Raw genomic sequence first — 121,896 nt, 5'->3', positions numbered from 1 at the left:
TTTCTTGGACTGTGTTGGTGTGTGTCTTAGGGTGTGTTAGTGTGTGTATGTGTTTGTGCCTGTGTGTGTTGGTGGGTGTGTTGGTGTGTGTGACTGTGTGTGTGTTGTTTTGTTGTGTGTGGGTGGATGGGTGTTCTTTAAAAAGCGTAACTCGAAATACAGACAGCTGAAGGCAATGGGATTCCCTGTGAATAACGTGGTTTTAGCAAACATTGTGCGATGACAGACATCACCACAGTCCAGCATACTACAGGCAGTGTTAGCACAGTTACGTTTGACACTGTGTACTGGTCCAGCTGTTTGGATAGTACTTTTAATGAAGTTGAGAAACTGTACGAGTTCACACAGAACACTACCAACAGTTTGTTCACTGACCGCAGCACAACACTGGTAATCTGCGTCACTTGCCGCTCTATTCTACATCGTCGTCGCTGTCTTGGTAGAACTGACATAGAAAAAGCCGACGTTGCTACAGTTCTTGAAATTTCCAATCTTAAGTGTCACACTTTTTCTGATACACAGTTGAAATGGGGCAGAACATTTCACACAAGCCCACAAAGAAGAACCATCGGAAAGCCATGTTCAACGACGAAGAGAGATCGAGTCTCGCACAAGAACTTTCTAAACATAAAGACGTTTTAGTCAACAAATGTTCCGACACCGTTAATCTGAATAAAGGCCTGAGAAAAGATCTGCAATGCCGTGAATAGCGTAAGCCCGTCAGTAATAAGAATACTTTCGGTCGGAAATTAAAAGGAAATGGCAAGACATGAAATCATCCACTAAATCAAAAGTAGCATTACGGAGAAAAGAAATGAAGAAAACTGGAGGCGGTAAATTTTGTTGTGATACCCTGGACGAAACAGAACAATTTGCTGTCGGGATAATAGGTGACACCGTCATCAAAGGTAGAGCACTGACACGTTTGTCAGCGAGCCATCCACGTCTACAGCTGTTGTGAATGATTATGTTCATGTAGATGAAGATGTAAACGACCCAGCACACAACAAAGACACCATAAGTGTATCGGAGTCCTCAAAATCGATGACATCAATAAAACAAAGAAAATATCCGAAAATCATGAAAGAAAATAACGAGGAAGAAATAATAACAATTGAAAAAGAAAGGAAATCGAGCGTCAGCACTTGGCTGTTGAAAAACGACGTCTTGACGTTGAAGATCAGAGACTCAAAATAAAGGAACTTAAAGTGGCAATTCATTTCCCCGAGTACTTCAATGACTTGTCGACTGATGTTGATTTCAACTACCAAGAGGAAGGATGACTCTGAGGGTGCGGGTTCGAATCCTTGATGGGACTCAACCAAAAAAAGTACTAGAATTTGTCCTTTACTGAGAAAGTGAAATCCCAAAAATGATATATGTTGTATGACAGTTTTGAAAAAAATCTTCAAGTGTGAAAACAAGAACAATACCCATCGTCGTTTTATCGTCTTCATTGTCATCAAGTACTACATGAAGTGGTAAGCCATTTGAAATGCACATATTGTGCGCCATTGCCGTGGCAACTATTATTTTGCAACATTTGGATGGTTGAAATAGCAAACGCCTTCCGGATTTGTGAAGAGAACGAAATCTCATGTTCCAACCACCGATTGTCTTGTTACTTGTGTTTCGGGTTTTACGCTGAGCGATGTCGTACCGTTGCTCATTTGGTGAGGTGGGCTTCAACACAGGAGTCATCATCCATGGGGCACATGCATACCCACTGTCTCCCAGCAACCAGCCATCTCCCACCAAACCTTGTTCAAATGTCTGCTTCTGGTTGCACATATTCCAAACATGAGAATCGTGAGTGCTACTAGATCGTTGTGCAACTATGTTTGTGATTTGCAGGTGAGCCCCATTCACAATTAGCACATTTATGCCCTGTAAGCACATTTGGAAAGTCAACTATTTGGTGGAAATCAGCTTTCTTTTTTTTCAACTTGTGTCTTTGGAAAATGAAAATACTCACTGGCGTTGTACAACGATGTTGAGACATCGTGGACACATCTTGAAGCTGCTACCTGATTTTGCCACCTGTTAGACAAAAGGTTAACTGAGCGGGTTAGCTTGGCCAGTCATTTGAGCATGTCATGGCGTGGGCTTGAGGGACACATGAGGTACATGATAACTATCCTACTCCTAAATATATATACACAAAATAGAAGAAAAACAACGAAAATGTAACAACCCATATATAGGTTTTCTGTTGTTAGATGGACATTTGAAAGTGTTGAAATGAGGTGTGTAACTGACAGACAGTTTACTGGAGGTGAGTCAAACATGACCTTTACTGACCGTAACCTTTGGGGTGGTCTTTCTTTATGAGGTATCCTGGAGTAATAATTGATGCAAACACATACTATGAATTATCACTACAAGCAACATCCAGGTTTTAGGATTCATATGTCCAAACATTTGAAAAAATAACACACCAGAATATTAGTTTCACCATTGTCAGTAATACCTTAAGAAAAAACAACAGTCTAAAGTAATAAAAACTCAACTCCCAGACATACCATAAAAGATGCTTCTAGATACACCCCAGCCTAAACAGTGAAGGCTCATCTCTTAGATACACTTTTCAGTAAGAAAAAATGATATGTCTTCACTGTTTAATAAATTGTCTTAACATGTTATATTATGTAAACTTGTCATCACCAATATCAGAATAACAATATCATGATACATCTGTGTAGGTTCGTTAAGATTTAGTCCAGAGTAAGCGTGTCTATTGTTGTACCATAATCACTCAATCTCAATCTAGTTAAAGTTCGTCAATAATATTTAGTGTCAGTTGAATTAGGATTATCAGTTTCTACTTCCCTCTGTCTGGTCATTGCATTTTGTGCTGGGTACTAGTACTATTGGGCACATTCCATATCGTATCATCAATGAATCCTATAATCTTTTTGTTGTTTTTATTTTAGATTAAAAGTGAGGTTCTGCTCTCCAAGAGTGCAGACAAAAATAGCCCTCACATTTTAGCCTACTTAATTTATGGACTACCACCAATTTCAGTCGAAGTCAAACTTGTTTCCATGGAAACGCAAAATATATTTTATTATATTTATATTTTGCTCCGGAAAAACACGAATTTGTACGGACGGTCGGACGGAGCCCAGATAATACCTCCTGCAAAACGTCATGAGGGAGTTATTGTTACAAAATCCAAATGTATTGAATGTCGTCTAAAATTAGATTAACATTTGATAGTGTTGAATGACGCGTGTAACTGGCAGACAATTTACATAGTCATTTTTGGAGGTGAGTCAAACATGGCTTTCCATGACAGTAACAGATGTCACTCCATTTCCTACAAACTTTGCAGTAGTGTACCTTTAGGTGTATTCACGGTCGTGCTGTATTGCAGGGCAAGGAGGTCTCTCAAAGTACTTCAAAGACAGTCGTATCTCAACATATTCATCTGAGTAAAACGTCTACAGTATAGTTTACATACATGCATTAGATATTTGCCGAAACAATTTTCTCATTAATTTCAGATACTACCATACGTGTTAGATGTAGCTACACACTGCATCCATCAATATACATATGTGAGTTACCAGTGTTCAAGTTCGGGTACATTTTCATGAATTCACACATGTTTTTCAAACATGTGTTTGAAGTGAACAGTTGAAAAAAAATGTGTTTTTGCGTGTTTTTCCTTGATCAAATGTTCACATACATGTGGAGGACTGTACCCTGTAGTCATAAGTACACCCGAAAATCAAGGGACATAACTGAAGAAAAATAGTTCAATGCGGCGAATTATGTTGCAGTTAGTGTATGCTTACAATTCAAAGAAGGGCTTTTAGTGCGGTATGTTTCGGGAAATTGGAAAACACAAACTGTCCGGTTATGTTTAGAAAACGTAGGATACTTTTATGGACAACTGCTTCACAACAGTATAAGAATGTATGCCGACATGTCGTATCCTAATGAAATAAAGTTATTATCCATAAAGTTTAATAATTTTTCGTATCAGTCATCAACTTCTAAAATGCTAATCGAACCGATCAGTCCGACTCTTCGCAAACTAGTGAATTTCAAATTCGTTATCAGGGAGTTGCACGTACACGAAACTTCATTCCCGGTCTTCCAGTGAGTGGTATCGGTGAGATAACGCTAAACGCTGCAAAGAAAATCCCAAACAAGTCACGTATTCGCGAGTTTATTTAACAGTTGTGTAATTCTCTTATCTACTTTTGATACGTTCCTTCTAGAGAGAAGGTGCGAGATTTAGAGTTACCTTCGCTTGCGCCTTGAATTACCTCCCCTAATTGACTTTGGACCGTTCATGCTGTTTGACAGTCATCATCTGGATACGTGATCGCCTTAGTGTGAGTATAATAAGAAGGATAAAACAACACTTCACCCCCCATATCACCTTACATGCACAGTGTACGATTTGTTGCAATTCATAAAAACTGTCATCAAATTTGAGTTGCATCGTGATATTATACAGCTGGCTCCAGCGCCTCATTCTGTGTATGCAGCCTCTGCTCCTCTGTCACCGCTTCTCTCTAATACACCTGCCCAACCAAATATACAACGGTATGCGTATATGTTACATATACCTGTGTATTGTGTAACTGACAGTAGTGCGGTATGTATTCTTACTCTATGGGACGAACTGTGCTATCAATAATATATTCCATGAATATATGACATAAGCCTAGATAATAACGGCATTTAGCTTCGTCATGATGAGAGCTGTGTAAGTACAAGAAATGATTTCAGTGAGTTTATAGCCAGGCCATTTCTCAATTATTTTTCACTCCAGGTGATTAAACCTGTTTCAAAATTAAGTCAATTGCTTCATTTAATGAAAATAGTTCAGTGTGTATGGAGGGGTGTTGAAGAGCATGGTATTATGCCAGTTAATTGTTTGTGATATCTTTTGAGCTGGGAACAGTCCTAATTTACTGTCTGGCTGTTTCACTTCCTGTTAACAGTAGTTAACATGCTGGGGTAGTGCGTACTGGCTAATTGTCATGTGTTCTTGTTTACTTTATTAACCACAGGATTACTTGGTCCTGAGTCATTAATGGTCATGTCTTTGGAATACTGATGACTGAGTTATTTACTCACTCATGTATGAGTGCATGTCTAAAGGCACATGTAAATCACATGTCAGTTGATTCACAGTGCTTTTTAAGAGTGATGTTTTGGCCTCTTAGCACTTGTCAGAGGGGTGTGCAAAGTATGATTAAAAGTTATCAGATTTCCATATTTGGTGGAAACTGCAGAGGTGGAATGCGCTGACTTTGTGCAGTGCCGATTAGGTGCCTGACCCTGAAGGTGTCAGTGGTAGTCCAGAGTGCAACTCAATCCAAATATTACTACAATCTGTACTTCTGTTCTCAGAAACTATAATTCCAAATATTACATGTAACATGTAAATTGCTGAAGATAACTTAATTTGATTCTTCAATCTTGTCTTCTGAAGGTCAGTGCAGACAATGAAGACCCTAGCTGGCAAAGTGTGTATTGTCACTGGGGCAACACGTGGAATTGGGCGTGGCATTGCTCTACAGTTGGGTGAGGCTGGCGCCACAGTGTATATAACAGGTGAGTGTGTCCATCTCCACTGGTTCAGCATGGCTAATACTTACACCAGAGAAATTCAATCATTGAAAAGTTAGTGCTGTGTGATAGACCTTCTCTGTAAGTACTATTATATGTGATAGACCCCCCTCAGTAAGCACTATGCGATAAACCCCCTTCAGTAAGCACTATGCGATAAACCCCCCTCAGTAAGCACTATGCGATAGCCCCCCCTCAGGAAGCACTATGCGATAAACCCCCCTCAGTAAGCACTATGTGATAAACCCCCCTCAGTAAGCACTATGCGATAGACCCCCCTCAGTAAGCACTATGTGAGACACTCCCCTCAGTAAGCACTATGCGATAGACCCCCCTCAGTAAGCACTATGTGAGACACTCCCCTCAGTAAGCACTATGCGATAGACCCCCCTCAGTAAGCACTATGCGATAAACCCCCCTCAGTAAGCACTATGTGATAGACGCCCCTCAGTAAGCACTATGCGATTGACCCCCCTAAGTAAGCACTATGCAATAAACCCCCCTCAGTAAGCACTATTCAATAGACCCCCCTCAGTAAGCACTATGCGATAAACCCCCCTCAGTAAGCACTATGTGAGACACTCCCCTCAGTAAGCACTATGCGATAGACCCCACTCAGTAAGCACTATGCAATAGACCCACTCAGTAAGTACTGTGTGATAGACCCCCTTCAGTAAGCACTCTGCGATAGACCCACTCAGCAAGTACTGCGCGATAGACCCCCCTCAGTAAACACTATGCGATAGACCCACTCAGTAAGTACTATTGCAATAGACCTCCTCATTAAACACTATGCGATAGACCCACTCAGTAAGTACTATTGCAATAAACCCCTTCAGTAAACACTATGTGATAGACCCACTCAGCAAGTACTATTGCAATAGACCCCCTCAGTAAACACTATGCGATAGACCCCCTCAGTAAACACTATGCGATAGACCCCCTCAGTAAACACTATGTGATAGACCCACTCAGTAAGATCTATTTCAGTACACCCCCCTCAGTAAACACTATGCAATAGACCCACTCAGCAAGTACTGTGCGATAGACCCCCTTCAGTAAGCACTCTGCGATAGACCCACTCAGTAAGTACTATTGCGATAGACCCCCCTCAGTAAGCACTATGCGATAGACCCCCCTCAGTAAGCATTATGTGATAGACCCCCCTCAGTAAGCATTATGTGATAGACCCACTCAGCAAGTACTATGTGATAGACCCACTCAGTAAGTACTATTAGATAAACCCTCTGGTAGCTGGTGTGAGATGGACCTTTTCAGTCAGCGTTCGAAATAATAGTTGGTCCAGAGGCCCACCACCGGTTGTTATTGTGTCGGGCTGGCAGTTGCAAACATTTGCAGGCTCTTGTGGCCTTCAGGAAGTTATCTGTCAATTTCCATTTTTCAAATGGAATCTTTCCCCTAATATTCTACTTTATTAACATTTGGAAATCATTCAGGATCTACCACGCTACGCTAACTTACAGTTTGACTTCCTGGTATTTCAGTGGTTTGCACATGAGAATGTCAACACCAGTCTTTAACAAATATAAATTCTCCTTGCACCATAGGCTTTGCAAATTGATTTTGTAGAAACAGTGTGGAACTTTGTACTGTGTAGTCTATTTTGTTTTTATTGCTTTGACTTACACCAGATGGGCCAGCAGATTTCATTTAGGGCCTGTAGATTTTAAAGGCTGCAGATGGCAGCAGGCCCTGATGGCCATCTGGCAAATTAAAGTACAGTAGAACACGGATATAGCGAACACGGATATAGCGAACAAATGGATATAGCGAACAAATTTAAAAGTCCCATCAATGGTCCCTTTATAATATCATTAAAATTATACGTGAATAACGAACTCGTGAGTAGCGAATTAACGGTTATAGCTAACTGATTTCCTGACCCCAAGCCCAATTAACGACGTGAGTAGCGAACTCACTCAGTGTCAGCTCAGTGTCAACTCAGCGACTTAGCAATATACATCAACCTTGTGGGCGGTGAATCAACATTGTTTAACCTCGTTGGCGGTGAATCAACATTGTTTAACCTCGTTGGCGGTGAAACAACATTGTTTAACCTCGTTGGCGGTGAATCAACATTGTTTGATAGTCATTAATTAATTAACAAAAGAAACACATCGTGTTTAAACGCTTGACTGATACACAGATCTTCAGTTCGCTCTCGTCGCTATGGCAGGCAAACGTAAAGCTATCACCTTTGACACAAAGCTTCAAAACAGAGGCGTGGTATCGTATGCAAATCAGCTCTCTTCATCTCTATAAGCCAGTATGGCGGTCAAACGTGAATAACGAACAACGGATATAGCGAACTAAATCCCTTTGTCCCTTGGAGTTCGTTATATCCGTGTTCTACTGTATTGCGAACACTGTCCACGGTTGGGCTGAGTCCAGACCGATTCCTGTGTGATGAGACATTGTCCCAAGGTGTATATATCTGTTTTCAAATACATTGACAGGCCGGACACTGACAACCCCGAAAGATGCTGATGTGTCGGGGAGCCTTACAGACACTGCCACAGAGGTAGGTTGCTGCTACTGGAAAACATCAGGCGTGTGATATACAATGAATTTACTGGAATTTAAGGAATTATAAGTATATTAGTGGGTAAGTTGTATGTTGGGAAGTCAAGCTTTGGAAGTAAGCGAGTGAATCCGTGAAACTTTGGCAGCTTTTATGTCAAGAAGTGATGGGAACAAATGAAAAGATGTCTAAATACAGTAATTATGTTATATTAAATATTCAGACTTTGGGCATATTAATTAAGTAGATTTTTCTGTTCTCTTGCACTTCCAAATCCTCTAGTTTGATAATAACATAAAAGTTCCATTTCACAGCACTTACATCGATGTGCTGCAGTAATCGTGTAGGAGCAGTAATCGTGTAGGAGCAGTAATCATGTAGGAGGAGTAATCGTGTAGGAGCAGTAATCTTGTACGTTTACGTTTCTTGTACGTCTCAATGATCTTCCTTGCCTAGGTTGAGGCACGAGGAGGCAAGTGCATCCCAGTGCAGTGTGACCACTCAAAGGATGAAGATGTGGAGAAGCTGTTTGACCGAGTAGGACGAGAACAAGATGGTCGGCTAGATGTCCTGGTCAACAATGCATACGCTGCAGTCAACGTGAGCGATGCTCAGTTTATAACGTCATGAATTCATTTGATAGCCAATCAAGTCATGCCTTGGCTCCACAATATTGATCAGTTTTTATATGACTTCTAACAACCAACAAACTATGTTGTATTCAGTTAGATATCCGCCTCAAGACAGCTTTGCCATCACATCATTCTGTCACTTGTTCTAGGACATTGCCAAGAACTTCAGAGTCCCATTCTGGGAGCAGGGACAAGACATGTGGGATCGGGTCAACAACGTGGGGCTGAGGTCAGTACATGGGTAACGATACTAATGTTACACCTTCTGATTGGTCATACCTGGTTTGTTTACCAGAGATAATTTCACATCTTCTATTCCATCTACATCTCATGCTCGTCTATACTGTCTGTCCAACACATATCTGCTATAAAGAAGTCTGTCTGTAACACTAGTCAGTACTACTGTCCATCCATGGACATGTCTGCTATAGAAAGGTCTGAATGTAACACTAGTCTAAAGTGTCTTACTAAAATGAGTTATAAAATTTAAGACAGTGAAATACCCTGTAGAAGAACTATCATAAAATTCTTTTAATTAACTGTAATGCCTTTTAAAAAACCCTGAGCTGCATGTATTCAAGTGACTGTCTGACTATTTCCCTGTCAGGAACCACTACATATGCTCTGTGCTGGCGTCTCGCATGATGGTACCACGAAAACAGGGCCTCATCATTAACATATCTTCAATAGGGGGACTGTCTTACCTCTTCAATGTGCCATATGGCATTGGCAAAGAAGCTGTGAGTCACAGGGAAGGATGTGTGTCATGTTTGTTTCATTGTTGGCTGTATCCACATTAGCTAGATGTGTAGACTGATTAGGTGAAGATGTTTTCATGTTATTATTGCCATAAAAACGTGCTTACATGTTACTTTTTTGTGTTCCTTTATTATGATTACCCTTTTCTCATAAGTTGTGTTTAACTGAACATTCCCAAATGATAGTTATGCAGCAATAAAGTCTGTATGTGTGTTTGACATGTTAGGCATCTGATTCAGTGTGACCGGATGGCCAAAGACTGTTCCGTGGAGCTAAAGCGACACAACGTGGCTTTTATCAGTCTGTGGCCAGGGGCAGTAAAGACGGAGACAGTCACACGTTTCATGGATGAAGAATCAGAAACAAAGAACTCCATGTTTGTAAGTGTTTCATTGCAATAATCATGTCTTTGTGCCATATGTGCATTATTTATGTCTATATGTCTATATGCTAAACGACAGTGTAGGAAATAACCATAATAGTTAAAGGGGTCAGTAACTGAAAAAAAAAGAAATATTCCACACTATCTGGACCAACATGAAGACCTTACTGACATCATGTCAAACAGTCAATTGAGATTGCAAATTCTATCGTGAGTTTCTGCTGTGAGGAGGCTGTGTAATATCAAGTAGAAACGTCTTCCATGATCTTCAGTAAACTGTAATTCTAATTAGTGTGGAGTTGCAGATGCTGTGAGCAGACTTGTAATACCCAGTAGGAAAGTCTTCCATGATCCTCAGTAAACTGTACTTCTAATTAGTGTGGAGTTGCAGATGCTGTGAGCAGACGTGTAATACCCAGTAGGAAAGTCTTCCATGATCTTCAGTAAACTGTACTTCTAATTAGCGTGGAGTTGCAGATGCTGTGAGCAGACTGTGTAATACCCAGTAGATACGTCTTCCGTGATGTTTAGTGAACTGCACTTCTGATGAGTTTTTTTGTTTATTCAGAGCAAATTCCAAGAGACCTTCAAGAATGGGGAGTCAGTGGAATATGCAGGCAAATGTGTCGTTGGTCTAGCTACAGGTGAGGGTGTGCCTGATCTGTTTAAACACCTTGCTTTTTTGTCATGATGAACAGATTTCCAGCCATCGGAATCTCATAAGTTACATTGCTTACCCAAATTCTGTGGAAGCCCCCAAATCTCAGTAGTAAAATGTGAATCACATTATTATCCCACCCGATGTGTAATGCGGGGGGATATAGTTGATGCCTCATCTGTCTGTCCGTCCATCCTTCGGTAATCATTTTGTTTCCAGAGCATAACTCTGTTCAGTATTTTTTTACCAAAATCGATAGATATAATAATCTGAGCCTATGGTTTTGCCTTTTGCTATTTGCAGATTTTTGGCATTTTTATTTATTTATATTTTTTTGTTTTTCCATGGAGCATTTTGGTGTTATTTTAATGGTGGGGTGGACTTTGTCTCAAAAGTGAGAGGTGTGTTTTGTTTCTGGAGTACATCTCAAAAACTTTGTAATATCTGTCATATATCTTGGTAGATATGTATGACAGATCCCAAAGTGGTGCCTTTTGGTATTTCCAGGCGTGAGAGGCAACTAACGGGATCAGGTGGTCAGGCTTGCTGACTTGGTTGACACATGTCATCGGTTCCCAATTGCAGATTGATGCCCATGTAGTTGATCACTGGATTGTCAGGTCCAGACTCGATTATTTACAGACCACCGCCATATAGCTGGACTATTGCTGAGTGTGGCGTAAAACTAAACCCACTACTCACTCACTCACTATTTCCAGTTTTTTGTGATTTATTGTTTTCTCGGTTTAGTTTCAGACTTCGTTTCAGACCCCAAAGTGGTGCCTTTTACTATTTACAGGTTTTTGTGATTTATATAATTTTCTCAGTTTCCATGGAAATGTTTTGGACTTCGTCTCAAAATGGAGGGATGGGCTTTGCTTCCGGAGCAGAACTCAAAAACCATTCAATGTTTTTCTGCAAAACTTGGTAGATATGTGTGGCAGACCCCTAAGTGGTGCTTTTTGCTATTTCTAGGTTTTTGTGCTGTATTATTTTCTCGGTTTAGTTTCGGACTTAGTCTCAAATTGGAGGGATGGGCTTGGTTTCCAGATCAGAACTCAAAAACCAATTTATATTTTTCTGCAAAACTTGTTACATACATCAGTCAGAACCTAAAGTGGTGCCTTTTGGTACTTAAAGGTTATTATTTTCTCGGGTTCAGTGGAAACGTTTTGGACTTAGTCTCAACAGATCTTGGCAGATAAATGAGACTGATCTTGAATTGGGGCCTTTGTTTACCCATAATGCATTTATATTTTACATGACTTCCATGGAAATTATTCAAACGTAATCTAAGAAAACATCAAGTAACTTTCAGATTATTTGTACTTTCAAATATGTGGGGGCTGGGGGGATATGTCGTCTTCTGATGACTCTTGTTCAAATGTTTTGTGAACTCAAGATCTACATCATATCCTTCAGTATATTCTAGTATATAAACATCTGTTAAGTCAAACAGGTACTTCATAACCAGAATGTGTAATACAATTAATTGCTGCCCATTACGTAGGAACCAAAAGCATGTATTTTGCACTGTTGCTTATAAAAATTCACTTTTAAGATATGAGAAGCATTTTCAGTAGTATATATTTAAATTCACGTAAATTTTGTCTAGTAGAGGTTTGCAGACATCTAGGGTCAGTAAAAGTGGTTATTCCACTGTCATCGGATTCTCTTGCTGTAGTTTGTTGCTGCACAATTGGAATCAGTATGTTATTGAAAAGTATTGGATCTGCATCATGTAACTACCCTTTGGGTTGTAGACAAGTATAAAATTATTACTTTTTCTCATAATTATGAATTCATGTATTTCATTTATGTAAGAATCAGTCCACGCACTAGCAAAATGTCCTTTGTGCCACTGTAACATGTCTTTGGTTTCTTGCACTGTTACAAGTCTTTGGCTTCCTGCAGTGTAACATGTCTTTGGCTTACTGCACTGTCACATGTTTCAGATCCAAACATTATGAAGAAAAGCGGACGGATTTTCATATCAACAGACCTTGGTTACGAATATGGCTTTGTAGACATTGATAGTGAGTACTTTTTCTGAAGTGAGTATTATGTTCTTCTCTAGAAAGAATAAATGAATGAATGTACATCCAGTTGTTATCTGCTGTATACCTGGGATATGTGTGTCAGCTGTATATCTGAGACGTGTGTCAGCTGTATACCTGAGATGTGTGTCAGCTGTATACCTGAGATGTGTGTCAGCTGTATATGTGATATATATGTGAATGTCAGCTGAATCCCTGAGATATATATGTGTGTTCTCTCTGTAACTAATGTAAGTGGGTCAATTGTGTGCCTCGGATATGTGTGTCAGCTCTGTGTCAGTCATGTAACTGTGTCAAGACCTGAAGGCAATGTCATTTCATTGTTACCAGGCAAGACTCCACCTAATCCACGACAGATCAAATTCCTGGTTGCTTACTCTGGAGCCTCCTGGTTAGCAAGCCTGATCCCTGGATTCCTCAAGATTCCACTATGGGTGCTTGCCTTAGTGGGCAATAAGTTCTAGATCGGAGCTATTTGTTCGTAAGTACAAAATGGGATGCTTGAAAGATACTTTGTTGTGTACATTGAATCAGTGTTATTATGCAGAAAACAGTTGCATCATTATGAGGGACAAATGGATCTGCCATTAGACTTCAAGGGCACTGGAAATATTGAGTCAGACTGTGGTAATTACTGGTAAATTGTTTTATACTATCATTATTTTGTGATGTCCATTTTATGTGGTATGGTTTCATATACAGTGATATTCATTTTGAATAAATAACTATGTTTCATTGTTTAGTTACAAGACTTTATGGTGATTTGTTCATAGTTTCACGAACATTTGTTATCAAACCACATCACGATACCTCTTACATGAAGATCAACGCTTGGTATGAAGTTGTGCCAAATGTTAAGTCTTAGTATAGCTTGATTGACATTGGCTCTCATATTCATTTTAGTATAATATGTTATTAACCTTCTTGATAAGTATCTAGTCAAAATCAGTATTCATGATCATGAACACACATGTGGCATCTGTGAGAAAAAAGGGAGACAACTGTGATGTCTCTGTTGTCCTTACATTGGAAATACACTTTCTGTGGTCATTTTCTTCATGTTTTCTACCTAGTCTGTATTATTGGTACACATACTTTAAATATTGTAGTTCTTGAATGCTGTCTGTAACCTGGTGTCATACATTTTATATTATTTTTAAAAGTGCTTTCTGACAATAATGGGGAAAACTGTACATTTCTACACAGAAATACATTTCTGTGGCTCTTTGAATCAGGGGTGATTGATGTAGTTTGAAAGCCCTAATGAATCAATCATTATTGCTCAGGTTTTCAACGTTATGGTAGATTTTTGATCAATCTTCCATTGCCGACACAAACTGGAATGGTGTTGGTGTGCTGTTCTCATCAAATGTCGTGTTGATGTCAGTGCAAACTCAATGCAACAATCAAATGTTTCTGGATGATGAAACCTCAATGCTTTGATAGTATAGATGTATTTCTACAGCTGTTTACAATTAGCAGGATATAATGGCATGATGAAATAATGCAATATGACTTGTTTGTAGTCTGTTTGGCTCAAAAGTGGACCGATGAATTGCAGTGTAACTCAAAAACTAATAAACATAACATACTCAGTGAAACGCTGATCATAATTAAAACATGTACCAACTCTGTGAGTGGTTTTACAGAATTTTTGTCCTAATAATGAAAAAGTTGTTTAACAAACTGTCATTGAAATATTGACACAGTTCATTGTTTATAACGAGGGAGGGGTGCAGAGAACAGCACAGCCAGGTGTTTGAGAAGCATGTGCACAAGTGCCGAGAAAGTTGTTCATTAACCTTTGATGTGCTGTCTCCATGCTGTCCCTTGCTCTGCACTCCTCCCTCGTAACAAATAGTGAACTGTGTCAATATTTTAATGATGGTTTGTTTAACTGATGTTTGATTATGATCAGCGTTTCATTGAGTATGTTATGTTTTTTGTTTTCAAGCTGTGCTGCAATTCATCATTTCGCATTTGAGCCAAACAGACTTTATTACCCTGCCATGATATAGACTGGTAAGATGGTTAGGTATCACTAGAGCCACTGGCAACTACAAGAGTGTATTTCTCTGAACCATTCAGGTTGTGGCAAATGTCTGATGAAACCTACCTCCACTGATTCTCCTGTTTTTGTAGAGGTTATGTATATCTGTGTTGGATACCTTAACATGAGGACACACTAGTAACAAGTCAAAAACACTTGTGAGCAGCTGAACTATCAAGTGATTAAACATATTTTTTAAACATTGTATCTGTTGTTTATATTGCGGTGACATTTCTTGAACGTCTGGGTGTGAGAAACTGATGTAAGGTAACTGGTATCAGACACATGTCTCCAGGTGTGAGATTGGTTACTCATTGCCAATGACCTGAGGTCAGATTATGATGGACAACTGTCCTGATAGTAATGCACTGATTAGAAGGTGGTACATAGGTCTATGTTGAAAGGTTTTTAGTTTTAGTACATGCTTTTATATATTCTGTCTTATCTTCATTATCCTCCTCAATATGGCAGCAACATGGCAGATCAAAGGCAGACATGTTGTGGAGGATCACACTAGGTATGAGTTGTCTGCTGCAGGCCAGCTAATGTCACAGGTCACCAAGTGTTACATAGAAATGTGCCACTGTGATCGTTACAGTACACAAGTATGTGGTTGATTCAATGCCTAAATGGGGAAATATTAGTGTGGAACACAGTGCAGTTTTAGGTGTGTAAGACAAATTATTGCACTCATGATTTACTCAATTTTCCACATAACATACAATTTTAAACATCTGTTTTGTAGTAATCTCTCTCATATTCATCTAAATTGAATCCATCATTTTTAAACAGACCTCAACATGTCTGCCTCAATATATATACATGTTTGAGATCATAGGCAGATCCAGAGCATGGATGCAGGGGTGCGCACCCCTACTTCGGTCATGACAGTGGAAACATCTGAAAACGAACTGTGTAACGCCACTTTCTCAAACAGCTGTATCCGCCTCTGGAGATACGGAATGTTAATCAAACATTGTGCATGATATTGGTGTGTTTGCACAAATTCATGATGTAACCCAATCACACAACTTTGTTGTCTGATGGCTTGAGTGGAGTATTTCCTGGAGGTGAGGTTGCCTCCCTTGCCTGTATGTTACAGACAGGCTGCCATGATGGATGAGATTCTGCCAACTATGGTGTAACTCAACAGTCACTCACTCCTCTGTAGTCTGTCTCACAGTCCCTCAACCACGCTAGTTTGCCTAATGCCAAGCCTTCACTGCACTGCTAAAGCCTTAAATGAAGCAAGTCTAGATTTCCTCAGGTTCAAGGTCTGTTAACATCTGCAAGAAAACCAAGCCACTATGGGGTTGGGTTACAAAGTAAACATATCTAACTGCCATGGCTGGCCAGACCAGCATCCTCAACAGTGATCTGGAATCTTGTCACAAATTTTCATCTGTCATCTCTTAATTAAGAGGCACACAGGGTGACACAAGCTGTAGTGGAGGCTGTGCATGTTTCTGGTCGTGAAGAGACAAATCAAGCAAAATGTTTGGGAAATGTTCCTCCTGGTGAATGTTATATAGTAAAAAGTACTGTTTCATTACCTGACTTGGGTCCACACATGGCAGCCCAACTGTTTATGTGGTTGAGGGTTTAGCTGTAGGATTATATTTTCACTTCTTGTATTGGATTATTGTGTGAAACTCTGTTGTGGTTTAATAATCTCACTTTATCTAACAGTAGAAATCAGCATCAACATATGGCAAAGGCCTGTTTGTGCACTGGGCATATGCATAGTGAACTCAACTGATATTTATTTTCATATACATATGGAAACTTTGGAATTTTGAGTCAAGTTTAAATTCCTAAATAATATTGTTGGTGTTCTGATCCTTGGCCCTACAGTCTCCAAGTGCCATTGTTGGGTGCAAGTTTCCAGACTGTAAACTGTAAGGCAGTAGTGGAACTTGACTGGACCACATAACGTGATGACAGCAGGGAGAAAGGACGGGGCTTAATACAAGGGCCAGTAAATATGCCTGTCACTTCTACCGTTACCTGGATGATGATGTGACTTCTAATTAGTAATGACAAGCATATGTAGTCCCACTGAAGATGTTCTTAGTCTCTGAATCTGTGGTCTCACTGGGTTTCCTTTACAATTAAAATAGGTTTGTTTGTTACTATCAAAATTATATATATTCAGAGACTAAGTCTTAGTGTAACTCCTCTGGATCACAACTGTCAGATGTGATAGGACAAGACACTTGTTTGATTTCAGCTTTATTAGTCTTAGAGTCTACAGCAAGTTATTGCAGCTGGCTGCTCGCGGTGTGAATCTCCATGTAACAAGGCAAGTCACAACTTGCACAACGTCAACACTAACAACAGGAACTGTACACAACAAGACAACTAGCAACATTCTCAGTGTGGTACAGCCTTGGGGAGGGGGATGGTTGCTAGGGCTGGGGCTACCTACACTGAGGGGCCACCTACACTGAGGGGCGGCCATGCACTTGATAACAGTCATGTCCACCTGCAGTGAGGTACTCCACATACCTAAAATAAGGTTGTCTTGTTGGTTTACTGATTGTTTGGAAGTGTTAGAAAACACCTATTTTGCGAATATCTAGACTCTAAACATAAATCAATCCAAACAGTCAAAACAAAACTGGAAAGCCACTGTATAAAAATTGAACTCCTGATCTTTGAAATCAAGTAGGACAGACACTTATTTAGCCTGTACATATATTCTACAAATCATAAGTTCTTGACTGAAGGATAATTGTGTGCAGGAACTAAGTGAAGATTGGCCCCAGCTCAGGCTCCCAAGCCCCAGGAGGAGAAATATCTATTGACATGTCTTTAATTACATTTTTCTTTAAATACATGTACGTAGTGGCGGGCTAAAGATATTTTCTTTTCAGTTTCATTTCCTCAAAACAAAGAACAGCTTAGAGGCATTCTTGTTGTACAGTGACGTTAAATTAAGCCTTTCTGAACCACTAGCCAATATAACAACCATATGCTTTATCTGTGTGAACCACTAGCCAATATAACAACCATATGGGTTATCTGTGAAGTACTAGCCAATATAACAACCATATGCTTTATCTGTGTGAACCACTAGCCAATATAACAACCATATGCTTTATCTGTGTGAACCACTAGCCAATATAACAACCGTATGCTTTATCTGTGTGAACCACTAAGCAATATAACAACCACATTGATTATCTTTGTGAACCACTATCCAATAAAACAACAATATGGGTTATCTGTGTGAAGCACTACCAAATATAATGATAGGTCTTGTTTGTATGGAATAAGCGACCGTAACAACCATATGGATTATCTTGCAGAGACAATCAGCCATACTATGAATATCATTATCATTTGTCATCATTTCAGTGCAAGGGCACCTGTCCACCCCAGTCTCTTACCCAACAGTTTGAACTCTACCTTTGTGAAGGAATATACTGTTAAAAGATAATGATCCCATAATTTAAAGTGGAATAGACTTATTTCAGATGGTGGCAGTGAAATGGAATGAAATGGCATTGGCCATTTATTACTCAAGCTGCCCTTCCCAGAGTCTTGAGTGCTGGAAAGTTGTACTTACACATAAATGTCTTCATCAATGTTACCTTTGTTGTTTCTGTACATGTGGATGAAGATTAAGTGTATGACACAGTTTGCATCTGTGTGAGCAGTAAACAAGAATGCCCTAAGACTGGTCCAGTATGCTTACATGCATATTAGCATTGTGGGGATTAACATTTTGGTTACAAAGGAAAGTGAATGTTGAGTTAAATCCAACTAATATATGAATGATAAGACTCAGTCCTCCAAGTATCAACAAAGTGCTTAACACACAAAACATAATAAGCATATGACAACAAAATAGAACACATTCACTCAACAAATACCACGAACCTTGTATGAATACAGGAATGTGTAACAACGGAATAAGAAAGCCTTCAGTGCCATAAATGGCAAGTAACAAATGATCATACCAGTAAAATCCAGAATACCAGTAACAGGAGTAACAATACCATTAACAGAGATTTCACATCAATTACTTTATGTCACCACAAGGGTGAAACATACCAGTGTCAGCTGCATTCATTATAGCTTATCAACACACTAGCAGAATGTCAACTGAAAGCAGCTGTATGTCAGCTGACACAACTGCTTATCAACTAAAACCAACAGCATGTTAACTCATGCAACAGCATGTCAGAAAGATACCTTACCAACCAACAAATGCAGCCATGAATACTTCCAGTCCATATCTGTTGCATGTCAAATTCAACCCACAGCACGTCAAATGGAATTAACAATATGTCAACTGCTGTTAGGCAGACAGTGTCTACTTTCTAGCACACCAATTGCATAATCTTTAACGATCATAAGAGCTACAGAGTTAACAAGGAGTACCGGACCTTTGTCTGGCAGCTATTTACAGGTGGTCAGACCTGTATCTACCAGATTAAGAAATCTGTATTTGGCAGTTAATACCAGATGAACAGACCTGCATCTAGCAGTTAATACCAGATGGACAGACTTGTATCTGGAGGATCATACTAGATGGACAAACCTGTATCTAGCAGTTAATACCAGATGGACAGACTTGTATCTGGAGGATAATACCAGATGAACAGACCTGCATCTAGCAGTTAATACCAGATGGACAGACTTGTATCTGGAGGTTAATATCAGATGGACAAACCTGTATCTAGCAGTTAATACCAGATGGACAGACTTGTATCTGGAGGTTAATATCAGATGGACAAACCTGTATCTAGCAGTTAATACCAGATGGACAGACTTGTATCTGGAGGATAATACCAGATGAACAGACCTGCATCTAGCAGTTAATACCAGATGGACAGACTTGTATCTGGAGGATAATACCAGATGAACAGACCTGCATCTAGCAGTTAATACCAGATGGACAGACTTGTATCTGGAGGTTAATATCAGATGGACAAACCTGTATCTAGCAGTTAATACCAGATGGACAGACTTGTATCTGGAGGTTAATATCAGATGGACAAACCTGTATCTAGCAGTTAATACCAGATGGACAGACTTGTATCTGGAGGATAATACCAGATGAACAGACTTGTATCTGGAGGATAATACCAGATGAACAGACCTGCATCTAGCAGTTAATACCAGATGGACAGACTTGTATCTGGAGGTTAATATCAGATGGACAAACCTGTATCTGGAGGATAATACCAGATGAACAGACCTGCATCTAGCAGTTAATACCAGATGGACAGACTTGTATCTGGAGGATAATACCAGATGAACAGACCTGCATCTAGCAGTTAATACCAGATGGACAGACTTGTATCTGGAGGTTAATATCAGATGGACAAACCTGTATCTGGAGGTTAATACCAGATGAACAGACCTGTATCTAGCAGTTAATACCAGATGGACAGACTTGTATCTGGAGGATCATACTAGATGGACAAACCTGTATGTGGAGGTTAATATCAGATGGACAAACCTGTATCTAGCAGTTAATACCAGATGGACAAACCTGTATCTAGCAGTTAATACCAGATGGACAAACCTGTATCTAGCAGTTAATACCAGATGGACAGACTTGTATCTGGAGGATAATACCAGATGAACAGACCTGCATCTAGCAGTTAATACCAGATGGACAGACTTGTATCTGGAGGATCATACCAGATGGACAAACCTGTATCTAGCAGTTAATACCTGATGGACAGACTTGTATCTGGAGGATAATACCAGATGAACAGACCTGCATCTAGCAGTTAATACCAGATGGACAGACTTGTATCTGGAGGATAATACCAGATGAACAGACCTGCATCTAGCAGTTAATACCAGATGGACAGACTTGTATCTGGAGGATAATACCAGATGAACAGACCTGCATCTAGCAGTTAATACCAGATGGACAGACTTGTATCTGGAGGATAATACCAGATGAACAGACCTGCATCTAGCAGTTAATACCAGATGGACAGACTTGTATCTGGAGGATCATACTAGATGGACAAACCTGTATCTGGAGGTTAATATCAGATGGACAAACTTGTATCTAGCAGTTAATACCAGATGGACAAACCTGTATCTGGAGGATAATACCAGATGAACAGACCTGCATCTAGCAGTTAATACCAGATGGACAGACTTGTATCTGGAGGATCATACCAGATGGACAAACCTGTATCTAGCAGTTAATACCAGATGGACAGACTTGTATCTGGAGGATAATACCAGATGAACAGACCTGCATCTAGCAGTTAATACCAGATGGACAGACTTGTATCTGGAGGATAATACCAGATGAACAGACCTGCATCTAGCAGTTAATACCAGATGGACAGACTTGTATCTGGAGGATAATACCAGATGAACAGACCTGCATCTAGCAGTTAATACCAGATGGACAGACTTGTATCTGGAGGTTAATATCAGATGGACAAACCTGTATCTAGCAGTTAATACCAGATGGACAGACTTGTATCTGGAGGATAATACCAGATGAACAGACCTGTATCTGGAGGTTAATATCAGATGGACAAACCTGTATCTGGAGGTTAATATCAGATGGACAAACCTGTATCTGGAGGTTAATATCAGATGGACAAATCTGTGTCTTGCAGCTGATATTAGATGGACAAATCTGCACAGTGAATGCCAGTTAGTGATAAATGATAGGACATTTTGAGTTGATCTCTCCAATGATAACATTAATTGTTCACGGTGGAATCCAACAAGAAGACATTTGAAGGTCACATTTTGACTGATTCATGGCACTGTATTAATTCTGTAGCTCTAATGAGGTCTAAGTACATGAAATGTCTATACATGCTCACATCACAGTATCAGTCTAGTAGTGTCTATACATGCTCACATCACAGTATCAGTCTAGTAGTGTCTATATATGCTCACATCACAGTATCAGTCTAGTAGTGTCTATATATGCTCATCACAGTGTTAGTTCTAGGAACATTATTTGTACATGCTCTGTACAATGTTTCATTAACAACTCTTGAATTGAAAAAATGGCAGTTTGTCACTATCCAAGCAGAATTGTCAATTTATAAGCCACCTACGCAAGTCTGGCACATGACCGATGCTGATCTAGGTCTAGCACCACTGTGTATACACAGACAAACTACCAGGTTCTAAACCACTGGCAAAACTAACACACAAACAATCAGCAACTTTATATATACATATATCTATATATCTATAAGCTCCATGATTTGTTTTTTATGGATAATTGAGTACAGTCTTTATGACGAAAAGAGAAAGTTGTTTGAGAGAAACACTTTGTAGCCTGGACGTCCGATATGGTTACAAACTATGACATCATGTCAAAGGGGGACTACTCAAAGAGAATAACTAGGAAAGTTCAAGATGATGACTCAGGCTGTCTCCATTATGCCATGTTTTTCTCCTGTCTTCAGAATACTTTAAATCTTGTTCACACAGCTCAGAAAAGTGGCACCCTACCTTTGTGGAGGTAAATTACTTTTACCCACGATCTTTGGGTGAAAATCCACCAGTATACAAGTAGTTGTGGAGGTGTTATCAGGGTCCCAAAATTTAGAAAATACTTCCATTTCAAACAGCAGGAGATACTGACAATCACTGATATTACAATGAATCTGATACCTAAACTCTAGCCTAAAAATACTTGAGGAATAATATCACTGTCTCAACAACACATACATGTATAAGTACACAGTTTTGTGAATATTTGGCAAATTCCTTTCACACAAGAGTAAACCACTAAACTATATTGCACTATTCGTATGTTGGTCAAAATCTACCCAATACTAGCTACTTTCACGATTGTCCTAATCCAAGTGTGAAGGAGACTGTCAGATCCATATGTTGTAAGCTAGGTACACCATGGAACAAGTCAACAATGAGGCTCTACATGATACACTACCCACACAAGAGGGGTAATTATATATTTGGCTGACAAAGTGAAGATGTCATGGATGTGCTACACAAATGTGTGGAAATCTCCCCCTGTTGCACCATCAATTTGTTGAAACAGTTATAACAAATAAAAAGGAAGTCAATGTAAAGAAACAAATCCTTCAAAATGTGTATTGCTGATCTCAGCAACTATGGTCTCCATCAGGTAACTGGGCATCACTTATGTGTGTTTTTCATCACCCCAGGAATATTTCCCTTCCTGATGGACTGCCCTCCCAGCTCACTGTCATCAGTACAGCTGGTGTTCTTGTCACATGGCCTCCCACAATCACATACTTCTACTTCAGTGCTTGAATGTTTGATCCACACAGTACATTCTAAACAAATGTTCTCTCTAAAACCTGAAACATAAGTCCCTTTAACCAGACACTCAGGCCATATGGACAAGTGTTACAAGCATGTCAAATCAGTCTACAAATATTTATGTTGTACAAATGAATGTAAGACATGAAACTGCCATTCCATAAGGTATACACACCCAACAAACATAAACAGTAGAGGAAATGGTGTTCTAACAAACATGATTCAACAATGTAAAGAGACCTCTTAAGTGTACCTATTCTGTCTCTTCTGTCAGCAATATCAATAAAAACAAACAACCCTCTCACCCAACATTCCTCAAACACCATCAACCATTTTAAAAAAAAATTATATAACAAGGGCAATTTTCATATACTTCCTGCTTCACCCAGTCAACATTTCATCAGAGTTATAGATGAAATATTGCTGGTTCATGTGATTTAGGGATTGGATGTACCTCATACTGTGAACATAAGCAGGTTCAGCTGCTTCAGGCATGGTGAACAAAGACTGAGCCATGTTAACATAAGATAAATGCATCAAACTTTCTTCCAGTTAGTCTCTTGATATTTGACAAATCAACAAACCTAAGCCATCTACAGTTTCTCATTCACAATAAACTGCTTTGGTCCAAAGCCATCAGTCTAACACAGGACTCGTAAAGTATCATCCAGAATCAATAGCTACCACAATCAAATTTGAAATCAGGGCAATTTCTGAAATATAAATGTTTGAACATAATTCACTGACAAAATAATAATGAAGAGTTCCCTGCGGTGCCTATGTCCATGCTCCTGTAGGTGTGGTTCCTCTAGTGGTGTGGCACCCTGTCATCCCTTTACAACCTTCTCACTGCTAATCTATGCACTAGTTTCTAAGCTATTCCTACACAGGCCGTATCACGCAAATGTCAATGCTCTTTTGATTTTTCCACATTATCTCGCAGCATCTGTACTTGCTCTGGAAAAGAAATAACGTAAATAAGTATACATAAAGGTAATTACAAGCCATCACATTGTTTCATGTATGTTGTTCCATGCTTCATGCAAGTCAAAAGTAGTTTCTTCACTGGTGTTGGTCATTAACACAAATGGAAACATTCTACCAACAATAATTGAGAAAATATCAATTTGACATTTAACCGAATTCCAACATTACTGACACTTTAAGCATTTTTTCAGTCCAATCACTTCCACACAAATTGGATTTTTCCAAACTTTAATGTATTTTCGAGGTAGATTAATTTTCTGGAAAAAATGCCTACATAGCTAGACCAATCTTAATCATTTTGAATGCAATTTCAGCAGAAACAAATTCCTTTGAACAAATATCAAAGTTCACTCATGGACTTTGAGATAAACTCTTGTCTGGGTTCAACCTATTGAGTGTGCTTGCAACCTGATTATACACTTACCTTCTCGGAGATTAGCTATTATAGACTGTTTCCGAACAAACTCCAGGCATAAATCTTTGCTGAGTCCAAAAGCTCTCATGTTGCAGGTGAATGTTCTGCAACATTATTGTCAACTCAGAAATTAATGCAATCATACAAATACTCAGTCTTCATAAAGACATATTCACAATATACCAGCACAAATCCTGGTTTGAATTGCAGTTACATCATTATCTGCACATGCTGTGACATGGACTTGACATGGACTTTTCCCTACTTCTCCAGCATAGCGTGAAGATGATAGCAGGTACCCTGCAGCTATTGTTTCCAAGATCACTCATGAAAGAAGTAATGCAAGATGGAACATTTACCCAAGTTGTCCAAATGTGATATTTTCTTGAAAATGTCGGTCATCAGTTCTAGCATCTTTTGGTGCCTCTCTGAAACACAGCAAATATAATTCTCAGATCCATCTCTCTCTGAAACACAGCAAATACAATCCTCAGATCCATCTCTTTGAAACACAGCAAATACAATTCTCAGATCCATCTCTCTGAAACACAGCAAATACAGTTCTCTGATCCAATTCTGTCTGAAACACAGCAAACATAATTCTCAGATCCATGTCATACACAGGACCAATTAGGCCTTGAAACAGACACTAATAATCAAGTTGTTCTACCATTTGTTTTACTGGTATATAGGGTCCATAAGTATGTCACAGGACTTTCGCAAGACCTTAGCACCTGACAAACAACGTTTCAGACTTTTTGAATGGTCTCATGGCTGTGAGTTGACTGTAAGGAACTGACAATCCTTGCAGGAATAACAAATTTCCGGTCTAACAATCCCCAGATGAACCAACTATGGATAGTCGCGCTATACGGAACTGGTTCTTGAGTATATGCTTGTCAACAACATCTGGTACTGGAAGTAAGCTGGGCCGAGTCTTGCATATAGCAAGTTGGAGTGCATAAAGGGATCCAGGAACCAGCTTAGTGCCAGAAGTAGCACCTCGCAGGAATTGCAGGCCCTAATGTGCTTATTTCTAAAGATGGTCGGTCCTTAGGCACCTATGAGAATTGTCAAAATTGGGGTTAATAATCTATTGAATTTTTCTTGAACTTTGTCAAAGAATCAGTTCTATTTCATACTTTAGTTAAAAGAATATGACACCTGTGACAGCACATAACAGAGGCATCTGCCTTTAGCTTCCAATCTGACTGTGAAAAGGAACTGACATAAAAGCTCTTTGAATCGGGTGGTCAGCCTTCTGATTTGGTTGATACATGTCCTTGTACCCCAATTGCATGGATCATGATGTCAATCACTTCATCATCTAGTCCAATTCGAATATTTACGTACTGACATTGTATAACTGGTAATGTTCACAAAAAAAAAATAAAAGTAAACCAAACTTGGCTGCTTTGAATTGGGAGCACTGTATCACCATTGTGGGTGACATCACCACATTGTGGGTCCTATGGTGGAACAGTAGTTGCTGCTGTATCTCTGATAACTTTAACTAACGGAAGCAGAGTGACATGCACACTGAAACTAACTGCAACCAGCAGTGTTTCTTCATGGACTGGAGAGACGGCATTGTACTCCTTGTGGAAATAGAGAGGGTTGGTTTATTATTATTTTCACGACTGACTGCAGTCTGTTTTCAGCTCTAGACTACAAGGCTATATGTGCAGTATTGATGTGAGACCAACCAGCACCTCCACAATGACCAGCTACTGGATCAGTACACTTGAACCCTGGCAAATCATGACGCAGAGATGAGAGAGGAAGGTAGCACTCAACGATATTACCTTTCTCTACCCACACACATCTGAGATCAAAATGACAAAGGGAAGCTTTGAAAGAGCACATTAAATCCGATTGCAGTAAGAATCCGATTCTGATTGTGTGTCCCATAGATCAGTGTCTGTCACTGCTCGCCAGTATATAATCACACACTGACTGATATAATGTCACATCAGCTCTATTGATATGGGTTATAAAAGACAGACGTCTGACTCTTGATATCAGGCATAAAATACAAAGTGTGATGTCTGATTATTGTTAACGCAATCCATATACTAAAACTGGAATCATACAGAGAACATTAGCATGGCCCTTAAAAAGAATGACATGCAAATTCGTGAAGTGTTCCCCAATTTGTAAGAATAAATATGAAATGACAGTTTGTGACAAGTATAGCCAAGAATGACAAATTCTGCTTCCCTGACAACAACTTCTATCCACTGACTCTCAACAAGTTCATAAACCTGATGTCTACACAAAACATAAACACTATTAAACAAATAAGAAAAAATCTCACAACTTAAAACTACACAATTAACTTTGCATTATTAATATTTTTCAATGTAATTGCTACGATGCATACATAAATCTATACCCAAAATCCTATGTATTAAAATTTGAATAAATTCTGTATATCTGTCTGATGTCAGACTACATCAGTCATAAATGAGATTGAGTTGCCATGTCTGATATCTAGAATGATTTCGATGGACGTCTTTTGTAAAAGACAGTGGTTTTTCCAGTTAGATCTTAAGGAGTTGAGTTCATCATTCCAACAGCGGTGAAGCTCTAAGTTAGAATCGGTCTTCAGCAACCCCTGCTTGCTGTAATAGGTAACTACCATGATTGGGTGGTCACATTTGCTGACGTGGTTGAACAATTCTCCTATTGTTGATCGCTGGTTTGTCTGGTCAGGACTTAATTATTTACTGATCACTGTCATATAGCTGAAATATTGCTGAGTGTGGTGTTAAAAAACAAACAAACAGTAGTGGATGAATGCACAAGACAATGTACAGTTTACTACAATGTAACCAAAAAGTCATCTCTGTCTTTCAGTCAAAGACTGGCTACCCAGCAAATGAGTAATGACAACTAGTGATGTCAGCTGCATAGACCAACGCTCATGATGTCAACCACTGGATAAGTTGGTCAACACTATGCACATTACATTGCTTTACTTCTGCAGTAAGTGTTGTTATAGCTGCAGGATATATCATTATTCATGACTGAGACAGACCTACAACTTTGGCTCAATGTTTCGGTGCGTGCAGAGTGAAAGTGACTAAAGAATGGTGAACAGAAGAGCTTGATGACAGTGGAGGCTACTAGACTTGGATGTCACCACCATTGTGGTATGATGTGATTCCACATTACTTGACCAACTCAACTGTCTGTCTAGACTGTGTCTCTTTAGTAATCAATGAATTCCTTGAAGTATCATAACAAGATTTCTAACAATGCTTTGGAAAATTGAGAGAATCTTGTAATAAAGCCTCTCCTGACTATCTTATTTAATGATCTATACGTATCTGTCTGTCTGTATGTAGTTGTCTGTGGCCATCTAGACATGGAGAACTGCCAGCATCTTTGTGTGGCTAATGGCTCCTTTGGAATGAGAAGTCTTTCCCCTACACAACTAGCTAAATCCAGGAGCAGGATGGCCCTCATGTACACTGCCTGATGTCATGGAGCTGCAGCGTCCATGGAGATGTATGAAGTAGCAAACATTGATTGAATTAAGTCAACCATGATGGATTAGTACAATCATTTCACTCAACCATGATGGATTAGTACAATCATTTCACTCAACCATGATGGATTAGTACAATCATTTCACTCAACCATGATGGATTAGTACAATCATTTCACTCAACCATGATGGATTAGTACAATCATTTCACTCAACCATGATGGATCAGTGCACTGAGTTCAGTCAATCATGATAGATTAGTACAATCATTTCACTCAACCATGATGGATTAGTACAATCATTTCACTCAATCATGATGGATTAGTACAATCATTTCACTCAACCATGATGGATTAGTACAATCATTTCACTCAACCATGATGGATTAGTACAATCATTTCACTCAACCATGATGGATCAGTGCACTGAGTTCAGTCAATCATGATAGATTAGTACAATCATTTCACTCAACCATGATGGATTAGTACAATCATTTCACTCAATCATGATGGATTAGTACAATCATTTCACTCAACCATGATGGATTAGTACAATCATTTCACTCAATCATGATGGATCAGTGCACTGAGTTCAGTCAATCATGATGGATGAGTACACTGAATTAGATCAAACATGATGGACGAGTACACTGAATTAGATCAACCATGATGGATGAGTACACTGAATTAGATCAACCATGATGGATGAGTACACTGAATTAGATCAACCATGATGGACGAGTGCACTGAGTTCAGTCAATCATGATGGATGAGTACACTGAATTAGATCAAACATGATGGACGAGTACACTGAATTAGATCAACCATGATGGATGAGTACACTGAATTAGATCAACCATGATGGATGAGTACACTGAATTAGATCAACCATGATGGATGAGTACACTGAATTAGATCAACCATGATGGACGAGTACACTGAATTAGATCAACCATGATGGACGAGTACACTGAATTAGATCAACCATGATGGACGAGTACACTGAATTAGATCAACCATGATGGACGAGTACACTGAATTAGATCAACCATGATGGACGAGTACACTGAATTAGATCAACCATGATGGACGAGTACACTGAATTAGATCAACCATGATGGACGAGTACACTGAATTAGATCAACCATGATGGACGAGTACACTGAATTAGATCAACCATGATGGATGAGTACACTGAACTAGATCAACCATGATGGATGAGTACACTGAATTAGATCAACCATGATGGATGAGTACACTGAATTAGATCAACCATGATGGATGAGTACATTGAATTCAGTCATCCATGATGAGTATACACATGAAAGATGTGCTGGCTGAGTGGGCTAGATGGCTCACTGTCTGTGCTTGTGATCATGTGCCGGATGGTAGTCTCAACCAACCAAAAGTACTAGAATATGTACTTTATTGAGAAAGCATAATCCCAAAATATATCAAGTTACATTTGGCCACTTTCTAAATGGCACTGTATATTCAATTCTGCAAATAATGATAGACTATTTCACTGAAATCAATCAACCATCATGAGTACGTATACTGCATTTGGTCATTTGCGGAGGACTAGTTCACTGAATTCATCATTGTGTTAGAAGTGTGTTTGAGTTAACAATATCAAATGGTAAAACATTTGTTTATATGGCATAGTTCCAATCAATCTACCAATGACAATTTGATGCAGTTTGGTCCACTCATCTTGGAGAGTCTGATTCAGTTGAGCTACCATAAAAGGTGGTCTTTGTTGCTGCTTATAATCCATCCATGGTTTATCGGCCAAAAAGGTCAGAACCTGTGACTGGCCATTACATTTTAGTGATGTTAGAGAGTGAGTTAAGTTTTATGTCGCACTCAGCAATATTCCAGCTATATGGCAGCGGTCTGTAAATAATCGAGTCTGGACCACACAATCCAACAGTGTGAGCATCAATCTGCGCAACTGGGAACCAATGACATGTGTCAACCAAGTCAGCGAGGCAGACCACCTGATCTTTTCAGTCGCCTCTTACGACAAGTATAGTCACCTTATGGCAAGCATGGGTTGCTAAAGGCCTATTCTACCCCGGTCCTTCACGGGTATCTAGTGATGTTAGTCGATGGCAGTAATATATCATGATGCATGCATGGTGGGCACAAGAAGTATTACCTTGTATTGGAAGACATAATGTAGACCAGTATGGCAGGCATTGACTCAGACATTGGGCCAACATGACAACATGCACCAGCAGTCCAGCTCATTACTACCTGACTCCATATATGCCGTGGGACCTTATGTTGACACTCACATCTCTTTCCTTGATATGTTTCCAGATTTGGCCACAATTGTCAAGAAAGTCAAACTTCACCCAAAACCAAAGGCAACTCCCAACTTTCTATGTCAAAAATGTTCAAATTGTGCAGAAAATGAAGAGCTATTCAAATATCAGGTTTTCATTTGATAAAGCCTGGTTTCTGATTATTGATCCTGGACTTATGTTGTGGTCCATCCTCTTTGTGGCAGATATTTAACATATTGTGTCTGCAGAACCATGTTACAAAGTCTGCAAATCACAGATTGCGACATTGAGCACAATGTTCTGCTACTGGGAAAGATTTCAATAGCCTTTAGGCACTCATTATGAAGAGAGCTTATATTGAAAACAAGTATGTCAAAGTAGAAAGCTGATGTGTTCCTGTTGATAAACACCAACACCCATGGTCTAGAGAAATCTGATGACCTCTCATCAAAGGTTCAAAATGAAGAATTATACCCTACCTAGGTGCACAGAAGAATTGCATTGTTCATGTGCCACATTTTAGTCTTGTTTGGGGATCTCTGGAAGACAAGGCTGTGTGATCTTTGTCCAGAAAACCGAATGTATTGATATGCTTCCCTACTTCTTCAGGAGAGTTTAGTTGCAAGACTCTTGTTCTCAAAATGTGCTCTGTTGGCTGATTTGAATACAATAGTCCTGATGCTTGTCTGTTTCTCTGTAAACATTATTTATCATCAGAGAATTTTCTACAGAAGTCCCAAAAAGTCCATTTGAATAATGGATGTTTCATTCATATAAAAATGTCTGAAGCAGTTTGTACATGAATATTGTCATTAATATATAATTTGTCTGCATCATGAAAAATATCTTGGTAGGCACTGTTTAGTTTTCCTTCTGATTTCTGAATCTTAATGTAGCTTAAAGAAGTTGATGTGAGTGGATGTGCAAGGAAAATGATTCCATATTAAACCATGACTACACTGGAAGGACCAATAAAGCAGAGACATTGATTGAGGACAAACTGAAGGGGGGGGGGGGGGGGGGTAAAGGAAACAGCATTTGATAGGGCTGATTATTTTAAAGGAGTCTAACATGGAAATATGCACTCAAATATATTGATTCATAACACTTCATTCACTCCTGGGGAAATTATTTTGGATAAAAATAAGTTCTCATACATTTTTAGACAGAAAGCTAGTATTAACATTTGATTTGAAATGAGCAAGTGTAGCCCACACAAGACATTTTCTCCTGAGATATAATAATAATGCTTTTGAATCAGTTGTGTACAGTTGTTATATTTTACAGATCAAAATGGTGGTGATGTAACTGAGATAACACTTTCCATATATTCCACATACAATTCCAACACATTACTAAATAAATGCATTGTGTATGGTTTTACTCAAAAACACAAAGATTCCAGTCAAAACCAGATTAATGTGTTCACCAGTCAATAATGACTTAACAATATGTGAAGTGAAATTGTTAAACAACATTTCTTTATATTTTCAACAAGTCATAAAAAGGCTCTCAGGCTTCCAGTAACCTTTGTTTGCCACATAACTTGAATAATTCAAGATAATACACAAAAGAAGCAATCACATTTGTGGGTGATATCACATTAAAGCTTCATTTCATATAACCATTCATGTTGAAGAATTATTTCACTGAGCTATGGCGCCAATTTCATAAATGAGATGTAATTATCTTCTCTACCTAATGAACTCTCTGTTCAAGAAACGAAATTCAGTGCTTTGGTTGGGTGATGATCTGTTTCCTGCCTAATAGGAGAAAATAAAGTCTCTTGTATTTTTCTCATGCAAAGAGAAAAGAGGAAGATCTGGTGTATTCAGGTAAGTCAATACCAGCTGAATTGGACATGGGAGGACAAAGACAGCAACAATGACTTAATGCTGCTGAATGAGACAGTTGCCAAGTAAAACCCAGACTGGGCCCAGCTGGAGGTCTCCAACATAACAATGCTGGTTGGAGTGGTTAGGAAATGTGTATTTATTCAACTTCTATTGATTCAAACCATCTTGCATCTTACATTAGATGACCAGTTTCTCCTTGACTCAGTACAGTCAGTGCATATCAGTTTGATGGGAAATTAAATACTTGCAAATAGCTCTGGCTTAACTTTGGCCTGTCATCAAGCAGAAAAACTGTAAAAGACTTCATTTCTTTATAATTCAAGTTTGTAGTTTCTTTTCTTGCAGGGCTGTTCTGTACTCATTATTTAATGTAACTGAACTTGGTCGATCTGTTTGGCATTGCATATATTACACACACATATCACTCCAACATGAATGAATTGCATCACCTCAGATTACTTGTCCTAAACTCAGAATAGTACAAGTGCCAGTTATCACTTCGGTAGTAATTCAATGCCATTTTGGTCCGAGTAAGTTTGACAAAAGTCTGTTCTTAACATGTTACCTCTATAATGTGAGGATACACAACCACTTACATTGTTGGCATGGGTCTCCGTGATCTCTCACACTGCACAGCATCAAAGAATGCAGCATTCCAGAAGCGCAGAGACTGCCATATGGGCTGATCACGCAGGTAGCTGTACAGGAACGACTTGCTTAGCTGCTGTCCAGCTGGAAACAAACATCATCATCATCATCATCATCATCGTCATCGTCATCATCATCATCATCGTCGTCGTCGTCGTCATCGTCATCGTCATCATCGTCGTCGTCATCATCATCATCATCATCATCATCATCATCATCATCATCATCATCAAGACAGTTTGGGAAGTATCTCTTGTATCAGCTTATAATATCCAGCCTGTTCTGTGATTCCATCGACTGCTGTTTGTACATGGCCTAAAGGTGCCTGTATTACTCTGTCCTCTTACACCTGAATCTTTCACCAGCTGCTGAGTCAGGGAACATCTCTTTGTCACAAACAGAACAACTGACCAAATAACTCAATGACCTATGATACTTGACTGCTTTGAATGAAACTCTGACTGCTTCTAAAGATCTGATTCAACGAAGCAGCACTTGTTATGAGTGAATATTCTTTTATACCTCTATTACATAAATTATTGACTGCAAATGTTTAACAAGCCATATCACTGGAGCACTGTCATCTCTAATCAGCTAGGTAACAGTAATTGCAAATATGTGCAACAAGCAACAAGCCAGACCACAGGGTCACAGTGATCTACAATCAGAAAAGTAAACCGTGACTGCAAACATGTGCAACAAGATATAGCACTGGGTCACAGTGACCTAGAATCAGAGCCTAGATTTTCAAAGCTCTTTTAGTGCTAAGACAGTTGAAAGTCCCATACATTATCTTATGACAATCTTAGCACTAAGAGAGCTTCAAAAATCTAGGTCCAGATAAGTAACAGTGATTGCAACATGTGCAACAAGCTATAGCACTGGGTCACACTGACCTACAATCTGAAATGTAACAGTGACTTCAAAGATGTGCAACAAGCTATAGCACTGGGTCACACTGATCTAGAACCAGATAGCAACAGTGACTGCAAACATGTAACAAGCTACAGCACTGGGTCACATGACCAAGAATCAGGTACATAACAGTGACTGCAAACATGTGCAATGAGCAAGAAACCATCCATGATCAGACTCAAACAATTTCAGAAACCTTACAAGAACAACGAAAAGAAGGAGGCTTTGGTAACATATAAAAAGAGTGGTATGGCAGGGACTGATCTTCAGACAACAAGGTACTATCTGAAGTTTCCTCAGGGGAGGGATGCTCTCTTTGTTCTGACATGTATGATCTGTCATGCAACAGCTATGTAAGTATTAAGACTGAAACCAAACAGTGCATAGTGAATGGAAGTCAGGATTTCCAGAGGCACCAATATGTGCATTATTCCGGGAAGTTGGAAATAGATTGTTTTTGTACTTTATAAGAGGATTACTTCAGTTAATTGATTTTGTAAGCATTAAAAGAAATATTTAGCAACAACTCTAACATGCTGAAAAGATTCTTAAATTTGACTGCAGTCCTTGTCATCAGGGAAATATATGATTTCCTAAAGCAACTCTTGCAAAAAGCATTTCAGAGTGTTGGGCAAGTTACTTAAAAGATGTTGCATGTACTAATGCTACATCATGGGGAAATAAGGCCGCGAATTGCACTATGGGAAGACATATGGACAACCAAGAGAGTTACTGGACAAACAGCATATAAAATGCATTGTAAGAAAATTATAGGTCACAATTGTTTTTGGAGAATTTTAGAGAGAAGAAACAAATTAGGATGATATTGAGGTAAAGTACTACATTGTGAGGATTTTTAAGTGCAGGTAACAGAAAAGATTTTACATGACAGAATGTATTCCAAGAACATGGCTAAGATGACGTGATGGAGAGTTAGAGGAGGAACAGCTGTAGCTTACTGGAGAGTTAGAGAAGGAACAGCTGTAGTTTACTGGAGAGTTAGAGGAGGAACAGCTGTAGTTTACTGGAGAGTTAGAGGAGGAACAGCTGCAGTTTACTGGAGAGTTAGAGGAGGAACACCTGCAGTTTACTGGAGAGTTAGAGGAGGAACAGCTGCAGTTTTCTGGAGAGTTAGAGGAGGAACAGCTGTAGTTTACTGGAGAGTTAGAGGAGGAACAGCTGTAGTTTTCTGGAGAGTTAGAGGAGGAACAGCTGCAGTTTTCTGGAGAGTTGTGGTATCACTGTATGCACCTGATGATACAGGTTGAGTGGGAGGAGGGCCAGGGACTGACACTATTGTATTCCATATAACATATCATGTTGAGGCGTCTTCCTCTGCTTGCTGATACAATGTTAATTGAGTTTTGAAGCTTTAGTGTGTGCACATGGCTTCCTTCAATCTACCAGTTCCTGGCCATGTATGACTGATGGAACATGATGACAATACTGGCAGCTATTGATGCTGCTGCCTCCTTCAACAAACTTACTGCACAAGTGTGGTCTGCTTCAGTTTTTATGGAGATAAAATAATGGCATAAAAATATTCCAGTCTGATTTATGACTCTATATACGTATGCAACCATTTAGTTTCATCGAGTTTGGGCATATATTCAAGGTTAATTCATGCAGTCCATAGCCAGTATGAAACAGTTTAAAAAAATTCTTGAGTACAGGTATGTGGTAATTGTCTATGCTTATGTTAAATCAGTCAAAATTCTCAGAACCTCTTGAAAACATTAAACAAACAGGTTCTATCTCTCTTTTGTACCAGTCGGTATTCACTAATGTAACAACAGTTAATACTGTGTATTTATATTTATCATGTATACCATTTTACATCACTGCTTTTTCACCTCATCATGTCACGTCATTATACCCTACTTCTCATCTGATTTAGTGCTCTTATCTGTTTATTTGTTTACTATCTCAGTGCTCAATGAAATGTGACATCTTGTTTTGTTTTGTCTCATGTGTTTTACAATGTGACCAAAATTTCCTTCAGGATAATATACTATTATGTTATCTCATGATCTTATTCATCTTAACTTAATATCAAACACTTCACTCTTCATGTTGACACAGAAGTGCAGACCTGTGAAGACATGGGTTAGAATTGATCTTCAGTAACCCATGCTTGTCGTAAGGGGGCAACTATTGGGATCTGGACTGACATGTATTCATAGCCCATGTGCATAAAATTAAAATCACTGTCGATCACTGGATTGTCTGGTCCTGACTAGATATTAACAGACCACACCATATAGCTGGAATACTGCTGGGTGCAGCACAAAACTAAATTCACTCATAAACGTGTTGCCAGCATCCCACAGTATTTTCATGTGTTATAATGAAGAGGGAGTGCAGTTAGAACATCCAAATAATCTTGTCTATCCTACCCCATGAGTGGAGCTGACTGCATGCATACATACATTGATGCTGATGTGGCATATGATGGATGCCGTGGTCATCAAACTGACAAGTCGCCAATTTGGGTCCATTTGGTAACCTCCCATGTATAATTAAACTGTCCAGTATTGCGCCAGACACATATACTGCTCTGATATTTTGAACATATTTTCTTTGATACACGAATATTTGACAGCAGGCCATTTATTCTTAGTCACACAGGACCCCATTTGCTTTCTGTTTTTTCTCACTAGCAGCTCTTCATTGCTCTCGGAGTGGTGGGGCAGCCTATGGTTAAAGCATATATGCTCAATCACGCCAAAGACCTGGGTTCAATTCCCCACATAGGTGCAACGTGTCAACCCCATTTCTGGTGTACCAATTTCTGGTGATATTGCTGAAATATGGCTAACACTGGGATAAAACTAAATTCACTCACTCACTCACTCATTGCCGTCTCTGTTGTGGACACCTGTAAACTTTTCCAACCTGTCTAGGCACTGTCAAAGCTTCAATCTCTTCCTAACAAGTGGAATATTCACAAAACCCTTCATTAGCTAGCTTTTCTTGGGTACTACTTTTTATCTTTCATAGACCAAACTTACACTTTCAAACCAATGAATACATACAGGGAAGCAGGACACCACCATCAAAACAGACAAGCACTATTTCACAGATGTTGACTATCTCGTGATGTTAAATTTAATACATGCCAACCAAGAACCACTGCTGCTACATCAAAGGAGTAATTTGTTGGTAAAAACCTGGTGTCAATGGTGTCATCTTTCGCTGATATTTGTAAAGTTATCAAGTCTTTTATGCTGGTATATTTGATATCAAAAGACACTCATGTGAGATTCCTTATATATCCAGATTTCGGGCCAATGCCCACAAATATCCTTCATTATTTCCTTGTTTTTTACCGGCTGCTCATTACATACAATCCTCCTGTTACCTAATCATTACCATTCCTTCCTCTGTACCTCCACGATCAGTGTATCGCCAACATCTCTATATATCATATCAGTAACATCTCTGTTCTGAAAGCAGACTTTTTCATCAAATTAACAAGCAACATGTCGCCAGTGCTTCTGGAGATATCTACCAGCAGTCAACTACAGCAGCGACATAATCATCAGGTTATCTTTTTCGCTGGTGCAAAAAGCAACATCAGCAGCCCACATGACATTAAGAAACCTCTCCTCATATTATAATGCTATTTACTCCTGATATGATCAGGAACCAGTGTTCGTTGACGACCACTGATTAAACCATTACAGTGGATGACCACCCAGGGTTAGCCAATGACCACAGCTGATTGACAGCAGCTGACCATGCGCTGATGAAACCATCACAGCTTGCCACCATTCAGTGGACCAAAAACCACTGACCTCTGTTTGTTGACTATGATTTATCCAATGATAACAGGTGACTGAGTCTGTCTGTAATGAAAACACAATGACTAATGAGGCGACACAATGTACAATATACTCTAAGCACAAGACAGGCTTCCTGTATTTGTTTTGAACTTCCATATGCCAAACAGTTCTCTCAGATTTTCTTCATCATCATACCCTGAGGCGTGTGGTGTCTCAAGTGTCGAAGCTAATTTCAAGTCTAAAACACATACTTCCAACAAATATTTTCTGTGATAAACTAATGCCCACACAACTCAACACCCAGTAATAACATTAACCATTGCAAGGCTTCACAAGACGGAAATCTCCAGGGCATTTAGTTGAGCATGTTAAAGGACTATTGTCTGGTTAGTAACTTCATAGAAATATTCAACTGACAAGTATTTCACAGGTTGTGTGATGAACACCAGGTGTTCTTGTTTCACTGTGTTTATACAATGCCAGACAGACACCAACAACATGGTAAGCTGCAGGACTGAGCCATCCTGTCAAAAGCCTGATTCTACCTGTGAGATGACTAGATCAAATGTTCCTACATGCAAAATACATAAATTAAGAGTAAAATCAATTGAGACATAGTATGAGGCAGTGATGGCAGTTGAGCAGGGACCTGAAACTAAATCATTTAATGCTGAAGACCAAGGGTACCTCATTGCAAACACAGATTAAAACAATTGCAATGATCAAAGAGGCTTTTCTTCTTTCCTCAGTCTCTCCTGTATTAAGAAAATGTGTTTGGTAGTGTTGATGATGCAAACACCATTTATGATCAACAATGAAAGTAATGTTGATCACATATTTCACTATCTCTTTTGTGTTTCATGCTCTCATTCTTCATGTTAGCAGATGTATGTCAGGTTATTTTTCCGTTGTGTAGAACATCAGGCAACTGATCATGCTTATGTACTTTCCCCCAACTTCAACACAATGGTGTTTGATTGTATTGTGTCAGGATATCCTCTTCAACAGTGTTTGGATTTTCAAGACTTTTTGCCTTAATTTCTTTCAACGTTCCTATTATGTGGATCAATATTGTTGCAAATCCTGCCTTTGGTGCCTACAGGTTACATCTTTGAGCTACAATTGAATTTCCCTTCCTAAAACGATTACAAAGAGTATCATGCAACTCCTGCTCAAAGAGGCTTGATCAAGGTTACAGTATTCAAGCTTCAGCAGGTTTTCAAAATGTTTCTGGCATACGTGTGGCATGTTTCCAAACTTAATGATGCATCAAAATGATGTCCCATTATGGTAATAGAGATCTCATCTGGAACACTGGAAACTAATCAAGAAATAAATCGACAAATAATAATTTTCCTCTGAAATATTTGAGATTATGCTTCATGTGAATGTCTGGACAATATCACTGGTGTTACGAGTACTTTCTTGTCTAATCGGTCAAGCATCATCTGTACTGACAACACTCCTCCTTCAACTGGTTTCACTGTATGAAGGATGTGTTTCACCTGATATTGATTTGGAGGCTGGGAAAGTTATCACTTGATACTACAACTATTAAATATTGAAAACCTGCATTAATTCTTTAGCCCCACTTTCCACTAAATTGTTCAACATGCAGTTGCATTAGTCGATATTTCCTCTTTGGATGGAGGCATCTGTAATTCCTATCCATAAGATTATCAATAATGAGTGTTCCAGCTACTATAGACTTGTGGCATAAACTAGAGCCATTGCTTAAGACTATACACAATAAATATTCAGCAAGGTTTGGTATCAAGGAATACTGCAAAAACTATTCTTACTATTTATAATATTTGACTATTTGTAAATGACACATTTCTAAACATAATTATTAATAACCTAAATAAAACAATGACCTAGATAAACTTTCAATCTGGGACATGAAATGGAAGGCCATAATTGTAACAAACCAGAATCAATACAGTTCTGCAAATAGTAAATCCAGCATTCTGCCTGATGTAATTATGAACTCTGTGACCATCAATGCTATAATTAAGGAAGCAAGTCCACTAATAAACTGTTAAGGATGTCTCATAAAAGGCTAATGGTTAATTATAATCCCTTCATTCTGCCAATGTTCTGTTGTTTTTCTTGAAAACCTGACCTTGCCAACAGTATGCAGTTCAAGAGGCAAGACATAGCAAGATTCATATTAATGAAACAGACTTTTATCCACTAAATGTACAAAAATATACATGTAAGTTGACTGCATTTTATACAGTGAAAAATAATATTGTACCAAAATATCTTTGCAATTTCTAACCTGAAACTCACACTAACAACTATAGTTTAAGTGAAAATTCCTGGTTTCAAACTATTAAGTGCAGGCAAAATAGTGGACTATATAGTGGAATTAATTGAGGCCCATAGTACAAAATACAGACACCTTACTGACTGTATATGAACCATCTCATAGATAACACAAGGTCCTAACATGACCTTCAAAATCAGCATTAACATGGTATGGTCTGTTCTTACTACCAACCTTTCATGTTATCATCGTCATCATCAGTCAGCTGTTTTAAAAATGCTTGATGTAGTTCCACCATGAACAATATTCTACCTTACCTTCAGTCAATAAATGTGTCTAATTGTCTCACCTAAGTCTCTCCTGTCATCTAAATGCTGGCAAATTCTACTGACAGTCCTTCACGTGGCTAGCCAGTGGAAAATGTTATTCACTATTTCTTTAGTTGCAATGACACAATTCCCACTTCCCAAACCTGAAATATGACATCACTTACCTATTGACAGTTCACAAAATCTATTAAAATCTGTTCAAATTTAACTTATGAAACCAGGCCAATTTGAAATAGTGTGAAATGACCATTAGAAGGACAGATTAACAATATCTATTAATTATCCTGTCCAAAACACCTATGTCAAAATTTGTGATACAAATAAAATCCTTTCTTATTTCTTCTGCATACATTTCTTCTGCATACGTTTTGTATTCTATGTTCTACAGACAAGTCTTAAGATAAGATATTTATAGCTTGTGACTAATGTGTTCATAAAAAAATATGTTTAAATCATGTCCAATGCAATTTCCTGTCTTCATGTGCACAAAATATTCTATACATATTTTAGGTGACACTTGGCTTGCCTTTGCATGTATGTGTGATAGGTGCCATTGTAGGTCCAGGATGCACTCACATTGTGGCAAACAGAACATGTCAAGCTAACATACTGCGACCTTGGTGGGCTGCTTCTCTAGACAAACTTATCTTGTGTACAATACCATTGTCAACATACTGAGATGAGCAACAAAGCAAAATTCCATCAGGTTCAATGCATACATCTTCAAAGAACTACTGGAAATTGAAAACAAACCAGGGGGACACTGGTGGTAGAATTACAGGAGAGACAAACTAGCTCTTGAAGACATACTGGAACAACTATTGATCTCTGATTACAGATATCCCAGCTGAAATGTTGTCCAGTGATAAAACACAGCAAGAAGTGGAGTCCCTTGATGTTCATGTGCTCCAAGTAACAAGGCTTGTAGTGAACACACTATTTGTCATTTCAATGTGATTATAAGCTGATTTTACTGGTGTGGAATTTTAGGCTGATGTGATCCACTGACTGATGACTAGAGGGGTATATATCCTATATTTCATTCAGTGTTAATTATTTCTGTTCATGCTGATTCAAGAGAACACGGGAGGAGGGTCATGAATAAGTGAAACAGTGAATGAGGAGGCGTTACCAAAATTTATCATGACCATGGGTGGGGTCATGAAATATTACACAGTCAAACTTTATCAAATACAAAGACATGAATTTGAACATTACTTGGATACTTCTCATTTATTTTGTGAAGGCGACTGTGACAAACTGTCCCATGTATTTGAAGAGGGCAAAGAAAAATATCTGCATATAAATTGGTTGGGGCAGGGAGAATCACTGACAGAAAGGTATTTCTCTTTCGATTTAAAAAAGATCAGACTGCCAAAAATTATTGCTTAACACTGTTAATCTGTTTTCTGTGTAGTAGTTAAAAAAGACACAGCCCTAGCGACAGCAGTTTTGAGAAGTCCTCAGAAATCATTATATATACCAGCATCATTACCTTCAGTTTGTTTTTTCAGGCATGACCTTGAAGATGACCTTGACCACTGACCTGACTATGTAGAGGAGATATGCAAGATATTGTATCAATGATACATAATCCTGCCATATGTAACTGATCTGTATGGACATTCAAATGTTTAAAGGCTGGTTTTAACTGATTCCAAGGCAGGTTGATAAATGGTACCCTATCTACAGCATACATCATATATTCAATTTTAACAGTGGAATGCAGTTCACAGGGAACCCCCCTATCAACTTTATTGATCCACACCTGATATCTTTAGAAAGGAAGGGAGGAACATGTATGACGTCGACATCGGTAACAATTTACACATTTGTTAATGTGCTATCTTGGTCCAAAGCCTTTTTGACTAGTAATTTGATCAGTGCTGTAAGGACAAATGGTCGAACCATCATCAAGCATCCCCAAAAACTCAAATGCCATGATAATTCCTACGTGAAATCAGCCTGGGTAATGTGATACTGCTGCCAAGTCTGCCTACTGCAACATGCTGACATCCATCCTCTATATCAGCTGAAATGCCAACACAGCATGAGGACCTGTCAGCAGTGACAGCCACAAGATATCCACCACTCCAGGGGGACACATACAATGAGGACGTAATGGACTCACAGATCAGCAAGGCACTTGTTATGGTGCTCTGCTGCACAAAGGACTTGGAATAGATTCAATCTTTCAGTAAACCTAATTCTGTACAACACTTTCATCATCTTCAACATCACAATGAAAAACTTGGGGGAGTCAAATAAATGAGCACCTTTAAATAGGAAAACAGAGAGGTAATGTTTACCATTCACACATGTTATGAAACCCTTGGCCCCGGATTCCCAATGCCAGTGTGACTGTATATGTCACAATAACACTCTTATGCTCACTGTGTGTAGGTCAAACCATTGTTTATACTGATTTCCCACAATCAGTCACACCTTATGTACATGAATATATTCTTAGTCAGCTGTAACAATATTATCTTGTTACTATGGAAACACTCAATTGAAATAATTCAAAACACAATTGAATATGATTGTCATATGACTGCTTAGAGTAAAATGCTCATATTCTAAAATTTAGTATATACAAAGAAAATTTCCTGTTCATACACTAAGTGCTTGGAGTTATTACTGTCTATATTCGCAGCAAATATATATTATAAAAATTAATCTTGCATACCTATAAACCATCAATTTAACAAATGTAGTGTTGAGAATGTGATTATGAAAGAATGTGAAGCACATGTTCCTCAGTGTCTTGTACTTACTCTCATGAAAGAATGTGAAGCACATGTTCCTCAGTGTCTACTTACTCTCATGAAAGAATGTGAAGCACATGTTCATCAGTGTGTACTTACTCTCATGAAAGAATGTGAAGCACATGTTCCTCAGTGTCTTGTACTTACTCTCATGAAAGAATGTGAAGCACATGTTCCTCAGTGTCTACTTACTCTCATGAAAGAATATGAAGCACATGTTCATCAGTGTGTACTTACTCTCATGAAAGAATGTGAAGCACATGTTCCTCAGTGTCTACTTACTCTCATGAAAGAATATGAAGCACATGTTCCTCAGTGTCTACTTACTCTCATGAAAGAATGTGAAGCACATGTTCATCAGTGTGTACTTACTCTCATGAAAGAATGTGAAGCACATGTTCATCAGTGTGTACTTACTCTCATGAAAGAATGTGAAGCACATGTTCCTCAGTGTCTACTTACTCTCATGAAAGAATGTGAAGCACATGTTCATCAGTGTGTACTTACTCTCATGAAAGAATGTGAAGCACATGTTCATCAGTGTGTACTTACTCTCATGAAAGAATGTGAAGCACATGTTCATCAGTGTGTACTTACTCTCATGAAAGAATGTGAAGCACATGTTCATCAGTGTTTTTGCAGGAGAGAAGTCTTCTGCTTCATTGCACTCAAACAGGCATACTGCAAAGAACTGTACCATCCGGAAAAATATCTGCTCATCAACCTTTTTGTTGTGGACTCTCTGAAATACAGATCAAAATGTGAACAAATAGATAACATACAAGTTGAACAAATTCTTCACATATTTGTTTCTTTACAAACAATTCATTTCAGAAACAGTTTGCCAACACACTCAACTTTAAATTTGCTTTTTTATGGATTCGTTTTTATCTCCACAGAACATATTGCTTGTATGAGATCAAACAATATCTTCCAGGAGATATCATTTTGACAGCAAATTTTGTACAATGCCTTGACAATGCTATGACATCTTGAACTTGATGAAAGTACAGTGTTCAGGGACGTACATTTTTCATTAAAACTAATGAAGGCGAATTTTTTATGATAAACAGCATCTCACTCTTGTGTCTTAGATATCTGTAATGTTATCAACTCGGGGTGATAAATTTGATATCAAAAGACGTTCAAGTGAGATTCTCTGTATACCAGACATCCACACAGATGTAGCCCCTGGTCACTGGTAATGTGGCCAATACTGCTTTTCTTCTCACACTTGGCCATCACTCTTGTTTCTGAGAGGGAAACATCCCTATTGTGTACTAATTTCAGGAAATCCAGAGAAAACCACTCCTCTCTTGCAGGAGGTAGTCATATTGCTGTGTGATATTGCAGACTAATAAGACAGTGAATTGAGATGGGACATTTCTACACTGTAATCACCACTGGCATCTGGATTGGAAAAGTGGATTCGTTGTGGATGGCACAACACATGCTCACCGTGCATACAGATTAGTTACATGCAGACCATCTCCAATTGTTCAACCTCTGAAAAGTATGGCTTCAGACTAATTAGTCCTGGACTAGTATGGTCCATAATGTGTATCATCATTAACACTTCATACCAGCAGAAACCTGTATCAGGCTCACTCACAGACTTAGACACACTGAACATATTCACTACCCCTCATTCAGGTGTAACGGCTTGAAGCTTGCCAACAGCCTTTCGGCAATCCAATCTGATCACAAATACTGCATTACTAAGAGCAATCATAACCAATTTCTTCCTCTGACATTTCAACATATAACACAGCAGAAATTCTGCCAGAAAATGAGGATGATGCTGTAGGCAAGTATGCAGCATCACAGCAGTCTGCTGTGGATGTTAGAATTGATGCTGGTAAAACATGTTGAATGGAATGCTGCTGAAGATCTAATCTCTCAGTTCAAGCTGATCTGAAACTCAAACCCATGACCGGAGTGGGAGGTGTACAACAAAGGGCACATATCTACACAGCCTGTTGTACTGGACTGCTTCAGTCCTCAACTTGAGCAAATTTGGCAGTGCACTGAACAGGATTCAAGGAGTTTTTGTCTTCTCTACTGATCACTGGACAATCCCTTCAGTCTGTGGCACCACCAGTCAGGTTCTTCAAGAGTAGAAGAAGGTTATCATGCTATCTTTCTCTAACACAGTCTTCAGGGAATTACTGTCTAATATTCTTCAGAAAATAGATATAAAATACTGATACTAACTGTTTAGAGACATGAGAGAGTTATTGTCTCATATTCTTCAGAACATAGATATAAAATACTGATACATATAGATGAATATCTTACAAAATCTTAACTGCTTTACATAGAAGTTGGTGAGTAAAACATGGCACATACGACAAAGATCCTGCCACAACCAAATGATTTTCCATCACAAGAAGATAGAAAAAGATATTATTTTCTTACACAGGGAGACAGTTAGTCTATATGTATCACAAATAGTACAATGTACATGTTACTTTGTAATTATTACTATATGACACTCACACTCACACTCACACTCACACATCAGTGGACATCATTTAGTGGGAGGAATCTCACTCAGCTCAATGCATAGTGTATCAACATTGTCATGTCTGCTGTGGCAGATTTTGAAGAACTATTTTCATAGAATGCTGTCGTAAGCTGTCTAAATTAATCACTGATTAAGTCTACATCTATACATTACGTTGTGAACAATCTCATGTTAAATTAAAACAAGTATTGTCACTAAGGTGACATAATTCCTTGCCACAAACTGTCAAATCAAACTTAACAAGTAATGAAAGTGAAGGTCATAGTTTAAGATGTAGTTAAATGTCAAGAAAAACTTGAAGAGTCAACGTCTCTTGATATCTTGCTCTGTAGGTGTTTACATAAACATATATTTTCAAGGCTCACTATGAACTTGACAAGAATGTTATAGTGCAAGATAAATAGTAATAAAGAAACCGCTTGTTGAGAAACATTCAAGAGATGTCTTGAATATCTATGAAGTGAATCCAGTGAACCATTCTTGAGATGTCTTGCTGACAATCTTTACATGCAGTTTAATATGCTGAAATTTTAAAATGTAGCCATGACCTTGAATATTATGTAAACATCACCAAAATCAACTGGGCCTATACTCTCCCTAGATGAAGCTTGGTGTTGACTATGAAGAAAATCCAGCGCATGGTTCTTAGGATATCTTGCTGAAAGCTTAACATGCAGCTAACAAACTGAAATCTTCAAAGTGTTGTCCTGATCTCGAAAATTAAGTGAAGGCCCTGCACCTTCCCTAGAGGTGTTGAATACGAAGAAAATCAAATGAATGGTTTTTGAGGTAAAATGTCCCCTTGTGACCTCAATATGAAGATCAAGGTTGCCAAACCTGACTGGGACCTTTGTCACACTGTGATGACCCAAGGTACCAAATATGGAAGAATCTAGTCCACGGCTATTAAGATATTCCAATTTGTATGTACAGATGGATGGCACCCAATACCATATCCTCATCTTTGCTCTAAATTTGCAGCGGGGCATAGGTATTAAATACTCATAAAAAATAATACCAATTCTTGATGATACTCAGAAACCAATCTCCTTTGGTGTAAAAGGGAAAAACAGCTGTGAAAATCTGTGAAGTGATCTGTGAAGAAAGATATCACACAATGTAGACTAAGAACATTCCTGTCATTTATCATAACCACAGCAGTGAAATCTTTATTTTCTATATGATGTGACAAAGATTGCTTGCATCCTTTTCACTGCCCTTATATGAATATTCAAGAATGTGGGTTTTTAAGATGGTAATGTTGACTAAATAATTAAGTTTCTAAAGAGATGTGAGATTCAGAGCTTTATGCAAATTAGAGCACGAAAGATGTCCCTGATCTCATATTGAATTTGAACTGCAATTTAGGCATTTTTAACAACTGGAGAGTATCTATGGTCATGTCAAGTTTTTGCACACTAGACATGTAATGGTGAGACACTCCAATAATACTGCTCTCAATACACAAATTACAGTATACGTAATGTGAGTTTGTTATATCCAAAATTGTGGTTTTTGTCTCCACAAACAAGTTATATTTCAATCTGAACAATGGAATGAAGCATTTACCCAGAAGTCTGGATTACTTGCATTGGTTAATGTCAATACATTTATTGACTTTATAGTCCAGGACTGGACTGGTGTTTACAACTGATATTTTAATGTAATGGGCCTATTGACATCAGGCCAACAGCAATCACAATGGATCGATAGTTTGATCATTAAACCCCTACTCAAAACACACTCTATCCACATGTGATAGGTGAATTGTGCCCAGGGTTCACATTAAACTGAGTTACAAGCCTACCTGTGAATTGACATATCTTGCAAACCACAGTCTCCCCGGTGCATGCTGAAATAAAAGAAAAAAGTTGATTAACATAATCAAATCAAGGTTCACCCTCACCCTTTACAACTTCCCACAGGACGTCTGCTAAGCAGGTTCCAATGCCATTATAATCAAAGCCATTTTTTTCTGGTGTGGTATTGACAGACATATATAGAAGGTCTAGACAGTGCTGGCTGATAGTGGGATGAAGTCATTACCAAGGTCCTAATGTCACCTTCCTATTTCAGGTCCTTGATGTCAATATCTGCTAATCACTACTCTGGCAGATTGCTACAAGATCATTGTTCCTGCTCATATTGGTATTAATTCTTCTGAAGCAAAAATCCTGTGCCACCAGTATATATCATATCAATGTGGGCCATGAAGAGATTGGTTGAAAAATGTATATTACAACAAAAGTCTATCTGGTGATTATGTTTAGGGTCCACCAGTATTGATAATGCTGATGTAAGGACAACAACTCAGTGGTTTCACACACAGGCAAACTGCAGTGCAAATAGGTTGCGCAGCATACAGAAAATGACCAGTCTTCTTACACGCGAGCGAAGCGAGCAAAGGTTGGCAATGTAGTTTCCTCGCTTCATTCGAAAAATATTTTTCATGTCAAAATAAAATATCGCCACCATCAAAGATATACACCCATTTTTTCACCTGGTTGTACTCTCACATTTTCAACCCCATGTTGAACAATTACTCACATGAAATATTCTTTATTCAACATTTTAAATGCAACTCGTGGTATATCGGATCGTTCTTCGCCTCCATTCCCCCTTCCGGTTCAACAGAGTGAAGGAACTGGAGGGTATTATTCCATATGGAATACTTGCAGTTACCTCAGTGCTTCATTTGCACATTAAGCAAGGGGTGTTTTTATATAGAATAAATGTTACAAAAATTCTAACAATAGTGATGACAGATCCGACAAATAAACTCCTTCAGGTTCATGATAAAATTAGGGAATATGGTATTTCTTTTTCATTTCTACTTATTCTTGCTTCATCACTCCGTTCAACTGGAAAATGACAGGGGTAATGGAGGTGTAAAACAATCTGAATACTATGAGTGGCATATAAAATTTTGAATAAAACATATTTCAAGTAATTATTAAACATGGGGTAGGAAATCTGACAGCACAACAAAGTGAGGAAATGTGAGTGTACCTTTGATGGTGGCGATATTTTATTTTGACATGGAAAATACTTTTCAATCTGTAGCATGAGAGGTACGTTGCCGTCCTTTGCTCGCTTCACCTGCATATATGAAGACTGGTCATAATTCCCTATGCTGCACAACCTCATTTGCGCTACGCTACAGTTTGCCTGTGTTTCACATTAATTTTCAGCTCACTGTGTGCATGCACAGAGCATGGAAAAAATATCCACTGGACTAGTTCTGGTTTGGTCATATATGCACTGATAGTATAAATACACTCTAAATAAAAGCTGTAATGAAGATTATTTTACATGTGACAACTGTTCATAGTTGAGTACATACTTCCCTTTACCAACGGTTTTCTATAATTGATGTCCTTATTTGGTGGCAATAGCATCTTAGATGTGTTTTTTCAGTTGTGAGAGAGGGCTGTGCAGGAAGGATGGTGGTGGTGAGATGTGTTTATACGAGAGCTTGTAACCATGAATTAAGTTCTTTCTGTCTTTGTGTCATAAATGAACTGAGATCAGTTGCATTTGACATAAAACTATATATTTGTTTAGATTTTTGTTTTCTTTAGGATGTGTTTACACTATCTGTGAAGCTTACAACCAAACTGGCACTTGGCCAGAGGATACTTTTACATGCTCATCAAAAGCACACAGCAAAAATGAATGTGAAACTGACGAATTGTGATAATGGAGATGATGACGATGACAACGAAGAAGAAGAAGAAGAAGAAGAAGAGGCCAATAGTTCTATTGTTGATAAGAATACCACTAAATTCATGCAGCACAGTCCAGAACATACAATATACAAAATTTAAGACTGATACTTGTTTAGAAATTAGAAACCATTGCTTAAAGCAATGCCTCAAAACCTTGGCTGACAAAAAACACCACTTACAGACACCAGAGAAAATCATCTTTCGTAATTTCCATCTCCCATTAGATCCTTCTTACATTGGAAGCCTGTGGCAAGGGAATTATATAAAGATTTATGGAAAATGCCCTAAGAAAATCAATTTCTGTCATAATTTCCCAATAAATCAGAAAAAATATCCCCTGAGCTGACAGTGCCTCCATACTCTCAGTTTAGCTGACTTGCTGTTATTTAACAGTGTGTAAACAAAGCTAGATAGTAATCAATTCAAAATAGCAACTTGCTACAATACCCCCTGGTTGTAACAATGAAGCAAACACAAAACTTCAACTCTTGATTCTTACATTGCTCTTGTTCAAAACATAATTCAAACCAAACCCTCTTATCTTAGGATTTAAAGGTTCTTTATCCTCCATGTGAAGTAAACGGAATGACCTTGTGTCACATTTTCAATCACATTTTCATTTTTTAAATAGAATAGCCAGATGATCAAAGAATGACAGTTCAGATAAGGAATGAACTCTGGTGATGAAATGAGGAATGAACTTTTCCAGGTTTCTTTACACACTTGTGAAGACACCTTGGAAAAAATAAAAGAATACTTGTACTTTCATGTGATCCCTTATTTCTTTCCCTCAGCATGTTCAGAATGAACCAGTGGGATGATGTACAGAATGAACCAGTGGGATGACGTACAGAATGAACCTGTGGGATGATGTACAGAATGAACCAGGGGGATGATGTACAGAATGAACCAGTGGGATGATGTACAGAATGAACCAGTGGGATGATGTATTGAATGAGCCATGGGGATGATACAGTTGAACCCCATTTATCCAGACATCTGGCTAACTGAAGTTTCGTCACCATGTCCATCAATAAATTCACTGAACGTTCATCTTATTGGCATTAATCCAAATGCTAATTACCTTGTTTTCACTCCTGATGATATGTTCTCACACCTGCCAAATCCTAATTAACAACTGAAGTGACAAGCGTCCCCAGTGTTTTGATGCGTAATTAAATCAATTCACATCAAAAGCCTCCCAAGAGATTTACAATGAATACATTTAGTCGTGTGGTAAACAGGTGACACAAACACATGCATGTGTGCACAGGTCTTTCTGTCCAGATAACAGGATCATTTTCCAATGAAAATGAATGGGAATGGTTTTAAATTCTCCATCCAAGTCCGGAAGCGCAGCCTCCAGCTAGGGGAGTACAATTACTGAAGGTAAGTTTTGTTCCACCTAATAATTGTCTTGAAGGTGTCGGTCCCAGATATATGGGGGTCAAAGTAAACAGGGTTTGACTGTATACAGAGCAGACCATTGGGATGATACATACAATGAGCCATTAGGATGATATGTAGGATAAGCTACTAGTCTGATATACAGAATGAGTCATTAGGATGATATAGAGAATAAGCCACTAGTTTGATATATAGAATGAGCCATTAGGATGATATATAGAATAAGCCACTAGTTTGATATATAGAATAAGCCACTAGCTGGATATATAGAATGAGCCATGGGGATAATATACAGAATGGGAGTATGTGAGAGAGTGAGTGAGTTAGTTTAGTTTTATGCCACACTCAGTATTATTCCAGCTATATGGTGGCGGTGTGTAAATAATCGAGACTGGAACAGACAATCCAGTGATCAACAACATGAGCATCGACCTGCACAATTGGGAACCGATGACATGTGTCAACCAAGTCAGCGAACCTGACCTCCCGATCCCGTTGGTCACCTCTTATGACAAGCATGGTTGTCTTTTATGGCAAGCATGGGTTGCTGAAGGCCTATTCTACCCTGGGACCTTCACGTGTCAATACCCAGAATGAGCCATAGGGATGATATGTAGAATAACCTATGGGGATGATATATAGAACGAAGGAACGGTGTCCTACCTCATGTAGTCAATGAACATATCCAACCACTCCTTACTAAAGTGACTCTTTGTCAAAACAAATGTGATTACTGTAAACAAACTTTAAGAACCACATCCTCAGTGAACAAATATCATCTTTGATCTCTCATTACTGTCCCTTCCATAGAAACTTGGTCTTAAAGCAGATCATAATCTTCATATGACCCAGTTGTCACAAAGGAGGGATTACAAATGGCGACCTAGTGACATTACAACACTGATTATGTGCCTTTAAAGGTCGAAATCCATTAAGGAACCATATACTGACAGATGCCAAGACTGTCTGAAGGAATGATAAAATTTGACCTGTCATATAAACTGAAGAAAGTGTACTAGATATTGATTTGGGAGATGATGAAATTGTCCAGCACCTGCCTGTTGATGCTGGTGGTGGATGTGACTCAGAGTCTGTATCTCAAGGAAGGAAGATGGCTATAATGTAGGGAAGGTCCGAGATCAATCATTACAACCTCCCATGTTTTAACACTAGCACCTCAAACAGACAGATACGAGTACAATGACCAGTGGGAGGAAATATCACATGGTGGATTACAGTTGGTCTGACATACCCAGTTATAAAAGGAGAATAGTAACATCATTTTTATTTGATATGTGGAAAAAAGCATCCAAAAAGTCACCTTCCATTATTACATTTTCACAAACAGTTGGTAAAATAACAATAAAAATGTGACAAAACAAATTTCTGCCAAATACAGAAGCATGCAACAATTTATGAGCAGAGTTGGGTATTATGTGACATGACATCAAATGTGCCTTTTGCCTATGGCTTCCTCTTTGGTTATATTTGACAATTTGACTGTGGCCATGGATTCTGGAGCAATAAAGGATATTCCTGATGTAATTTATGACTTGATATCAGACCGTAGCAATACAAGCCAATTTTACATCATGCAAGAGAAACATCCGGTGAAGATGAAAAAAGAAATCCCTCAAACCGGAGGCACCACTTGATTCAATTCAATTCATTTATTCGGTATTTTGCCCAAGTGGCCCAAAGTACAAGTGACTGTGACGACATTGCAATGACATGTGACAGGAAAAACATATGTACATCTTCTTGATAAGGAAAACACATGTTTCATGAAAACTGTGACAGATGGTTTGGATCTTTTTTTGTACAGAGAAGAGATAGATTTTGTAGTTGATTTTTGATGTAAATAATTTTTTGTGAAATTTGCATACCTTTCACATACAAATAATACATGGTACTCGTCTTCAAGAACTACTAGATTACAACTTGTACAGTGTTTTCAATAGCACAATTTTTTTGTTTCTTCTTGAATCAAGGTCCCCTCACTTAGTGTTGTAAGGCATACTTCAGCCTGTAATAATGCTTTGAAAGTCAAGTAAGTCTTTAAAAATGTGGATGTACAAAGTGGGTCAAGTCAGACTTTTAAATATATATATCATGGACTCTTTGTGTAATCCAAACATATGAAAAACCAGTTGCGAAAAGTAAGTGACAGACATCTGAAACCCATGTATGTTTACCATTTTCATCAAGGTTTTCTAGGAATAGATAACACTGGTGATGACAGCGGTGTGATTCCATTCTTAAGAATATGAACCAAAACTTAATAACATGTACTTGAGTAGACATGTGCAACAGCTTGATGCATGCCTGCCAACACTTAGAAATAATTTGAAGCATGTTATTTGTACCTCTTCTATGCATTTATAATACCTAGCTCCACAAATTCCTGAACCATATAGAAACACAGGCATGATACTACTATATAACAATTGACAAGCAAATGTGACGGAAACATGCTTACTCTTACAAAATAATCTATACATGGAGAAAATGACTACACTATAACTGAAGGAGACAGTTTGACCTGCTTTTGACCACTTCAATGATGATAAGAACAGAACACCGAGGAAGATATGATAGCATACAGTGTTATTAGATCTTGACCATTTGATGTCAGCTATGGAAGACTTGGGAACTAAGACTGGTAAGTACATCATGCAAACAACTGTCGAATACTCGGTTTTATTGGTTCAGTTATAATGTTAATACGTAAAATCATTTTAGATGTTTTCAATACACTTTCATATATTTCTTGATGTCATGAGTGAAACGATCAAGTGAGTTTCGGTGGAATATGCGTAATGGCTGAAGCTCAGATGACATAAACTGTTTTAGTGATTAAAACATAAAAATACATATTTTTTAACTGAAGCTTTTCCATTAAAAGTATTTGCCAAGAAAGCCTATATTACTATTGGAAACGTTGGATGCCATGGTTTGTGTGCATACTGTATGAGACAGGATGTGACAGTAGGAACATGTATTAATGTTATGCAGTTTTAAGAAAAAGTGAACATAATCTTTGTTCTTCATAGAAGTAACATATTCTTGATAATATGCCTCATAGCTATGTTATAGATAAACATTTTCTTTGTATAACATTCAAACCAGAAGTAAACATTGTAACAAACTAACATTTAATTAAGTAAAGCTTGGAGACGTATTCTTGATATTATACAAAAAGATTTTAGCTATATATACCACTATGTTATAGTTAACTGCAGGTTAAAAGATCACTCAACAGCAATATCTAGAAATGTGGCTTGAATGTCCCTACCACGGACTACAGTTGGGTGCTGATGACCAGTAAGTACACCCTGTGACAGCTACTGCCATGGGGGTAATTGATGACCACAGTACAATGTCAACAAGCTGTGTCATATCAAGCATAGGTCTGGTCATCACAAGGTGAAAGTAAATCTTCTGAATTTATCTGATTATGACACGTACATGAAAATACACAACAATGTTTGTTTGTGAGTGAGTGAGTTTAGCTCTACTCCACTTCTAGCAGTATTCCGGCAATATCATGACAGGAAACACCAGAAATGGGCTTCACACATTGTATCCATGTAGGTAATCGAAACTATCTCTTCAGCATGACGAGTGAATGATTAAACACAAAGCTACCCAACTACCCCTCCTTGTTGGTTGAGGGAAGTTAAGCGTGGAATCAAGCCTTGTTCAAGATTACAAGGTGGACAGGTAAACAAGCAGGTGACTTAGATGGGGGAGTTCAGTGCTTATTGGATGTTGGCATCAAAGATTCTTCATGGTTTCAGAAAGGTGATGTATACTTGGGAAGAAGTTTGCTCTAAAACATAAGTGAAGAGTGCTAATTCATCCTTCATGATCTGTCATCTTGTGAGATGCTGTGAGACACAGGCAAGAAGATGGGAGAAGCATAGGAAACTGCCCATAAAAAGTTTTAATCTTGGAGCACACTGTGCAAAAAGCTGCCATTTAGGTGCTCTGACTTGTGTGACAAGTCCATGCATCATTCTTCCTCACTGCCTTCATTACTGAGCTACATGGCAGGCATGTCGTCCATCAAATCTACAGTCCCCCATACACTGACATCCAGCTATACAGCTTCTAGTTACTGCCAGCTGTCAAGGGCTGAACTTTCATCTCATCATCAGTTAATGCCTGGCAGGAAAACCAAATTCTAAATTCAAAGCTATTGCAACTTTGGGCAGGTTTTTATATTTATGGTATTTAGGAATCTGGATGATAAAAGGAAAGCTATTAAAACACAATACCAGGACAATGATATGAAACCTCAACAAATAGAGTGATGCATTCTTCACTGGTAAATAATAAGGTTGTTACGATACACTCACATATTCGGTGAATCGAACTGTAGCCCTTCATGAATACAATTCATTATTCATGTGCACCAGAACCGAATATGAATGAATATCTAATATTTTTGATCTAAGCATGTTTTACTTATGCCCTTATCAAAGTGAGATATGCAAGAATGGAATATGTACTAGCATTGCAAAAGTGCAGGCAATGTTAGTCTGCAATGGCTGTACATGGTACTGTGGACTGTAACTATCAATGTATTATATACCAAATTTGAATGTCATGTCAGATCACTAGTTATTACTACGACAAATTAACAGTCAACATGGGGTTCCATATAGTGCATCAAACACTGAGTTTTGGTATGCATGTGCTACAAAGGTAAGCATCACATACAATATGTGTGTCTGTCATTAACCAAATAAGAAGTATCAGCAAACTATTCTTACAGCTTGATGTGAAGTCAATTGATTTACTAGATGATAAGCAAATATGGAGGCCTCTTCAATGTACAGTTGCTCAAAGATGGCAAGTCATTGGTATGAAGAATGGTGGCATGTTACTGAAGGCTATTAAATGAGACTGTTGGGTTGGTCAACCACAAGTGACAAATCCTAGGGATGATACAGCAATCACAATCACAAGACTTTATCCATTCAATCATGTGAAGTGCTGCAGTGCAAAACACAAAGCACCAGGGTCTTCCACACTGTTGTTTGTTCATGGTCTGACAATGCCTAAACTCGGCCAGGCATATGGCCAGGAAACCTTTCAGAAGTCTACTGTTAACCAAGAGCACAAAGCAGCTTGACTCACTCAAACTGAAAACAAGAAGACACAGTCGTCAATATCCACTGCATTACCTCCAATTTCACTTTAAGTCACACTTGTTGCCATGGAAATGCCAAAAATATTTTATTCAGAATCCCAAAACTATCAAAAGGCTACAGTGCACCACTAGACCAATCTATGTGTCAAGTTTGGTAAAGAAATATTGAATGGTTTTAGAGTCCTGCTCCAGAAAAGATAAATGTGCACACATGGACGGACAGACGGGGTGCATTTTAATATCCCCTAGAACGGGTTGCGGGGGATTATAACTGAATTTAAAGTCATGGGGAAGGGTCCACCAGGTGGCCAAAAGTTGATTTTTTTCGTTCATGAGCTGAGCTTGTTTTTGGTGCTGCAGAAACCACAGACTCACATTACTGTAAACTTGACCTTGTGATGATCAGACATTATCTGAATGCACAGTGGTATATGTAAATGACATCCTAGAAATGGTTGTTGTACCATATTTTGATGACCATCCTCTGCCTTAATGGATAACAATGTTCGGCCACATCCCGCATGTGCCAGTGGTGATTTCTTGCATTAAGAAGCATTTGCAACTCTACCCTGTCCACATCTCAATCCCCCAGAACATGTTTGAAACTTTATGTGTAGTAGATTATGCCACGGAAATCCTCTGGTACAAAAGTTTGAGGTATTGGCATCAATCAAGGATGGAACACAAATATCCCAACATCAAATCCCACATCTGGTACAGTCAGTGAAGAGGAAGGTCAGTCAGGGATGTCACTGCAGTTAATCGAGGTTACACCTATATTGATATTGAACTAGGTTATTGATACATTGTTGATTTCTTATTGACTGCACTTGTTTATATAATTAGCCCCTGGTTATCAGCAATACAATTAGTTTTGCCATGTTTCCTTCAAATCAACAAATCAACAGTTTCTTTTATTTCGTAAACCATATAATTGTTCAATTTATTCAGATAGGAAGTTAAACTGGGGTTTGGATAAGTTACTTGCTGTGGAAAAAGGTAATAAAACAAGAGAAAAAGTCATCAATGTTCCCTGCAACAGCAAAACATCTTTCATGGATATGTCTACAAGTTATGACTGTGCCAGATGTTCTGGTGTGTATATATAGAAAAGTGGAAGGAGAGCAATCAAAGGTTTTTAAAGTTCTGCTCCTGAAATGAGCACAACCACCAATTTCAGTCAAATTTGTTGCCTTTGAAATGCTAAATATTTCAGTCATTACATAATTACCCAAAGTGCAATTTCAAAAGATCAAGTTTGCTGAAGAAATAGTGAACACGTTGAGAGTTCTGCTCTGGAAAAGAGCACTACCACCAATTTCAGTCTAAGTCAAAGTTGTTTCCACAGAAGCAATTAAAAATATTTTATTCAGAATACCCAAACTACCAAAAGGCACATGCTCACCACTAGATGTATCTATGTGCCAAGTTTGATGAAGAAATAGTGAACGGTTTTAGAGTTCTGCTCTGGAAGAGATCACTCCCACCAATTTCAAAGTCAACCTTGTTGCCATGGAAATGCCAAAAATATTTTATTCAGAATTCCAGAACTACCAAAAGGCACTATTACACCACTAGACCAATCTCTGTGGCAAGTTTGGTGAAGACTTAGTGAACGGTTTTAGATTTCTTATCCGGAAAAAGCACTATCACCAATTTCAGTCAAAGTCAAACTTGTTGCCAGTGAAACGCCCAAAATATTTCATTCAGAATTCCAAAACTACCAAATGGCACCAGTACACCAGCAGAGCTATCTATGTGCCAGGTTTGGAGAAGTAATATTAAACAGTTTTAAATTTCTTTGCCCTGGAAAACATAAATGTACAGGGATGGATGTACAGATGGATGGACAGACGCAAGCACATTTTGATACCCCCTGCAAAATGCATTGCAGGGGATAAAGAACAAAATATGGGCAAGTGCAAGACTTTGTCCATGTGTACATATAGCTGTTGGAACACTGAAATGGTTCTAAACAAATTTTGAATCTTCGAATATGTTTATATTTTTACTGTAGTAGCTTGAATTTTATATCCTTACTGCGCTGAGTTTATTTTTGAAGACAGCTACTGGTATGTACGTTGGCAACATGAAATGTCAGAGGTTTATACAGTCTGACCTCCTCTATAACACATTTCTAAATTGTCTGGCCAGCCATCTGTTTGAGCTTGTCCTAGTCACTTGAACAATGAAACTAGGGGAGGAGATTAGTCTTGATGACACAAAGACGTCACTTCGGTAAACAGCACCAGAAAAGAAGGAAAGCATATGATGGATGAAATTTTCCTTTCTCATAAAGGTCAAGCATACATACTACCCTGCAGATAATTGGATGGCTGATATGAAGCATCAGCGATGCATCAATAAAGCACTTGAGAGGCATTCTCTGGTTGTTCAGAGGATAGATCAGGATGCTGTATCATCATAACATTATTCTCAGTCATTATTCCAAAATGGTACTGTGGAGGGAAGATGAAGTGTGTGGATGTGTAGGGAGGGGTTGTTGTGTGGGGTATGTGTGAGGGGGATGTGCTAGAGGAGAATGTGGTGTGGGGCATGTGGGAGGGGGATGTGGTGTGGGGATCTGTGAAAGCGGAGTGAGGTGTGGGGATGGGTGGGAGGGGGTGAGGTGTGGAGGTGCGTGGGAGGTGTGTGTGGTGTGGGGTATGTGGAAGGGGGATGTGGTGTGGGGATATGTGGGAGGGGGATGTGGTGTGGGGATGTGTGGGAGATGGATGTGGTGTGGGGATTTGTGAGAGGGGGATGTTGTCTGGGGATGTGTGAGAGGGGAATGTGGTGTGGGGATGTGTGGAAGGGGGATGTGGTGTGGGGATGTCTGAGAGGGGGATGTGGTGGGTGGATGTCTGAGAGGGGGATATAGTGTGGGGATGTGTGGGAGGGGGATGTGGTGTGGGGATGTGTGAGAGGGGGATGTGGTGGGTGGATGTCTGAGAGAGGGATGTAGTGTGGGGATGTGTGGGAGGGGGATGTGGTGTGGGGATGTGTGGGAGGGGGATGTGGTGTGGGGATGTGTGGGAGGGGGATGTGGTGTGGGGATGTGTGAGAGGGGGATGTGGTGTGGGGATGTGTGAGAGGGGGATGTAGTGTGGGGATGTGTGGGGAGGGGATGTGGTGTAGTGATGTGTGGGTGGGTGATGTGGTGCGGGGATGTGTGAGAGGGGGATGTAGGGTGGGGATATGGAAAAGATTTATGTGTTCAATGATATCTATTTATTTATTTCTGACATATTCATCTTGTTTGGACAGTTTCAATAGTCTAGAACTGTCAAGCATTTGTGGGGAATGTCCTACTTTAACCACTGTGGCCATACCAAGCTCCTAATTGCACAATACAGCAGGTCGCCTTGAGCAAAATATAATGAAGTTGGTGGTCAGAAATAGCTAGTTGTAGGGTTATTACTTATGATTGATTAACTTGAGTTGAAACTGGACAGCAACAGGAGTAAAGTGTATACATGGCTTATGCATTAACCAGTAATCAGTGACAGACTGATGACATTACAAACCAGGACGCACACGGTAGATTTGTCACATAGTCATTTCAAAGAGCAGTGCTCAGTCAATAAGTGATTTGGGTGAAAGGTCTTGGTAAAATATCAATAGAGTTGAGAGTAATGAGTTCATTTTATCAGAATGTCTGCTATTTGGAGCTGATGCTTCACTAAATATTAACAATACAGATGTATGATAAAGGTACCAATTAATAAATTTTTCAGAACAAGTATACTATGAGTCCCACTGCAATGGTCTGACTTTCCCCCCACCTTCATCCCTACATATATGACAAGTCTTGAGGATGTAGATAACTATAATCGTACCTTAAAGTGACTGCACAACATTTACTTGCAGCTGTGTCAGCAGATTTATACACATGATACCCTCACATGTCACTTCCATGAATGTTTCTACATTACTTAGCCATGGAGATGACAGACTTAGTATAATGATGAACATTATGCATGATGCTGAAACAGCTGAATGTACAATACCCTTGCATAGAAGGTAGCAATTGTGTTCTTGTAGGTGCTAAAACCGCTGAATGTACAATACCCTTGCATAGAAGGTAGCAATTGTGTTCTTGCAGGTGCTAAAACCGCTGAATGTACAATACCCTTGCATAGAAGGTAGCATGTGTTGTTGTAGGTGCTGAAACCGCTGAATGTACAATACCCTTGCATAGACGGTAGCATGTGTTGTTGCAGGTGCTGAAACCGCTGAATGTACAATACCCTTGCATAGACGGTAGCATGTGTTGTTGCAGGTGCTGAAACCGCTGAATGTACAATACCCTTGCATAGACGGTAGCATGTGTTGTTGCAGGTGCTGAAACCGCTGAATGTACAATACCCTTGCATAGAAGGTAGCATGTGTTGTTGTAGGTGCTGAAACCGCTGAATGTACAATACCCTTGCATAGACGGTAGCATGTGTTGTTGTAGGTGCTGAAACCGCTGAATGTACAATACCCTTGCATAGACGGTAGCATGTGTTGTTGCAGGTGCTGAAACCGCTGAATGTACAATACCCTTGCATAGACGGTAGCATGTGTTGTTGCAGGTGCTGAAACCGCTGAATGTACAATACCCTTGCATAGACGGTAGCATGTGTTGTTGCAGGTGCTGAAACCGCTGAATGTACAATACCCTTGCATAGAAGGTAGCATGTGTTGTTGCAGGTGCTGAAACCGCTGAATGTACAATACCCTTGCATAGAAGGTAGCATGTGTTGTTGCAGGTGCTGAAACCGCTGAATGTACAATACCCTTGCATAGACGGTAGCATGTGTTGTTGCAGGTGCTGAAACCACTGAATGTACAATACCCTTGCATAGAAGGTAGCATGTGTTGTTGCAGGTGCTAAAACCGCTGAATGTACAATACCCTTGCATAGAAGGTAGCATGTGTTGTTGCAGGTGCTGAAACTGCTGAATGTACAATACCCTTGCATAGACGGTAGCATGTGTTGTTGCAGGTGCTGAAACCACTGAATGTACAATACCCTTGCATAGAAGGTAGCATGTGTTGTTGCAGGTGCTGAAACTGCTGAATGTACAATACCCTTGCATAGAAGGTAGCATGTGTTGTTGCAGAGGCTGTCACAGCATGCAGACTATATTATTGCTGGTCAGGTTAAAGTACACTAAACTAATGCAATACAACAGAGGGAACTAAGCCACCTATGTCCCTTCATGACGGCAGACTTACTGAAGGAATATATAGAGCCTGGTACCATTAATCCACACAACTACTGGACATTTGTAAAATACATGACAAATTATTCTTTCAACCAATCAGGACAGTTTACCACCACATCACATCTCAAGATATTATTATCTAATATGTTAAACTTCCAGTTTGGGCAAATTGTAACCTGAAGTCTTATGTGTACGTTGTATGTAAGTAAGCTGAAACTCTAGCGTTGGTCTTTCTGAGATTAATAGAAAACACAACAGTTTCATTTTGATGGAAAACCATCTACGCATGTAAAACAGCTTTAGATAACATGAAATCTTACAGAAGAGTGTATGCTTAAAACATGCAATCCCTGCTTATACCAAGCTTGGAGTTATTTGAATGAATTTACTGGTGTACCTCTAAGCTTTCCAAACCAGTGATGCATATGACCAATATCCGTGCTTTCCATACCAATGAACAAATCCCAATTACACTGACAGGGACTCTTTGGCATTAACCTCCTCAGGGAGGGAAATCAGTTGTGGTTTCACATAAGGATAACATTGTTTCATGTCAGATATTTCAATCATTGCTATGGCTTGCTGTTGATCTTGGGAGAACTCTGTCACAGCAGAATATCTTGTGATATGAGATACACTCTACAACTGGTTTCAACATGAAGACAATGTAAAACATCAAAATCATTAACCTTACAGAAATAGATGGATGAATGAATGAATGAATGAATGAATGAATGAAGGTTTAACATCAAACTTAAGAATAACATCCTTGAACAGTATTTATGTAAGCTTTTGCTTGTTTACTGGTTCCTTTCATTGGATATAAATATGTTTAAATCACTTAAGAATATTTTGCTCAAATGAAGACATGCGTGTGTGTGTGTGTGGATTGTACTAGCCCTGACTAATAAGGTTTCAAAGTGCTTGCTTGCTGTGGCTCATGCCACAGTTAAGCATGAATACCTCACTCATACACATTATACTGACCAAGAGCCAACCAGTCTTTGTTGTGCCCATTAATGCCAAGCGCCAGGCAGGGACCAACAAGTACCATATTTTAACCTCTTTTGGTGTGACGTGGATGGGGAATGAAAGAATGAAACAAGACAGACAGAAAAGTCACACCCTCAGAGATCAAACACAAGCCAATTGCTGCAACTTCATTGATTAATCATTACAATTAATCACAACCCAGTATGATGTGGCATTTCCCAATTGCAGCTGGCATTATTGATTCTGTAGCCATGACTGTGTGCACAGCAGTGATCACCCAGGGACATCAACAGCACTGCCTCCCACAATACTTGCTGAAGCAAGGGATGTAGAACAAAACCTTTTAGAAGGTCTACTTTCCCTGAATGTGTGGCTAAACATTGAACTGTGTGAAGCTATTTCAGAAATATGTTATTTCTGTTAACTATTCATGTAAAAAATTAAAAATCAATAGCTAGCACATGTCACTTGGTCAAAAAACATTAAGGAGAAAATTGTGGAAATCTGTTGCAGACAAATTTCACTGAACTTAATGGAGCAGATGGAGTATATGTGCTGTCATATCCATGAGCAATTAGTGGTATACAATGTAGTAAAGCTCCAAAAGAATGTTTTTCCTAAAGACAGCTGGAATTGACGCATTACCAAAACATTGACTCCGAAACATGGTAACCAATGAGTACTTACCTGACAAAGTTCTCCAAATTTGGCTTTTTCCGTTTGTGCTATATCCAAACTGAAACACAGAACAGATAAATCAGTAATCATGGAAGCTGAAGCTGCTCAATATATAATTCATAATTATACCCATGGTGCACCTCATGATCATCACAACCAACAAATCAACAATACGACAATCATCATTAAGTGGCTTCGCATAATTAACACCTACATCAATCTGATGCAGACTGCATGCTGAGAATGAGCCCAACAGCTTTGTCCTTTCAAGGAATGATCCCAGTGTCAGTCAACCACATGCTGACCACAAGTCAGGCCACAAGGATGGTTTCAGAATGGTAAAGTACCAAAAGGAGAAGTCAGAAGTGCAAGGTCACAAGTATCGTTTCAGAATGGTAAAGTTCCAAAAGGACAATTAAGAAGTGCATGGTCACAAGGCTGGTTTCACAATGGTCAAGTTCCAAAAGGAAAGGTCAGAAGTGCAAGGTCAGAAGGCTGGTTTCAGAATGATAAAGTTGCAAAAGGAAAAGTCAGAAGTGCAAGGTCAAAAGGATGGTTTAAGAATGGTAAAGTTCCAAAAGGACAAGTAAGTAGTGCAAGGTCACAAGGCTGATTTCAAAATGGTAAAGTCCCAAAAGGGAAAGTCAGACCTGCAAGGTCACAAGGCTGGTTTCAGAAGGCTGAAGTTTCAACAGAAGGCGAGGTCAATTGCATGAAATCAAGAGGAGGAGGTCAGAAGGAGGAGGTCAACAGGAGGTGAGGCCAGACAGGTAGTTTCAGAAGGGTGAAGTTCCAAAAGGTAAAGTCAGAAGGTGAGATCAAGTTCATGAAATCCCAATGTAACATTACTGATGAACATCAGGATTGATTCCAGCTGTTTAAGACATCTCAGTCTGGAGTATTTTTGCTGCTTTTCAGGTACAGCCCCAAAACCTATTAAAGTACATTTGATAAAACTGTTTGCAAAGGTTTCTACATGCATGTTTTCAAATATACTGGACAAAAATAGTCAGGGATATATGTAAAGTTTGAAGTTATGAATAATTATCTACTTATTCACTGACACACTGATAAAATATCAATCATAAAAATACCAACATCCTAATTTTTTTTGTATAGTATAGTTGGAATCATGTAAAAGAGGTTGTGGCATTTAATGTGAAAATGTATGAGAGGGGATTTCAATCAAATCAGTCCATATCTGTGCTGTGACCAAGATGATAAGAAGGATAGTCGGGCTACATAATTTCCATATGATGAGAGGGATGGGATTGGAACTATACACATCACACAGCTAGCAGCTGCTACTTCCTGGACAGATTCACCCATGATATTCAGTTGGCTGGCATCATTAAGAAGATCTAAGATCAAGCATCAAATACTCAATCACATCCTGGGATTAACACATGCATGTTCATGTACATTCAACTTGGAACCTAAAGAGGAGCATTAGCATGTAATTCCAAAGGTTCATCAAGTCTCTCTATAGACAAGGTTCATCATGTCTCTAAAGACAATATACATCATGTCTGTCTATAGACAAGGTACATCATGTTTCTCTACACACAGGGTACACTATGTCTTTACACACAGGGTACACTATGTCTCTACACACAGGGCACATCATGTTTCTCTACACACAGGGTACACTATGTCTCTACACACAGGGCACATCATGTTTCTCTAAAGACAATGTACATGATGTCTGTCTATAGACAAGGTACATCATGTTTCTCTACACACAGGGTACACTATGTCTTTACACACAGGGTACACTATGTCTCTACACACAGGGCACATCATGTTTCTCTACACACAGGGTACACTATGTCTCTACACACAGGGCACATCATGTTTCTCTACACACAGGGTACACTATGTCTCTACACACAGGGTACATCATGTTTCTCTACACACAGGGTACATCATGTTTCTCTACACACAGGGTACACTATGTCTCTACACACAGGGCACATCATGTTTCTCTACACACAGGGTACACTATGTCTCTACACACAGGGTACATCATGTTTCGCTGTAGACTCAGTGTATAAGCTGACTGTACTCTGCTGATGTCTTCAGAACATATCCTGTTCTTTGTATGATTCCAGTTGTCTTTGACCTTCCGCTGTCAAATTGCATATTTCAGACATGCTGCATCCTTAATCAACATGTACACATTGCAAAGGGATGCGTCTTGTGAGCTGTGAAGTAGTGAGGTCAAAAGGATCCAGCAGAATCCTTCCTCTCACATTGATAAAAATCTCACATTACATCAAGGATAGACCCTATACTGTTTTGTAGATCAATATGGCCAGAATGAAATGGAGAAGCTTCATCACGCCAAGTAAAGTGAGCTGTTCTGAAACTAAGCTGGTTTGAACTATTTCACACCAATGAGTGTGTAAAAGCCATCCATCATGGTTCAATTCACAAAACAACATTGTATGCTGATAACAGTGTTAGAGTAGGTCAAATATTTCTTTGTTGAAAACTGATACAGTATTTTGGAATGTCAATCCTGACAGTACATCAACATACAGACACATCCTGGACAGAATATCAACATACAAACACTTGCTGGACATTAGATCCAAATACAGACAGATCCCGGACAAAATATCAACATACAGACACATCCTGGACAAAATATCAACATACACATCCTGGACAGTATATCAACATGCAGACACATCCTGGACAAAATATCAACATACAGACACATCCTGGACAGTATATCAACATACAGGCCCATCCTGGACAGTATATCAACATACAGACACATCCTGGACAGTATATCAACATACAGACACTTCCTGGACAGTGTATCAACATACAGACACTTCCTGGACAGTATATCAACACACAGACACTTTCTGGACAGTATATCAAAACAGAGACACATGCTAACCATTATATGAGTATTAAGGCACATCCTGGACAGTATATGAACAACCAGATGTATCCAGGACAGTTTATGACATCAGAAAGTCAAGGGAAACAGATTCCTCATCAGCAGTGATAATCATAATATTCCAAAGGTGCCATTTACAACAGTGCAGACTGACTGTGCCTAGCTCCTAGCAGTCTCTGTAGCCACTGTGCAGACTGTGTTCCCAATCTAAAGTCTTGTTATCACAAGCCTGATGTAGAGATGACTTCACCTCCTCTACATCAGTCATTACTAACTCCAAAATCTGATGTGCCAACCATTAAATTATCTAAATTTAGCAGATTCTTTTTCTTAGCTCCTGAGAGTTGCCACATTTCTATCCTTTTACTAATCATTATGCAACACAGACATAGGAATTTACCACCACTAATAAACATCTTGTGTTAAGTGATGGCAATTATCCACCCTCACAGTCTGGCATGGCCATTAGGATTGACCAGCTTACTGATACATTCACTATGGGTACATTTTGCCAAGTATTGATCACTTGTTCCTGATAACAAATATCACCACTTCCAATAAGGGGCTTGGTGACAACTAGGTCTGCTGTCTAGAGATGACATTCGGTTAATCCCATAGCCTCCCGTTCCCTGTGACAAGACACAGGACACATATGTTCATGCTGGCTGCCTCTATTGCAGAAAAATGGCATCTTGTCATGGGAATATACAACTCCATATGATGAGCTCAAAAAAGATGAAACAATTAGTTTCATCACAAAAAAGTGAAAAAATGGCTACTGTAACCCAATTCCACTAAAATAACTCAAATAAGTGGTTGATTAGATGTGACACATGGGAAGGAGTGAGACTAGTTTCTAAGTGACCATCCACATCTCATTCGCTTGACTCCAAACTGACTTTCAAAATGGTTGTTCCAATGAAGCCTGCCTATGTCAGACCCCACAATAGAACTAATCATGACACTGCTTGACCCTGAACAAAAAACGAGGGTGGACTTAGTGTGTGTCCACCATGCTGAACCCAGAAAACGTTCCTTGCCAAAAGAGACAAACTGGGCCACATCATCATCTTGTTCATTGTGTGTCACTCTACAGGGTGTATCATAAATCATACTACTGTAGACAGATACACCAGGACACACCAGGGTGCTGAACATATATTTCTCTGGTCATGTGAAGAGAATGTCCATGAGATCTGAAGGACCACAGTGATGGAACTTCATAGCTGCTACACTATCAACCAATGGTCTGTCTGTTTACTTTAAAGTGATAACAACAACAGTACGAATGATTGCAGTATTACACAACATTAACTCACCCACTCACTACAGAGCAGATAGACAAACATGTCTCAACGTTCAAAGCAAGAGTTTTTCATTGCCAAGAGAACATGAAAACCCACTTAAAAATCTTAAAATTAGGTTGCATAGTCAGGGATTATATTTTCTTTTTATAAAATATACAGTATGACAGTATGCTGTTTTGTCATTGAATAACAAAACAAAGCATGTGTTGTGAGTGAAAGTCTGTGTAGATGTTAAAGATAATCATGAAAACTTCATGTATGTTCTTTACCCACTATACCAGTTCTCTGAAAAAATATTGCAGAACATATTGTTTGATAAGCGTACTTACACATATCAGTATATCGGAAAAACTGTGCAGTCCTATTTCTAATAGGGTGATGCGATAATTTATTGAAATAGGGACAATGTGCTCCTTATAATCACATATTACCCCATATTATCATATATCATGTTTCAGTTCCATAAGAACCATAATATATATTATTTAGGAACCTAAAGCATAGAAAATAGAATTGATGTGCACAATTAGTGTCATTCATTGTCAAACACTGAACTTCCTAATATATTGCAATACACATTGCAATATTATACAGATACCTGAATTCCAATTTATTGCAAAACAATATGTATTTGCCTATGCACAGTGCTTCAGGTGAGCTCTATGTCCAATGGAACCAAAGAGTTTCTTAACGGCTCCACAGCAGACTCTTGCAATCAGAACAATTTGGTGGTAGCTGACCTTTAAAATGAGCTGTTCATCACACTGCACATGAAGTGGCTGGTCAGGCAATTGACCATCAGTGACCAGAGGCTTGAAGTCACAGTCAGGTATGACAGGGTTGATCATGGCTGGTCAGGGTGATGAGATGCCTCATGACAGCAGCCTTGCATCTTGTCCCCACAATCAATACCAATGATCAGCTGTATTGGAATTAACTCTTCAAGTGCCACACAAGATGTCACAATGCCACAGTATCAACAGTCCACACCAAGATAACCTAATCTTGATGGTCACAAACACAAGGATCAACTCGTCAGAAGCTTGAGTCCATCTCGGAAAATGGAAGCCTGTTTGAAAATATCAGCATTGCAGTTGCGTTTTCTAATAATGTGAATGCAAGAGGGAGAATGTTCATATATGACCATCATTTCCATGAGTGAAAAACAGGTATTGTAGGCACTTCGGCGGGATATGGGTTTTACATGAAGGACAGACATGTTTAGAGCATCAACAAACAATAAGTAAATTTACATCTTCCAACACCAACATAATAACAAACATTTAGAACTTTCTAGTTTATCCTTGTTTGTTGTTTAACATGCAATATGCCAGCTATATGGTGGCAGTTTGTAAATAATTGAGTTTGGACCGGACAATCCAGTGATCAACATCATAATCTTGATCTACATGAATAAGATATAATGACAAGTGTCAACCCAGTCAGAGAGTCCATCAGTTGTTTCTTACAACCAGCATGGGTTGCTAAAGACCAATTCCTTTGCAGATCTTCACTGGTACAGAACTTTCTATATTGAAGCTATAAGATGCACATTTATCTGTTTTCTTTACATCCTCATAACATGATTGTAACTCTTCTTGACATGCTAACACTGACTGCTAGACTGAATAGTTTAAACTGCAGCTATTGATGCAAGACCCCTCCCTTGTCACTTTAACAATGCTGTAATAGTAATATTTCCTCTTTATCATCGTGTCCTGTCAAAGCCTTGAGGTTACAAACTAAGAGTCTTAATCAGGCAAACCAGGAACTCAAACCCCCAGAGTCTCCATGGTCACAGAAAGAATGGGCAGAGATACACTGACATGAACTGCAACAACAAAGGCATTAAACTGACTTTTGGTTACTATTCAACACCAGTGAGTCCTCCTGATATTTGATCAGTTATCCCATTTGGCCATGACACACACCACACACTAAATCAGAACGGATTGCTTGCAGACGGTCACATGCTGGAGTAGGAACATGGAGCAGCCAGCAAATTGATCTGCATCAGTGTGTGGGTGTACCACTAAGCAAAACTGACTGACTTAGTGAGCGATCAATTACCATCTAAATAACATGGATATTTAAACACTCTCCAGTGACGCAGCAAGTTGACCGGACACTTCAGGATCAATATACAGCCAATGATCAGGCACAGTGTTTTTTTACGATGAGTCTACATCCAAGTCTGAAGACATCTTACAACAATATTCACATAAATACAGAAAAATGTTGTTAGGCATCTGTATTGATTGATTTAAAGCTGGTAACAGTGACCTGATTAACAGTGACCTAGGTAGTTGGGTTGCTGCGTGTGGCAGGAGGGAGCCATCACTAACAGCTAGAACACACAGTTTGGTCGAGCAGCGTACCATTGTTTCATAGTGTGGGCCAATCTGGTTATCTGGGTCTGATGACATACAATCAGCAAGAAATCAGATTTGGACACGTTCATAAATACAGGTCAGACTGTACCTCACGAGCAGTATGATCATACCAAAAGGTTCTGAAAAAAACAAAAGAAAAGAGAAACTCCTAGATTTCAAAAGCCTTGACACACGTACTTCTTAAGGATATCTGCTGATAAATTAGTCTTGGATAGGTCTACATAAAACCTATAAACCCATTTTCTATTCAGCTCAGAATGGTTTGTGTCTATTTGTGTCTGCTGGGTGGGAGAGAGATGTGTGTTGGGTGAAAGAGAGATGTGTGTTGGTTGAGAGAGAGGTGTGTGCTGGGTGAGAGAGAGATGTGTGTTGGGTGAGAGAGAGATGTGTGCTGGGTAAGAGAGAGATATGTGTTGGGTAAGAGAGAGATGTATGCTGGGTGGGAGAGAGATGTGTGTTGGGTGACAGAGAGAGATGTGTGTTGGGTGTGAGAGAGGTGTGTGTTGGGTGAGAGAGAGATGTGTGTTGGTTAAGAGAGAGATGTGTGCTGGGTGGGAGAGAGATGTGTATTGGGTGAGAGAGAGGTGTGTGCTGGGTGAGAGAAAGATGTGTGCTGGGTAAGAGAGAGATATGTGTTGGGTAAGAGAGAGATGTGTGTTAGGTGAGAGAGAGATGTGTGTTGGGTAAGAGAGAGGTGTGTGCTGGGTGGGAGGGATATATGTGTTGGGTGAGAGAGAGATGCGTGTTGGGTGAGAGAGATGTGTGTTGGGTGAGAGAGATGTGTGTTGGGTGAGAGAGAGATGTGTGTTGGGTGAGAGAGATGCATGTTGGGTGGGAGAGAGATGTGTGTTGGGTAAGAGAGAGATGTGTGTTGGGTGAGAGAGATGCATGTTGGGTGAGAGAGAGATGTGTGTTGGGTGAGAGAGATGCATGATGGGTGAGAGAGAGATGTGTGTTGGGTGAGAGAGATGCGTGTTGGGTGAGAGAGAGATGTGTGTTGGGTGAGAGAGAGATGTGTGTTGGGCGCGAGAGAGAGATGCGTGTTGGGTGAGAGAGAGATGTGTGTTGGGTAAGTGAGAGATGAATGCTGGGTGTGAGAGAGATGCGTGTTGGGTGGGAGAGAGATGTGTGTTGGGTGAGAGAGATGTGTGTTGGGTGAGAGAGATGTGTGTTGGTTAAGAGAGAGATGCGTGTTAGGTGAGAGAGATGCGTGTTGGGTGAGAGAGATGCGTGTTGGGTGAGAGAGAGATGTGTGTTGGGTGAGAGAGAGATGTGTGCTGGGTAAGAGAGAGATGCATGTTGGGCGCAAGAGAGAGATGCGTGTTGGGTGAGAGAGAGATGTGTGTTGGGTAAGTGAGAGATGAATGCTGGGTGTGAGAGAGATGCGTGTTGGGTGAGAGAGATGCGTGTTGGGTGGGAGAGAGATGTGTTTTGGGTTAGAGAGAGATGTGTGTTGGGTGAGAGAGATGTGTGTTGGTTAAGAGAGAGATGCGTGTTGGGTGAGAGAGATGCGTGTTGGGTGGGAGAGAGATGTGTGTTGGGTGAGAGAGAGATGCATGTTGGGCGCGAGAGAGAGATGCGTGTTGCGTGAGAGAGAGATGTGTGTTGGGTGAGAGAGAGATGTGTGTTGGGTAAGAGAGAGATGCATGTTGGGCGCGAGAGAGAGATGCGTGTTGGGTGAGAGAGAGATGTGTGTTGGGTGTGAGAGAAAGATGCGTGTTGGGTGAGAGAGAGATGTGTGTTGGGCGTGAGAGAGAGATGCGTGTTGGGTGAGAGAGAGATGTGTGTTGGGCGTGACAGAGAGATGCGTGTTGGGTGGGAGAGAGATGTGTGTTGGGCGTGAGAGAGAGATGCGTGTTGGGTGGGAGAGAGATGTGTGTTGGGCGTGAGAGAGAGAGATGCGTGTTGGGTGGGAGAGAGATGTGTGTTGGGCGTGAGAGAGAGATGCGTGTTGGGTGGGAGAGAGATGTGTGTTGGGCGTGAGAGAGAGATGCGTGTTGGGTGGGAGAGAGATGTGTGGTGGGCGTGAGAGAGAGATGCGTGTTGGGTGGGAGAGAGATGTGTGTTGGGCATGAGAGAGAGATGCGTGTTGGGTGGGAGAGAGATGTGTGTTGGGCGTGAGAGAGAGATGTGTGTTGGGTGGGAGAGAGATGTGTGTTGGGCGTGAGAGAGATGTGCGTTGGGTGAGAGAGAGATGTGTGTTGGGCGTGAGAGAGAGATGCGTGTTGGGTGAGAGAGAGATGTGTGTTGGGCGTGAGAGAGAGATGCGTGTTGGGTGGGAGAGAGATGTGTCTTGGGCGTGAGAGAGAGATGCGTGTTGGGTGAGAGAGAGATGTGTCTTGGGCGTGAGAGAGAGATGCGTGTTGAGTGGGAGAGAGATGTGTGTTGGGCGTGAGAGAGAGATGCGTGTTGGGTGGGAGAGAGATGTGTCTTGGGCGTGAGAGAGAGATGCGTGTTGGGTGGGAGAGAGATGTGTCTTGGGCATGAGAGAGAGATGTGTGTTGGGTGGGAGAGAGATATATGTGTTGGGTGCGAGAGAGAGATGCGTGTTGGGTGGGAGACTGAGAGATGATGGAGGAGAAAGACAATAGAGTTTCAATGTGTTTGACTCAGTTATGTTATTACTGCTAATGAAAGCTAGTAGTTGTTTAGGTAATTACCATTTAGAAAGCAATGTTCTCAAACACAGAGACTTCATATCTACATACTTATTAGTAATCTTACTTTTTTGCAATTTTATCTTGCCTTTTCTTATCAAAAATGGAGCAGTAAATGAAACTTACATAAGCAATTAAACAAGTTTTTGGGGTCTCATTTAGACTTTTGACTGGTTGGTCAAACAAAAAAGTGAAAAATCTTCCTAACTATTAAACATACAGATATGGTGAAGGTGTATTCCAATGTAATTATTAATCTTAGAGACAAGGTTTAATCGTTGTGATCCACTGTAATTATTAATCTTGCAAACAAGGTATAATTGTTGTGATCTACTGTAATTATTAATCTTGCAAACAAGGTATAATTGTTGTGATCTACTGTAATTATTAATCTTGCAAACAAGGTATAATTGTTGTGATCCACTGTAATTATTAATCTTGCAAACAAGGTATAATTGTTGTGATCTACTGTAATTATTAATCTTGCAAACAAGGTATAATTGTTGTGATCTACTGTAATTATTAATCTTGCAAACAAGGTATAATTGTTGTGATCTACTGTAATTATTAATCTTGCAAACAAGGTATAATTGTTGTGATCCACTGTAATTATTAACCATACAGCAAAGTATAGATGATGAGATTTTATGTATTGATGAACTGTTTCTACACCTGTAAACATGACACATGGTCCATTACTAATCATATAGACAAGGTTCAGGTGTTAAGATTTAACGTTGTATTGATGGACTGTGATTTTACCCCTGTAAACATGATACATGGTGCCCTTTGGTTAATTTATGTTTGAATGCTGTACTGATTTTGTAAAATAGAATATTTATCAAGTTCTGCAATGACCCAGCTTCATACCCATTAAGCCAGTATTGCCTGCCACTGTTAATGAAACAAGCAGTTGTCGCTAAGGTGACATAATCCCCCATTGCAAATTATAAAATCAAGTTTAAAAAGTAATGAAAGTGAAGATCATATTATAAGATGACCAGTAAATCGCTCTTGATATTTTGCTCTGTAGCTATTCAAACACAAAATTATTATCAAGACTCACTTTGATCTTGACATGAATGTCATGGTGTATGAAATATGCAAAAAATAGTAATAAAGAAATTGCTTATCAAAAAACATTCAAGAGACGTCTTGAAAGTCTACGGAGAAAATCCAGTGAACCTTTTTTGAGATATCTTTCTGACAATCTTAATTTGATGAAGTGTCGCTGTGACCTTAAAAATTACATGAAAGTCACCAAAACTGACTGGGTCCTGCGCCTTCCCTAGCTGAAGCTTGGCGTCAAATATAAAGAAAACCCAGTAAATGGTTCTTGAGATAGCTAACTGACAAGCTTAACATGCAGTTTAACATGGTGAAATCTTTAAAGTATTGCAGTGACCTTGAAAATTACATGAAGTCACCAAAATCAGCTGGGTCTTGCCACTTCCCTTCTTAAAATGCTTGGTGTCACAAATGAAGAAAATCCAGTGAACAGTTCTTGAGATATCTTCCTGACGAACTTAAAATGCAGGTTAACGTGCTGAAATCTTCAAAGTGTTGCTGTGACCTTGAAAATTACTGAACCTTTCACATACTGTGATGAACCAAGGTACCAAGTATGAAAAGAATCTAGTTAACGGTTCCTAAGATATTCCAACTTGTACGTACAGACAGAGCCCAATACTCTATCCCATACTTTGCTCTAAACATGTGGCGGGAGACAATAAAATCAGTTAAATAGATTCTGGACTAACCTGTCCTTCAAATTAAACTATTACTAAATGAATATTAAATCATTTTAACTGGGCAACATGAGAGAATTTCAGGCTGAACAAGCATAACTGTATTGCTATATGCAGTAATGATATTGTGACATCTCTGAGGCAAAGCAGGGATGTGAGTGTGGTCAACAGTTGTTGCTCAACACCATATATCAGTAACTTAACAAAGAAGAAGAAAGTGTTGTAACTTCGGTCAGTCCATACCCAAACAGTAAGTGATCAAAACTGTAAGCTCATCTGTTGAAACACTGTAAAACAAATCCATTAATGCAACACACTTTCCTCGTGATCGGCAGGCTGTCAAAATAAAACTCAGTGTCGTCATAACAACCACACACGTCTCAACATGAATTCAACATAAATATCAACATATCATGAACATCAGTTTTCCAATCATGCCAATTCATCAAACACATGAATCTTATAATGAGCATTTCCACCGATACATCAATAATACCAAATTGTAACGAGGTCTCAGCTTGGTCAATCGTGTATGGATTTGTTATCAGTCGGGAGCTACTGCTCGAATCAGATTCTATGTCTTCCAGTGCCTTCAATGGTGTTTTTAGGTGTGGGGGCGTTTGGCTGAGAAACTGATTCATAGTCAACAAGGAGTACCAATCTGTCTTCCAGCAGAAGCTAATTCTAGTTACTAAATATACACTTTGGAAGTTAAATGAGACATATTTCCGATATGCTAGTAATCCCTGATGACCTGAATAGTTGCTACAGATTTCACATCACATGACACAGTTATCATTCCTGTTCATTGCTCTACATAATAAGAGCATCAAAATGCAGTTTGTTATATTTTCTAATATCCCTTTGACACTTTTTGTTGATTTTCTTTCATGTTCTTTACTCTAGGAGTTGAATAGTATTTCACAGATTTGGTTCAGAAACATGATCAAAGGTACTTTGATCTTTGTCTTTTGATCCGGTAAATCAGTTTTAGATCTTTGAGCAATTTCTGGTAAATCACGTGGTCAGGAAACATCACTAACTGTGTATATGATGAAGAACATCACTCAGGGAAGCAGGTAGTAACAGGCACACACTTTTCTTTACCTAGACAAACATTCCATTTACATTCACAAGGAAGTCATCTGACACACAGGCTCTGAGCTGTTTACCTTCACTAGGAAGTCATCTAACACACAGGCTCTGATCTGTTTACCTTCACTAGGAAGTCGTCTAACACACAGGCTCTGAGCTGTTTACCTTCACTAGGAAGTCATCTAACACACAGGCCCTGATCTGTTTACCTTCACTAGGAAGTCATCTGACACACAGTCTCTGATCTGTTTACCTTCACAAGGAAGCTATCTAACACACTTAGACTGACCTGTTTACCTTCACTCGGGAGTAATCTGACACACAGGCTCTGATCTGTTTACCTTCACTAGGAAGTCATCTAACACACAGGCTCTGATCTGTTTAACTTCACAAGGAAGTCATCTGACACACAGTCTCTGATCTGTTTACCTTCACTAGGAAGTCATCTGACACACAGTCTCTCATCTGTTTACCTTCACTAGGGAGCAATCTAACACACAGGCACTGATCTGTTTACCTTCACAAGGAAGCTATCTAACACACTTAGACTGACCTGTTTACCTTCACTCGGGAGTAATCTGACACACAGGCTCTGATCTGTTTACCTTCACTAGGAAGTCATCTGACACACAGTCTCTGATCTGTTTACCTTCACTAGGAAGTCATCTGACACACAGTCTCTCATCTGTTTACCTTCACTAGGGAGCAATCTAACACACAGGCACTGATCTGTTTACCTTCACCAGGAAGCTATCTAACACACTTAGACTGACCTGTTTACCTTCACTCGGGAGTAATCTGACACACAGGCTCTGATCTGTTTACCTTCACAAGGAAGTCATCTGACACACAGTCTCTGATCTGTTTACCTTCACTAGGAAGTCATCTGACACACAGTCTCTGATCTGTTTACCTTCACAAGGAAGTCATCTGACACACAGTCTCTGATCTGTTTACCTTCACTAGGGAGCAATCTAACACACAGGCACTGATCAGTTTACCTACACTAGGGAGTAATATAACACACAGGCACTTATCACTTTACCTTCACTAAGGGAGCAGTCTAACACACAGGCACTGATCAGTTTACCTACACTAGGGAGTAATATAACACACAGGCACTTATCACTTTACCTTCACTAAGGGAGCAGTCTAACACACAGGCACTGATTGGTTTATCATCACTAGGAAGCCATATAACACACTTGGACTGATCTCCCATACTCAGTTATATTCTGAATGTCATTTGTCTATAAATAACTCATCCTGGAACAGATAATGCAGTGATTAATATTGTGAACGATGACCAACGGCACTGGAAATAAATTGATTGACATTCTGAAATCACCATGCCTAATCACCAAATCAATTTGGCTGCCTTTTACAATAACTGCAGGTTGCTAGGTACCAATGTTAAGCCAGAATCACCATGGGGGGGAACATTTGTCAATAATGTACATCGGGTGTGTTTGAAGAGGAAGGGGTAGTACATGATATGTGCTGACAATAAGGTATTGATGATTTATTGATCAATAATATACATCAACACACAAACATACACTGTCAGTCTGAGCATCCAATATTGAAAATAATACAGGATTCAAATTAAAAATCATCATGTTCTCTGACGTTCTGTCCACACAATTCATACTTTCACTGATCAAGTTTGCTATCAGCTGTTTGTTAATCTGAAATGAAACAAGATACTTAACCTGAAACTGTTAACTAATACTTCCTGAAACTGATGTGGTAACCTGTGCACTACACACACATATAGTCGTGCTCATTATAGTAAGATTTTGCCAGACTGGACTATGAGTTTCACATGGAATTAAATACAACTATGTATCCTAAATGCCTTAGTACATGAAAATGTTGACTGTCGATCATTGGATCAAACATAACTGACATAATGATGAGGTAGTTCTTCATTCAAAAAACTCCAAACATGGTCTCTTATATGAAAATGTTAATCAGTGTCTACAGCAAAGGTTGAATTATCAAGAGGTGTCCCAAAGGTGTCATTTCATCCTGTAGAAAGGTTCAACGAGATGTGGAAAATATGGATTGGACATAGTAATATTTGCTCGTTGATGAGTTGAAGATTGAATTCCATGCTTTGGGTCTTGTCAGTCGCTGTTTCCACTTGTCAAAGGTTCCACATGGTGCTGAGAGAATCTTATGTCTGATATCTTGTGATGGCTTCATGTGTAACATGCATATGATTTGGACCATCTGTATACCAGATATGAGAAAACTAAAATGATACACTGGTTATATTTGAAACAGTTGTTGTTGTACTACATAATGAAAATACCCAAAAATGATTATTGAATGAATTAGATTAATGAATAACTACACCAAATTTGACCCTTGGCTATCAAAATGATATGTTCCATAGATAAGCTGAACAACAACCAAAGTATATTACCTTATTATGATCAGTCATCAGAAATAGACAATCAGCAAATCTGTATTGAATTACATAACCTAATCCTGTTGCTCCACTTTATCTTACTAAAAACGCTTTGGCATATTTGGACCAATGTTTGTTATTTAGTTTATTTATTGCACAGTGTGTCAACAATTCTGGAGCTGAGGAGAACCCACTGAGTTGACTCTGCCTGTCTTATTCCACAAGCAGAGTTGCTGGTCCAATGGCAGCACTGCAAGTGTAGGCTTATCATATGTCAAGACTTCTGAGGTATTCTGAAGTAACATGAGATGGGTCCTGCAGGCAGTCACTATGATGAAACTAAATAATATTTTGATGCAAATGCTCTGACATTAAATGCTCCAAATGTACTTGAAGTCATAGCATAAACACGTGAACACCTGCTTATATATTTCAAGTGAATGTGCCAAGGTCATCAAGGTGACATATAATGACCAGACTGGACATTTGATTTGTTGTGTCCTGAATCAATAATTCTTAACAGTTTGACTTTCACAATGGAGAAACAATGAAGACAAATGATGCCTTCTGCCCTGTAACTAAATAACTAGAGTCATTCACCTACAAGTTTTCACCATTAAAACCAAGCACATTCCTGGAGAAACAACACTGTGGAATATATTACTGCAGCATCCATGTTAAGAAACAAACAACTTGGGTGAATTATTTATGGCTACTGTGTGAAACAGTCCCATCCTGGACGGAACACTTTAAAGGTCAAACCTGATAAACCCATTCATTCTTCAAACATAATTGCTTAAAAACCAAGAGATGAAGGAACAGTGAACAGAAAATGCTTTTTCCAAATGTTCCCTTTAAATGTCTATCCAATATCATAGGATTAAGAAGCTACACAGTTACATGTTTCTTGACCTACTGATCATGGCTGAATGAGAAGCTAGCTTCCAGAACTTCCTGAAACTGAGCCAGTTATGCTGGAATGCGATAGTGACTATACCATGGCATATCCCAAAGGTGATGCATTCTTGTGGCAGGTGTCTGTCTCAGGATCAATTCATGAATGGTCAAGAGGTACCATGTCCTTGTGGCAGGTGTCTGTTTCAGCCTACATCCAGGAATGGTCAAGAGGTACCATGTCCTTGTGGCAGGTGTCTGTTTCAGCCTACATCCAGGAATGGTCAAGAGATACCATGTCCTTGTGGAATGTGTGTTTCAGCCTATATCCAGGAATGGACAATAGGTACCATGTCCTCATGGCAGGTCCTTACACGAAGGAATGGTCAAGAGCTCAAGATACCATGTCTGTGTGGCAAGGCTATGTATCTGAATGTGTATCTGGCACATAAATCCTTGGTCTTGATTTTGTAATACTTACACTGAAATTTACTTTTTGGGGTAAATAGTTTGAGAACAGCAAACTTGAGTTAGATAGTAAAATCTGAATGTTTGGGTTATACAAAAATATGATGTAATTACTGAAAGCTGGTGTGCTCTAGAATGGTAGACAAACAACTGAACACTCAGACAGGAAGTCACTAATCACAACAACTGCTTTCCCGGTGGCATGGCTGATGTCACAGTGACACTGTGAATCATGCAGTGCAATCTTGATTATCACTGCTTAGCCTGTGCTAGGTTCACTGACCATAGCTGTATTACTGGTAACGGAAACATGAAATAGCATCCATTCACTCAGTAAGCTTTAACAATAGAAATACATTCTATTAATTCATCAATGAAATAAAATGGAATCGTGGCAAATACTGAAAGATGAATACAGGGTAATAATAGCTGAAAGTCACAGAGAATCACATTGTAGAACTATTAGTCTCATGCTCTCACGCAAAAACTCTCAATTAGCACAAAAGAGGATAGAATATGCTGAAGTGACTGGACATCATAATGAAAGCAGTTTGGTGGAGTGTCATCATTATCCACTGTCACCTGACCTTTATGATTACATTAGCAAACTGTCACAATCAAATTGGGAAGAAAGTGTCAAGTCTGGCTGATTGGCAGTGTCAGTTCCAACAAAACTGATCACAGATTAACAGGAACACTGAAAGTGTCTCTTTTACTCTTCAGTGCCATTATCCTGAATTCTTCCGCGACTGAGTGGTCCTTGTACAGGATGAAATATCAATTTAGTCTAGAGACAAAAGGTGTGGTTCAGTTATCACACAGCTCCATCAACAAGTCTCAGGGGCAGCCAAGACCAATTCTGGGCATGACTCACAGTGATTGCTTTGTCCACAAAGGTATTTAGAACTTAACGTAAATCAGTGTAATAAAGACAACTTGAAGAGGGCAGACAGAGTTAGCTGCTGGAGCACAAGAATATAAAAGTAATCATTTGTTTTCAGCAACTGAAGTAATATTTCTTCTTGTTTTTGTTGGATCCACTACCACAAAGCTGTCAAGCAGCTGGATCTGAAGTCTCTGAAGGTGACAACTGAACATGGGCTATGGCTTCACCCTACAAAAGTACAACAAAACAAGTCTCATGAGTCCTGATACATCATGTACCAAAAAACCCATGAAACTCTCCAGGAGATGCGAGTTCCCTGTCCAATAGTTTCATCATAAAATGTTCCACTATAGATTTTCTTACCTGCTTTTTCATCTTACAAAATTCCAAAGTTTTGTATTGAGAATGCCTGTCAAATTGTTGAAGCACATCCAAACCCTGCATAATATCAGCCACCTGGACCACAAAAACGTCTGTTGCATCACCCTGCCAGGAAAGGCAACTCCTTCTGGAAACTCCCCTCCAGGGAAGTGAAAAAAACATCTTGAGATTCCATGGAAGGGAAAGAAAAAACCTTTTAGAGACACCCTCCGAGAGAAGTTACAAACCATCTGGAGACTCCATGGGAAGGAAGGAAAAACGTTCTTGAGACTCCGGGAAAGAGGGAAAAATCCCTCTGGATGCCCCCTACAAGGTAAAGAAAAATCTCTCTGAAAACTCCCTGGGAAAGAAGGAAAAGCCTTCTGGAGACTCCTTGGGGAAAGATGAAAAAACCCTCGGTAGACTCCCTACGAGGGAGAGAGTGTCTGTCCAGAAACTTGCTTAGATGAATGAAACAGAAATAAGGATTTATCCTTCCAGGGCTTGATTGATGGATATATTCAAGTGAAAAACTCACTCCATTATATAATCATTCAGCAATTTACTATATCTAACACAGAATAGAAACTTGACTCCATCTTGTGCTGTATTTCCAATGAAACTAACAGTTTCCTCAACTTCAACCTCCCCAAGCACCACCTACCCGCACCCCCTCAGGATCAGTCTGTTATTAGTGATACCACAACCATAAATTTACAGTTAAATAGCTGATGTTAACCTAACATAATTAATTTTGCAGCAGTAATTGTGCTATCAACAAAATTATGCACAACCTTTTCTGATTTCAGTGCTACCTATAATTGATCCCTGTAGCTGCTGCAGGCAAGGATGCTTGAATATCACTGACGATCAAGGAAACATGTGGTTTGGTTGATCAGCACACAGTTTCATAACTAATTATGTAAAAAGACATATTTGTGGAAGTGTGATAAATGGTACCAACCTAAAGCGTCATCATTTATCATAGAAGGAATTTACTATGACCATAGAAGTGATATTAGTGCATGACAATTGCACAAAATGTTTGTTGAGCAGCATTTCCCACTGTCCCACTTTGAAACAAATGGCAATATTCCTTTGACATCGAAGAGACATTCAAGGTTATTAAAGATTAGAATCACTGTGATCCCCAGAGCATAACAATTATTAAACATTCACACAATTTTACATTTGTATTGTCATGGAATCTGTCACCCAAATATCTTGAGTATTTCATGATGGTCCAAATAACAGGTTAAACTCCTATGACAAGCAAACCTTCTGTTAGGTGAATTACATAAGTTAAATGCCTGTCACCATTCTTTCAGATAGAGTGAGTGAGTGAGTTAAGTTTTACGCCGCTTTTAGCACTATTCCAGCAATATCACGGCAGCGGACACAAGAAAATGGGCTTCACACATTGTACCCATGTGGGGAGCGAACATGGGTGTTCAGCGTGACGAGCGAATGCTTTAACCACCAGGCTACCCCATCCCACCCCACCACCCTCAGATTCAATAATAACATAATGATAGCAATAACACATTCAACGTAACCAAGCTATTATTAGTCCTTACTTCAAATGTGATTGGAAAAGAAACATGCAATATGAATGGATTACAAACATCCACAACCAACTTGCAATTTTTGGAATAAGAATGGTTTACAGTAATATTAAGATGAATTGGTATTCATTGGTAATACGAACAGTGGTGTTTGTAGGGTAGGGTAAGAATATATGTACCAGTAACTTGCTAAAAACAAAATATGGCACCACACACACCTCTCCCACCCTAGGGTGCAACTGAAGATTATTTTACAGGACTGTCAGCAACACAACACACACACCTCCCTCACCCTGGGTTGCAACTGAAGGTTGTTTTACAGAACTGTCAGCAACATGACAACATACAACACAACACAACAACACACGCACCTCCCTCACCCTGGGGTGCATGTGAAGGTTGCTTTAATGGACTGTCAGCAATGTGACAATACACAATCCTCCCAAACATTGGGGTCAAGGGTGTGACTGTGTACTGACAAGGGAACTGGGGACATGATAACTCCTGGAAGTCTTCTCATGGCAGTAGAGAGAGCATAAAGGGTGTGACTGTGTACTGACAAGGGAACTGGGGACATGATAACTCCTGGAAGTCTTCTCATGGCAGTAGAGAGAGCATGAAGGGTGTGACTGTGTACTGACGAGAGAACTGGGGATATACTTTCTCCTGGAAGTCTTCTCATGGCAGTCGAGAGAGCATGAAGGGTGTGACTGTGTACTGACAGGGGAACTGGGGACATGATAACTCCTGCAAGTCTTCTCATGACAGTAGAGAGAGCATAAAGGGTGTGACTGTGTACTGTACTGACAGGGGAACTGGGGACATGATTCTTCCTGGAAGTCTTCTCATGGCAGTAGAGAGAGCATGAAGGGTGTGACTGTGTACTGACGAGAGAACTGGGGATATACTTTCTCCTGGAAGTCTTCTCATGGCAGTCGAGAGAGCATGAAGGGTGTGACTGTGTACTGACAAGGGAACTGGGGATATGCTCTCTCCTGGAAGTCTTCTCATGGCAGTAGAGAGAGCATGAAGGGTGTGACTGTGGGGACATGTCTCCTTTAAAAGCAAGCTGTTGCATGGCAATATTTTACTCAGTGTGATACATGTCTGGCAATACTCAGTCAATGCTCTATATGTCTGACAATACAATATTCAGGGGAATATACGCCTCACGATACCTTACTCAATATTTCTCGCAATATCCTACTAAATGGATTTATGGTTAGGAATATTTCACTCATTGCAATATATGTTTGACAATACTTTAGTCAATGTGAAATACTTCTGACAATACTTTACCCACTATCATATACGTCTGACAATACTTTACCCACTGTGATATATGTCTGACAATACTTTACCCACTGTGATATATGTCTGGCAATACATTTCTCTGGTCTGGCAGTACTTTAGTGTGACACACTTTATTCATTTTCAGTGTGACATATATCTGGCAATACTTTACTCACTGTGATAGGTAATTATTACTTTACTGAATCTGATATATGCATCTGACAATACCTCCCAATTGAATTTTATTTTCCTTTCTTCAAATTCAAGCCTGGGAATACTTTACTAAATGGATATATGTCTGGCCTTATATATGTGTACATTATACTGTAAACAATGTTCCATGGAATTCAATGACCTCTTATAATACCTAAGTCACTTCAATACAAAGGTGGCACTATGACTATTCTGAATATAGATGGTGTAGATACTGAGCAGATTTGTCCTGAGGCAGACCGTGACCGCATTGCATGGTGGTGGAGTGGTCTGACTACACCCTTCAGAGATATAGTCATCAGTTAAAGATTTAGTCATAGAGCCACCTCACTAAGCTCATCACCTTCAGGCTTTCACAAATAGGTCACAGATGGGCGTACAGGTGGAAATCTGATCAAACTTACTGCATAGGTCTAATCATCTGGAATACAGATAGCTTGCAACAGGTTTTCCATTATGCATATCTATGAGTATAAATATGTCCCTTGTCAATACAGTTATGGTTGTATGTCTGTCTTCAAACACAACATGAATGTCCACAGATAAACTGATGGAACACACAATGGCAAACACAAATCACAACCAGCAACTATTCTGCAAATAACTGACTTAATAACAACCACCAACAGCTTACAGTTAGCAATCATGGGTTTGAGCATAAGCTGTGAAGTCAAATAACATTAAAAATACATTGTTATATGTCACATATGCACATTAACATGTCAAAAATGTGTTATACTTCAAACTTAAACTACAATGTCATGAAATATATACTTTACAGGGTCCATGTAGTAAAGAGTAACTTCTTTGAAAAGTTTTTAAAAGTACAAATATCTGAAGGTACTCACTTGATATTAAACATTTTATCCACGAAGCTTTTCATAAACTCCATACACTCCAATGTAATCTCATCTGGTTGGCTGTCAACACTATAATTTGAGCTCCAAGATTTTTCCGACCCCATGGATTGTGAGCGATGAAGTTGCACACCTCCGAATTCAGCATCTGAAGAGTCCATGCTTGTCATAGCATAATTGCGAGTATCATATTCCGGCTCAGATGAGTCAGCACTACTCTGACTCGGATATTTACCTCTACCTTCAGCAACTTCATGGTCAAATGACATTAGATCGCCTGCAGGTGCAGCCATCTGATCAGAAAATACAGAGTCCCCATTAACTTCTGGTTCAACATAATCATCAAACAGCATCTCATCAACCGTGCTTGATCTACGTTTTGTAGTAAGTTTTGGAGCTTTGCGGTGTTCACTTCTGATTTCTGAGTTTTGACTGTTGAGAGGAGAGACAGAGGCCGAAGGTCCCTCTGAGTCCCCATATCCTGTTTCATCTCTTGAATCAGGTGCAGCAACCGGTATAACTCTCCTTTCTTGCCTCCCATCATTGGACCTGGAGCCACTGTCTGAACTGTGACCTGCTGGTACCTCACGTTGATTATATAAGGGTTCATCAAAACTTACATTCATTCCATCCATTGTAAACTGCTCATCAACTGAACTTGTATCAGAAAAACCAGACGAACTTCCTGCCCTTTGCGAGCGTCTGAAATCACCAGAAGACATTTTGGTAGCCACATTTTCTCGCTCCTTCAGCCCTTTGAAACTAAGTGACCGATGTGTGTTGGTGATGGGTGGTGGTCGTGGGGGTGGGGTGCGAGGGGGTGGGCTTGAAGCAGGACTGGAGTTCTCACTACTCGCACTACTGCTCGCCCCACTCTTCATCAGGGAGTCAAACTTGGATGACATATCACTGAAAAGTCCATTCTTCTTGGCAATCATGGTTGTAAAGAATTTGGAGGTTCCATCACTAAAACTTGACGAGAGTGATTTCTTATCGTCCTCACTCGTCCGCCGACCACTTGAACCAATATCCATTTTGATTTCCTTGATTGAAAACGTACGCCACTTTCAGCAACTCATGCAAGAATTTAAGAATAGGATGAGCCTGTGAAGGAAATTAGCAAAATTGAAGGAGACAGTGAAATCAAGATGGCAATGTTGGGTAGGGAGGCAAGAATCCGTGCCGATTCACCAACACCAGTACCAGAGCTGTCAAGTTCATGAATTTAGGTCCATGTGCCTGCGAGTCAGCTCCTACTCATCCCCCTGCTTCAACTAATCACACTGGTGGCAGCAGCAGCAGCAGCAGCAGACGACACAACCTTCCACAGACTTGGCTAGTTCCTCAACACAAATCAATACCAGGCCAGCCTTGGTGAAGATTTATTCTGCCGACCAGTTGCCTGCGAATATACAATAGGGGGCGCTTTCTCATCACTGATAGCATCCAATCAATACAGTTGCAAGGCATTAGTATTTATACATTAGGCAAAAACTCCACCACAAATACCCCAGTTGGGAAATTTGTCCTATTTGGTTATATCATATGATAAAATAAGCCGGGGATAATTGGGAATGATAATTTACTGAGATAATGTTTTCAGCATGGGCTGAAACACCAAGTGCCACTGTAGGTCGGAACATTGTTCAGTGGGGAGAGAAAAGGATATTTTCTGATGAATAATTTAAGGAAGTGGATGGAAATACCTGCATTGCAATCAGCACAATTTGAGAGCTTCCTACTTGTATATCGATTCATTTATATATAATTTCAGACTTTGTGTGAAATCAATACACCATTCCACATTTAGACAAGCAAGAGCCTGCCACTTGACTTGCTAGCCTCTTGGAAATGAAAAAATACCTTGTATAGTCTGTGTGAAGGCCATGTGGAATGCATTGATTTTCTCCAAATTCCACAGGGAAAAGAGCAAAGTGACATCATATTTAATATTCAATATTTTACATGTAATTTTACCAATATTTGAGTTATTGTCTTTATCCTGAATATAATGTTTTGAAACACTGATATTTTAACATAATATTTTTATTTTTTATTTTAGATTATATAATGCATTATTGTATAGTGTGTTGTAAGCAATCCTGCACATAACAAAATATTATCTGAAACTGTAACCTGCTAACTGGTTCTATTCATTTCAACTCCATAATTGGCCAATTGTAGAAATATTGATTGACCCAAGACTTAATCATGAGGGGGCCTGCAGACTGGGAACACAACAAATGGACTCTACTGAAGCACTTACAAGCAATTAATCTTTATCATTTATCTATACAGGAACTCACATAACTATTAAACTGTTTAAATAATAGAAACCTACTGCTCAGTCCCCATTCCTCTTTTTGAAAAAGGACTGATCAGAATTTACATTATTCCCCCCCAAAAATCACAGCTATCTAAAACATGTCAGTTAGAGTGAGTGGGCATGGTTTCATGCTGCTTTTAGCAATATTCCAGCAATATCACAATGGAGGAACAGAAATATGCTTTACACAATATACCAATGTGAAGAAGTAAACTTGTGTCTTTGGCTTTAACTGCCAAGCTAGCCCATTGCCCTATGATACAGTGGTTAAATATTTAATAATCAAGGTGTACCAAAGGATACACATATTATAACAGAAATACTTTCCATTTGTTACAATACTAATTAAAACAATTTTTTTCATTATCAGGCCTTCAAACTGAATGTTAACACTGAATATTATTTGGATTTTTGCACCCTTGATCGTTTATTCTTTCTGCAGTGCAGCACAAGATCTAGGTTGAGATACTGTGTTTCATCATCATAAAGATGAGGCTCCCTCATAAAGATGAGGCTCCCATGTCTGCGTGACAACAGACTCAACTTTCTCCCTAGATTGTCTCACACCCGCAATACATACTGGATGCTTTCCTGATTATGTACAATATCTCACATGTATAATTATCACCTGTAAGCCACACCTGAATGCTGAGTAAATCCCAGAATGACTGAACCCAGTGGCTGAACATCATTACACCTTCCTTTCAGTAGTCATGCTTGTGTATCATAACATCCCTCTCTGTGGCTGAAGCAGAAAACAGTAGTATATAATATATATGTCTTGTGACAGGTAAAAACATGAAGTAACACAGCCATCTCTTAGTAAGAAACTATGCTGTAAGCTGACTTCACGTTTCTCATTACTTTTTTGTGAACATAGACTGATAAACAGACGCATTATCAGGAAACAACCATAAACAGAATTTTCTTTTCATATTATTGAGCTCTTGCCTTCAGAGGACAAATATTTTTTCACATTAAGTCACTCGCCTCATATTTAGCAGACTGAACATCAGCTAATATGGAATATTGAAGTGTTCTGCTGAAAAGGTACCTTTGATTCTGAGGTAAAGAGGCCAGAATTAACCCCCTTAGATGATTATGTACTGTCTAATGTCCCAACGCAAAAGATATAAAGAGTAAAATATATTGCGTGACACAATATATACATGATACACAAAACATATATTATAATTGAAACTGTGAAGATTGACTGATTATTCCTCGTTCCATTCATAAAATTTTGCCTCAAGAGAAAATGTCAAATATGTTGAGCAATGCTGACACATAACCTCCCAACCAGTCTGATGGTATGTTCTCTGACATGGGTATACGTGTTTTATGCAGAGACTAAGTATGCTGATTCAGGGGTGGTATATGCATAAATGTAACATGCAGGTAATCAGAACCATCCTGACAATCTGCATTTTCAGTTTAACAAGAGTATGAAATAAACCCAAAACCCAACCAGATATCAGGCCTGGTAACTTCAAAATGTTACCAGCAAAAAATGCATCTATCCAGACCAAACACCAAGATAATGGTAATTTACTCAAATTTGTACCAGCCAGTGAGGTTGGCTAGCTTTAAATTTAGACTGTGAGTACTATTGTCATTGTGTACGAGTGCATCAGTCAGGCCATCACACTGGGTGAAACTATAATTGGTTAAAATTAGTTTAATTAACCAAATCATTTAAGTACATCAGTGTTTATTCCCTAATTCTTGCTATGATCCTTTCCCTGCATATCAAACAAATGTTGTTGGGTGGTAGGGTAGCCTAGTGGTTAAGTATTCACTGATCATGCTGAAGGCCAGGTTTGATTCCCTACATGGGTCTAGACATATTTTATTGTCCAGGGGACACCTGGATTAAGCACAAAAGCTCCGCTTATGGTCGCCTTCTCCCTATGTACAAGTAAACATATTTTCACAATGTGTGAAGCCCTTTTCTGGTGTCCCCGAGGTGATATTGCTGAAATATTATGGTGTAAAACCAACCAACCAACCAACCAACCAACCAATGTTGGGCATCTGGTAAATGCAATGAGAAGATGAATGGATCTCTCAATGCAGAAGTAAATGTTACATTGTTTAAAACCTGAAATCTTCTGTAATTACTTTAGAAATAACTGGATTCTTCCAAGTACAGTATTTGTTTTCATTTTTGTTTTTTCAAATGATTTAACCTCAACACTTGGGATTGCTAACAAAGACCTTCATCATTTGACCATAAAATATATGGACAATTTACATATTCATGTATCATGGCTGAGTTTTAATTATATATATAATGTGATAGGCATATCATAACTGACATAAATGTAATGGTTTTTTATTAAGATTCTGTAACATGGAAGAGAGTTGACTTTGTGTTTGTTTACTTTCCAAAACATTTCACGTGATTCTAGGGCCATCACTGACATTTCAGAATGATCAAAGATGATTTGATGAGAAATAGCTGTATTCACTAATATGCTTTTGTGCACTTTCAAATCATACACAAAGTAAAGCTGGGAATGGTGGTTTAGTAATGTTGCCAAAAGGGGCAAATTTAAAATTTAGTTTACAATAATTTTGCCCTTCTGACAAAAAGTGCTGATCCAAGGAGACGAAATGTCCCTGAGAATACCAAATCATATGTTTGTGACGTATTTGCATATAGACAAAAAAGAACAAAAAAGAATAAAAAGAATATCTTCATGCAAACTTGTCGTTTAAGTAATACACATGTAATATACAGCCAAAATTTAGGTGTTTCAAGCTAATGCAATCTCAGTTATTTGCACTTCTGTCAAATGTCCAGTCACAAGCCAAGGTGACGGGACACAAATAGAGTTCTCTACATTGTAAACAATAACTCTTCCTATGACTAAAGTGATGCTACCATTTGACATGACCTTGCCATATGACAGGTAATGATCGTAATAGGTCATCCATACATGTACATTCTTACTTCCATTCTAAAGTCACGTGACCACTGTTGGTGGAATATTTCAACTGCAGCCTTGGTACATAACATATCATGGCCCATGTGCACAAAGCAATCTAAGCGCTACGACTATCTTAAGCCTATGTTGAAGAAATGGAGTTACAATCACTGTAGCGATAAGATTGCTTCGTGCAAGTCTGCCCTGGTCTGTACTACATGCTGTTCATACTGCCATTAGGAAACTGTTGTATTCATAGAGTAAATTACCTTTACACTGATTTTCACAGTTGGGACATTTATAACATATGATGTGCATTGATTTAACCATTATAGTTCATCTCCACTGATTTTGGAAATGCTTTGGTTTCTTGTCAATTACTAAGATTTGCATCATGTTTGATATTGTGATATCTGGATTCTTTGAACTTAGACAGCTCATCTAATCAATACTCAAAACTGACATTTATAGTTGTTGGGAAGTATTCCCTGCACATTCCTTATTAATCAGGATAACGTGAAGAAATCAAAGTACTTACGAATGCCCTTTCACCTTCGACACTACCATGTTTGATTGTACACACTATTGTGAATCCAAACATATAGTTGATCTTTAAGTAATACTCAGTGTCCTTGACTCAGTCATGCAACAGTAATTTCCAACAGTGCGCAGTGGATGATTGTGTTTGTGAAAAACAGTGGCATGGTCTAATTTCAGGAAAATGGACTGCTTAATGAAACAACCCAAGTATATCTTATTAAAAGTACACACATCAATGTCTGAGACTAACAAGTCTCAACTATCCACCCAAACTGATTCCATTAGGGCTGGACTGTGAATGGATCACCCACAATATTTGTGAATCTTTAATAAATCTGATATTTTGAAGACATATGATATCTCACATAATTTATTTGTGCTACATGCCCTAGGTGCTGAGTGGAAATGGATTTAGGAAACGTATCCTTCACGTTTCCCATAATATGACAGCCACACACAACCCTTTCTTTCCTTGGTAAACACCATGCCTACCGAAATCCAGTCATGTTCTGATTAATACTGGCTACAAACCTGAGGTAGGGTCAGCAGGATGGCTGGTGGCCATGTGAGATAGACGTTTGAAAGATATGAAGTGTAACAGACATTTAGAAATTATTTCCACAGTTTGTATTTATCCCCAAACTCAGATGATGATGCAGATTTCTTAACAACAGGGATGGAAACAGGATGGCCCACACTAAACTCATTCATCACCATCCGTCAATGATTCATCAATATGTACAACTTGTGTTTGGGTCTAAGCAGAAGTTATCAACAAATCTTAAAAAAAGCTTTACAGAGAGAACCTAATACGCATTCTTCAAGTCACTCCACCTGTGGCATGATGTGGAATCAGACCTCTCTACCGAATCATCTCGTTTTCTCAACCATGATCCAGGAGAAAAAGAAACCCTACCATGTCCCTCAAACTAAGTATTCTGATGCTAACTTGATTACTAAAATGAGCAGAGGACAGAGAACAGACTTGCTTGGAGCATTGTATATTCCAGAGCAAGTACGAAGACTGCAACACTGGGGAGACCTCTAGTTGACCTAAACACATCATTGCAAGAAGATAGCAAAAATGTTGCATGTAAGAAAACAAATGTTTCAAAATAACTATTTTTCTGAAATATAACATTGCTCAAAATGTCAGTGTGCAATCAGAATCACTGGCAACCCCCCTGTATCAGTATTATCAAACACTAGTGAGATAGATATAGAATGAAATTTACACACATTCCAGGATCATCTTAATCACATAGTCATTACACCATTTTCCTACAACATACAACAAACAATATATGTATGTTAACAGAGTTACGAAAGGACACAGCATACATTAAATGAAAATTATATGAGACCATGTCTCCTGTGACTCCAAGCAGCACACATGCTGCCTCCTTTTGCAAGTGATGTGGTAAATATGATGCCTCCTTGAGCATGTCATGTAGCACATATGATCCTTCCTTGGGCAAGTGATGTGGTAAATATGATGCTCCTTGAGTATGTCATGCAGCATATACAATCCTTAACTGGGCAAGTGATGTGGCAAATATGATGCTCCTTGAGTATGTCATGCAGCATATACAATCCTTAACTGGGCAAGTGATGTGGCAAATATGATGTTCCTTGAGTATGTCATGCAGCATATACAATCCTTCCTTGGGCAAGTGATGTGGCAAATATGATGCCTCCCTTAGCATGTCTTGTAGCACATATGATGCCTCCTTGGGCAAGTGATGTGGCAAATTGGCACTTACCCCACATGCATAAATTATCATAATGCTGATCACTGGATTGCCTGGTATAGACTTGATTTGCAGACTGTCACCATATAGCTAAATAGTTCAGCAGACACAGGCAGGATAAGGTGGTAAGTATTTGGAACATCCCTTTCTGGCTCCTTTCTGTTCCATATAATTAACATCACTAGAAGTGCTTCACAATGACACATGATCAGTAAGACATCTTGTAAATATTCGAGGATCAGCTATATCACCTTTTCGGAAAGATTTATTTCAAAGAGATTGGAAACAGTGAAGTAACTGCCTCTCGACTCAAGGGAAAAGTTTCAATCATTGTTGAACAAGTTGTTTTGTTTGATGAAACAGTTATCACCATTTCTCTTCCTCTATGGCAACATTTTAAACTTTCAGTGAATCAAGGAATTTGAACTTTAATTGTTTTTAGAGTCCAAATCAATTTGTCATGCTGCATCACCGCCTGCCTTGATGAAAGTAATTTCAAATAATGTTTTATACTGGATACATGTTTCTTTGCTTTTGTCAGTTAAATTTAAAGCCATTTTTCCTCCTGATGTTTTTGTACGTGAACAGTTTTGGGTTCCTTGTCTCTGGAACCTGCATATTGTTCCCCCATTATCAGAGCTGCAACACACAGACCACACCTAATAGCAGGCAAAGTACAATCCGCACTGAGGGTGTCATAAATAATGTCACTTAATTTATCAAGTGGATTCCATATAAATATTTATTTTCAATTGTTTACCAGGATTTACCTTGGGTCCTGTATTTAAAGGTCCTTGAGACTTATACTCTTAACTTTCAAGGGTACTTACTACTAAATGGGAGTCCCAAACATTTCAATATTATTATTAATACTATGTTGTAACACCTTGTAATTCACTTGGTTCAGAAACCAAAGTGGTTCAGAAATCCAAATGGCTTCAGGATTCAAGCTGCAAATAAACTACTATTTCATTTCATATCTGCTCAAAATGTAGCTGATAAATTTCACAATGATGACAAAGTAGGGTTATCTTTCTTTGCTATTTATCACTTTTCGATAAATAGTCCAGTAAAAATTAACATCAAACAACATGTTGATTTATTTCTCGTACTTCATCATCATGATTATGTCCTAAAATGCAGGGCAAGTGGAAAATTAGTCAGGACAAGTTACTTTCTTACCGTTACTTAACCCGTGACAAGTGGCTTTTAAAAAACGTTTTGAACCCCTGCTGTTACTGCATCGTGTAACATGATCATGACATTACTACAGTAACTAAATTGCAAATGCAGGCCCCCCCAAGTAATTGAAGGAATTACAGCAAATTTGAAGGAATTGCATCTCAAATGTAAACAAACGCAGCCCACTCGCGAAACAATTGCAGCGATATCGGTAATTTAGCGGTAATAACAGAAATACATCGGCCCTATCGGAAGCAATGTCGGTAATACTGGAAACACGATCGGCCATCTTCGGAGATTTTTCGGTCGCGAGCGGAAACTCACGCAGCAAAACATGGCGTCGTTGGAAGAAGCACCCGTCTCGGTGAGATTTGTTTTTAGTTCGTACTATTACATTTTCATACTTATCCATCTTTGACCACCCGTGTTGAATGCGTTTAGGTATGAGGTGTTGTCGGGGCAATAGCTTATGTTTTTAGGAAAAGATTGTCACTGCAGAAGAGTGTCACAAGTCATGCCCCTGGAGATTGTTTACATCTGAACATCGAAGTCGTGCCGATGATTACGAACATCATGAACGTGCGCCATGAAGAAGTTTATGAGCCATAATTTTTCTTGCTACGAAGTGCAATTGACAAATTTAAACACATTTCACAAAACAATGATGCTATATCTGGCGCACGTTCGTAATCATCGGCACGACTTCGATGTTCAGATGTAAACAAACTACAGGGGCATGACTTGTGACACTCTCCTAGAGTGACTATCTTTTCCTAAAAACATAAGCTTTTGCCCCGACAACACCTCATACCTAAATGCATTCAACACGGGTGGTCAAAGATGGATAAGTATGAAAATGTAATAGTACGAACTAAAAACAAATCTCACCGAGACGGGTGCTTCTTCCAACGACGCCATGTTTTGCTGCGTGAGTTTCCACTCGCGACCGAAAAATCTCCGAAGATGGCCGATCGTGTTTCCAGTATTACCGACATTGCTTCCGATAGGGCCGATGTATTTCTGTTATTACCGCTAAATTACCGATATCGCTGCAATTGTTTCACGAGTGGGCTGCGTTTGTTTACATTTGAGATGCAATTCCTTCAAATTTGCTGTAATTCCTTCAATTACTTAGGGGGGCCTGAAATGATACCGACATAAATTGGTCAAAATTGTTACAAAAACTATTTGGACTTTTTCTGCATCCCTGTGGATGCGTTGCTAAATTTTGTTGCATCCCTTGGACTCTGTTCGTCAAAATTTAATTCAAAATAAAACGAACAAAATATAAAACAGACCATCAGAAAGATCATTTACACAAGTGAGATCAAAATTGTAAGCAAACTCGAAATCTTCAAGGCCATCATCAGAAAATCATAACTACAAATTGTGTATTTATGATACTTATTCTATCTCATGTTTCTTGTGAGCCTATGTGTGGGTCATCAGTGAAAAGCGCATTAGATAACTTAGGAAAAATAATGTGAATAGTTACTTGCAATTTTTCTGTCTGCAGCATTGGAACTGAGAGCTGGCCATTAGCTTACTGGTTTAAGATGCATAAACACCTTTAGTTGTTGGAGCTGGTCACAAAGGTTCTGCTCTGTTCAGTTATCATAATGGGCATGACTTTGTACTAATATTGCTTTAAAAACTTGCAAATTACTCATGGAATTTCTGACTATCCTGTTACTTTTACTTTCAAACACTAAAGGAGTGTTGTGTGGACAGGTTGTGTGTCTTCCCCAGTTTGGCTGGTTTGCATTCCAGAGGGAGTGGGCCATATAGGTAAAAGATAATTGCCTTGGAGGGGTTCAGTTTCAAACAAGTTTTATTCCTCACTGAGTGGTGTACAGTTGATTCTAGGGTATCAATCCTCTGTGTCTTAGCCAATCATAGAGAAGGGGAATGTTATCATGAGCATTGTCTAACATACAGACCCCCTAATGGTAGGGTGTATTACAAAACAGATAAGACAGATATGGTCCGTGTAAAAACACTTGATGTCTCACGATGTCTCCAGACATACAGATTTGGTCAGTGTAATAACACTTGATGTCTCCCCTCTTGTCTCCAGACATAGATATTTGGTCAGTGTAATAACACTTGATGTCTCCCCTCTTGTCACCAGACAAACAGATTTGGTCAGTGTAAGAACACTTGATGTCTTTCCTCTTGTCTCCAGACACACAGATTTGTAAAAGAAAACTTGGTCGGAGTCCCTTTTCTTACTTGCTTCTCACCTCCAGTGTAGAAGAGCTCAAAGCATGACAGATTAAAAACAACAACAAATGAGCCATGACATGTTCTGCCTTTCAGTTCCACAGAGCTCAAAGCATGACAGATTAAAAACAACAACAAATGTGTCACGATAAGTTCTACCTTTCAGTTCCACTGAGCCTAAAGCATGATAGATTGATAACAATAACCAAATGTGCCATGATATGTTCTACCCTTCAGTTCCACTGAGCTCAAAGCATGATAGATTGAAAACAACAAGAAATGTGTCACGATAAGTTCTACCTTTCAGTTCCACTGAGCCTAAAGTATGATAGATTGATAACAATAACCAAATGTGCCATGATATGTTCTACCCTTCAGTTCCACTGAGCTCAAAGCATGACAGATTGAAAACAACAACAAATGAGCCATGATATGTAAATGGAGCTCAAAGCATGACAGGTTAGATAAGAGGTTGTGAAAAAATACACAACTTGGGAAAGACCCATGATTAAAATAAATAATTAATGGTTGACTTTGATGTGTGTCTTTCAAACAAGCATTTCACTTAACCATTTCATACAGAATCATGAGCTTGCACTTTCTATTGAGCACAAGGTCATGAGAAAACTGAAACAAACTTTAAACGTTTATCCTGCAAATCGATGTGTGATATTTTTAAGCATGAGTGAAGACATTTCCCTGGTTGCCAGCATCATTAATACAGTGATGCAGACATTAATTCTCCATGTGGGCCTCATTGATCTTTGCCTGTTTACCTAATCTCTACATCATCAGCTAATTATGTCCTTATTGATCACAGCAAATTTTTCAGGAACTATTTCACATAAAGTTTTCAATAAACACTGTCATGTTATGTATTATACATGTCCCAACATGTGTAATATTGTGCAAAACATTCTCTGTCAAAACTAAGTTGTGGGTCACTGTAACTACATGTCCATGTAAAATCAATGTTATGTTTCTGTCTACAGTAAACTGATATACTTACCTCTGACATTTTATTCCTCATGATCATTCATGAATATGTAAATATGAAGTCAGCCTCTGAGTCCATCTCTGTCAATACATTGTTCAAAAGAAAAACAGACAATCAGTCCAGGTGTTGACTTCATGTAACTTCCCAGCAGCAGAACTCAACATCAATCTACTTCCAATACTCTAATGGCAATCTCTGTTGCCTTGTATCCTGTAAGCTTTATCAGACCTCACTAAAAACTGTATTCTGTGTGAGAGCAGAAAATGCTCGGTTGGGTCTAATCAATACTTGTCCATCGTTCACTGAAATGTAGTGTGAAACTGGATGTCCGTATTGCTAAAATCCCAATGTACATCACTCGGGTTATTGAATTACATTCTTCAATCTTTTCAATTACAATGAGCCCAAAGAAAACCAATTGATTTCTTGTCAACACTGCAAGAATAATGTGGGTCACAATTCTTAAAAATGAATTATACATGTAAATCCACATATGATGTGAGAGGAACAGGATGACAGAAAGTAGGCCACACATGTGGTGTGTATTAAGTAATTAAGTACTTCCATGTGTTCACATGGTTCTGCCGCAGAATTAAAATGTCGCAAAAAAAATCATAAAATCTTGATTACAAAATAAATGAAATAAAAGTAAAACACCATAAAATAACACAAATTTTAAAATAATTACAATATGAAATGGTTCAAAGATTCTCAAATTCAACAGTTTCAAATGAAATATCGTTCTTAAAATATTCCAATCAACATTTATTATATTTCATGTTCATAGTTATGCAGGCATCTCTATTGATTTATTAAGGAAGCATGGAAAAGAGGAACAGTTCTTAGCATTTGCATAAACAACATCTTATTGTGGTCCAGGAAAAAGCTGTTCCAAGATAGAGTACACTTTTCTTCAGTGCTCTGTTTCTTTAGCCAACATGTTTGAATCTAGCTCAGCCAAGGAGACCATTTGTGTGTCATACCTTGATTACATTTAGTGTGAATTTAAGGTACGTTTCTTTATCTGTAGAAGCACTGAATGGGTTTGGTCATGAATATACTTCACACATAAAGATCAGGGTTAGAACTCGTCTCAATCAACCATTGTTATACATGGATTCCGCTAACTGTATGAGATGGTTACACTTGCTTAGTAGCATACATCTCTGTTGGTGATGGCAGTCTCTTGATCAACTGGTCCAGAATATTTACCTGCAGCTGTCAGATAGAGAGAATATTACAGAGTATGCCGTTTAACAACAAATGCCTGAGGTGTTTAAAACATGCACAACAGTCATTAGTAAATGAAGAGTTCATTCCCTTTGAAGACACATAAAATACTTTAATCAAGATTTACTAAACTTTTGAAATTATGCAGAGTGTACGAGCCAAATTTGTTCTTTAATATACCAACACCAAGATAATTTATGTTTCACTATCTTTGTTTAGTTTTTTGCTACAATGCACCTAGAGCTTGCTTGTTTTTGGCTACAATTTGCTTGGAGTTTGCTTGTTTTTGCTACAATTTGCTTGGAGTTTGCTTGTTCTTTGCTACAATTTGCTTGGAGTTTGCTTAGGTTTTGCTACAATTCACTTGGAGCTTGTTTGTTTTTTGCTACAATTTGCTTGGAGTTTGCTAGTATTAGCTTGCAGCTTGATATTTTTGCTACACTTTGCTGGATTTTGCTACAGTTTGCTTGCAGCGGCAAAAACAAGCAAACTACAGCAAACTCCAACAAATTCCTGGGATTGTGCCGGTATTTTAGGGTTTCCCACATGCAGTTGGATACAGGAAAAACAGGGCTTTCCCAAAACAGGAATTTCCATGTAAACATATAGGAAGTATGGAAAATATAGCACCAAATCAAGGTGTGCTGTCGGCAACCGAGACCAAAAAGCATTTTGGTATCGGATTGAAAAGACTCTATAACATATGGCAAGAGCTGATCGAGGAAACCATGCCTCCAATCAAAGAAGAAGCACCAGAAGTAGTGTTCATTGAACTGTTGCCGCCGCAAATGGTGAATTGAGATACATTGAAAGTGGCAATGTTGCTTGCCATCCAGGACTTCTACAACCACATGGGGAAGATCGAGAACAAACTGTGAATATGTTGGTAGACATCTTTTCTAGACTGGATGACGAAGAGGAGCAGCAGGAGGAGGAAGAAGAGAGCCATTTTGATATCCAGAGTGTGGGGCGGATGGTGGAAGCAATGCAAAGATGGGGCTACATTTGACAACCGCCATGCTTCTATGGAACGTTGGCCAATGGAAGCACCGCAGCACACCAGTCTAAATACCAGTCACGAAAGGTAGGCGAGAAACATGAAGCCAAACATGCGGCCAAACCCAGAGACCCCCACTACATGCACTAGGGGAACTTCAGCTCGACTTCTTGATCGTCTTTCCTGTTCGATATGCGTGAATGCCAGATTTTGCTGAGCCTGCACATGAACAGTCCACCCACCATCAGAGGCGTTTTATACTGCTGGTGTCTTGAACCAAAATTTCTCTTATCTTATAGCTGTGCACCACAATTGTTTCTCCAAACGTTGTTGGTAGCCGTAGCAGCAACAGTCAGTTCTTCCCTTCGTATTTCACAATGGCAAGTGTAGATTCCTTCCAAAATGTCTGCAGCTTTTCGGAGTTCGTAGAACAAAGGGGCTGCTGCTTCCATGTCCTTGGGCCTGCAGTAGTTGGGAAACGTTGTGTGCCAAATAGTGTTTAGATATCTCTGTGGTGGGTCTGCTTTCCTTGCTAGCTGTCAGAGTGAGTGAGTTAAGTTTTACACTGCACTCATCAATATTCCAGTTATATGGTGGCAGTCTGTAAATAATTGAGTCTGGACCAGACAATCCAGTGACCAGACAATTTGCCTCTTACGACAAGCATAGTCGCCTATTATGGCAAGCATGGGTTGCTGAAGGCCTATTCTACCTCAGACCTTCACAGGTTCTAGCTATCGGAAGGTACAAGAATGTTTCTTCTTGTATGGACCTTTGTGCGGCAGTTTGTTGAGGATTATTTGTTGAAGTTGTCTTTTTTTGTGGCTCGGGGGTATTTCCTCTTCACTTCCCAAAGAGACAAACACCCCAATCGGATCTTGGCATAGTCTTAACGGGAAGGCTTGGTTATTGGCATTTTTTCTATATCCATGCACCTGCAATATCTCTAATTGGAGTGCACTTCCACCAATGGAATTTGCAGACACACTCTTTGTCTTCTGGAACTAGATTTGTACTATTTTTGTGGTTGTGGGAGCCAAGGTGGCAGTTTGGAGGCTCCGAGGCCCTGGTGCACCTCTGGGGTCACTGAACTGCTATCATGTATACAACTGTGTTTGTTTGGGGTGGGTTTTTTTTGTGTGTACACTGCCTGTAGTTCAGGTTTGATTTTGAGATGCTGGTTTGGAAGTCAATAGTAATGTCAAATAATTTTAAACAAATAATTACACAATAAGTCCCTATAACTGCATCTTATGTTCTATCAAAAAGGCGTTTTATCAACATTTGAAATAAATTGAACTTCAAATGTTTCATCTCTAATGCATTTAACTCATTACTAGCTAGCGACCAGTTATCGCCAACACCTGGCTGTAGCTCTTGTGAAGACAGTTTGATTCTAACTCTTGTGGCCTTTTGCTTTGGTGATGTGTCAATGTGTGAAGTACTACGAAAGTGCAGATCAAGCCACCTTCTCAAGCACTACATCCAGGTGTTGGCAATAACTGGTATGCGACCATAACTGGTAAGTTTTTTTGCGATATTTCGAGGCGTCTCTCTCTACATCAACAATGGTGGTCAGTATGAAATATATAACATCTAATAATAATTGCAATAAATAGAATGTTACATGAATTATGACAGTCTCAAAGTAAAGGGCATTATTTCGTTGGAAATAGTGGCAAAGGTTGACTGAAAAAAACACATAGGCCCATTTAATTGGTTTTATACGGTAACCAGGTGTGCAGACTGCCTTTTGGGAAACACCTGTTACGTTCTCAAAATGGAAACTGGTAAGTGACAACTTAAAAAACGTAGGAAAGGATATGCAGTGGATTAGGTTTCGTACCTTACAAGTCCGTGGACAGCTCTATCTTGCTGACAACTTGACTACATCCCGTTTATATACCTTGTTTATCCATGGCGACACTATTATTTTGTTCAAATGTCACCAGATTATTATAGATCGTCATTTGAATTGATTCATGGTATTTTTTGGTAAAGAGCGAATCCGCGTATTGTATTTTGAAGAACATGATTTTTTCAAGAACTGACATTAATTATGAGTAAAAATCATCATCTCTCCGGTTTATAAATGAACTTGTCCAAAACTACGGATTTTCACGCGTGATGTAAAATATGGCGTCGCCCTGGCAAACAAATCGTGGTGGATGTCTTAGAAGTTTATGTGGTGTGTGTGTCTTGACTTCTGTTTGAAAAATGTATAGAAGAATCTCTGTTTATAGTTACCAAGATTTGCGACTTGGTGTCTTCCTTGTAATTTTAGAGCATCTCAAAAGTATAATCCAGTTACAGTAAATCATTACGTTTTGTAACATTCCCCCAGTTTTCGCGCGCACTTTGCTCCTAGAACATAGTTACAACAATTTGGTAACAATGCAGCTTGCCGAGCGCAGCGTTAAGTTGTTTCAGGGTACCAACTGCATAGACCTCGGGTGCTCTTCTCCAATTGCATTTAGGGTGTATACGACGTTAACAGTTCCTTAAGATTCACGGAAATAGAAGTCACCTGGTTTTTTGGTCCTCTAATCATCATCCAAAACTACATTTTCACAGATAAAAAATAGAAGAAACTGCACATGATCAAGTTAAGAAACAGGCAATAATGTCTGGTAATTTGTACTTGTAGTATTGTTTACACAGGAAATTGTACTTGCATGTGTGTTGCAATAGTGAATATGCAGTTGACAATTAAGGCTATGAATGAACTTGTAAAAATAGTAAACTTTCAACAAGAGTGCAAGCATAAAGAATGTACTAATAAAATCCCTACATCAATTATTTTGTATGTCAGTTATCAAAAAGAAACATGAACCTACAGAGAGTACATCTCATTTGAAAGTTAGCTTGCATCAGAAACATACATTTTGACAGATGAAATCTGAAGGAGTAAACATGACATGATTTGCTCTCCTGTAAACTCACATGTTTTGGATGTTTTTAGAAAAATTGTTGAACACAAAGAATATTTAAAGATAATATGCAACGTAAAACACAACATTGCAGATTCCGATACCTTTCAGTATGTACTTACTGAAACAAATCATCAAAACTGCCAATTCAACCTATGAAGTTGAATAAAAACGTGATGAAAAAATGTCCATAAAATCGGACTTCAAATGATTTGTTTTTTAACAATCAGCAATGCATTTTATATAATTATTATCATGACCATGTGATAACTGTGTTTTAATTGTGTTTGATTTTGTGGTTGCACGTGACCTTTAACAAACAAACTGTAGTCCTTGGATGGGTGACCATGTTAGGCAGCTTGACTCCTGAGTGTTTCTAGGACTTAAGTCTTGCCCTATGACAGTGAACATGTGATACATGTGATTTCACCATAGGCAGATGAGTTTGTTCAAAACTGCCTCTATTCACCCAGCAGAAAATGGGTACCCATTGGGATCAAGTCATGACTGTAACCATCTAGAGCCTAGCAGGCACCTTGGGTTATCTGTGGAAATAAAACTCAGATTGTTTGGGCATGGACCAAGTACACAGCTGTATCCATGACAGCAGTATCCGTCAGTTGTTCTTTGAGATATTGTTCATCAAAGTTTGAGTAGAGTTTGTTCACATACCCTTGATCTCAGAATACAGATTTCTTTTTTTTTCTCTCATTCTGCTTATTGCAACATATACAGTATGTTTTAGTTTGTCTGAATGATGTCAATTGTTGTAATATCTTTCAATTTCAGAGGTAGCTTCACATCATTGATTGAGACAAGCTCCTACCAGGTACAGTGAGGCTGATGTTCCAAGGGAGACAACTGAACATCAAGCCTCATGATTAGCCCTCTAGGCGAATGTGTCATCCACATCATGGGATGGTTCTGTCAGTTTCCTGGAAACTTCTGTCTGTACTTCAGATCGTATCGACTGTTCAGGACTATCATTTTTGTGAGCTTGTTACTATTCTATTGTGAGTTTTTGCACTACTATGTTGTGTTGTTCCAGTGCACCTGGCCTCAGGTGAACAATGAAATGTTTGACAGGACACTTCCTCCAAAGTTCCACCCTCTGCGAGTTATGGTGATAGCAGACACACATGTGATGGGAGCACATGCACACTGGTTTGACAAGCTGAGGAGGTACATTGACTTTTATATACTGTTTGCATGAATAAGTTTGGTGTTCAGTTTTGGTGTTGCCATACATTTTGCCAAGGGGCAACTTCAACAGTCATGCAGCTGTTTGCTGTTCCATTTGTGTTATACACTTGAACAATGAATTTCCTGGTCCCACCTGGGACCGTGCAACTGACTTGCTCACGGTTACTAGTGTACCGGATTTTGAAATTAACAGAAGCCATTATTAAGATGGATATAAGGTTGTGGATAATGAAAGTGTAGGCAGATTTTCTGACTTTACAGACATGCAAGACATTACCAAGGCTCAAGACCTGCAGTGTACGAATGTTTGCAATTACTTGTTATGTTCTTAATATGGTTCCATCTTCAATACACCCTGTCTTGAACACACAATAGCAAACTGTTTATTTCCGATAGAAAATCTTCAACAAAACTGAGTGATGTAGTTACTAGTCATTGCTAGTAGTCACTCATGAATATAATCTGAATCGGTGGTAACAGATATAACAGGTGAAAAAGGAATATTTTACAAAAGTTGAAAGCATCAGAGTGCCACCCCTTTTAGTGACTGAAGATGTTTCAGGGGTTAAATGAGATGTAATGTTTTATTTACTATGTGCAGTCTGGAGCCATGTTTTATGATTTCTGATTTTTCTCTGTTTTTCAGAGAATGGCAAATGGAACGAGCATTTCAAACCAGTATGCTGATTCACAGTCCAGATGTGGTTTTTGTTTTAGGTAGTCTCATCAAGCCTCAGACTATTGTATGTAGCTTGTTAATCTACAAGGTGGAACAAGGTGTCCTCAAATAAAAATACACCCCATAAAAACTATAGCTTAAAACAACATGTTATGGTCCAGTGACATATTAATTACATGCTGTCACCTGCATTTGCTTAATGAATTTGCCCAAGAGGAGGCAAAAAAATATTCCAATGGACTGATTCACCTCTAGTGGCATTTTTCTGGTAATGGAAACTCTCTAGAACATTGGGACTAATATAGTAGTTTCATATGAACAATTTAATGAATGGCTATTGTATTCAAGTCCCTTTTCCCCAGTGCCCTGGCTGTCAACACTGCAGATGGTCTGAAGATTCTGTGGAATAGAGAGTTGTTTGTGTTTGTACATAAGTTGACATGTGCATATGTCATGCCATCACATTAACTGCCAAAATTATTGCAATGTTTAGTCTGGTCAGGGACCACACACATTTTCACATTCAATTTACTCTCACTCATTCAATTTGTTTTAAAGTAACTATTCCCTGCTATAATGGCTGCACAAACTGATAGGCAACATTAAGTGCTGTAGCTTGTATCGCTCTTCATTAGCTCAAATTTTGTGGTAAACACATGTGTTCACTCACAAGGCTGTCCTGCCCTAAACACTAGCGGTGAGAAACAGAAACACTTGTTTCTTCAGATTTGGTCCTAGTTTTGTAAGCTAGGATATTGTCCTGTCCCTTGCTTCTGAAGTTATCCTGCCTCTGCACCTGTTAACCAGAATCCTTCCTTTCTCAGGTGACCTGCTGGATGAAGGGAAGTGGTGCTCAGATTCCGAGTTCCAAAGTCATGTCAGGAGATTCCAAAAATTGTTCTCCACAAATCAGAATACAGACATGTATGTTCTGGTTGGGAACCACGACATTGGATTTCATTATGCGTGAGTGTATCAACATTTTGACTGAACTATGTGGAATGATTTGTTTTTGTCAAAAGCTGTAAAAGTTTTGTGGTTCAAGGCCTGTGCTAGGTTCAAACACTGTAGCTTTCAATGTGACATGGCAGTCTTTTTGTGGTTCAAGGTCTGTACTAGGTTCAAACACTGTAGCTTACAATGTGACATGGCAGTCTTTTTGTGGTTCAAGGCCTGCACTAGGTTCAAACACTGTAGCTTACTATGTGACATGGCAATCTTTTTGTGGTAACTCTACTTTTGAAATAATGTTGGCAATGGTCCAACTTCTCACTTCTGGTGTGGTTCCCAACACAATGAGCACTGCAACAACTTGAACCATGTTCCCCTGTTTTGTTTTTTTATACCTAAATTACTAAAAACAGTTGTAGACAGCAAATTACCTTTAACTGACTTATTATTTGTTGTTGTTAGTTGAGAAAAACATCATTTGTTTAATCTCCCAGGTGCAATATGAACTGGCATGATGAAAGATAACAGGAAAAATGTGATGTAATGTTTTAGGCATTGTCAATACTCAAGGCATGTAGGTGTTGGGTAACATCAAAGAAATACTGCAAATTCATTTTATTTATCAGCTGTTATATTATTTCCAACAACCAGTCTTAGCCATTGCTACTTTCCAATTCTAAAAAGTAGTTCTCATACTGCCACTGGACTGTTAGTTTAAAGCTGTATAGCAGAAGTATAGTTGGTGAACAAATTTTTAGAAAAGAAAGTACAGTATTTTCAAAATTTTGAGGTGCCAAATGTAATAGTATTTGATTCACTCATTAATGTTTCCTGGTTTTATTTTTAGGATGACGCCACACAAGGAAAGAAGGTTTGAAAAAGCATTTAATGCACCTTCTGTGAAGATGTTGCGCATCAGAGACAATATTTTTGTACTAGTCAACAGCATGACACTGGAGGGAGATGGGTGCTCTCTGTGCCAGGATGCTGTCTCCCAATTGCAACAAGTTTCACAACAACTTAGATGTGCTCAGGTAATGTCCTTCAACAGGTTAGAAGTGCCTAGGGAATGTGCTTCAACAGATTAGAAGTGCCCAGGTAATGTCCTTCAACAGGTTAGAGGTGCTCAGGTCATGTCCTTCAACAGTTTATATGTGCTCAGGTAACTTATTAAATCACAAGGCAAGACATGGTGAAATGGAAGACAAGACATGACCAATAAAAGACAGGACCTATGAAAGACAGGACTTAATGAATGAAAAGCAGAACATGACAAATGGAAAACAATATATGCCAAATGTAAGGCAAGACTTGACCAATTAATTACAGGATAACAAATCAAAGGCAAGACATATCCAATTAATGATGGGATAACAAACCAAAGGCAAGACACGGCCAATGCCAATTAGTTAATGAGTGAATTTAGTTTTTACATTACTTTCAGCTTAACATGTGGAAGCTTTAACCACTAGGCTACCCCACTGTCCCCATGGCAAATGAGAAGCAAGACCCAGCCATTAAAGACAAGACATGACCAATGACAGACAAGACATGACCAATGAAAGGCAAGACATGATCAATGACAGACAAGTCATGACCAATGACAGACAAGACCAATGAAAGGCAAGACAAGACCAATGAAAGGCAAGACAAGATCAATGAAAGGCAAGACAAGACCAATGAAAGGCAAGATATGACCAATGACAGACAAGTCATGACCAATGAAAGGCAAGACATGACCAATGACAGACAAGTCATGACCAATGAAAGGCAAGCAAGACATGACCAATGACAGACAAGTCATGACCAATGAAAGGCAAGACATGATCAATGACAGACAAGTCATGACAAATGTTTTCATTTTTCCAGGCCCCATTGAAGTCTTCCAGCAGTCACAATATGTGTCACCAGTGGGAGCAGTTCACCTACACCAAGCCTATTTTACTGCAGGTTAGAATATGTTGTGATGTCTGGATTGCTAAAAGTGGCTTAAAACCAAACTCACTCTGTACAAACAAGTCCATTGGGGAGGTTCATAAGATTCCAACAGTTTTCATCAATGTTTTTTGTTTTAACTTCTCCCTGCCAGTAGATACAACCAGTATGTTTCTAAGCCACTGACCACAATAGAATTGTCTCTCTTATGTTACAGTTAAGAATTTCCCGTGAGAAACTGTGTAAGAAATCCCCTGTGAACCAGCAAAACAGAACAAAGACAAGTTGTTTACGTTCAAATTATGTATTGTTATACAACGAGAGCAAGATATACAGAGTCACAAGTCAATATAACAATGCAGATTTCAGGTACATTACAAGAGAGACAAAATCTAAGTCAGTGGGTCACACAAATACAGTATAGCAAACTCACCAAAGTCTTGGTGTGAGAGGGAACAGCTATGGCTAAATGTAAACACAGCGATTGGTGCGACTGCAGATACTGTAGCTTCAGGCGTTGACAGGGTTTCAAGTGTGTTGGCAGTAAATCCAGCAAATATGAATGAATGTCAGGGTGAGTGTCACCCTCTGCACGGCAACCAGCCCTTATATATATTTACAAAGTCATTTCCCGAAGGTTCAGGCACAAACGAACATCGTCAACACTGTAGAATGGTCTCGAAACAGTATCCCAGAAGTGAACATCAAAAACTAGGAGCAGAAAATTCCGGAAAACCACAATGCGAAAAGTGTTGACCAGATATTAAAACGAAGTGTGACCCATAATATTTACTATTCAAAACACTAAACATTGTGACCCAATAATAATTATTACCGAATTAATAACATAAATATACAGGAAATACACACTCGTAACACTTAGATGAACATCCTCCTCTGTCAAATCACATAATTTGCCAAGTATTGTTTTATGGTATGTACACTAAACTTTGAAGCAAAGTGTGATATACAGACAGAGCACACCACATATATATGTGCAACGTTCTGCTTGTTTGTCTGCTTACGTCTTGTTAAATGTCACAGCTACAGGGGAAGGTGTGGTAGCCATGTGTCTAAAGTGTTCGCTTGTCAGCTGAAGACCCAAGTTTGATTCCCTACATGGGTACTTGTGTGAAATCAATTTCATTTGTCCCCTGCTATGTATGATATTGCTGGAATACTGTTAAAAGTGGCTTAAAGCTAAACTCATTCACAGTTACAGGCTGTCTTTAAACACAACATTCTTTATGAAGGCGGTACACAGATACATCGTAACAGGCACAATATTCTATATCTAAACACACCATACCACATGTAACATATCATATGACTTTGATTGATTGTGTTGTTTCAGCACTACCCGTTGTTTCGTACTTCTGATATAGACTGTGATACACCTGATGCAGCTCCTCTAGAAGAGAAGAGTACACCTTTCAAACCCAAGTGGGACTGTTTGTCTCAGGATGCCACTGAACAGGTAATGTGTTGTCTTATCTGTCCACTAGTGTCTTGTGGAGACCGATCTATGCATTTATCCTTTTGTCTTATAAAATGTCAAGTAATGTCTCACATTGTCAAATTTTACCCTGTTCAGGACACGGGAATATATACCGTAGAAATTTATCTTTTTATTGAAATCCTGTCACTACAGTACATGTATGGAACACTATGAAACGTTTCAGTGATGTGCCATTTAGACTAATATGCACTATTGGATTAATATGTCCCATACTGACATCCTCACTTCTCTGAATGACTAAACTATTTTCATTTATTGCATCCAGATGTTCAACCTGCTTGACCCACGACTAGTCATCAGTGCCCACACCCACCACGGGTGTTACCGTATCCACAAGGGTAGCATTCCAGAGTGGACAATACCCTCCTTCAACTGGAGGAATAAAAACAATCCATCATTTCTTCTAGTAAGTACAAGACTGAATAACATTGTCCATGTATTAGAACTCAGTGCTGACTAACCCATCAAGATCTGGGATCTAGTTGATGTTTAGTTTGTGGGGGTTGTGGGGGACTATGCATTCAGTAGCGTTTGTACGTACATTCGTATGTACATCCCGATTCTGTGTTAACACAATGTCTTATGAACTATTGTACTCAGTATTTTCCAATTTGGTTACAACCCAGATTTGGGGATTATGTAGACACCCTTTAGTCTTTGTGACCTTGATCTTATTTGCAAGGTCACCGTGACACTTTGGCCACTTTTCAGATTCTTGTTAATGCGATATCTCATGAACTATTGTATTTTGGGATTACGCAGTTGTGGTTTAATTGCGCTTATTTTCAAGGTCACCTCGACACTTTGGCCACTTTTCAGATTCTTGTTAATGTGATATCTCATGAACTATTGTACTGGGGATTATGCAGACACCAATCAGTTTTGGTGACCTTGATCTTATTTTCAAGGTCACTGTGACACATTTCACTTTTCGCTTATGTTGACGCAACATTCCATAAAGCATCACAATCAATGTTCTTAATTTTGTTAACAGCTTACATTAGGTGATAATCCAGACACCAGTCATTTCATGCATCTTGTGTGTGAGCAAAAAGTAAAGAGTAATGAATATGTCATAAATATTTCATACTTCTTTAGCAGTGGGGACATTGCCATGTTAGTGGCAAACACTTGTTGTGAAAGGCAGCTGACAGGATCAGGTGGTCACGTTTGGTTTATGCATGTCATCATGTCTAAGTTGTTTTGATCTCTTCTCAAATATCAGTCAGTGGATTGTCTGGTCCTGAAATGATTGTGTACAGACCACCCAGGTATATCTGCTTTTATGAACGAACTTGCAATACATGTTATCTGAGCATACAAGACATAATGTACTGCACATTTATGACCAGAAATTTGAATTGTGGCCATGACAACAGAACACATTTCAATGATTTGCCGCTGCTGATTATCACAGTCATAACACTAGGATGTACAAGCTGATGAACTGACTGCCTCCTAATATATGTGTTCTGACCTGTTTCAGGCAACCATCACCAATGACAAGTATGAAATAAAGCGATGCCAGATGCCGCGGGAAACTACTGTCATTACGTTATACATCGTCTGGGGCCTCGTGATATTACTTACATTGCCCTTCCCTCGTAGGGTCATTAAATTCAATACTGACAAAGCACATTGACAATGACTGCAACTCACTAGTGCCTGCTTTGTACATGCTGTTGATGTTGTAATGAAGCCTGGCTGTCAAGCATTACTGACAATGACTGTAACTATCAAGGTGCCTGCTTTGTACATGCTGTTGAGATTGTTGAGCAGCCAGTTGCGTTGCTGTTGTCAAGCAATACTTGATAATGACTGTAGCTTGCAAGGTGCCTGCTTTGTACATGCTGTTGAGATTGTTGAGCAGCCAGTTGTGTTGCTGTTGTCAAGCAATACTTGATAATGACTGTAGCTTGCAAGGTGCCTGCTTGTTACATGCTGCTGAGGTTACACGCTGCTGATGTTACATGCTGCTGATGTTACTCGCTGCTGATGTTGTCAAGACTCACAGACAATGATTGTAAGCCACAAGGTGCCTAGATTTACATGCTTGTTGAGCAGCCAGTTGTGTTGCTGTTGTCAAGCAATATTTGATAATGACTGTAGCTTGCAAGGTGCCTGCTTTGTACATCCCTTTAATATTACAGTTACATGTCTATTTCGGAATATAGCTTATAATTTGTAAGATTATGTGCAATACATTTAGATGTAGGAATTACCTTGTGCATGGGATGTGCATTCTTGCCTGTATACAAATATATACAAGTCATGTGTTGATAGTGTACACTGATTACTGGTAACAGCAGGTGCTACGTGGTAACTGACTGTTCCTCATCTGTCCAAACATCTTATCTCTTTTAGCAGATGTCCCCCAAAAATTAGACATTTGTTGTTCTTGTAATAATAATTATTAGCTTTATTGTGTGATAAAGATAAAGCATGAAAAAGTAATAACAGAGTGCATGTAATTCATTAACACATTTCAGTACATTGTTCGGTAGATTCTTTGGTAATGCAAGTCTGGAAGTAATGATACTCTCGGTCCACAAAGGTTGTATTTCTGTCCTGCACTTGGAAATTATTATCAACAGTTGTTAAATCTGGAAGTTGGCATCTGTATGTTGATATTTTCTATGGTAAAACATCTTCCACACGTAACAGATAGTAGGTCATGCATTGTTAGTGAGTGAAGTACATGTATGACACAGGTGTCTCATAACACAGGGGTTAACCATGGACCAGAAGACCTGCATTATGGTGAGGGATGACAGTATTTCAGTCATCCACTTATTGGTATTGAAGAACTCTGTGTCCAGTGCAATGCTCAAAGATTGTTGCAGTGACTAAACAACCAAGCAAGTGATTATGCTTTCTCATAATCTAACACAAACAATTAAGGAACACTTTGTTGCATCAACAACATTTTTCACAAGGTTGGTTTTGTCTGTGTCATTAAATTTACATTCCATAAGCACTACAAGCTTGTTCCAAGAATTTATCCAGGAAATTTAGGTTCCTAACATACTAGTCATTTAGTTAAATATGCGAAATTTGAAAATGCATTTGGGGCGATTTGCAAAAACACCCCAAAGAACTACATGTTTTTGCATTATTTATTTTTGGTGCATTAACAACGATAACAGGAATGTTTGATAAATGATGCTAAGCAATTATTTTCAACCAGTTCCCAACACTAGCACAGATTCATTACCTCTAGTCCAAGGACCTAACTATGGGGAACACCACAAAGAAGATTTTTAGACTCTGGTGTAACCTTGTCAACACTGATACCCTGAGACCTGTTGAAAAGCCTTCAAGAAAACCACTTGAGAGCTTATCTCCTATACAGCATGTATACTGGGCCAGTGCCAGTTCAAGACATTTGTCAGAGTGAGTGCTTGTTAGCAGATTAATGAATATGTTCAGATAAAGCACAAACAGGTTTACTTATTTTCTTCGGATGCCAGATTAGTTAGATGGTTTGTTTAACAGAAATATGTCGTTACCAGTTTTAAAGGAGTAGCGTGGTCTCTCTTGCATTTGTCAGCATTTCCACTTCCAGTTATCACTAAGTGCTTTGGGACAGCTTGAGAAAACTGACCAACATGCCATTGAAACAGTTAAATAAGTCTGAAATCATGTCCATGGTTATTATGGATTTAGGAATGAAGTACATAGGTATTTTGATGTTACTGAAACAATGGGTGTGTTGCAAACAACCAATTGCTTGCAAGCAATGTATAGCGAATCGCCTCACAACAGAAGTGCTAACTTCCAGCCGCTTGCAATCAATTGCTGGATGAAGTTGCTTTGCTCTCAAACCAAAATGGAAGCTTAGGAAAATTTGAATTCTAAGGCTGAACAAAATTGTTCGGCTGCCAAATTGGCTAAAAAAAAGAAAACAGCTTACATCCCAGCATCCTCAGTTTGTTCCACAGGTTCATTGTAGTCATCAACAATCATAAATTCATCACTTGTCATCGAGCCTCTTCTAGGACATTCTTTATTAGTGCCAGACAAGCAAATGGTAATCGCTCTGCTATTTGTGAAAGAGTGATAAGTACATTGAGCTGTTGCAATCCCTGAATAAGCGATTCATTTGGTTACTCTAAGCGATTTTCAGTTTGCAATGCACCCAACATGTTGGTTCATTGTTGTGAACTAACATTTTCTGCTGGAACTGTTGTCAGTTGGCTTGACACAATGGTTTATGAAGTCATGTAAAATCTGATGGAAGAACCATTAGGCCACAGACACTCTGAGACATCTTTGTGATGTTATAATCCTCACTATGAATGTATAGTTTGTTGCTCTATGAGCTCTTTGGCCTCAACAAAATGATCATGCAAGCTTCAGTCATTGCATATGTTTTGTTGTAATGCTTCACTTGTTGGACAAACTTACTTATGTCTGCATTGTTTATGATCTGGAATTATTCATATTACTTCATCAGTTTGTGTAATGTTAAGTTATTAAATCTTGACTACCATATTATGATTGTGACTATTGTGCAGCTGCTTGGCACCTTTTCTTCATGTGTCTGTTTTATCTTTAGGATTATGTGCAATTACTTGTTAGTGAATATTTCAGTTTTAATGTTTTAGCTTATCAATGGTAATCTTTGGTGAACACCATGAATATGTTTTTTCCCAATATTTTCTACAGGCATACATTATAGGATCATACAAGCAGATGACTAACAGTACATTGTGATTCATCTGATTCTCAGCATTAATCTGAGAAGACATGTCTTTGCACACATATGTGCTAAATATGAGGCCATTACCTGTTCAGTGAGTCAAGGTCATAGTCAAGGTGACTGCCAAGGATGGAGTTGTGAGCAAGACAACATTGTAGGTATACATGTTTCAGTGGTTTCATATTTCTTAACTCTTCTGTGTCATTCAAAATAGTTGTAAATGTTTTGAAACAAGAATGATCCAGAGAAGCAGAGGTCATAATTAACACAAGCAGCTTGATAAAAGCTAAAATCTATACTATACTAGCCACATAAAGAAACTGCATTGTTAAAATATTACCCCAGTTGATAAGTACGATAACAATGCCAAAGGTACAGTAATGTATAATGTAAGCCCATAACTAGTCTGGAGAATTTCAGTTGAAAAGTTAATCACAATGACGTCACAAGTCCACAAGTGGACAGGGGTTAAACGACCATGTCACAGGTTCAGTAACGGGTATGTCCATCATTGGCATTGAGAACAGCAGTGCATTGACGACGCATAGAGAATCAAACATGCAAGGAAGGCTTGTAGGATGTCATGCCAGATCAAGTTCTGTTGCAAGGTCAAGGACATTATCTGGCAGATGAAGAAGTTGACATAGATGTCAATCCATCTCATCCCCAACGTGCTCTATCAGGGAGAGATCCAGTGAATTTGCAGTCCAAGGCCCTAAGTCAACATTGTGGTGTTGCAAGAAATTCATAGCAACCCTTGCCGTATTAGGGCGGGCATTGTCCTTTTGGAATGTTAACCCAGGGCCATTACGTTGCAGAAAAGGAACTGCCACAGGTCGATGAATCCGATCCCTGTAGCCCACACCTGTTAAGTTGTCCTCAACAATTACCAAAGGAGTTCTTTGGCATGCTGTTATTCCAACCCAAAGCATCACGGAACCACCACCACAACCAAAGCGATTCCTCTCCAAGACAAAGGCCTGTGCACAACATTCTCCCACATGTCTATAAGCACACTGACGCCCATCACTATGGGAAATGTTAAACCTGGACTCATCTGTAAAAGCAACATTTCTCCACCAAAACAAGGGTCTGTGGACATGATTTCGGCACCACATATAGCGAGCTTGTCAAATAGGTTGTGTCAGGATAGGTCTTATGACGGGACGTTGTGGTCTAATCCCATGATGACATCAAAGTTTTGAACGGTGTAGGGGTGAATGCAGCAAAGTCCTGGGATGGTCCAGGCAGTCATCACTGCAGTCTGAAGTCACTGGCAAAGATGGGTCACCCTTATCCATCTGTCCTGTCTTGGCGTTGTTACATGTGGATGTCCTGAAAGTGGCCAATCGATGATGTCATTGGTATTGTGGTAGCATCTCACCAGTGCAGAAATGGAGTTCTGGTGGCAGAGAAAATGTGCAGCCACTTGTCATGAGACATTCCCCCATGGACAATCCCAGTGGCCTCTGATGTGCAGACATTACCAGTGGCATTCTATGGTTTTCAATAGCTGTTAATTTTTTTAACAATCGCAAGGGCAGTGGTTGAGCTTTCCACAGTGACAGTATTGTGTGGCATCCATTTGCTCTTTCTTTTTCCCCAGAATGCTTGTGCAACAGCGTATTGCACATCTCAAGGACAAAACCACTGACGCCACGGAATGTGCACATACATGTTTGTTTAATACATGTCACTAATCTCTGAGTTTAAATCCTTATGTGTTGGCACAGGTTTTAGATTTTAAATTTTGGCACAGTTTCTTTATGTGCTTAGTATATGTGATCATCTATGCGATGAAATGACCAGTTTCCAGCTTTCTTTTGAATATTGCATAATATATCTAGATTGTGTCAGTATATTCACAAACCAGTTTCTGTTGTTAAATGCTGATCAGATTAAGAACCACTGTCAAGTCACTACCAGTGCTCTACCTGGCAAGAATCGCAAACCTGAGGTTCCCCAGATCTGAGATTTGAGTCTTGTCTTAATAGTATATTCAGGAAATGCAATGTGAATCCATTCATGTACTATTGCCAATTCATTTATGTTGACATTGAATGTTTGTGCGTGCCTTTTAGTATGGATGTGTTAACAGAATATTCCACACAGTTTAATTTATGGTTGTGTAAGCATTATGTCACATTAATTAATTATGTCATATGTATATACCAATCAGAAAAAAGTTTAATAATTCTCGATTATCTCATATTACTGGTGTTAATCTGTCATTCCATTGGTTTGCCATTGAAGGATTAACACTAGAAATCTGATTAGGTTGGTGAGTAGTCTTCAGTGTGTGTCAGTAGTTGCCTCTCAATCATTCCCCACATTGACATTCCAGTGCTATATTTCAAAATGTCCATATTCACTGATGATCTGTAAATATTGTCATAATATATTTACCTTCAACATTAAAGAATATCTAAGTTACTGAATACTTTGTCTTGAGCTGTGGAAGATGTGTGAAAAATGTTTGGTGTGTTGGTACATTGTGTCTGGACCTAGGTTCCTAGATGGGGCCATAGATGCAGACTTGCCTCCCATAAGTGTACCAGAAACCAGTGATTCTGATTTTAAATCCCGGAATTGCTGTCATTTGTTAATTTTTCACCAAAATTTTAACCTCCAAGACCTGAATCACTTTCTTCAAAGATCTATCGGCCACTGGCATACCACATAAATACTCCTTAGTGTGGGGAAAATGAATGCACAAGCACATCAAACAAACTATTATGCATATTTTCCTTTTTTATTTAGAAAAATAATTCATAATGAGCAGGTACGTGCTACATGTGAACACGCTGCAAAAAACATGGCTGTATTGTCAACAAGGCTGTATACATAGAGCAGGGAACAAACAGTGCATGGTTTGTAACCTGGGTCACCTGCACTCTAACTATTCAGTGTCCCCCATGCTAGGGAAATAGGTCTGCAACAACCAGGCCAGTGATAGAGACTTGACATCTGCACCTACCTACAGGTCATGTTAGTTGTGACACATCTCCCATGTCCCTGAGTGAGACACCGTGGGCCACACGGGAATCTCAGTGTCTTCACTCCAGTAATTCTCACCCTGTAAATACAGCATTTAGGCCTCGAGAGCGAAAACATTCTACCTACTTTAAAGGTTATGCACACGTGATTGGCAGTAGTTATCTCCAAAAGTGTGTTTACTTATTATGATTATGAATTTGCCAACAGTTGATTTTCACTGATTTAAAAACTTTTATGAAAGATCAAATTTGATTTTCAAAAAGCGTTAAAGAATTTTTCATAGCTGACATTTTTTGGAGTTATTCGTTGTCAGTTCGTGCGGGCATGACCAATATGTAGGACGTTCTAGATATGGGTTGTGATGACTCTTCTGTGTGACCGATTCACTTACACAACCAGTCTGTCATCTGGCTACATTCAGCAATAAGAATGTTCACCGGGATAAGCACGTAACGTGTACAGGGTCAGTTGACTCAGAAATTCACAGATGAGAACAAAATAATGAAAGAAATGAAGGCTTTCTCAGCTGAATATATCAACAAATCAACATTTACTTTCTCTCCTGTTAGAAATCCGACTAACTCACATCTTTCCAGGGAAATGCATGTGTTGATTTGTAACAGGGTACTGACCACAGAGTTATGCAAGGGCCAAGTCCACATCGTTACCTTTAGTGATGTATTTCTGTCTGGTAAGTAGAGATTGATCGTGTTAAGAGAAGGGGAGCGCTTGTAGTTAAGTCGCATACACTAGAATATTAGTACTTCGCTGTGAAACATTGAGTCTTTACAACGGGCCCGAAACCCGTATCAAGGATTCGAACCACAACGTTCGTTCTGATATGGTCATTAGACGTACGTGTTTCTCGCTCATCAAACTGACACGCGGCAGTGATATTACTCGAATACTGTTCAAAGGGGTTTAAACCTCACTCATTCACACACTCACTCGCTCACTCATAAATAGAGACAGCGTTTCAATTTACACATGACACTAAACACAGTGCTCAGTCTCAGCACATGCAGACTCACGCACTGAGAAATCAGGATCAACCAGCTGCCTAATCCTTCACCAATTTTCGATGATTACAACATGTATATCCCACGTCTCTTAGCGATAGTTCTGCCTTAACAACCAGTTCTTGACCATTCTCTGTATTGTCTGGAACCACAGGTTCGTCCTGCAGCAGCCCCGAGTGCTGCATCTTTCCTCATCCTCATGTGCGCATCATGAGATCATTGTCATAGTCACCATTGTGGCAGACCTATTAATGTGAACTATATAAGATGATTTCCACATCAGACAATAATTCCGAGTATCCGAGATCTGTAGTATGTTTCATACGGCGGGGGTACTAGAAGGTTCCGGCAAGTCGGATCGGGAGGCGTCTGTCCTCCTGGAAGTATACACGTGACAACAGCTTTCGTCTTGCTTATCACTATCAAAAATACATACTAACCTAGGTAGATACTGGTTTAAACATGATGTATGGCTATCCATCAATATTCTTATCACCATACATACATAAACACAACTGACAATACTAAAGAGCTAACATACACGAAGGTATTCTGGTTCGTATTTGAGTTAAACAGATATTTTATATATTCGTTCGGGCTCAGGGAACATGAACAAACCTCCAGGGTTCATCAACCCATGGAGCCCTAGGGACCAGTGAACAACGTATTTATCTTACCGAACACCTCAGTGTTAATTTTGAACTGTTCAAAGCATGGGTATCGGATCGTGCACTTCCCGCCTTATCATCTTAGTAAGGTAACCGCGGAGTAATTCACCTTCTTAATATTCACAGGGACTACATTTGAACGTTTTGTCAAAAGGTAATAATTGGAATGCAAATCAAATCTTTTCGCAGCCATCACCAAATTTTGCAGACGACATAAGAAAAACAGATTTTGTTATTTCATCCTTTTGCATTCGCAAAACATCCGTGCATCATGCGTGATTCAGTGTTATTCGAGTTAAGGAGGTACTACCACAAAGTACCGAATGAGTTGCCATTGGCAGCGGGGGACATTGAAGCCAGTCCCGTGAAGACACCAACAGTCATCATTTACGTCATGTATCAACTAACTGGACAACACGATTCAAACATAGGTTGGAAACGTTACAGGGTCACTGACCTTTACTAGCTGACCGACAAGATAATCCCTTAGCATCTCACACGCGTCCCTTGAGTGACCCTTGTCTATGAAGGCCACCGTAGCGTCCGTGCCCGCGTGTTCAAGAATGATGTCTTCTCCCCCAGGATGCTGAAATACACGAATAAACAATCCCCGTTAAGACGTACCTATGTCAGTATAGGCAGTAATAGGACATCGACAGTTTTATACTCTCAGGAAATGATAGTATTGGAATGAACCTAAGTAAAATATTTGAGCTTGGCTAAACTGAATTTTAATATATATTTTAGACTTGTTGTCCATACGGGATGTGGTCAAGACATGATGATGCCAGGTAAAGACACTGGTGCACTCGGTTGGATCTATAAAACCACCACCAGACTAGAAATGAACGCATACTGCACCTCTCTGATAAACCGGGTTACGTCATAAACTAGATCAGATACTACTATCCAGCAAGACTCCGGGTCACAGTGAAGCGCTACGTCCTTCAGGGTGTACAAGGGGATAGAACTCTTAAGGTGACCAGCATCCATAACGAGCGTGATACGGGTGTTAAGTTTGAATCTGAAATAAAGAAAAAATTATGTATCATCGAAATGCTCGAGCATGGCAAATGGAACGATATCGCTATTTTGAGTTATTCATGCCCTTCGGTAGGAAGTAGTAACGTACTCACTGCAAGAAAATGTTGACGATGTACCGCTAAAACGTTTCAAACATAGATCTATACATATGGAAATTAATTAAGCAACACCAAATTCAAAGACACATAAAAACTTAACAAAGTTTAACGAAGTAATTTTGATGATTGATTATTCAATTTTGATGTATTGACATACAGCATGAGCTTTTCATGGGTTGATATGACGCGCGTGAAGCTTGCACAGCGCACGTGCATTGCTTTAACCTCAACTTTCGAAAAATGCACTTTTTCCCTGGGGTGTTTACAAGCGCAGGTTGTCGATTGCATTCGGTTTTTCATTCATTTCAATGTCATGGCACGTAGGAAATTATCAGAGGCCACTCGTTGGCAAATAATCGGCATGAGGAATGCTGGTATGTCTCTAAGACAAATCGGGACTCAAATCGGACGACATCATTCCATAATTTCAAAACTTTTGAAAAAATACCGGGCCACTAATGAAGTTAAAGACCTGCCTAGACCAGGAAGACCCAGGAAGACCACAGTCCGGGAGGACAGAGCTTTACTGAGACTTGTACGGCGCAGGTCCTTCGACTCGAGCTCTCGGTTGAGACAGGAGTGGCTTCCAGGAAGACCCATCTCGAACAGGACTGTTCGGAATCGTCTGAAAGCTGCAGGATACCGGGCAAGGAGGCCAATCAAGCGACCCAGACTGTCTCCAGCCCATAAGGCAGCCCGACTGGCCTGGTGTAATGACCGTTTGCACTGGAACATTGCCTCTTGGAGGAAGGTCCATTTCTCAGATGAGAGCCGGTTCTTGCTGCACATGGTGGACGGTCGTACTCGGGTCTGGAGGCAGAGGAACACAGCAATGGCTCCACGGAACATCCAGGAGACTGTGGCCTTTGGGGGAGGTTCCGTTATGGTATGGGGGTGCATTTCCATGAACTGCAAGTTGGATATCATTACCATCCGTGGCAACCTTAACGGTGTTCGTTACCAACAGGAGGTTCTTGACAGGGCTGTGGTACCTCATTTTGAGAACCATCCTCTGGCAACGAGACCCATATTTATGGACGACAATGCTAGACCTCACAGGGCGCATGCTGTAAATGATTTTTTGCGGCAAAATGCAATTGACAGAATTCCATGGCCTGCCATGAGCCCTGACCTCAACCCCATTGAACATTTGTGGGACTTTATTGGCCGTCGTGTGAGGCAGAGAGACCCACCAGTCCATAATCTCAACGAATTGACGGCTGCCCTGCATGAGGAGTGGAACAGGATCCCCCAGAATCAGATCCGGAGACTCATCCAAGGAATGAGGAGGCGTCTGGAATCGGTGGTGCGTGCGCAGGGAGGACACACTAGATATTGATGAAAGTCGGTGTGCAGACTCTCAGATGACTGTTCTTTCTTTCCATGTGACATTTGTGTTAATACACCTGACAACAACGTCTGTGGATGAATAGTAAATTGTGTCCATTTTTTCATGAATTTAAGACAGTTTTAAGAATTTGGATTTCGTTGCAATAAAGCAAAGTCTTGATACTTTTTCCCTTTAAGTTGTTTGTCAGAGATCGTCTGTTGAATAAAAAAGTGTCAAACTATATCAACCAGGCATATTTTGATTGTCAGAACACTTCAAAGTTGCTCCAATAGAAAAAATTGGGGTGTTGCTTGATTAATTTCCAGGTGTATATATCCCATGCATGTAATTACGAAAAAAACCAAAAAGAACTGTCATATGATGAATAGCTATACGAGTAGGTCACGAATACATCGACTGTCTCCTGAACAATATTATGTTCTGAAACAAGTTCAACAAAACGTATGTGTGGGTGATCCAGTCTATGACACGGTGTTCACCGAGAACACAGCAGATTATTCAGTTCAGTGTGTCCATGTAGATGTGACAGTTCCAAAATAATGTTTGTTGGGTTGTAGGGCTGGGTTCAGTGTTCGTCTGAGTATTCACTAACAATCAGTTTTGACCTTGCTTGATGAACCACATGCCGACTCTATAACGTCGCACCAGTGCCGATGCTCAACCTAGAGCACACGTATCCTACACGCGGACCTTCATAGTAGAACACTGGGCCCTTATTCTCGAAACGCTCGTAGCCCTAAGAATTCGTAACTTTGATCGTACCCAATGTGTACTAAGAAGTTTGTAATAGGCCTAAGAAGTTGGTAGGGTTACGAACGTTCGAGAATAGCTAGTCTGGGGTCTTTAGCTCCATAAGCTGCAATAACGCAGCACTGCTTCCACAGTTCCAGACGCCAACGCCTCGATGCCAATGCAATATACATCTGTTTCTGGGCCCCAGAAGCCACCATGACAAACAACAAGCACTGATTTCAGTGATCGAAAGGACGTCATGTAATGCATTGTTTATAAAGAACTTGTTTCTGAGCTCCACAAAACACCGACCAAACACCAGTGTCTGATTTCCACCAGTGTCTGACTTTCCGCAGTCATGGTCTCCATTGTACATATTCGTGACATGTGTCAAAGGCCCCTTGATGCCACCTTGAATCTAACACTGCGTTACCAGTCGCTGTGTTCATGCTACCCGCTACCTACTTTAGGTACTCTACAATTAGGTACATTCCATCAGTTCCACTGCAAGTCAACTGCCAGTAAAGGCACGTTAAAAATGTGGATGAGCGTAATGCAAGACACGTAATTTTAAAATGGTATTTACTCACGTGCATGTGCATATATTAACACACTACTAAATAGGCTTTATTTTCTCTTATTCTGTTTATTTGGGTGTTTTTCACCTTTGTCTCGTATGGAAAAGAGAGGTTTTGTGTTTAAAGCAAACGTGTTCATGCACCAAATGAAATGTTTATGTACAACAATGTGATAGATCAGCTATCGTCTTGCGGGTGTGCAGCGGCTTGACGATATAGATGTGAGCACAGATACAGTTTTTGACAACAATGGACAGGTGAAGACTCAACAATGGACAATAACACTTCCTTGAAACAGTTGATGTGATGGCAGACACGGCCAGGGAGGTGGGGGGGTAGCCGATGAAGGCTATAAATGTCATATACAGTAATAAATGACAGTGACAGAGTGGTACTGTGACAGAGTGGCTGACAACACAGGGTACACCGCGGTTATAACAAGGATTAAGAATGCAGATTGGCCTGAAATAAATAATTACAATTAATTCTTACATGGCTTCACTACATGGCTTTTGGTCTTTAGAAATATTTTAACGATGGCTGTCCTGAATAAGACTGCATGACATCTGTATCGCTTCGTGGTGAGCACCACCTCCGCCCCCCTCTTTCTCAACAGAGAAGAGTGTTCGAGTGTTTCTAAACACACACACACGCACGAACGCACGCACGCGCACCTTTTTCCAAATCCAAAAGCTGTACCGCCCCTGGAATTTAGGGGTGGTGGCGACGCCTAGTGTTGAAAGTGTTCGCTCATCCCTCAGTACTTGTACAATGTGTACAGCGTATTTCTGTTGGTGAAAGTGCTTCTTGAAAGTGCTTGAGCATTGCTAAAAGCGTCATAAACCCAGCTCGCTCACCCACTCATTCTTTAGAATTTATAGGACAACAATGGTTGTCCTGAATCGGTCGTTATGACTGGGTTTCGAGGCATCCAGTGTCATGGTAGGGCATTCTATCGTTTATATCTTTCTCTTTGTATGGCATTTTAGAAGCTCGGAAACCCGTGACAGTTCATGGATGACAACCTCTGGTATATTGCAGTTAGCAATAAATGGCAAACTTACCCATAAAGCTGTTCGGGATATTTTTATAAAATGTTTTGTCAAGTATGTATTCATAAACCACGTCGGTTATGGCAACTTCACAGCTAAAAATCGCATCATTTATAAATCGTTTCCTCAGTTGAAATACTGTAACGGTGAAATGGACTCATGAGATATGGACATATTTTTACGTCATGTTTACGGAAAACATGAAAAGCATTAATGTATCAGAGGCAAAGAGTCACAGAACGATCTGTTAAGAAACATGGATCTATGGCATTACTCACACCCACCAGATGGGGGCAGACATTACTCACACCCTCCAGATGGGGGCAGACATTACTCACACCCACCAGATGGGGGCAGACATTACTCACACCCACCAGATGGGGGCAGACATTACTCACACCCACCAGATGGGGACAGACATTACTCACACCCACCAGATGGGAGCAGACATTACTCACACCCACCAGATGGGGACAGACATTACTTTGCCCACGTCAAAGATGCAAACTGGCCAGAGGCAGCTTTCTCAAAAATGGAATGAGAAAATCCACGGGCACCTTTTACGAAACAATCTTTACTAAAGTTAACCTGAACTGCCTTCTTTAACACACTAAGGTTACTATAGTGCCTTACCATCACCTAATGCTTTGTGAAAGGAAGAATAGGATATTTTTTTTAAAGTCAATCATGCAGTATCCCTGGAAACAGATAAATAAAACGAATATAGCCTCGAGAACACATAAAAGTCAGGTAATCAAGATACTCTCGACTGTTTGACCAACCCGATTCCACTCGGCCTT

The 121,896-nt window shown here is 39.2% G+C and overlaps 3 protein-coding genes and 1 non-coding gene across 8 annotated transcripts; 3 read left to right on the top strand and 1 right to left on the bottom strand.

Annotated features, from left to right (window-relative positions):
• The first annotated feature begins 4,259 nt into the window (after positions 1-4,259).
• On the top strand, positions 4,260-14,872 carry LOC137258298 (dehydrogenase/reductase SDR family member 1-like). Of its 5 annotated transcripts, none has more exons than XR_010954624.1 (11): positions 4,261-4,346; positions 5,456-5,577; positions 8,070-8,134; positions 8,591-8,734; positions 8,916-8,995; positions 9,374-9,506; positions 9,765-9,905; positions 10,476-10,551; positions 12,521-12,601; positions 12,953-14,128; positions 14,608-14,872. XR_010954624.1 is itself a non-coding variant. In XM_067795931.1 (10 exons), the coding sequence occupies exons 2-10, from the start codon at positions 5,469-5,471 to the stop codon at positions 13,084-13,086; spliced, it is 963 nt and encodes a 320-aa protein (XP_067652032.1). In that variant the 5' UTR covers positions 4,260-4,346; positions 5,456-5,468; the 3' UTR covers positions 13,087-14,872. The 5 variants fall into 5 exon arrangements, 3 of the variants coding, with proteins under 3 accessions (XP_067652032.1, XP_067652034.1, XP_067652035.1); XR_010954625.1 differs by having other exon boundaries at positions 4,285-4,346; positions 5,461-5,577; XM_067795931.1 differs by having other exon boundaries at positions 4,260-4,346; positions 12,953-14,872.
• A 6,214-nt stretch (positions 14,873-21,086) lies between these two features.
• Positions 21,087-86,533, bottom strand: LOC137257598 (uncharacterized protein KIAA0513-like). Its single transcript, XM_067794916.1, has 9 exons — positions 86,430-86,533; positions 83,454-84,864; positions 62,406-62,454; positions 47,027-47,071; positions 43,290-43,434; positions 32,572-32,707; positions 24,696-24,764; positions 24,346-24,440; positions 21,087-23,891 (listed from the first exon to the last, which is right to left on the bottom strand). The coding sequence occupies exons 2-9, from the start codon at positions 84,494-84,496 to the stop codon at positions 23,842-23,844; spliced, it is 1,632 nt and encodes a 543-aa protein (XP_067651017.1). The 5' UTR covers positions 84,497-84,864; positions 86,430-86,533; the 3' UTR covers positions 21,087-23,841.
• On the top strand, positions 26,386-26,493 carry LOC137259090 (U6 spliceosomal RNA). Its single transcript, XR_010954696.1, has one exon. It is a non-coding gene; the product is annotated as a U6 spliceosomal RNA (small nuclear RNA).
• A 13,225-nt stretch (positions 86,534-99,758) lies between the features above and the next one.
• LOC137258816 (metallophosphoesterase 1-like) lies at positions 99,759-109,309 on the top strand. Its single transcript, XM_067796512.1, has 9 exons — positions 99,759-99,826; positions 101,358-101,750; positions 102,418-102,488; positions 103,275-103,416; positions 104,249-104,435; positions 105,271-105,351; positions 106,691-106,813; positions 107,121-107,261; positions 108,342-109,309. The coding sequence occupies exons 2-9, from the start codon at positions 101,446-101,448 to the stop codon at positions 108,495-108,497; spliced, it is 1,206 nt and encodes a 401-aa protein (XP_067652613.1). The 5' UTR covers positions 99,759-99,826; positions 101,358-101,445; the 3' UTR covers positions 108,498-109,309.
• The last annotated feature ends 12,587 nt before the right edge of the window (positions 109,310-121,896 follow it).

The sequence above is a fragment of the Haliotis asinina genome, chromosome 12 (assembly GCF_037392515.1).
Source record: "Haliotis asinina isolate JCU_RB_2024 chromosome 12, JCU_Hal_asi_v2, whole genome shotgun sequence".
NCBI classification, from domain to species: Eukaryota; Metazoa; Mollusca; class Gastropoda; order Lepetellida; family Haliotidae; genus Haliotis; species Haliotis asinina.
The sequence above is the reverse complement of the archived record's forward strand: the minus strand, read 5'-3'. Positions and strand labels throughout refer to the sequence as shown.

What these genes read in the sequence shown, in the direction of transcription:
- LOC137258816 (XM_067796512.1), top strand. Translation starts at nt 101,446, where the DNA reads ATGATTAGCCCTCTAGGCGAATGTGTCATCCACATCATGGGATGGTTC. An exon ending in TGGTTTGACAAGCTGAGGAG is followed by an intron (nt 101,751 to 102,417) that starts GTACATTGACTT and finishes TCTGTTTTTCAG; the next exon opens with AGAATGGCAAATGGAACGAG. An exon ending in ACAATCCATCATTTCTTCTA is followed by an intron (nt 107,262 to 108,341) that starts GTAAGTACAAGA and finishes GACCTGTTTCAG; the next exon opens with GCAACCATCACCAATGACAA.
- LOC137257598 (XM_067794916.1), bottom strand. Translation starts at nt 84,496, where the DNA reads ATGGATATTGGTTCAAGTGGTCGGCGGACGAGTGAGGACGATAAGAAA. An exon ending in AATTTGGAGAACTTTGTCAG is followed by an intron (nt 47,072 to 62,405) that starts GTAAGTACTCAT and finishes CTTTTATTTCAG; the next exon opens with CATGCACCGGGGAGACTGTG. An exon ending in CGGAGACCCATGCCAACAAT is followed by an intron (nt 24,765 to 32,571) that starts GTAAGTGGTTGT and finishes GCTGTGTTTCAG; the next exon opens with AGAGGCACCAAAAGATGCTA.
- LOC137258298 (XM_067795931.1), top strand. Translation starts at nt 5,469, where the DNA reads ATGAAGACCCTAGCTGGCAAAGTGTGTATTGTCACTGGGGCAACACGT. An exon ending in ATGGCATTGGCAAAGAAGCT is followed by an intron (nt 9,507 to 9,764) that starts GTGAGTCACAGG and finishes CATCTGATTCAG; the next exon opens with TGTGACCGGATGGCCAAAGA. An exon ending in TGGCTTTGTAGACATTGATA is followed by an intron (nt 12,602 to 12,952) that starts GTGAGTACTTTT and finishes CATTGTTACCAG; the next exon opens with GCAAGACTCCACCTAATCCA.